This window comes from Manacus candei, unplaced genomic scaffold, assembly GCF_025592945.1.
Source record: "Manacus candei isolate 608988 ecotype Guabito, Panama unplaced genomic scaffold, ASM2559294v1 h1tg000005l, whole genome shotgun sequence".
Lineage (NCBI taxonomy): Eukaryota > Metazoa > Chordata > Aves > Passeriformes > Pipridae > Manacus > Manacus candei.
Window position 1 is genome coordinate 19,111,010 of NW_026138053.1, and position 144,179 is coordinate 19,255,188.

A 144,179-nucleotide genomic window follows, 5' to 3' on the forward strand; every position below is an offset into this window, starting at 1 on the left:
AGTACGCAAGTTGTGTAACATATAATGTGTGCAATGTATAATTAGCTTTGCACAAACTTTGAAACTTGAATACTAATAAATGCTAAGCTGGTAAATCCCTATTTGGGGTCATCCAGCCTGAAATGCTGTACTGAGCTTTAAACACAGTCAAAATTTACCCAGGCTATTGATCTGTATGATGAATTACATTTAGGAATTGCAGTCCCCTTTATGAGCCCTTTTGAGCTCTCCCAGGCAAAAGGAAGACTTGGCTTTCACACATTTAATGGCTAATATTAACCAGGAAGGAAGGCAGCTCCTGATTTTGCTCACAAATCACTTCTGAACAACTCTTACTCCAATGCCTGTCTTTCTGATCTTTGGTCTCTTTGCACAGTTTCTGAGATGAGGACATCAGCCCTCTTTTTTTTTTTTTCCTTACTGGTGAAGATTATAAGAACACAGAAGTAAATGTTTCAATAGAAAATAAAATGCATAACTCAAGGGACAGCACTACTCTGAACTGTCAATTACAATAAAACATGAGTATGTAACAAATCTAAGTAAGATGAACCCATTCTAACATACTGGTAAAAATTGAATGCTGGAAAAAAATTCACATTGGTAATATGAAATGCATGAAAGGAAAAAGGCAGAAATGCCAAAGGAGAAAATAATTTCTCCTACTTCTGTGACTTCTTGACTAAATGACCTATTTCTAATTTGAAGCTAAATTCTCCCAAAGAACTACCATCCTTATAGAATTTGTACCACAAAGTTCAGACTGCAGATTAATCCGATATTATTTGCTATATTAGAGAAATTTCCTTTAATATAGACAGACAGATATTAATCCACTGAATGATTATTAAAAGTCAAAAATTAATGCAAAGTTACAAAACAATATATTAAAAATTGACTGCACGATGCTTAGATTATGTAATTCATGTACAGAAACAGAAAGAGTTTAGTACTGAATGAAAGACTTGTGGTCCAAGCTAAATTGGGTACCAGCGCATTCATATAATGTGGGGTAAAATCCTACAAGATAACTACTTGCTCCAAACACAAACCAAACTTGAATATCTATTTCACTTGATTTATTCTCCTCCATTTAAAAGTTCTCAATACTCAAATCAATCATCCTGCATATGTATTTTCTCAAGATTTAATACTGGTGACTTCAGGAAACATCCATCAGGCTAACAACCACCACGAAACTGTAAGCACAATGTAACAGCTCATGTTACTGGAAAAAAAAAAAGGCAGCCAGCACACCTTCTATACCAGAGTGGATGGTATTACTGAATGGAGTTTACTCTTGCATGACTTGGGATTTCTAAAATATATTTTTCAAAACATTATAGTATACAAGTCCATGGTTTCTGTAAGCATCATGAATTCCTCCTTTGCCCCATTTCTGACTTACCTGATTCCTCAGCATTAAGTTCTGAGATAACTCATAGTCTGTCTGTCTAGTCACAAGAAACTCATGTCCGAAAAAACAACCACAGATAACGACCTCAATAAAAAGGAAAGCCAAAGGTTTGGAGATTACATTATACTCACTTAATAATGTGTTTCATCCAAGGTGAAATTGTGCGTTATTACATAGGCAGGCTGAGATTTTCAAATCTGTATTAAGGATGGGTACACCAGTTTCTTGAGAACAAGGCATTCAAACCTCTTGAACAATAAAAACGTTATTCACTTGAGGAAGAATTAGGGCAAACATTGGTTGCCAGAGATAGTATTGCTAAAACCATTACAGTTCTTAATGTCAGTAACATTTTGTTTTCCAGGTGTGAAAAGAAAAATTCCTATAGGAACACTATTTTGTTTAAAACATCAAGATAATTCCAATAAAGAAAAATTCAATTTAATATTACTGAATTAGGCAAAATAAATCACATCTACTTACCAAATCAGTTTGTTGGGGTAGGAATCAAACATTTCAGATTCAAATATTTTTGGTAAAACAGGTTTCCAAACATATAAATGCATTCAGAGATTCTGTGGAGACAATACAGAGGCAACATCAGCGTTTGTTCAGGGTCTCTTGTTTAGGTTACATTATTTTAGTGCATCATGTATATTAGCCTGATGACAATTCTGAAAACCTCTTCTTACAAAAAAATGAGAATTTTGCTATATTTATTTTTTATTTCATATAGAGTCAGCCTATCACTTTTAGAAACATGGAAAAAAAATGCATTTTTTTTTTTTAACAAGAGGACAAGAATTTTCTATGCAGCTACAATAATCACTTTCCAGCTAGTACATTCATCAAAGAACGAGCAATTCACTAGGGTAACATATGCAGGAGCTTTCTTGTATATATTCATATTGTCTTCTGCCTGAAAAGAGTTAAATAGAGCATATAAATGATGAATACAGAGTGTCTTGGGATACAAAACAACTAAAATGGGTTAATTAGTGAAAAACATGCATCAGAGTATAAGACTCAACTGTAAATGTTACGGTTTTTTAAACCTATTATATCTGCTGATCGTATTTGGGATTATGGATAATATATATAAAAAAAGATGTTAATTTACAAAAGGAGTTGAGTGAAACATAGTAAAGGGTAAGAAATATTCATTGTTTGCATAATAGTTCAGATGCATTCACATTAAACATACATTAGCGAATACATTTCTTTGACATGCTCATATATAAGCATAATATGTAAGTGACCTAGAAAATACAGACATTGTATAATCAATGACAAAAATATTGAGACAGATAAGCCCCGAGATTTTTGATCAAATATATTCTTTGGCAAATAAACAAAACATGTTATCCAGACAAAAAATATTCTTTGGAGTATTGGAGCTGTGCCTTCCCCAAGCGCCGCCCTCAGAGGCCCTGAGCCAGGCTTGCTGTCAGCACTAGATGGGGAGAAGATACTGATCTGGATAATGTGCCCCCCTTAGCTCCAGTTCTCTGTGCAGGGGAAGACTCTAATTCCTGTCTGAAGCTGCCTATTGCCAGCTTTCTGAGTGAAGACTGTATATCCCTTTGTGCTTTGTCATGTTACAGAGAGCTGACCCGACTGCTGTCGTTTTGACAAAAAAGAAATACACTCTCAGGTTCATAAAAAGATGAATTTTATACCAATGCCAGCAAGGTGTTTTAAGGTTTTAAGGACTTTTTTTCTTTACCTAAAAAGGTTCTCTCCAGTGCTGTTGTTGCAAAATTTGGCTATACTGTTCTTTCTGCCAAAGGAGTGAGATTTGCAGGTTGGCTGTAGTGAATACTCATGTGCTACTAGTATTTAATTGAAAATGTCCCAAGTTTTCTCCTATGACTCCCTGCTTGGTTTGCTGTGTTCATGTCTGTGGGCTTCTGGAGGACGAGACACCAGAATATTTCTTTAGAGGGAATAAATCTCCTCCATAGTCTGTAGCTGAAGAGACTCCTGAGAGCCTGAAATATGCTAACTCAAGATAATAACAGTCCTTTGGTTAAAACAATCTTCTGGAACTGAGAAAATTTGCAGTCATAATACTGTTTCATAAAGTCTTTGGAAACCAATGCATCATGACACAGTTGTGTGGGTATCTGTGATCTGTGATCACTCTGTTAAATTTATCTGTACAATGTGTTCACATGGAACCCCAAACAGTAGAGAAGTACAATGGTGATAGATAAAACATGAACTTGTAACTGAGCAGTAAAGTTTGCTATAGTTAAAATAAAAGAATTGGCAAAGTTTACAGTATTAAGAAATACTTGTGATTTTGAATACCAACACTAAAGTGAGACTGTTAAGTCCTCTTTTTAACTTATGCATTTTTGAAGTAAAAATGACATAATAATTCCAAACACGTAGACAAAGTCTTTTCTTATATGGATGTTCTCAATTTGGGTTACACAATTGACATTTTAAATATGGGTTGGAAGAGGATATACATCAGAGTATGCAGATAGAAATGTTAAAATACATATTTTATTTTGACAAGTAAAAGCTCTGTCAGAAGGTCTTTGATTCACAAAGCTGGAATACATTCATAGTTTTGAAATATGATCCTCTATCATATTCACTTCTTAGACAGGTTAATGTCTTAAATACAAACAAATGTACATCAGACAGAATCCTAGTCTGATTTGCTTGAGGGGTTGTAAGAATAATAAGAAAAAACTATTATTAAGTAGATTTAGCATGAAAGGGAATGATTTTTTTCCCCATTCATCTGAAAATATAATTCTGCCATTGTAGTGTGTAATATATGAGGTATCTAATAATAAACATATTCAAATTAACAAGTTTTTAATTCAAAGGTGCTGTCTAAATATTTCCTATTGTCCAAGTATAACTGAACAGTGATACTCCAAACAATGCATTTCCGTAAAATCCAAATAAATTTGTCTGACAAAGAAAATAATATGGTTTATACTAAAATATTTCTATCAGTGAAACCAGATTGTAGCTGATGCTCAATAAGAGGCTTTATAATGAAAAACACTAAATCATTGCATCTTCTGGAAATGCCATCTTTTCAGCAATAACAGTATTTTAAACCCTTTATAAGTACTGTAATTGAAGATTAAATTTTTTTATTCCTTATTTTAGTCATCTTGTATATCATCCAGATAGATCCAATATATAATTATGTATGTATAAAATACATACAAACTATCAGAAGTCTGACTTTTTTTGTCCTCATCCTCTGTAAGCAAACACCTTTCCTTGCAAACAACTGAGTATCTCCACCCCCAAACATGGCCTCTGGTTCCTGATTCTGTCCCAGGACACTCCTTTACATTGAGTACCAATGGTGGGAGCTTTGTACCACCAGCACGAGCTAGAAGGTGTTCAGGGTCTTTGGATTTAATTTGTTGTATTCACTCTTGGTGCCTTTAGATTTAATTTGCTGCATTCATTAAAGGGTAACAAAGTCACATAAGAGATAGTTAAAAGTTTCCTGTAAAATTCTGTTGATACATTTATGACAGGGTCCCAAAGCTAGATGTTTGATTAACAACATACTGAAACCAGAGGTGAAGCTGCAAAGTTCCTTTGATGTCTGAACAAGATGCAAAAGTACAGTATTTTGTGATGACAGCATGTAATAAGAAAAATGGATACAACAGAGCAGAAATCTATCCAAGGACTTAGAGCATAGACAAAGTCACCAGATACCATGTTATCCATGTTATTGTCAACATCGTCCTCCTAAATACCAACATTCTCACTTCCCCACATTAAAGAATTTTTGAACCTAGCAAATATACATAAATAATAGGTAGAGAATCTACCCATGTAAAATTTCCATACAGTTTTCTGTATGAAGATTCAAAAAATGAAATTATCTGTCAAAAATCTGTATAATTTCCAACCTTTAACATGAACTGACTTAAGGCAAGATGTGTTTTATTACAGCATAAGCAAACATGCACCCAAACTGCCAACAGACAAACTGGTGAAAACTATCCCTCCTTCTGTTGTGTCCTTTTGTAGTTAGCCTTGGACTGAAAAAAAGTATAAGAGTCCCCAAAAGCACAGCAATGAAAAGGCTTTCTCACCTCTCATTTAGAAGAAAAAGGTGAGCTTTGCCACACTGATCCCACTTTAAGTCAAAATTAAATTCCTCTTTTTTTTTTAAGAGCAAATATCTTTTTAAGTCACAAACAGAATAAAAAGGTTATGCAGAGCCCCAGCAACAATATCTTCTTTATTCTCTGTACAATCAGAGTCATCAGCCTGGTTTTTACTGCAATATTGTATAAGGACTGGAGCTTCCTTTAAGTTCATATAGAGAATCTATTGAGCTGATAAAATTAATTGGCAGGTGTAGGACTGAAATCAGACAACATGAGCTGGTGTGCAGAGAGGTTCACGTGGTTTTGTCTCCAGTGTAAGAGAGACTGAAGGCATGTGGGCTTAGGTTTGCTTAAGTCCTTGTCACTGTGCCAGAATGGCTGGGCCAGTTGTCAGAAGTGGTGTTTTAGGAAGGGCTGATACCCCCGGCGTTGTTGCTTGACTAGAAACATCAGATATCACCTTGATACAATTGCCATACAGAAGTCAAAAACAGGCAGGCAAAGCAGCAGGAGAATATGAACTGCAGTGTGAACATACAGAGGCCTCCCTTCTGGTAGATGGGATGCTGACAGTAGGTTATTTCTGCAGACCCTGGAGAAAGGAAAACTCCTGTGTGCTTTCAGGAGGACTGTTGGATGTAGAGCCCTATTATCACCCTTAAGCTAAATCCTGTGCCTGTGCATAGACAGTGGTGCCTCAGTGTGATTTCTCGGGCAATTTCCATACCAAATATAGTGTAAATTGAAAATTTTCCAGAAGTATCTATGACCAATGAGCCATTTGGTTTGCTGTGGAGTTGCTCAGGAGCTATGCCATGCCTGCATAGTAAAGCTCCTCCCTGCACTGCAGCACATGTGGCTATTCATGTGATCCAAATCCACAGAGGGGAAGCGCTGGTGATACATTTCTCAGTAGATGGTCAGTTAAGCTCTCAGAACACCTGTCTTTTTGAGGTAGTATTTTTTCTGTCTTGTCTATCATTCCACATAGTCATGATCTCTGTCTCAGGGTGTATTTCCCCACTTTCTTGGCCCAGTAAAACTAGTTTAGGTTATTAACTTGTTCCTCATCCAAAAGCAATCCCGGTGCGACTGAAACAGCTCGCTGTCTTCCTCCTCTGATGCCTGAGCCTGTGAAATGGCCACTGAAAATTCTGAAGAACAGGACAACCCTCTGCAAACAGCTCATGGGATATATATGAGCATAACAAAAATTTTTTTATGTTTTCTTTTATATCAGAGAGGCCCCAAATATCACCGGAAACAAACTGATTCAGTTAGGTCATCGATTCTTTAGGAGTCAACTGAGTCTTTCTGGAATAGATAAAAACTTTATCAGCCTTATCTTATTCTTGGCTAGAGAATTCCTTCAAGTATCTGTTCTTACATCACTGTTATAAAAGGAGGAGGAAAAAAAGCAGCCTACATAAATTGTCTACTAGAAACACTGCAATTAAACATATGACCAGGAATAACCCTCCACTCGAATAATAACTGTGAAGTTTGCCTTATTGAAATCAAATGTCTTAGCCACAACCACAAAGAAAGAGTCTGGATTTTCATAATAAAATTTCCATTCCATTAAAAAAAAGTTTTCCATAATAAAAACAATTGACTTGCTGCAATGAAATTTCAGTAAGTTTCTTATTAAAAGAAAATGCAAGAATCAACTAAATGCTAGGAAAAATCAAAGAAACAAATAGGAAAACAAGATGAAATACACACTCCAGAGCTTAGATTTTTCTTGTAGATAACTAATATGTTCACAGCATTTAACTGAAACATCATGCATCCTGCCACATGCCATTCTTTAACTAGTCAACACGTACAAACTATGCTTGCAGGATGGAAAAACACTTTGGAATCATGGATTTTGTAGTGAGATGAAAACGACAGATGCCTTTTTAGGTAAGGAATAGAATAAGGGATTGAGGAATTTGCAGTGGTCACTTTAATTAAAAGCATGGCCATATGATCTGTTTACATTGCACAAGAGTATTATTAAACATATTTAGATAAATGTTTGCGTTCTCACTTTTTATGCTTTGACAGATTTCATATAAACTCTTATTCAAATAAAAGACATTGTAAAACCTGGCAACCACTATCTCAAACAGCCTAGGAAGTTGCTGAGTAATTCTGTCATCTCTCAAATTTAACTTCCCCATTAGTGGTCGTGCAACCCAATGAACTTTCTCTTGTTAGCTAATTTTTTTATGACCTAGACATGCTAAGAATTTCTCTGTCCAGTTTCACCAAATATCACCTTCTGTAACTGTCGATGAACCTTTCCCGTAAGATTTTCCCTCTGAAACTATGTTTAAAACAACCTTTCTTCCCATTGATAACTGACCAGCTGGAAAACTCTGTATTAACCTGAATTAGTTCAGTAAAGTAGATATGAAAGTCATGAGAGAGCACCACAAAGAATAAAAACAGAATTCAGCAAAAGGGAGCATGCTTTGGGTTTACACAAAAGCAACAAACCAGAAGATGGAGTCCTGTTGTCCTGCAGTTTTATGATGCTTGGAGAGTATCACTTTTGCCACGTAAAAGAAGGGAGGCCCTAGATTTGCTTGTAACAAATACTATTGCAAAGGGAGTTAGGAACAGTCAAACACACTTGGCAAATTTTAAAGGATATCAGTATGTCCTGAGGGTTTCCAGTTTTGCCTAGTAATTTTATAATAAACCGTAGAGAGCCTTTTATCTGTGCTTTGAGTTCAGTGAAGTCACATCAAAGGAAAGAGCAGATAGTTTACATCCATTTGGAAGACACGCACCATACGCCTGGGCAAAAGGTACTACAGTACTCCTTAAATACACACTCTCTCCTCAACCCCCTGTCATTAAGAGGAAACTTGTACTTTCATAAAATAAAGCTTCAGAAAATTCACAGGTCACTCATGCTCTCCTTTTTTGTCTCTGTTCAAAGTCTGCAGCCTCTAGAAGCTGTCACACCTAACTCCATGGTTTGTGCTCCCAAGCATCTGCCCAGGCACTGCAGCTCTGGGCTATGGCAGGGCCTTTATGTGACAGCAGTGAAATGCTACTGTGAGACTGATACCTTTGGTAAGCTGACTAATCACCTCTGTACTGTCTCCGGACTCACGTCGAGGTCACTGAGCTCACAAGGTCCTTCTCAACAGTGCATGCAACTCCATAGGAGAGAAGAATGAAAGTTTTGGCAAAAAACTCCCTTAAGAAGAAGTTTAAACTGAGCTAGTTCATAGAAAAGCTTTTGGAGAACCAAAGTCAAAACTTCAGTTAAAGAAAAGTAGTTTCTAATTCTCTCCATTGTGAAGGTTACATTCCAAGATCTAAAGGTAGTGTTCTAAGAAGCAGTTAGTGGCAGTGATACCTCTATATACAGATATATTTTGTTCATTCCCCAGAGGGAAGAATTAGCTCCAAATCCACTTGATCAACTGAAATATGATGCTAAAAAAAAGAAACTTAAAGATGCTGCTGCTCAAAAGATCTTCATGCATTTTTATTGTTATCATTTTCTGATGTACTAAAAATGTTTGGAGACATTCCAGCATAATTTTTGCTTTTCAAGCCAATTCTGGAATAAAATAAAAGAAACGTCATGTTCAGCACTTGAGGACTGATCTCAAATAGACCATTCTGGGGACAACAACTACAGTAACAGAGCAAAGATGATGTTTGGAACTGTTACATGTTCGGTGCAAAGGTAACTACAGCACACTCTCTCTTCAGAGCCACACATGGGAGGCATGCACCGGAGGTCACAAATGGTCTTTTTAAGTAGTATGTGTGAAGGGAAACCAAACATTCCTTGTCCAGCTTTCAATATCAGCACACTGTCATCACTGCTGAATCACTGACACCAACTACAAAGGTGAGACATAGATGTATCCTCTGACTCCAAAACAAATCTCATTAAAAAAACCAAAATACACATTAAACTAAAGGTGTTATCCTTACTGCAAGCATATCATTCTCTACTCTATATCTACAGTCATGAGTTTAGGAGTCCATCTACCTATTCTGGTTCCTTGGTGGTTTCCATCTACACTTTTCAAAGCTTGGTCTTTGTCAGCCTATGTCGACAGATCACATGTAATGAAAGTTTAACATTCTATTTCATATCTTTACAAGTTATACTTCTTTACAGACCATAATATTATTGTTATAGGCAATAGGCTTCCACGAGCAATAACAAGATCTTCCAGGGACGGAGAAAATGTCATACATCTGTAAGTAAAATCACTCAATATTTACATAATAAAAATAAGGTAGGGTCAATTTCTGATGTAGGAATGCATATAATTATGAAAAATAAGAATCTAAATAATCAAAAGCCATAATTTCTATTTAGATATAAAATATGCAACTGTGTAACCTAAAAAAGGTAAATAAGTATTAAACTAAAGCTTATTAAAATAGAATAAACCAAAATAACTCTTAGTAACTATTACTATAATCAACTGCCATTTCCCTGCAATTTTCTCTTTGAATGCAAAAATATAAATCAGAGAGCTTTTGAGAATTAAGAATAAACTATGACCAGAAGTGTTTGTTAAATATTTCAAGACATTTCAGAAAATATGACATTGCCTCTAAATGCCTAATAAAACCAACCATTATTATGTATATCCATAAAGTAAGGCATGCAGTCTTTAAAATCCAACAACAAGAATTAAAAGATGAGCTCTTGTAAAATAGCAACAACTTAAACTGTGAGCTTATTTGGCACTGAGCATGTGAGAAAAAAATTAAGTTCCATCCATGCTAGCAGTGTTAAATTTTCACAATTTGGAAATGTAGTCATCAGTTCTGCTGAAAAACAACCACCAAATCAGGCTGTGCAGAACAGTGCCTTTGTTGCACTTGGTATGCACTGACAAAAGATTAATTCTTTGCACTGTAGGAAGGACTGACTGCTTTGGAACAAACTACCACTATTCAAACTTCTCCGAACAAGCTTGGAGAAAACTAGATAAAAGCACTTGAGTGATCTGTACACAGACACAATTGAACTGGAAGTGAAGTTACATACACGAAAGAACTACTGTATGGGGCAGGTTTAATTGCCTGAAACAATCCCTCAGTCTTGTTTGTAGCAGTGATTTTCTGTTTACCAAAGTTCTCACTTCATGGATGTTTCCAGGCACACAGCTTGTGTGCTAGTGGGCTTCAAGAAACAATGTGCTGGTATTGTGTGATGACAGGTATGTCACATATGGCATGGAAGTATTCGTTTCTGAAATAGGCAAGCTCGTTAAAATTTAGTTTAATTTTAAATGCAGTAATTTATGATTTTAAATAACTGCCACACCATAATCCCTGCACATATTATTCAGGAATTGCTACAGATGGAGCTTTCCCAAGTAAAAAAAAATAAAAAATATATGATTATGAACTGCACCTGTTTCTACCACCCAGACGGTCTTGCACTGTAATTCTTATGTTGCACTAATAATTATCAGATTAATATTTAACTGTTCTTACCCAACATTTGGTATAAACTGGGGCACAGACATCCCTTGAGATCTGAGCCAGCAGCAACCTAAGCACATGTGTTACCACACGCATACTTTTAGTCCCACTGGGTTGTCAGACAAACTTTGAGCATAAAAGAGAAAGGTGTGTTCATATAATGAAGAACCACCTTTGTACCTCTGATGCTCTGGCTGAAGAGGCTTTTAGGGGAAGCATTTTCCCAAAGAGTGAACAAAGAGCGGAGATTTTTATTCAAGTGACACAGAAAGAATGAGAATGGGGGAACTGCATTCATACTGATGCTCTGAATCTAGATTAGAAATTAAGACGTAGAAATAAAGCATAATGACATTCACACAACCAGCCACAGATACCGTACCAGCAGAGCACAAGTGAGAATGAAAATATACAAGATCAGATGAACAGAAATGGTCTTTTAGGGGACAACTCTCCAATAAGAGAGCTACAAAACGCACAATCATAAATACTAATACTAAATAAATACACGTCTTCTGGTATTTTTTATAGTTTTTCTATAGTTTGTTTTTGTCTAATCCCATACAATATTTTTATGGTGTCAAATAATTACCAATTCTTACTTTTCAGCAGGTACTAGGTAATTAGTTATAAATTACATATATATCTAATGTTAGCTCTTACTTATCTGAATAATACCTATAATATTTTTCTACTATCTGGATATTAACATATACAATTGGATCAAATAATAGGTGAGACGCGCTTTACAAAGGTACAATTGCAATAATACAAGTTGAGGAGGCAGGGGTAGGTGTCCTAATTTTCAAGGTGTCCAAATGCAATACTAATGTGACTAATTTTTTTTTTTCTACTCTCATGTTTCATGCCAATTTCCTCTTGTGATTCTAGTTTGTTTTTATTTTGGGATCATAGTAACTGACAGCTTATTCATGAATTAGGTCCTGCATACTGTTTGCGACAGCTGTAAACTTGAATCATCCCCTGTGTGAGCAAAACACAAATTTCATAGACGTGCATCAAACTGCGTTCAACCAAAATGTGAGATGACTGTTAAAACTACAGCCCCCAAGCCTTCAGCAAATGTAAAGCCTGTCATGTGAAATTCAATGTGGATCTTAACGTGTGGTGTTCTATTGAGCTACTGTACTTGATTCAAAACTAAATTTAGGTGTCACAGAATAAAATTATAATCACAAAGCCTCAAGGGGAAAAGAGAGAACACAAGAATAAAGCAATTTTGTTCTTAATGTAGTGGTAGTGAAGAATCTTTCCATATAAAGATGTCCTTTTTTGTTGTTGTTGTTGTAAAAGTCTATGACCAAATTTATTTCTGATATTATTTGACTGATCTCATTCTTGCTGCTCCTGTAGTCTAACTGACATTGGCTTTGGAAAAAGTGGCATCTTGGTTCAAACATGAAATGAATTGGCTTAGACAGGGAAGTAAAAAAATAACCTACATGTTTTCAGTCATGTTGGACAAAAAATCTCAGTGATCAAAAAGTCTACTGTAAGGCAGATTGGAAAAGTGCTCACACACAGGAAACCCAAGTCAACTTCCTGAAGAAAGCTTGAGGGTTTCCAGAATATAACTAGAACCTGAGCTGGAGTATACAAACTTAAGATATGATATAAACTTCCATAGTTTTATGGCTATATTAAAGCTCACAAAAGTTTTGTAAAAGTTTACTGAGGCTAAAAATGTATCAGCACTTTTATATCACAAGTAGTTGCTGGAGAGAACTATGTGCTACTTAGTTTGCCAGTATTCTCAGCTTTCACAAGTCTGATTTATTTACTCAGAGCCACTATAATTTAAGATCTGGATGCACTGCAGCCCCCTCAAAGGTTGTGGCGAAAAGGTAGCTGAAAACCCTACAAAAATTTTAAGTATATTTCAAATTTGTTTGGTATTTGCATGCTTTTAAATTATTTACAATGTAAACTTATACTATAATTTACATTACACCCATAGTTACCAAATATATTAATAACTCAGCAGAATTATTTTCAGTCCAGCAGGTTGAAGAGTTGTGGGCATACCTGGCAGCATAGCAATGGGACCAGGGTCTAAGAAGCAGGAAAAGTGAAAGGAAGCAGAAGATAAGAGCAGAAGGAGTTTAGTGATATGAGATGTAAATCCACTGGATTTACAGGGTCTATGAAACTCTGGACTCTGATGTTCAAAGAAGAACTTACTTGGGTCACCCACATACTGGATGGTATAACTTTCAATAAGGCATCATGTACAAATCCTATAAAATGCACTGAGCCACACTTGACTGATGCTAGTTATAACTGTGCTCCAAAGTTATTTTTGTCAAAGCTCATGAATCACTATCTTTAGAACCAGAAAGCAGTCACAGACTATTATACATCGCCCAACTCCAGTTGTACAAGTCCAACCCCTTTCAAATCTTATCCTTGGGCCTTTATTTCTAGAGTGGATGAGCTGAAATCCAAGACGGAGAGATCTTATCACATTGGAAAGTCTGGATTCAGAGCTGACCTTCTGGGATCTTGAGCTTTTATGGTTTTTGAGCTGGTGTGGAGACGACATAACATTATTTAAGACAAGGATCACACAGTACTACTGTTCTTTTCCAGCACCACTGAAAGGTTAATTCTTTAAGATAGTGATAAAAAAAATTCCTCTCTGAATGTAAAACCACTGAGTTATATAGCAATTCATATGAGACCCGAAAGGATTAAGGCCTGGAAACTGCCACACTGAAACACAGACCTGAATGGACTTGAGCAACTCCATCACCCTCTGTCAGACAGTGCACTAGGAATGTTTCTCCTTCACCCTTCTGCAGGAAGCTGTATCCCCTTCAGGCCTAAGGAACATTACTACTAAGCCTGATTCAGAGTTTTCAGGCTGCCAAATGACAGTCACTCTCTGAGTATACACACGCATGCACAGAAACTCCTGGCTCAGTCTCTGCTTAAAAATACACCAATGTGGGGTTTATATAAGGTTGGGATTAAGAGAGTTGGATAATGCAGCAACACATCCATCAGAAACTGAAATTAAGCCTCTTTGAACATCTTAAGCAGAAAGGAACTGGGTCACTCAATTATCTATGCTTAAAATTAGGCATTTAACTTATTTCAGCTTATATCAAATTCTTTAAATCATTCATGGGAATTGACCGATCATTCAAGTTAAATATCTGAAGTAATGAGAACCAGGCATCTAGAGACAGACATGTATCAAACACACATTGGTTAATAAACAGGTTTTGATTTAGCAATCAAAGATGTATCAAACTTTTTAAGGTTAAGTTCGAATTAGCAGTGTGTTGGTGAGAAAGGAGTAAAACATAACATGCTTTTAGTTTTGCTCAGGCCTGTGCAGGTAACAGTGCAAGGAGAGCAGGCTCTGTGTGGAGAGCTGGGCTATGCAGCCCTGTCACGTTCTCATCACCATATGTTAAGGTATAACAGAAAAAAAGGAATAAAAGGTGTCAGGTATAAAAAGGTGCTCAACTTCAGTGTTAATGCTACAAAGGTGTTGTTAATAAAGGCCTAAAATATGACCTTATCATATGTTTCCTTAAAGTTCAAAGCAGCTCCGAAAGACCAAAGCCAGGCCAATATACACTACTTTCAACCAAGTATCAATTAAACAAGCCAATATTATTAACATATGTATGATTAACAACCACCTTAAAAACTGATTTGATCAAGCATTATTTATTTCAAAACAGGCTTCTTTCAAGAATATTCATGAAGGAAAATACTCAATACTTAAATATCTCAAATTTGCAGTTAACATTTATTTTTAGCTTTTTATTGTACAAGTTTTTTGGGAAGTGTTCAACAAGGAGACTGTCCTAATAATACAAATATCCTTGAATTCTGTTTTTTGTTTCATTCAATGATAACAGAAGCCAGCTGCTGATGTTAGATGTGGACTGGCTTTGATCTTCAGCAAAACACAGAAAATCCCCTTTCTACATTTCTTTCTAGTCCCATACCTTATGGCCACAGCAACCAAAATCCAGAGAGCTTCATGTGTCTGACCTAACAGCTTGGTGGGGAGGGGTACAGAGCACATGAGAGGTGGCTCTCTGCAGACAGAGCATTTCTCTAAAGCCATGTAGTTTGTTCTTACACCCTCTGAGGGTGGTGACAAAGTGGTTCAAAAGGACCTTTGCATTAAAATTGTATTCCCCCTTGCTTCAGCACTCTCACCGATTGCTGCTGGACCTAGCAGCTTTTCTTTCCATCACCTATTCTGCCCAACCACTTTCCCCAAGGTGACATATTAGCTAACTTCCAGGGTAGTTTTCTGAGGAAATGTAGCTGTAGCTAGAACTAGAAGCAGAAAACTTTGGCTGATAGAAAAAATCCCTGAAGCTTATGAGATGCTTGGCTCAAGTACTCACAGATTGCCAGATTGCAGCCAGGAGGGTATTTCCCCACAGGGCTGCCTGGCAGAAGTGCCTGGGCTGTGGGTCTCCCCTCCTCACACAGAAGGAATCTCACCCAGAGCTCCAAGCCTCTGAAGCTCACCTAGAAATTTCTTAGCAAGTCCTTGCTACTGCCATGTCCTGTGATACCAATAAAGCTTCCAAGGTCTCCTGCCTTCTTTCTGTGGCACACTGTAATTGTGAACACAGATCTTTTATTATGGGTTTAAGCTTGTTACAGGGTATTAGAAGTGCTGTGCAGTCTCTGAGAGGAGGAGCAGATGATGTCCCCTGGGCCTGCCTGGATTAACTGCTTGTTACACAATTGTCTGTCTGACAACCCAGTTGGTCCTTCTTCCAATCAAGTTTCCAACTTGTAAATTTTGAACTCACCCTAGTTACCAGAAAAAAAAACCAAAACATTCTCAATATTTTGTTGATTCTTTTTCTTGTTTCTGTTTTTTTGTTTTGTCTTGGCAATACCTTCCATAGACCCACTTTCATTTTTTTTCTCTCACAGCAGTTCTTTCCAGAGATAAGGCACAAGCAAATTCAAGCTTAAAAAACCTCCAGCCCTAAAAAACTCCTATTTAAACAGATGGCTTAAAAACAATGGTTAAAATGCCTTACTATAAAATGTGAAACAACCTCTTTGAAAGGAAGAGCTACATTTCCTAATATCACACATATAACACAGAAGTACAGAAATTGAGTGTGGAATCCCATCACATAAATTATTCATTTGTTGCCAAGGCAGTTCCTTGCAATGCAAGTTTTGAATAGTTAAAAAGTTAAAAGGGTTTTAAAGTTTAAAAAGTTTAGAAGTTAGAAAGGTTTTAAATACTTGCAAATGGATGTCAGGAATCAAGCTTTCCTAGCTTCTCGGCAAGATAAACCATATGGATATGAAAGCATGTTTATGTTTCTGTCTTGGACTGTTTTCTTTTCCAAAAATATAGTCTTAATTTAGAATAACTAAGACCAACTTTTGTTGCTTTTCTCATAACAATTTAAATGAAATATTTGCATGGGGTAGATTTATGCTGACTTCTAAAATGGAGAAGTAGTTTGGACATAGAACCTGAACACAAGAGATGGAAAAAATACAAACTGGAATGCAGACTTTCCTACTTGTGATAAGACAAAACACATCATCAGAGGACCTGACATGCAGTTTCCTGTTTGTTTCATTTCAGAGAACAAAGAGTTTGACAAACATTTTTGTATATATAACAGCACAATGTTAGTCATCCATCACTGAATGTTTTTTAGTCACATGACAATATAATGGCAAAAAAATTAAGCTTGTACATTTTAATAATCAGTCAGAAGTAATTATACTGATTTGACACTTCCTTGCTACCCTCTTCCTTTTTATACATATCCATTAATCCTGGTCCATCTTTAGAACATGCATTTCTGCGTTGGAAAACCCGTTTGCTAAATAAAATGCGAACATTTGTTCAGTGAATAATAAAACTATATATTCATACTTCATGCAACACAGTGGCCAAACAAATTCAATTTGTGTAGCATCATTACAAAAGATTGTGAAATTTTGTATATGAAGCATGTTTCTGTAAAGTTTCTGACTGTAGATTTTGAAACTGTACTGTAAAGAACCCATTCTGCTGGTTAAGACATAACAGTCTAAGAACAAATCACCAGTCAACTTTTATTTGGCAAATATAACCTAGGTGCGTGCTTTTAAACCAACCAAATTAAACACCATACATATACTACTGATAAAAAATATACACTCTATGCACTATTCTTTCAGCAGAGGTCATGTCTGCTGCACAGCAGTGCAGGCTGTATAAGGATTTCCATTTTAGAGGCTGAAAAGTTTCACAAAATAATGTTCTTGAGGCAAATCTTGGCCAGACCTGTGTAGTTTGATCTTTATAAGCTAGAATCAAAACCCTGACTCGAGACCCTGTTCAACTTGGAGAATAAGGAATGAAAGAAGAGTTGGAAGTATTGCACATTCCTCCCATTATATATTTCATATCCTGGTGAAGGTGAGGCTGCATGGCTGTCCCTCTGCCTCACTGGGTGTTTGATCAACACTCAGCAAAGTACAGGGTTCACTCTCTCAGGCAGTAGGGCAGGTGACCCTCTAGTGTCTTCCTCTACCCTTTATTCTTCTTCTTTAGTCAGGTGTTGGAAATTCTCCTTCATTCAATTTATGCAGGATGATATCAGGGGCTTAGTTATTTTTGCAAGTCTTTACTGTTCCATTTTGGAGTAGCAGCACAGAGACTCTATGTCCAATATTAATTATACAGCAGAATTTAATGCCCTTCCCAGACTTGTTTTGTGCCTGTTATAATAAAAGAGAATTTTATGATTGTAGTCTTGTGAAGGTTGAAGAAAACTAGATTAGATCAAATAGAAGGTTTGTTTTAGATAACCTGTCTTTACTCCCTAGCATCAGTGAGCATGCTCAAATATGTCCAATAAATTCCCTTGAATTCTCACTAGGGTAAAGAGGAGTTTCCATGCAAATGCGACAGTTCAAACACACAACAGAGGTTTGATGCGTTTTAGAAAAGACAGCAAGTCTTTTTTCTGGATTTTCCTTTACAGGCTATTTATAATTCAAATGTACTTTCCATATTCACTTATTTAAAAGAACAGGTTCTAGCAAAAGGAAACAACGCATTGGGAAGAGGCACTGTGCTACATAATCAGTTTTCAGCTGAGACTTCATTTACCATACTGAACTAGTTTCACACTGTAAGACAACCTTATGACCAAACAAGACAAAAGAAAATCCCTTGTGGGTAAGTAGCACTGATCAAGGGAGCTTCTTTTGCCAGAAAAGACAGTTTCATCGTGGCAGTTAGGGGTTTTCTGACTAGAAAGAAAATCATACTGGACAAACAATTCTGCAAGAATTGCATATGCTACATTGTTATGACAGGGAATTTAATTTATTTTGTACTATACTGCAACGTAGCTCTACATAACAAAAGAAAATATTATGGGATATACTTATATTTTAGTACTGAAGGGAAGTGACATCTTTACATGAAATGCTTTTCAAGTTATATACATTTTTTTATTCCACTTTGATAAACTAATGCTATAAATAATTCCTTTATTTGAAGAAATCTTTCAGTCCTTTGTCTTAAAATGCTAGATTTATATAGATCCAGCCACAAAGACCCAGAAAAATGTAAGTGATCCTAAGCTTTTGATAGAATCCTCCTTCACAGCATTCCCATGGCAGAAGACAGACACATGCTGAGGTTTATAATTTCAGGCTGCTTCAACTGAATGTTTACTAAAATTTGCAGTAAAGGTTAAGTTACTAAAGCTTTTTGGGGAGATGGAACACACATACACACACCATGACCAATAGGGGAAACTGTCGCTTTCTAATCTTAACAAACACTAGCCTGCACCACAAAACAAATCCATAAAAGAGAACATACATATTTTATTGTAGGTCCCATATTGTTTCTATAGCTATATCACAACAATGATCTCTGTATTTCTCTCATCGCAGCATACTATCACGCTGATCCTAGCTCTCGGAAAAAGGGAAATGCAGAACACATATGTGAAATAAAAGAAAACACATATGTTCCAGATTAAGCCAATCTCAAGATGTTAAATCCCAGACCTGCTTCACAGAAGAGTAAAATGAGTATTAGCACCATATGATAACTATACAGTTTAGGACTAGACTGTAAATTGTAACATGGTATTTTTCCTAATAATGGGTCCTAATTTGGTTCCATCTTACTTCTGAGAGACAGTCTCGTCAACATTTATTCAAATCTACATTCACTGCACCAGTAAGAAGTGCAGTTATTTTTCTGGCAGCCTGCTGCTCCCTCATTTTATCCAACACCGAGTGAGATCATAGTTCTCATTTGTTGAGAGTCATGCAGTGAGTTACTTAGTCTCTTGACCTCAAAAATTTATTGGGCTACAGAAGAAGTGGTTTCTATAGACACCTTTGGTTTGGACATTCAGTTGGGATATGGAAGGTTTAAATATTTGACTCTTCCCTAGAAAAAATTTTGTTCTGAATTTCCTTTGCCCTATCTATCTGCCCCTTCTATTTTAATACAGCTGAAGAACGAAACACATGAGATTTTCATACCTTTTCTTATCTTATGTCTATCTACCCTCAGAAAATAAAAAAGTTTACCCTTATTATTGAAATTCTTGTGATAGTTTTTTGTATTTTTGGTTCAGATTTTAAACTGGCAAAATCACTATATTAATCCTTATAAGCTCTCTGGCCCACCTCCCCCTCAGCCCAGTTTTGAGTGAAGCATAAGAACTAATCTACCTAAAGTAGTTGTGAAACCATACGTACATATGTATCTCTTGAGAATGTATGTTGAAGTAACTAACAGACATTCCTAATTAGAATGAAATAATTTGAAAGAAATATCATTAAGCAATTCTCTATTATAGTCAAGAGAGAAAAGGAAACAATAGGACTACATAAGGTCTGCTTTCCTCTAACTAGGTCCAGTTGAGTACAGCTGGCAAGAAACCAGGAATTGCCAGATTTGCAGTATTTTTTTGATGTTCCATAATTTGTTTTTGTTACACATCAAAATCAAACAGACCTTTCACAACCAATTAAAATAAAGGAAGATTAAGAGAAGTGGTCCACTTATTTTCTGAATCAAAGGTCAGACCTCAACTCGTGTTACCGCATGTCGGGTAATTAACCCAAATACCTGAGTCTTCTGGGATCCTCTCTTCCCCTTCTCCTTAATTCCAGGATAACTCACTGAAGTCAAGAGCATCCCCACAAGGAGTTCTGTTTTCAGGTAATTAAGACTAGTGGAAAGGGTAATGTTAATTAAAATATATCTGACATAGAATAGCTTAATTTGGAAATGAGCTAAGAAGATCATCTGGTCCAACTCTTTGGTCAAAACAGCAGTTTGCTATATGATTGGTTTAAATATAGATGCCGATAACATTTTTGCAGAATTTTTTAATCCTTAACTGTGTTCAATAATTATGTACACCTCCTCACAAGTGTAATGATCAGAAATCACAGAATCATAGAATGGGAAAGGTTAGAAGGGACTACTGGAGGTCATCTAGTCCAGCTTCCCAGCACAAGCAGGAATACTCCAGTGACTAACAGGAAACAATTTCAAGCCAGCACCTATGCCATTCTGATTCTTTTATCAAATACCTATTTCACTTCATTCCCTAAAATATGCCAGCTAAAAGGAAACAGTCCAGAGGTCTTAGACACACAGAAACACACACACTACCGAATGCTGTACTAAGATCACGTGTAGGTTATGTGATTTCCACAAAAATCAAACTCTTTTTGTACCAGTGAAAAAATCAGTAGAAGATGTGAAGACATCATTTTTCTAGTAGCACTATATCACAAGTTTCCTCACCAAGTTTAGTAGAATTATTGGTGTAAGCCAGCACTTTTCAGTCACTCAGCAACTCACCAACTGCTCCATTGGAGGGTGTTGTGAGGAACGGCATGTACTGTGTTCAGAGGGGTCTGTGTAAAGAGGAAACACTGGTGAAATTTGCCTCAGCCCTGTGTTGGTCTTATCTTCTAGCACAGAGCGGCCCAACTTTTGGTCACTGCTCTATAACACTATGGCTCCACAACATTTATATAGCATTAAAATACATTAAAATCTTGTAAATTTCACCATTTGTACTGGAACCGTTCAGAATTTTAGCCATGTATTTTCAAATAGATCAGAGTGTGAACAGGGAACAATCACAAAACAAATTCACCTGCACAGAGTTTATGAAGAGTTTGCAAACAATACAAGAAAATTATCCTGTCCATTCAGTGAAATTAGGGAATAATAAATTCATGTTCAGAAACAAATTTCCTTTCCAAAGCAGGCTCTTTGAGAATTTTGAGGGGGTTTTGGTTCGGTTTGGGGGGTTTTTTTGGGGGTTTTGGGTTTTATTTGTTTGGTTTTGGTTTTGTTTAAAGACTAATTATCCAGTTCTTTATGGTATCTGACTGACTTTAACAAATGCGTATCAGCGATTCAAGAAGTAGAGTCTGTCTGATGGCCTAGCTACTCGGGCTTTGAAATTTAAACATGACCTGCACAGAATTAACAAAAAATAAAATTAAAAAAGCTTCAACTACTAAAGTGTTGTTATTGTTGTTTTAAATGACAAATTAGTGGGATGGAATTCAAGACATTTAATTATCACATTAGTTAGCCAGATGGTTATTTGAAATCCCAACAGACAAGTATCTGAATTCTGTTTTAAGTTGGGCTCAACGAGTTAGCAGGGGCAAAGGACAGCAAAAGGATGTGACTCTTTCCTTTGCTTGCTTCAACAAATACAGTTTTTTCTGCCTACCCCCCGAGCAATATTTCAAAGAGAATTTATAGAAATAATGGTAGTCAAAGGAATATGAGTGTTCTACAACTCTTCAGATATATGTGGCCACTTAATCTTGTTACCCCCGACACTAAATTTCCATTAGCTTTCTCAAAGAAAGGGATTTAGAAGCAAACTCCCATAAAAATGGAGACTTTTTTCTAAACCTGAAAAATTGTTTAAATATCCTGCACCCTCTTTTTCTCTCCCCTAAATGTTTCGGCAACAAATGTGATTCCTTGTTGGATGACTTCAAGGGTGGTGGGGAGCAGAGCAGTCATGCACCCACGATCACAGAATAAGAAGGGGTGGTATGACTTGGCTTTTCTGTGCTGTTTAGCAGCTTGTTCAAATGGTCTCAGCACATTCACAAGAGTTTCCATTAGTGTCTGCTCCAGATGTGAGAAGAATCTATCAATTTCATTTTCAAAATGTCATAGCATGTAATAACTGCCTTTGCTCAAACAGCTTCTCTTAATAGAGAATGTTGAATTTTGTCTGGTAACTGCATCCTGAATAAGTTTGTCTTGGGGAACAAGTCATTATTCTTGGAAGAGTTTCAGAAGTTTTTTGGCTTTCACAGGCTGCCTGAACTATGGACAGATACCATCTGTTCTTATAAGAATATACATCTCTAGTGTATCATAGTACTCATGTATGAAGTATATAGACACAGAAGGGTAGCATCTTTACTCCCATCCCCACTACGGAAGTGACAAAAATCTTGGTACTTGTTTTCTTTTAGTGTTTGAATTAGAAGAGGTAAAACATCAGTGACACAGAACCTCATTTCCTTTAAAATACTTCTCAAGTGACCCTTTGAGAACAGCAGTAGCACCCGATGTACCCACCTAGATGCAGACTTTGACAGGACCCTTCTCTAAAGTTATAATACTAGTTCAATATGTGAGAACAGAGTGTCTGGAAACAAGGCAACCAAAGATATTTTACAAACAACCAGAAATACAGTAGCCTCCGTAAGGTGCTATTTCCAAGCAGAGAAATACCACAATTTTCCTTTCCTTAGTGGAGATGTGAGGAACAGAAATATTAAATGGCTTGCTAAAGTGGCACTGGTATCTGTGGCACAGAAAAGAGTCATGCCTTGTTTCCCATGTTTCAAACCACATACCTTTTGGATATCTGCCCAAAGAAGTTAAATCCCTTGTTTTATGTATTGCTCTGATGTAGTAATTGGTGAAACTTGAAACAAAACAAAACAACCAACCTCAAAAATTCAAGTCCAAATGATTTTCAACAAGACTAAAATTTTTTAGTGATGAAACACAAGTACTTTGAGGTGTTGCCCGGGAGGATCAGCACATGGAAATATTAACACAAGCAAAACATTAAATAGGATTTCCAGTAAAGACAGCATAGTCGATTTGGTTCTTGGTATCAAATAGCAACATCTGTCCTGTGGTAGGTATATACTAGCCCCACTACTTTTTTCTTTCACATAAAAACCAGATTGTCAGTATGAGAGTGTTTCTGGGTCAGGACATTAAAGTCAAGCTAATGCATACCAAATGCATCATCATCTATGTATTTTTACAGTTCTGGGGTTACCCATATTGTGGAAAAACTGTTTTTCCTAAGATTATTCTTACTGAGGTTAAATATCATAGAGAACTGTAGACTATACTGTGTCCTCTCTTATCCTGGGGTCCTCCTCTTTAGTTGACACCATACATGAACACACATTCACTACACAAGACAAAATTTACTAAATGTTGCTTCAAAATATACAAACGAAAAAATAGTGACCAGCCTTGCCTTGAGAAGGACAAAAGCAGAGAGATGAAATACCTTGCCTGTGATGATGTAACAGGTCAGTAAAAGGAGTGGGACTATAAAATGCACCATCAGTTAAGTGAATCATGTACTACTCTTATAAACTGTAATATTGTTTCCCTTGAATCTCACTTGAAAGAAAAATATTGGCTTAAAGCGCATGCTGGTCTGCTTTGTCTCCAAATACATACTTCAAAGAAAGGCTGCAAATATTTATTCCAAGGGTGCTAGTGGGCAATCTTTTAGAAACAGAGTAGCTACCAACAACATGTCATGGGAAATAAGTGCTGAAGTTACTTGATGGCAGAGCACTGGACATTTATATGGGAAAAATAGTCTTTCTATTTTGAGACAGACTAGGGGAAGCGGGAGAAGAAAGAGGAACACCTAGCTATCAGCTCACAGCTCCTGCAGATAACTGAAAGGCTGCAAGTCACAGGGAAATTTGCCCAGGCCTTAATGCAAAATGTAATAGCTGAAAGAATAAAGAAATTGTGTGTCTGGGGGAAGGGGAGTTAGTTACACTCATAAATGGTTTTAAATGTAAATTTTGCAGCAGTTTAACCAGCTGTAATTTTTGCAGAATATTTCAGTGGCAAACAGGTTTATAATAAATTATGGAGCCATATTCTGTTTCAAAAATCAAAGATCCAGTACTTTCTTTCACAGTTTGTGTTTTTCACTGCAAAGCTTGAAGACCATCCTGTATAAATTTAATTATGTATTTGCAATTTATTGTTTCCCTACTGTTAAACCTATCTTTTCTGTGAAACTGCTGAGCCTTTGAGACAGAGAGCTGTCAAAAGACTGCAGCTAATCAGTCCTTTTTCTGGAAGGACTCTCTCAGCTAGCAATGAGGTATAAGATCTGTGGCTTTCAAGTTCTACTGTCTGAATTGTTCTTCCACAACAGCTGGAGAAAATGCTTTCAAGAGTTTTATGCTTCTTCCTGTGTGGTGATGCAGCTTTCCTCTAACGACTATTTCCCATCAATACCCACAGACACCTACCTTCTTAACCACTGGTTTAACGGTTTCTTACCACTTCCACCTTTCCGGAAAAAAAAAAAAAGAAAAAGAAAACCTAAAAAAAAGAAAAAATAAAGACTCATTCAGGAGAAGGTTTACAAATATCTGCCCACCAGGCTGTTGAACGAGATAATATCTCAAAGAACTTAAAATTAGGCGTACAATTCTTGTCTAGAGAAAAAAAATCAAAACCGTCCTGAATGTGTGGTGGCAGCAGATGTGACCAAAAAGGTCAGTATATACTGTTTCCCATGCTAAGATTAAACTGGTCTTTACTGAAAACTTCACAGTAAGGAAAAAACAAAGTGATCTTTTTCTATGCAATGTAACAAGATGAATAGGTAGTACAGTTATATACAGTCCATTGTACTGAATCATCCCATGTTCTGTTGAATTACAAGAAAGTTAAAAAAGTAAGTATTTCTTAAAAACTGCAAAACACATGAAAGCTCTGGTTTTTCCAAGAGCCACTATCTAATGACTTTTTTGGGAAATTTAATGTTTGTTTCATTTCCCAGAGGACTCTGGAAATCCACCCAATTGACAACTTAAACTGACATTGCATTAACAACAATATATTTTAACCTTATTCCCTTACACAATTCTTCAAAATTGCAGTAAAATATTTAATGAACTGGTGCTTCCTTAGATAGTAACTGAGTATATTAGCAGCCCAGAAAATCAGTGTGTGTTAAACTGACATATGTTCTAAATTATTACAAATATTGTACACTCTCATCTAGTTTACCTATTAGTTATAAAGAAAAGAATGAGGACAACTGCAGCAGAAGAACCTGTCCATGACACAGTCTGGTAACTGCTAATATAGACCACTATTTCATGGAACATACCCAAACTTAATTTGGGGTAAAAGACAATTGTAGGATTCAAAAATTTTAAACTGTCATCTGTTTTTAGACCTGTCTCTAACAAAAACACAAACCAGTTTCCATACAGAAGGCCAAAGATTGCCCCCCTGCCCCTGAAAAAAGATAAGTGCTTTTATTTAAATGAAATCATGTAGATTGAGAGTGATGGCTAAAGGTCACAGAAACGCCTTTATAACATCAGTAAATAGCTAATTCTGAAAAAGAATATAATATAATATTATTGCTGATATCCTCTGACCTCAAAAAACACAGGTTGTTAACATTACTAGGAGGATGTTAAATAGAGAGCCTGTAAGGAGTAAAGTTGAAAAGAAGTATTTACTGAGTAACAGGCAATCAAAGGGAAAAGAAACAGCAAAATATCTATTTCAAAACTTTTTTTTTTCCAGCTAAAAATAGAAGGCTGTTCACAACCACAGGATTCCATTCAGTCAAATTAATCATAGAGAGGCGTGGATTAAATTTAGATTAAAAAGAAATTCTTTTCATCCAGAAAGGTTAGCTCAGAGGCATTCATGAGCAAGACAGCAAAATGAATTATCAGGATTTAGAGAGAATCAGCTGATCCAAGAATCTACATCCAAACAACCCAGAGCTCTGGCACTAAAAACCATGCCCAGCCCAGAACCTCAACTACAGTTTGTGTGGTAGCCAGGAGCACTATCAAGGCTGGTCTCTGTGACTCTGACAGACTCAGAGGGGAAAAAGGACACTCTAATCAGTTCATGTTTATTAACATCACTTGATTATGGAATGGTTGTGCCACTGCATAAACACAACAGTCAGTATCTCCTCTCCCTCCAACAAAAAAAAATTACAAATGCATGAATAATAAGATTGAAAACACTGTTGTTATGTAGCTAATATTACTAAATGTTCTAATTCATGTGGGGGGGTATGTAAAATGCAACAAAACTTTTAAAGCAACGTATCTTTAGAATGAGATGCCGCAAATTCAGTTCATCTGGCTGGAGCGTGGATTAAAATATGTTAATTTCATTTTTGTAAGAGGTTCCATATTACAAGAACACAGGAAAAATAAAGAACGGAATTTGTAAAGAAAGAGGACAATACCAAAAATAAGGTGAACAGCTAAAATCTAAGTGGAAATTCACAATTAATTTCATTATTAGAAAACTTTATGGTCTAAGAATGAGAACCACTTGGGCTTACTTGACTGCTACAGCAGTTCAGAAAGGCACACTGGATGCTGATTTGGAAGGTTAGTAAGAGAGAAAAGACTGAAGAATTTTCTGTAGGGGAAAAAAACCCCAGTACCCAGAACCTCTCAAAAAAAAAGGGGCAACAAAGACAATAACGGAAGTAGATGACTAGCTATTTTTACTTCCTTTATTTATTTAGGAGACTATATCAAAGGAAAATTCTGAAATCCCAGGTTTTTACTTTTTCATTACACTTTTTATCCTGTAAAAATCAGAAGATTATTATCAGCAATGTTTTTATAGCATTTAGTGAAAAAAGCTTCACTTCTACTTTCAATGCATAATTATAAGTTTTTTAGTATGATGACAAGACTGTTCAGCTATTTAATGTTTGTGTTTAAACATCAGACAAGTTCATCCTATGGTTTATGTTTTCTTTTCACTTTTCTAATTCATAAAACATCTCATCCATTTTCTCATCCAAGAAATTCAAATGAGATAAACATTCAAATGTAGAACCAATACAGAATTTTTCTATTGCAAAAATACATCTGATTTTCTGCATTTACTACTCTCAAAAAAGCAGTTACTTATTTAATGTTTGTCGGTTTTATACTTTTGTATCAACTAAAGCTATGGATATAATCTAAATTCAAATTAAAGTTTTAATTTAGACACTAAGAACTTATTTAAACATTTTGTTTTAATTAGAAACTTTATTTCATAATCTTTTTCAGTTAATGAGTACATTTGCCAGTTTTAAAAGCCTGCAAACACCATAAAGACTATTTTTCTTGCAAAAATCTTTAAATTAGCACATATTAATTAAACTGTGCATGCAAATAGCCTTATAAAGAAAAAGCCGTTTTATACATTTTAGTTTCATTTTTAAAACAACGAATGTGTAAACCACTAAAATCAGAAATAGTTCATCTTTTTGATTTCAACATGCTCATTCAAAACCCTAAGCAAATACATCCCCTTATCAGACCATAAACATTTGACTGTTTAGTTTTATACATCACTAAGAGTTTGTTTGGAAATTTCTCATACATGGATATGCATCTATTTGTCAGTGTGAACACTAAACACGAGCTTGTCAGCTATCACAAGTTCTTTCTCTCCCTCCACAAGAAAATGTGTACAGAAAAAAACCTCCTCTTTCCTCTCTCCAGCTTGCCAGTGACATGCCACAACACACCGTGTCAGAGCAGAGAATCCAGTTTTCATCCTGCACTTTCAGACTTCGTGTAAACTCATTTTGCAATATTAAGATAGAGTTCAGCTTTTGTAAACAATATTAATATTAAAGCATTAAGATTAGAATAGTGTAAACCAAAGTTTTCTCATTTCTCTGCCAGCACCTGCAATAAGATGAGGAGCTTTCACTGACACTCCTTTCAGGCCTCACTCTCTGCTCCCATGCACTGTGTGTTACTCACAATTTATCTCTGCTTTCATGGGTAGCAATAGCATGAGCTGATAATATACCAAACCAATGAACTCTTACTTCATTCACTTCAGGGTAGCTTAAAGTTTTAACTGGGGGATTTTTTTGGTTTTGGACTGAGAAAGTAGGGTGAAGGCAAGGTTGAATTTTACTATTCACATGCTTTATTTTGTATAGGTGATGGAGCACTAGAAGAGACTGATATAGACATTTTTTGAATGTAAATATATTAACATACATAATCCACGGAGACATAACTTGAATAGCATTCATTCACACAGAAAACTGAGTAAAAATAATCTATCCCTATTGCAGATATTCTATGCCTCCATCTCTATCTGCTCTTTATACAGCTGGATGATACACCAACTCCTGCAGCATGTCTCTAAAATCTCACTGCAGAGAGAAAACTTTACTGTTTGTTTTTCAGCTGTCACATCAAAACAGCCTTCAGACAGCTCCATACCTTCAACACCATTAGAAGATATCACTGACAATGTCACTGCAGTTTTAAGGTGATTTGTCTGAATGGTACCAGAAGAAACATCCATAAACAAGGTGTGTGACTGCCCAAGGTACACAGGTGCTACTACTTCTCACAAGCCTAGTCTCCGCTAGGACATAAACGTGACAAATGGCAAAATAACTTGCTGGTAAGCTTCCTTTGAATGAATAATTTACAGTTGAAGAATTCAACCTTTGGTCATTCACGTGGGCAGCTGCTACTTTCAGCCCTCACTGTGTGAATCCAGTCAGGACTGAAACGTCTCGTGTTTCTGCCTGCCACCACAAGAAGGACTCAAATCCAGAGGCACAAAATTCCTAATAAGGAGGGTCACAAGACTTTCTGCTATTCTACTGTATATTTAATGTTAAGTTTTCTACCTCACTTAATTTATTACTCTTTCATGAGAAAAGAGGTCACTGGTAACATTTCACTAATTCTCACTGGTCGCCAGGTTGGCACATACAGCTGACAAAATACAGTTGTTTTTTCTTTCCTTCCTTTTTTTTCTTTACTTTCCTCCTCTTTAAAACATAAACCAAAAAAATATTGCCTTTGTAATACACAAGCAATCCCTTTCCTGTACTGTCTAGAGCTGTAGGCCTTCCATCAGTCTTTTTCACCACACTTTTAAAGCCACTTCAACATTAAGGAGCTCCATAACTGCATGGCAACTGGCTGGCTGCCAACAAGCTGCAAAACAAACGCCCCTTGTATTGACATTACAGGTTCCTTGATCATATTCAATAAAGCACCTTTGATGTTAGCACTATTGGCTAATATCATCTTACAGGGTCTTGAGGGAGAGGTTATCAAGTCTGTAAGACAGATCATAAAGCCAGAAAAGACCCTCTAGTGTTAGAATACAACAAAGTTTATGTCCTGTGAGGTAAGAACAGTATTTATAGGTGGGGAAAATGTCAAAATACACACATCATCTATGATTCACCATTTTTTTGAGTAACATTTGGTGAACCACAGATCCCACCTTGTCTGAGAAAACCCAAGCTGTTTTCTCGTTATCCAGCCTTAACAGAGAAGTCTCCATGGGACACTAAACAACCAACCATGCTTGGGTACCTTTCTGTCACCCCATATCCTCCTGACCTTCATTTGTTATATCCAGGCAGCTGCCTCTTTCTTTCCCGATCTGGCATGCTCTCAGAGCAGTCTGTCACCCTGCCCACAATGTGGTACTTCAACACTTGGCAGGTACAAAGCAAAACTTCTAGTGCTCTAGTACTGTGGGCTGTTTGGTTTAGTGAGACCTCTTTAAGTACATGAAGTCATAAAAGCAGAGACTGACAGGCCTCCCATATGATTCCAAAACAAAAGGGGCACTGGCCCAGGAAAAAAAAAAAAATAAAAGAGGTGGTGCGATACACAGTGTCTTGATTCAGCATGCTCCAAAGGGAATGACCCCTGGAAAGGTAGAAATCTTTCCACATCCTTTACTGAAATATGGAAGGTATTCTAGGTTTTGGTGGTGGTGGTGGTTTTGGCTTTTTCTCACTCTTGCTTCATTTGCTGGCATGTCCAGCCCTGGAAGTCATCATCTTTTTCTCTCATCTTTAGTTTTCTGTTCTGCTGTGAGAAATCCCCAAAAGGACCCAGCTTCTTGTCCTCTTTTTCAGCTATAGTAAAATTTCACCTTTCCCAGCCCTCTAGCCACAGAACAGCACCTGGCTAAATGTTATGACCAGGCAGATTCCTTCTAGTACTAAGCTGGAGAAAACAACATCCCTAACATCTCATTTTAGTCTGGGACAGGCCTGGTAATGAGCAGGTAAAATGACCCTGCTGGAGGGACAGTATCAGCGTGTTGTGGTCTCAGGCCTGCCTCCAGCATTGGCCATCAACAGGCGCTAGTGAAGTGTGTAAGTACCAAGCAGTCATACAACGTTTGCTTTGCTATTATACTCTTCTAGCTTGCATTAACCAGAGGTTTATTAGCTCCCAGATCTCTTCCCTGATTTTTTAGTTGTAGCAGGAAAAGACAGGAAAAGGCTATCACAGATCACTTACATGAGAAAATAAGATATCCTATTTCATTTTTGTGAAAACACACAGGCACAGATGGAGATGATCTTCATCATCCATTAAATGTTGGATTATGCTCTCATATTGGCCTAAGTTATTCAGCAAGGTACAGTCAATCAATCTAGCATCATATGAAATAGGTGATATTATTCTATTCCTTGGGCCAGCTCCTCCCTCTTTCTCCTGTTCTGTCTGCACAACTCAAGGGCTGCTGCCTCTTCACTTCCAACATGTTCACATTCAGTGATATTTTCCCTTTGGCTCAGCATCTTGTGCACGCTCAGGTCGGCCACAGCTCCCATTCCAGGAACAGACAACACACTTGTGAACACTGGTGGGAAAAACCCTCAGCCCTGCAGGATCTGAAATATGACTCATTCTATCTTATGTCACAGACAAAGACACTAGAAATAGATTTTCAATAATAAAAATACTTCCTTATAAATCTGCATGCTGGGAGGAACACCTGTATGTTTATTTACCAGCTTCCTGTATGAGACGTTCGGCCCAAGTGATTTGATGCCGTAAGGCAGATATTGTAAACTAATTAACAGATGTATACAATTCCTTCAGACATGAACTGTCCAGGTTATCACAGTGCAGCAAACCAATATCCAAACACCATCTCATGATATAATCTTAGCAGTGAGGAACTTCCCGGTGCCACAGCCCCCAAAAGAAGCAATATTTCTCACTCCTGCATTTTTGTATCATTGTGCTCCTTTTTCAGCTATGATCTTCAGGTAAACATGTTTTTTTCAAGATATTTTACATTCATTTCAATATGCTTCTCTGAAAACGCTATGCTTTCTTTGAAATAGAAAACCACAGAATAACATATTCAGAATAAACTATGATCATACTGTGATTAAAAATACATTTAGCAGGGAAAAAAATCTCATAAGTAAGTAAAACTTCTAATTTGTGAATGAACTGATAAGCTACTAAACTCCACAAAGAAGTTATAAGTGTAAGATCACCTAAATACTTTATACCATGACTATGACTCAGTTGCCTTTTAACAGTGTGCATTCATTAAACCATTAAAAGCTGTCAGTTCTTATTAAAAATCATTTGTATATATACATATAAAACAAGAAAGTGCCTGAGATATAAAAGCAAATTTCTTTAGAAGAGGAGGAAAGGAGACATTAAGAGTAGTCAGAAAATTATGTAGATGCAAAGAAAAACAAACACTAAACCCAACAGTGTTCTCTCAACTCTATAAATTAAATTTAACCACCCTTTCCAAATGTTCACTTCAGATGCAAGTATTCGAGAGCAATGAATTCAGCTGAGAGTTCTCAACACTCCAATACACGGGTATTGTTTTTTTAAAAAAATTAATATTCCTGGACTGCAGCCGTGCCCCTCAGCAATCAGTTGGGTGAAAGTGTCTACAAGTTTTATAAGCACAAATGGTTAAGGAAAGTAAATTCAGAGGCACAAGTGAGCATTCAAAGAAAGTAGTCAGGTTCAGGCAAAAATATTTGCAATCTGAGCACTTACCCACTTGAAAAACAGAAGCATCAAAGATTAGTTAATCATCCTAATTCCAACAGCACACGCCAAGTGCTGGCACAGAACACCTGATGCTTAATTCAGGCAGAACATATTGCTCCCCAACAGCTCTAATGCTCCCCAAATAATCATTATATTTTGGTAAACAATTTTCTGAGCATTAGAAAACACTTTCAGTAGGGAGAATAAGCTTTAGAAGAATGGAGAGAGGGTGGCAGTTTGGCTGTAGTGGAAAAAAAAATACAGATAAACAATAGGAATCCCTGAAAGTGTCATTTTCACTATATTTAAGAGGGAGTACAGAGGCATAAAAAGGGGAAAACCCTAGAACAGTATCAAATTGCCTGGATCTGCAACAATCATTATCGATTTTAACTGTAAAAAAACCCCATATGTAAAAAATAATGATGTCTCTAATACTTGGTCCCTGTTCTAAATAAGATTGAGGGTAAATATATTGCATAGCTTAAAGAACATTCATTACTAGTTTTAATTGTGAAAGTTTGTTAGAGATCCAAACAAACAGCTGAAATGTCTAAAGAACCCAAAGAACAGTAATTGCCAAGACAGTTTTCGGGTCAACCAGTGAAAGAAGAGAGTTTTTGAAAGACCTGAAGTCCTCATACTTCCAAACAACTTAATAGATTTCGGGAGAGATAAAATAGAGCAATGAGTGTGTTTTCAACATTGGATCAATAAAATTAGATCTTTAAAAATGCTTTAAAAGTTCCCTGCATTTTTGCCCATTACCAAATCTGATTTTTAGTATATACTAATATTTTAATAATTCTGGCTTTATGTATTTGAGCTCCACTGCTGCTCAGAGAGGAAGAAAACAAAAAGATCCTCCTCATGCTACATAATATATGGCTAAGGCATTAGAAACTGAAAAATACAAAAATGTAAAAAAAATGAGACAACCACATTTTAAGCATTACTATTTCAGGAAATTCAGAGATGTCTCAACTTCTGAGAAACTTGCCTTTCATTACAGGTATTACATGTTGAGGATAAGATGCCTACTTTCATTTTTCTATTCAAGTTTTTATATCTTTTTTCTTTCATTTTCTTTCAATAATCCTATAAAATCAAAAGGTCACTAGTGATTTTGCCCATTGCTTATATCTGACAAACGTTAATATTAAAAAAACCCCAGTATTTAGTGGAAAACTGGATTCATAAGAGAAAGTTTTAACTAAGGTTTGACTAAGGTTTGCAGCACGGACTTCCAGTTCTTTGCACTTTTGTGAACCAGTGAATTTCTTTTTATAGTTGCAAGTTAGCATAACAGCCACATTTATGTTTATAAACTGTGCTTACATATTAAGCACTAGATAATGTTATTAATGGAATTTTAAAAGTTAGCACACTTGAGTTCATTAATGTAATGACATTAAAGGTGAGCATTTTTACTTCTTCAGCGTGAGATGACTTTTTGATTCACATAATGAAAAACTGAAGCCAAACAACCTGGGTTTTCTTTGCAAACCTACCATATGTTTTTCTAAAATAACAAATTTAACCTTCAAAGATGTGTATGGCATAAAAGAGGCAGTCAACTGGTAGTTTACTTTGCTTTTTATAGATGCATTACTCTCTATTTTCACTGAAAAAGGCCACACATGCTATTTTAAAGTCTGATGACTCCGGCCTTTTTAGTGTAAACCCTCAGTCCCTCCCTGCCTCCTCCTCAAATCCTCAGACTGTCCAGTGACTTGAACAAAGTATTGCTTTTTCTGCACAAGCATCTCGCTCCTAAATCAATATACCAAGGTGAAGGTAGCTTGTCATTTCCTGTCACAGGATACCCTTCTAAATTACTCTTTTTAAGAGTTCAGCAAATCATATTTCAAGAAATGACCATTTTTGCTTCCTTTCTGATTCAACATGTTAAAAATAAACACCAGCCACACTTGTGAAGTCCACAGCCAGATGAGGGTATTTCAGATCAAAAATAAACATAAAATTATTTCTTTTCCCAGCTATAGCAACTTACGTTTGGAATCAAAAAAGAAAGCAATCCTTCGGCTGGGTATTTTTAAAGGCACTTAGAAAAGTAGAAAAGAGATTTGAAGAAATTACAGCAAAGTATTTCCCCTACTTTAAGATTTTATGTTGGAGCATGTATTCTTGATTGATAAAATCCAAATGTCTAAAAAAAGGCTTAATATATCTCAGTTTAATCTTTACTAATCTGAAACGTGTTGGAATTAAAAGTAGTTAAAGTTACAGGCTTTCATATCAAGATGTTTTGCTTTGGAGTTCACAACATTTTAGATGAGGAATTGCCACATATGCTATACTGTTTGCACAATTCTCATCTCTGAGGAAAAATTACAGCCTCTATTAAAACTTCATTTTGATTATGAACAGTTTCCAGCTATAAATTAGGACACACAGAATCATAGAAGGGTTTGGTTTAGAAGAGACCTTAAAAATCATCTAGTTTCAAACCCCCTGCTTTGGGCAGAGACACCTTCCACTAGACTGGGTTGCAGAGGGAAAAGACATCTTATATGATTCTCAAAACTCTGGCATGGAAGATTTAGGACTTCAGAGGAACTTCCCTATCTCTACAACTCTGGTCATGCCAACATGTGTTTAACCTCTTATACCTGAGCAATTCTGTTTATTTCCAAAGTTAAGCACACACAGATTCTGTTTCACTTATTTCCATACGTAATTAATTTTAATCTGTCAAGATAATTCTAGAAATATCTAAAGGTTTAAATCAAAGAAAGTAATCAGTAATCATCCACCCAAAATTACAGCTTTAAAATATTTGTTCTGAGGTTAAAATGAAAAAACAGTGTTCAGAGTTCTCCCATTTCTTAAATCTAATTAACCAAAGCTGAAAAAAAATAAATTAAAAAGTCCTTTTTTTTGTCTACTAGCATTCCTTAATTTCTTAACTGTATTATTTTACGTCTGTTTTATAACCACCTTTCACTACACTTGAGACTCAAATGTCTCCAATGGTGGTGAAGGGGCTAAACAAATGGTCATTCTTCCTGTTCTAAATCATAAGGCAAAGTATTGACTCTGCATATCTCCTTCTGTACTCTTCTTGGTATAAAAGAAGGACAAAAAAAGGTTCAAAAACTCTCTACAATCTACTTCAGCATAACAGCATCAATGTGAAAAGTAAAATGATACACTCCAACACAAATACATGCATACATTTTAAAACAGGGATGTTCTGCACAGACCTTAATGTACCTCATTAGCTCAGCCAACTTTTACTGTTAAGTTGCTTTAGTGTTTTGGTCAGTTTTTGAGGTCTCTAAGAAGGCCTCCCATCACAAGAATGCATTTTTTTTCTTACATTTTTTTAAGATTATCAAACACTACTCAGAATGTGGAAGATTTCCTGATTTAGAAAAGCACACAGACAATTTTTGAAAAGTGAGAAAAAGCATGGCTTTGCCACATGTTGATTAAGGTTAAGAAAATCTGCAAACATCCTAAAATTAAACTATGGCTATGGTTGTGTTTTCCACCTTTAAGGGATCTGTCTAGGTTTCACACATGACAGATCTTCATTACATTGGCTATTCCTTCATTATTAATGAACACTCTGATTTTATCCCCTTTCTTGTATAAAGAGTCTCATGAACTTGCAGAGTCTGCTTTTCTTCTCTGAGGTAACCAAGGTCACTATTAGCACACTCAAGGAAGTAATGCAGTGCCTTGTGTACTTACTGCTGTTGTGTGTGTTTGCTAGTGTTGAGATTTCAGTAAAAGCATTATTGCTGCACCATTGAAGTCAGCATAGGAAAACTTGATCTTTGGTGTTTCTTTTCCTTACAAAGTGAAAGAAAAGCTTTAGGGTAAAATATAGTTTTTCCATTAAGCTCCTTTCCCAACTATACAAAATGCTATAAAAGCTACAGTGGCTTTTACTAATTCAGTGGTTGTTAATTTACAATCAGATCAAAAGGTATGATTAGGTGTTTGAACTTTCTCTTTCCCCACTTTAGCTAATTCCATCAAACAAAATGTCAACCTTATTTTCTCTAACTAAAACTCATAACTTGCTAAAAAAAAGGAGAGTTGAATAGTTTTCCATTTGGATCCAAAGTACAATGAGGTTAGTAGAAATACTCTCATTAAGCTTAAACAGGCTCTGGCTCAGGCATTTGTATGGTGACAACCAGGTAACCAAGAAAGATAGACGTCTTTCATAAAGTGAGAAGCATTATACATCAGTGTTTGCCATTTATAATATTAACATATGGATATCAATGGTTTGGAACACAAACAAGAGGCATTACAGTATTTCACTGAAGAGACTAATAGTTATTGAAGTTCTTAATTGATTTGATGAGTGGGCTGCATTTTTTAAACTCAGGAAATCTAAACAGATGGAAATCCTGTTACAATGTATATGGATGAGTATGGACTTAAATTCTGAATAATCACAAACAGAAACATTCATAGATGCCTCATATTTCAGCTTTACCTGCACAAACCTCAAACGTTTTGCTGGTTGTTTCTGCCCTTCCCTGTCCCTCCCCTTCCATGTTCTCAGCTTTTCTTCTACACCAGTCAAGCATCAATTTCAATAGGGGTTAATAAGTGAAAAGTCCAATCTTTGGGTTATTTTGAAAATTAATTACAAAAAAACCCAATTTGGATTATAGCCAATTTTTAAATATTGGAAGATTTCAGATTTGATTCTTAATGTTTTAGCTTTAATTTTTAATTTCTTCAACTGATAATTTTGTAAGAATGCCTTAGCCAAGTAAAAAACTTTACATGGTCCTTAATTTTAGATAATGAAAAATGCCTTAGACTTTAACAAGATCCCACATGCAATTAAGACAATTAATGTGCGTTGCACATCCTAGACATCTCAAAGTTTTGTCCTAGTACTGTATGTCCACAGTAAGCCACTTACTCACGTTGGCACATCAGGTTATTTTTCTTTGCTCACGCATGCAAATACATAATTAGTATTTTCAAATTAGCACAATCTTTAGTCATAACCAGGGAAAATTTACCACACCTATTTTAAACCCAAAGAAGCTGTCAATGCAATATTAATGCTTGCATTCTGGTGTGGTTAAAATAATTTCTGAGACTATAGATTGTGCATCAATGGGTATCTCTGTGATTGGCATGAAATGGCTACGGCCAGAGTGAGCAGAGCCTTGGACTCCAACAAGCAGCTGCATTTGCCATAGGCTAATGCACCTGCTGCTGCCCACGAACCAATAAAAACCACTAAGGTGGTAACTAGACTTTCAAATCCATAGCACTTCTGTGTAATCCCCTCCTGCACCACCAGCAACAAGCAAAATAAATATAAAAAAAGCTTACCGTGCTTAATACTGGTCAGATGAAAAAATTATGCAAAGGAATGGAAGGGCAAAAGCAAAGATGATTGGGATGTTACCTATGATTTCCAATGTGAACTTTTTATTCCAATTGTGTTTTTAAATTATTGTTAAAGAAAAAAAAACAATCTGAGGTCCCAGAAAGCACATAAACACTTGTTCTAAAGCCTTTACTCACTGTTGTCCAGATTTCCCTTTCCTGTCACGTTCATTTTGTACCTCTCCATTTTTCAGACCTCCTACTTCTCCTCTTTATGGTTATAAACACTCAGTGTCCTGACATTTTCTTCCTAGTCATCACTCTTCTCCACTGAGAGGTTTCTTGTTACCTCTAAGGCTCACTCTGCACAGACAGCTTCGATGGCGTCCCCCCCACCCCACTGCCAGTCAACTGTGCTAAATCCAGACATTCCAGATGCCACAGATACTTGTCCATTACATTATCTCCCTTCAGCCCATCTGCTAAAATCAAATTTGCTGGATCGAGGACTAAACAAATGCTTCCCCTTCCCTGGCCTCTGGTAGCACTAAACCAGCTTAGGGTCAGTAATAACAGCAAAACTTCCAACTCAGGACTTTTGGTTTTGCATGAAGATGCCCAACTCAACAAATTAAATTTAAATGAAGAATTGAACACTCCTGGCATATTAAATACTGATACAATGTTGAGAATTATTTAGGAAAACTAATCTTTACGCTATTTTAGGACCTAAAAGGCCTAATGTTCAAGCCCTGGAATGGAATCAGAACTTGTTAACAAATAAATAGTAGCAGTAAGTATTTATCAATGCAGTTATCTTTGTAGTCCTCAATAACCACACTGCTATTTTGTATACACATGCACTGCATACCATCTGCTGATGTTTATTTTAATTCACCAGGAAAGGCCTGTGTTTAAGTTGGAATTTAAGTGACAGAATCAGAACAAAAGGAAAAGGGCAGCAGAATAAACTGAATAAATTCCAAATCTGACTTGTAAAGGCAGACAATATAAAAGCTATAATCTTAGTTTAATCCCCACACTTTTTAAACATAGTAATTACTAGACATCTGCTGGTAACACAGCCTTGCTATTGGATAACCTTAATTACCCTGTAATATTTCCTGACACTCCCCAAAATATGCCCTATGGATAATAATTCATTCACGGTTCAGCCCCATTATTAGCTACTAATTCAAACAATCAAGACAAAGACAACGAACAGATGACCTTGAACAATTACCCACTCACTGAACAGAATTTATTTCATGCTTTTCAAAGGCTTTACTGCTTTCTTGGCTTCACGAGCAGCACTCAAAAATTAACAAAACGCAAGCAAGAAAAGAGCTGCAGAATAAAAGATTTGCTGGGGTACCCCAGCTCCCTTAAACATAATTTTCTTGCATTAACAACATAATGGCTACGGCAATACAGTCCATTTTCCAAGATTAAATAGTGACCTAGACAGACTCGGTGCCAAACCTGATACAATTGTTTTATTCCAATAGAGCTGTAAGCTGTTCAATTATCTGCAAGAAAAATATTGGGAAACTTGGAATGAAAAACAAAAAAAAGAAAAAAGAAAGAATTAAATACACCTAGCTAAAATGAATGGCATTCATGATGCAACTGTTGCAGAAGCAGATACAGTATCATTAACTTCAGTGCTGAAGCAGATGGCTGGGAATGTCTGAGGCTTCTCTTTGGGCTGCCCAGGAAATATTTCAAGCCACAGATCACACTGTCCTCATTTGAGCTGCCATGACCTGATGCCTTTCTTTCTGATTGTATAGGTAAAATCAAGTGTAAAAGATGGATCATTGCCAAATAAACCTAACTTCTACTACTCTGCATGATTGCTTATCTTGTTTATTTAGAGAAATTACTGTTGCATTGAACATGAAAGGGGATATGGTTTTTTAAATTATTATTATCATCATAATTCAATTTTAGACACTCTGTCTTCAGATTAAGATAAGGAAAAGGCACACCAAGAAGTGTAAAAAGCTGTTGTCCTTTTCTCTGTGCCTCAGTTTGTTCCATCTTTGAGAGTCATTTGAAATCCATCTGAAAGCCAAAGCATTCAGGTTCAGCTGAAAATGGAACTAGAATTACTGAACTGCTATGAAAACAAGGTTGAAGAAAAAGATAGGGGAAAAAAAAGAAATTGTTAATTCAAATTGAAAATGGAAATTCAAAGTGAAAATGAAATCTGTCTTTTCTGAGATTGTTCTGAGAATGACATTATCATTGTAAGAATATAGTTGAATTTCTTAAATACCTTTAAAAGTGAATGGCAGAAATAAGATATTATAAATAAAATTAAAACATAAAGAGATGCTACAAAGTTTCCCCATGCCAAAATCAGAACTATTATTAAAACAATAGTTTCTAAACCCAATCTATTTATATATCCTAATCACAATGACTTTAGAGATAAGATTTTTTTAATGTAAAGTGCATAAGAATGAAGAACCTTGTAAAGTTTAAAGCAGGATGTTTAGTCCTAGGTCCAGCCAAACAATCTGAAAGCCAGAGATAAAAGGACAACTATAGTTCTCCTTGACCTTAAAAGGTATGCAGTCTGCAAATATAAAGCACTTCAGGAAAGGTGGAGTGGAAAAAGGATTTTTTTGTCTCCAGTGGAAAGCACGAGACTGCAATATCTTCAAAGAAAAATATTTGTGTCAACATAGCTTTACAGACTATCTGAGACTTCTTGTTGAAGCTATGTTCTCTGAACATGATTTTCTTATCAATAATGCCTAATAAAACTTCTAAGATATAAAAGTCCACATTCCAGATACGAGGTATACAGGATGAAATTTCTAGTTCTGAGCAGATTTGTTTGTACCTTTCCACTACCCATCTGAATGTTCCCTTCCAGGATGGCACTGAAGTGTCAGCACATCTCTCTATAGTGTTCCACTTTTCTAGTGTAGTAACTGTAAGAGCAAGTCTGTGGTGAAATCCTCACTTCAAGATTGGACATATATACCAAAGATAGTTTTGGAAGCAGTTTCAGTAGCAATATACTGGCTTAAATTTGGTATAGTCTCTTCTGGCCTCAAAAATTAATTAATTACATCAACATTCCTCCTTATCTTCTTTTCCTTTGGTCATTACATCATCCAGAAATCACCACCTGGGATTTTCATTAGGGAGTATGCTTTTTATTTCTAGAACTTCTCTAGAAATGAACATTTGACATTTCCTTTCCAAGATCAAGAGCAGCCTCTCAGGTCATAATCAAACATCTAGGAAACAAATTTGTTATCCTGGCTTTGTAAGAACAGTGTTCTCTGTTTCTTTTTCAAAAGTCTCCCATGTAATGGATTATCAACATAAAATAATTTCTTGTGGATAAGACAACAAAATAATCTCTTGGCCATGGGTCAGGAATGGCCTTTTTCTTATGCATAAATATTCAAATTATTATTTTTGAAGGGAAAGTTTGAAGTACACTTGTTATTAATTTCTATAGAGACCAAATTAATGCAACTTGCCTGAAGCTCATGTCCTTGTTCATTCAGGAACTGAAATGTCATGTACAGCAAGATGGTCTTTTCTTCTAATTAATGTGGTCATGAAACAAATGAAACACAATATGCAAATAAGAGCTATGATGATTAAATAAAAAGCTGTCCCTCCAGGAAAAAAACACTCAAAATATACTAGTTTCATACAGTTGGTTTTGAGAGGCCCATCTGTTAAAACTGAAAGTATTTTGCTTAAATTACATCTGGGTACTAATAGGTACTGTGTTTCAATTATTTCAGGGAAATTTAAAAGACAGAAGTTTTTGCTAAAGTTCAGGTTCAGAATGAACGGCATAACTGGTAATCCTGTGTTTAATCATAGATATTGGGCCAATCTCAAAATTAAATTCACATTTCGGCTCACATCTGAAAAGCCCCCTAGAAAGTCAACATGAATCTAGACAACTTCTCTTTATGAATGTTACACAGCCAAAAGACATATCAAAGATTACAGAACCTCATTTTCAACCTCATAATCTTGTGATTGCTACAAAATGCCATAAAGCCAACATAAAGCAACAAAACTTATTTATGGAATGAAGGTCTCTTACAATAAATATGATTCTAAAAAAACCCTACTGTTTTAATTCAGTGTTCTATTGTTATTCAGCGTGTTTGACCTAATCTCCTGGAAAACACAACAGTACCTTGTACGATTATTTTAGAAAATATGCCTTTATTAAGTGAATGTCAGAAACAGGGCATAAAAGTGACCAGATTCACTGAGAAGAATTCTCTTTGAACCATTTCCTTAGCCAACTAGTTCAACAGAGGATGGTGTCCCCTTTCAGACTGAAGAAGGTCAAGCTGTTTAGTAACATCTTCATAGGAGAAATTAGACCTTCCTCCCTCTTATCCAATGGGAGTTTTGACAATGGATCTAAAACCATATTCACCTACCAGACCCTTCTAGGGTCCTAGAGTCCACCACATCCTAGAGTCAGTAATTTCCTGTTCTTGATTACAGCTTCACAGAAAACATCTCTTTTACCCCATGACTCTGGAATTTTTATCATAGTTTTTTTAATATTTATGTTCCAGTGATCCTGGACAAGATTAAAGAGAGATAACAGAAAAGGTGACCCTTTCCTCCAGAAAATCCAGACAGCCAGTCCTCTCGTCTGACATGTAGGAAACCAGTATCACCTGGAATGAATCAGGCACAAGAGCTGGTATGCAACTTTCTCCATCATAAGCAATTGTTATGACCACCAAATTGTGTTCTCAATTATTTTTGTCTATCGAGACACAAAGATCTTTTCCAACAGTCTCCATCAAAACTCTTGAACTTCCGTGAGAAGTCTTAATGTCAAATTATAGCTACTTTTAGTAACACATACTCTGCTGAATTTGATTTTTCAAAGGAAAATGTAAAGTCCCTTGAAAAGTTACAAATACAGAAAGTAGTGTTATTGAAGTGATAAAAAAATCATCATCTGTATTGGCAAAGGTGATATTCTGGCAGAGTAGACCTTCTAGCTATGAGAGAGTTATCCAGAACCAGACAGAACTTTGAGAGCAGTAGAGTTATTTTTTTCTCAAGGCTTCAGATCTACTAAGGCCTAATTCACACAACTCATTGGAAAAGCTGAACTTCAGTTGTTACCACCTGCTTCTAATTTCTCTTTTTTTTCCCAGCTCCCCTTCACATGAAAGCTTATTTTTCTTTCTTAGACTGAATGCTTTTTCCTACTTATGTTTTCCCTCTCCTTCCTGATCTCATGACTGCCTGCTTTTATCTTCAGTGTAGTCCATTCCAAGTCTAAACCTAAAACTTTGTCTAAACCTAAGACTTTGTCTAAAATGTATTTTTTTAAAATTGAAAGAAACAAACCTGCCTGCTTTTTTCGCTTCTCCCTGCTTCCAATACCTTCTCAATTCTCAATGCTGCCTAATTCTTTATTCTTCTTTTCTAAGCCTAATCTCTACTTTTATATCCTGCAAAACTTGTTTGCTTTGTCATGTATACCTTTATTCCATACTATCTTTCTTTTCCTATATTTATTTTCATGCACTGTCTTCAGAGATCAAATTTGTTTTCAATTGCAAAGATTTAAGGATTTCCTCCCCCCAAAATAATACTTTCATTCCTCAGCTTTACTGTGAAGCAAAATATGTTTGGTTTTTTGAAATTAGCAAAGATCATCCTGCCTTCTTCATGGTGAATACCAACTTGAATCATACAATCTTCTCTCTCTTACGATGAGTGCTAAATTCCTCAAGCATATTTAGAACTTGCATCTTTAGTTTTGCCACAGATGTTACATCACCCTGTTTTCCAGTTTCCTACTTGATGTGAAATCTCTTGCATATTGTACACTTGTAATTTTAGTCTACTGCAGTCCGACTTGAAACATTTCTCCTTGATGATTTTTACATCTGCTCACTGCAGTAGAACCTGTATCTCTGCAAGGGACAAAAATCATCATTTCATATATTTTCTGCACGGAGTAGAAACTATAACCACATGTAAGTTGCCATTGTTGGTATAAGGAGGCAGTTTTAGCAAAACTGATGGTTTTTCCATTGCTATGTTGCCCACCGAAGCTCAAACATTGTCTGGCAACTATCCTCAAGGGCAATTGTCTGGCCAACTTAGCAGTGGGCCCCCTGCCATCCTAACAGATGGGCACCAAGTGTAAGTAGCCATAAGACCATATAAGTGCATTTAGTGTGAAACTTGGGGCATAATTCCCAGCCTTGATCACCATATGGCTTTTCCATACTGAGTTTGTGATAAATGGGATGCTCAGTGCTAACTTAACTTTGAACATGAACAGCATTAGGGAAAATAATAAGTAGAATAGCTCCCACTATGTGATAATCAGGGGGTAAGTTTGGAATCAGCAGAAACAGTAGAAGAGGAGGATTATTATACATCAACATCTTCCCCACACTTTTATTTTTGTTGATTCATTAAGCTTTCCATGACTCAACTTCTGAAAAACAATGAAATAGGCTCCTTCACTCCCTCCAGACACCTTTACAGGGAAAGAGAATGCAAAATTATGACAACCTATGCCTTCAAGAAAAAGACTTTGAATTGATTCACAGTCTCATAAATGAACTGAACCTGTGTTTCACAGTAATTTCAATATTGAATTCTGCAGAAGTGTTTTAACAGAGAGGCTCAGGATTTCATAGAATTTTTTACCATAGATATTTCAATGCTTTTATTCTACATTCTTAGTGGATATGGAAAGTATTTCACCTCCCTTCAACACACATTGCTTCATACACATCTGATCTAGTGGTCAAGGGAAAAGGGAAGCCAGTAGAACCTATGTTTGTGGCCACCACCTTTTTTCTAAGCAATTCCTAGTAGTGCATGCCTCAGTGCCTGTAGATTTTAGTTATTGCAGCAAACTGCATTGGTGTTTGCTAACAGAAGGGATTTAAAACAAACAGTAAGTACTGAAATAGGGAATTAGTTCCAAGAATGGGAATCTTAAAAATTCATACATTGGTTTTGATTATTTTTAGATAGAACTTCTGGGTTGTAGTTATTGTCAACAAAAGATTCTGCTTGTGACCTTTGAAGAGTGAAAATATTCTAATTTTATCAAGTCTTGAGAAAAATATGAGAACTCTGAAGAAGCATTCATCTAGATTTAAGATTTCAAGTGGTAAGAAATCACATGAAAAAGAATTTAACTGGTTTCATTCTTTCGTTTTCTATCATACTTCAGAGTGGAGATCATGGTTGATTTATACCACTCTAAAATGATGCTAGCAAAAGGAAAGGAAAAGTCCCACCTCTCCCATCTCCAGTTACATATTTCTACCGGAAAGGGCAGTGTTGCCCTTCAATGACGCAGGACTAGAGTAGTTTGATTTATTTACAGAACCACTGTCTTAGATAAAAAAGAGGAAGATTTAATCCAGTATAGACTAATACAGATTTCACTGGAAACAGTTACAACTGTGCAGCTGAAAGTCCAACAAAAATATATCTGTACTTTCAGCTCCTAAATCTGAGAGAGGAACACCTTTCATGAATACTCATTTGAATTTGCGTGCCTTCCAACCGCATTCAAATAATCAACTCTGCTGGCATGAACACTCACAGAAAGCAAATGCCAAAGGTGTTTATGTGAGTTCTTCTGGAAACACAATTTAAGTTGGGCCCTTAGAGTTTCAGTTGAAACATTTATTTAATTAGGAAGAGAGATAACTGACGGGCAGTATTTAATCAGAATCCTGAAGTAAGCGTACTAGAGAATCAAACACGGTCATGCTTTTAGTTGGCACATACGACCCCCTCCTGAATAAACTTCCTACTTACCTGAAAAGAGTTAAATTAGTACCTCTTTATGTATTCATTACTTAGGCTACCAACAGCTTGTCTCATATACAGTTAGATATGATTAGAGCCTGTTACACTAATTTCCTCTTAAGAAGATTGGATCTTTTAATTTTCTTTTTAACATATAAAGTCTGAAGCTGAATTAGGTTATGTTTCAAAAATCAGGGAGTTAACTGGACAACACTATATTTTTGCAGACCTATGCATTGACAGAAGGCTTCAGTTTATCCATTACTTCAACAGGAAAGTGATGCAAACCAAACATACGAATAGAACATGTCCTAGTCAGCATCAGAGTATAATTAAGAATGAAAAATCCCCTTGGAAATACAGAATCTACCACAGGTATTGGGAGATCGAATTCACAACAGAGAGAATGGTTTTGTTCTTCAATTGCAGCTCTGTTAAAAAATGAGTCTAAAAGTTGCACAGCTTCCTGTTTATTATCTCTCAGAAACTTCCAGGTCCGATTCACTCAATTTATCTGAAAAGTATTTTTCTCAGTTGTCAGCCCTGTGAGACTGACCTCAACTACGAGTCAAAGCACGGGCTCCTTCTGGTGAGTGCAACTATGAACTCACCTCCAAAAATCGCAGCTGAAATTGCCATTACTCCCCTTTCATGATACGATTTACTCCATAACCTGTCCTTTGTGAAGTCTTAAATATGCCAAATTCAGGATTTGCATAAAGAACAAAAGAAAAAAGGACTTGAGTAAGACGAAACTAGACTTGGATGAAGTCAAAATGAACAGCAAATGTGCTCTAAACAGGCATTTATCATTCTATTAAAGCAGAAGTACTCTACTTTTGATAAAACTGAAGTTCTAAAAGTTATATCTTTAGGTTGCAAACAGAGAGAGACATCTTTACAACAAAACTAATGTGTAGAACTCACTGCCTATGAGTGATTAGACAAACCAAGTTTCATTTGTTGAATGGCTCAGATATTTGCATTCAAAAGTATTATAAACTTTTATATAGAATTATTCATTATAATGTTTCAGAAAAGGCTTATTCTGCTTGTGTTTGCTGATGCGGTTCTGATCCTTGTCAGCCAAAACAGAAATGTGTTGTAATTTAAGCTTTGGACTGCTGGGATCCACTCAACGGCCCAGATAACACTGCTTGGCAATCACAGTTGCACTGAGGGGCTCCCAAGTGCTCCCTGACACCTTTGGGATGTGGGATCAGTGGGACCTGCGGGGGCTGCACTTGCCTGGCTGATGGTGGTGCTGGGCCAGGGGCTCCCTCCCTCTGCTGCCCCATCCCCAGGGCACCCTGACAGCCACAGTGCTGTAGGTTGCTGCTGACTCCTCCCAGGTGCTCTGATACGAAACACAGGTCAATCCTCATCAGCCTTTGCCAGCCCAAAACTTGTTGAGAATGGAAGAATAGGGGCGGGTTCTGGTTCTGTTTGTTTGTTTTACAGTATTCATCCTAGGTCACGGGTTTATGGAGACTACTGAATAACCTGCTGTCCATAGTCATTTATAATAGCAATGAAAATTTCTAAAGCCCTTTTGAAAAAGTAATTAAAAAAAATCCTTATTGTCTATCTTGTAATAAACTGGCAATATTTTAAAATGTGACCAGATTTTTCTCTAATAAGTCTTGCTCTAAATTGTTAAAGACACACAATTCAAAAATTAATGCAATAGAAAAAAATTTTTTAAGGAAATTATTTCTATTTCAAGTCTTCTTCCCAAAATATTTTATTTTCTAAGATATCAATAATTTGTTCAAAATCACAAACTGGACAGTATACTGCCCCTTTCAGATTCCACTTTCATAATCCACAGAATCTTTGTGTTTAATCTTTTGTTAGAAGACCCTGAAGTTCTTTGATGCATGCACATTATTTTCTAGTGATTGCCACCACATGAAAAGGGTGTTAATCCTCTGCTAATTAACAACTTGTTGAGGTCAATGGGGGTTAGAACTTTACATTTTTGGATTTAGTGAATTTTTCATTCACTGGAATTTCTTGTTCTCATCTGTTCAGGTATTCTGTAATTTTTTTCCTCAGTATATTTTGTTTCATGTCTGTAATAGCATCCCCTTGCCATCTTAGCCCAGTAAGAACATGCTAACAGCTTCTTGTATGACGTGAGATTCAGCCTGCATGTGTTTTTCTACTCTACAACTACTTTGATTAAAAAGACTGTTGCTTTATGCAGTTTAGGTGGTTTCTCTAGACAGGAGATGGAATTTCCATTGCTTTTGATAGTCATACTACATGTTTATAAAAATAATACAATATTTCTAAAAGATTGTTAAAATATTATGAAAGGTATAAAAACCAATTCCTATTAATGGAAAGAAAATGAAAATGGTCTTGCTGATGTTATTTATTCAGTAAGTATTTATATTTATATATATATGTATTTCTTCATTACCGTATTAATCTGATAAGTAGTTTAATTAACTCCAGACAATTTTAACTTCTTTCACTATTACTGTCACTGAGCACAAGAGTTTGCATAGTCAAAATTCTATTATTAAGATTTCAAAAACAGTTTTGTTGTTTTTTCAGCTGATATCAAGACTTAAAAAATGGTAGCTTGCTTTAGGGAAATGCTATAAGCCAAAAATGTTCTTATCTAAGCAACATTAACATGCACCTTATTTTTTCATTGCATGTCTGTGAATTGTGCTTTTTTAATAAATACCACATAATAACTCCTCAGAGTCCTGAAATGTAACTATGCTGCCCTATCTGTGTATGTTCTTAAAAAGGTTCTGCAACTCAAAGAAAAGTAGATAGCAAGATAGTAGATGTTTTGTTTTGCATTTAGTTACCACTAACTGGAAAAGGTGCAAGAGAAAAGGCATCATAGAAACAGTTTAATAAAACTTGGTGAGGTTGGCAGAAACTACGAAGAAAAAAAATGGAAAGGGCACCAAAACAGTCCATATCCACACAGTAATTAAGAAACAGGTCTAGCCTTAGTAATCTTACCAGTAAATTCCACAATTTTATGACACATTTTATGAAAAAGCATTTCCTTTCATAGTAAACAAATCTACTTCTTCTATTTCTAATCTCTCCAGATCAAGCTGAATCATCCCTTGTGAGAGAGGCAGGGAGCACAGGCATTCCCAATGTCTTCTCTACAACCTTCACTACCTTGCAACTGTTTTTCCTCATGGCTCATTTTAATTATCTTTCTTGAACAATCTATATAATCTTTGCAGTCTCCTTCACCCCCCAAAAATACCTGCATTTACTTGACAGTTTTCATCACTATCTGAACAACTGATATTTCTAAAATACCCTAAAAAGGATGAGGCAATTCTCTTTGGAAACACTGTTTCTTAGTCTATCTTAAAATTAAAACAAAATGCTTGGAAAGAAAAAGAAAAGCACCATCACCACAGTATAATTTTAATTACAATTTCTTCAAAAATTCTTTAAAAAGATACAAAACCATCTAAACTGAAGTGCAGACTTAGCCACACGCCTGTGTAGACACTGTGACTGATTACATGCTATGTAAACAGTATTTCACAGACAGTACTGTAGAGATAGACCATTAGGAGAGTTTACAAAGGGAAGTGAGCGATCTTACCCTTTTAAATCTTGATTAAGGAAAAAAAAGATGATTGTATATGTTGTTGCTTGGTTTAAAGTGATTTTGTTATCTGAAGCTCAGTAAAATCTCAGCACAACAGGGGTGATTCATGATGCAGGATGTGCCTATTTTTTTGGTGACAAACGAAATACCTCCAGGGTGCTGAAGTTCTGTGGCTCTTACTCAGCCATTGGAAGGATGGGAGGATGGGGGTTTCCCTGAGGTACCCTCACTGAGTGCATACCTTTGGCTCCTAATGAGGCACCAATTAGCTCCATAATTATTTTTGAATAGTTTTGACTGTTGAGATGAGGCAACTTTCAAGATTTCATTTATGCACATACCTGCTAAAGTGAAAATAGCTGAAGAAAGAACACTTGTCTTTCTTTTCATTAGTCTCTTTCCAAAACTCTACTAAATAGTTTTCCCTTTTTATTAAATTATTAAGACCACTTTTAATTTGTTCTGCTATTAATTTGTAGTAATAGATTTTCGTGCAGATAAGTCAGTAATTCACTTGAAAGTCCATTCTCTCCTTAACACAGGAGCCAAGTTAGGAATGTGAGTGTAAATATTGGTATTAAAACAGTGCTATAGTTTCAGCATTTGAAGCAGTTTCATTACCTGAGGAACTGAAGTATCTAGATAAAGTTAAATTAGGCCACAAAAAATATATATTTTTTTTTTAAATGATGACCTAAATGGTGAATTGTGACAGCAGCCAAGTAAATAACTTAACAAGAAAAAGCTTTGCAGAATATTGATTTAATGCATCACTTAAGCAACAGAATATCTCAAACCCGCATTATCCATGCTCTATTTCCCTGTACCTTGGACAGTTTATCTATTCACCTCTCTCAAAGGAACAAGCACATATTTCTACATGGATTGTTTGTCTATGATGTACAGTTTTTAACACTATGATAAAATTAATCTTTAGTATAATTCTATTTTTGTGAAAGATACTAGTTTATAGAAATTTTGGCATTCTGGAATTAAAAAGTTACAGAAATTTAACGAAGATACATCAATTATCATCTTTACCCTGTGAAAATACATCATTGCAAAATAAGGATTTTCACTCTTTTCAAAGACCCTAGACTGCATTTCAACTTAATTGCACAGAGTTTGTAAAAGAGCATTAAAAAAATGTCAAAAATTTGATATAAAATTACAATGATTTTAAATTATGTCTTGAAATGCTGCATTCAGGATAAACACTATAAGGATAGTGCTGTATCTCAGAAGGAGGGACAAAAAGCTGGAAAAAATATTGGGTTTCTTTTTTTTTTCTTTTTAAAAGAAACGAATGAAAAAAATCTAATTTTTTATAACAGACTGTTTCGCTACCCAAAGCAAAATCTGGTGTCGCAAAGATTATTTAAGCCAAAACTCAGACTCTATCAGTGTAACACCATTTAATATGCATGAATGACAGCTTGATGGCTAGAGAGGCATCTGATATGAATTCTCTGATTTCCTCTCTGTGGCTGCAGAGCTGGAGCTGCTGCTGCTCCCCGGCTCCATGTCACCCAGCTGCCACGGCAGGTTCTGCACGTAGACAGGACTGCTCTGCAGCACATGCTGACAGAGTTCTACCAAGGTTCTACAACAACTATGAATATTATGCAGGAGGCCCTTCCCTACATGCCTGTCCTGAGGAGGCACTTGAACCACCTATTGTCCAGTACTTCTGATTTTCCCTGATTAAGCACTCAATTTTATGGAAAATGGGCTAAGAGTACTTGTACCACTCAGCAGGGTAACAGAAGCCCAAAGAAAACAATAATTTTTGTGGCATTTTTTGAGAACATGGGCAGTCAGAACACTGTCCCCAGGACAGGGTTTGAAAAACTTTTATTCACAACACCTTCAGTAATTTCCATCACTGTTGCCTGGTGTCCAAGATATCTCACCAGATATCAGCAAAGAATACGGAGGTAAATTCAGTCCTGGGGAAATGAACCACTGCTAAAATCTGTTTTAGCAACACCTATTTCACCAGTGTAAAAAAAAAAAAAAAAAAAATTCTGTTTTAAATTTTCAGGTCCCTTTTCAATCTTAGAGGAGGTGGCCACAAGGTCTTACTGATTTCCCTCCCACCCTTCATGCTGTGGTAAAAATCTCCCAAGCTATTTGCTTTGTAATATCTGCAAAGCAGATTTAAGGAATTACAGAAGTTACCTCCTGGCCAGTTTTATTTATCTTTTACAGCTAAGAGAGGCTATACGAGCATTGTTGGAGCCTATTCGACCACCCTTTGTGATCTCTCCAGCTGAGCAAGGCAGGGAATAAGACTCATCTGTTCACCTCATGTTGATTTGTCATTTGACATCTGTGTCAGAGCAACACCCTGTAAGAGCAGACACTTTGATGCCACTGCAGCTTTATCTCTGTCAGAACTAGAGCTGCGTGGACTATTTACTGTGAATAATTTATTCAGCAGATTTCACCCGTTCTTCAGTTTAAGAGTTCTCTATACATGTTCTAATTAAAAGAGATAATTGGCTTAATACCCAAGCACTTCATTCTTACTTGTTCCCTTTGTCCAGAGGTGTCCTGAATAAAGGCAGGGTGAAATCCTGATGCCACTTAAGACACTGAAACCCACTCTTCTCCTTGATTTCACTAAGGTCAGGATCTCAGTCAAGGTCCCTCAAGCAAGAAACCTCCAGTTTAGACTGTGATATACCACAAATGAGGTCCATAATTAAACAGTGGGAAGGAACAAAAGATACAGAGCGAGGGTTGGAGTAATAGGATATTTAAATATCATCATGATCGCTCTATTGAAAAAAAAAGTAAAAAAGGCGATAGAGATTATTTAAAGAAAGATGACATTCAGGAGGGCTCAGGGTAGGATTTTATTCCCCTACAAGGATCAGACAAATATATGAACATACTTTTGTGACTGCAATTATTTGAACAAGTGCAGTTTGCATTGACTTCCTCCCTCTACCCCCTCCTTTCCTCTCCTCTGCCTACACCTTGTTCGTTAACCAAGATCAAAACCCTCTCGGTAAATGAATTCTCCATTCTTTAGTGTATAAGAAATTCATTAATCAATACCGAATATATAATTCAATATATAATTAAAGATAAAATGTCATTACTGGAGTAGCAGTTCTGTTCAACTATATAATAATCTATTTCTGAAAGCATCTCTACCCTGCATGCACCTAGCAAGGACGGGTGCCTGAAGGCAGTATTGAACTATATTCTCTGAAATGCCTAGTGTTTTGCTAGCAATTTCAAACTCCTCTGTACTTCAACATTCAGTCACTAAAGTATGCTGCTTAAATTATTAAATCCTTTTAATTTAAATTTTCATAAGCTACCAGAGGAAAAATGTGCATCCTTAAAGTAACAGGTCTGGCTTCTTGCAAGGAAAACCATGGTATTAGTATTGCTTTTGTGCAGTATTAACACCCCCTTAGGAAAATAACAAAATAAATTATTTCATTAAGGAGTAAAATGTGGAGGGCAGATGGTTTAAAAAAAAATCCTTTTGAAAATGTCTTGGTTTAGGACCACCCAAAATTAGAACAAAAATGGGATAAACTACCTATTATCTTAATCCCTAAAAGACTGAGATATCAGAGGAGAGTTATTAATCAAAAAATGGGAGACCTCAGTAGATCAAAATTATTGGAAAAGATGAAAAAAATATCTCCAAAATTTATTATATTGTTACACAAACAATGTTACTTTGAAAAATTTGGAATATATTTTTACTTTAATATATTTTTACTGAAAAAGATGTTGCAACTGCTATTGGCTTGTTTCCTAGTGATGCTTTAATCTCATCTAAAATACTGCACTTCTGTTGCAGACTCTGCAGTAGGGATGGGACAATGGAGGGAATACTCTATTTAATTTAGTGTGAAATATATATAGTGTTAAATACTGAAACATTCATCTGTTTTCTCTGTGAAGAGAGAGATGATTTATCCCAGGGAATGATTGATTCAATAAAAAAATATCGAGAATTAGACCACATAGGAGTTTTTCAACCAAAAGACTTCTATATTTGAAAGTTGAACTGCTAAATACTACCATTTTTCACCAAATACTGGATTGCACAAAATTTTGATAAGTTTTAGATTTTGCAACCAATCTTACACTAGAAGGAAATTAAAATGCCAGTTGTATAGTTCTGTAAGGAAATATAATCGAAGTTTGATAATTTATAAAATAAATATGTTTACATATTATTGTGGGTTAATAGGGGATGGAAGAACTTGTATCTGAAATCAGAAAAAGCTACATAACCTTGTAAGAGGAGTCTGAGGGAAAAAGACCTGTTATGGTCACCAAGTCCGACTGCCCCTACAAAGCTTTCATTTTTTTGGGTGAAAACTGAGCCACCTGAGTTTAAGGCATATGTTTTTTGGGGTAAATAATTTGTTTATACTGAAAGGACTTAAGGGAACAAGTGACCAAAGAAAAGGGATAAAAATGGAAGGATTAAAAAAACCAAAATTGAAGAAATTACCCAGAAAAAAAAGGGCATCATTTAAATCACCAGAATTTGTGGAATACACAGATGTGATATAGAAATCGTTCAAGTAACATTCATTTTAATGGTACTTAAGGGTTTCAAGAGATTTTGTATATTTTAAATTTGAGGTTTATCAGATGAAAAGCATGGTTGATTCTACCTTTGTTGATCAAATCTTTCTGGATATCATAATTCTATGGCAATCTAAATATAGACAATATTTAAAACATTTGTATCACTCAATTTCATCTGAACTATACTGCAGTTACCAGCCCACTATTTACATAACCTTCTGTTTTATTTAGAAATTTTCTCCTGCAAACACAGTTGCTAACACTATATTTTAATTTTCACTTGAATAAATTTGTAAAAATTTTAGAATTGATTAGCTGAAAATCCTTGAATTTTTTTTCCCTAATATTTTAAGTTCATCTGAATGAGATATTGATGAGATATGAATTCCTCACCAACAATCCTGTAACCAAAATCAGGTTTATAAATACAAAAAACTGAATAGCTCAACATATACATAAATTTCAGTACACAGATCAGGAATCTATTGAATCTGAAATGGTTTTTTGTGGTGGTTAAATTGCAGCCATATTTTCTAAGCTACCATCAAAAGTTGTCCCTAAACAGACAGAAGACCTGCAGAGGAAACAGGAGTAAGTTCTTCTGACTTTCACTATTAGTAGGATACCAGCTTCCTGTCTGACTGCTGAAAATCTTCCCAGTATCTCATGTGGTTTCATTCACTTTTTCTACATAAAGAGTTAGAGGAGAAAGAGGAATGAGAAAAGACCCAGTTGGAAAAAACCACAAACAAAACATAACCCCCCCAAGAACCCCACAAAATCAGTTATGATATTAACAGCTTAGCTGGAGATTTTTCTTTACGTAAATAGTAGATACTGCAACCTGGCCAGCTGGTTCATATACAGCAGAGATGACTTGCTCAGACAACCTTTCAGCTACTGTCACCCCTCCCAGTGCAGGAGATGAGAGCAAACCTTTATTCACAAACCTCTTGTACCAGATGCATTTGAAAAACAACTCATGTTCGCTTACGGCTGTTCTTAACTAGGGTATACAAACATTTCCAGAATATGTGCACACACTGCAAGTGATGTACATGTTTCCAGGCTTTGGTAATTACTCTCCATGAAATGGCTTTTGGGTGCCCTTTGTCCACTTGCCCTCCCTCAATGATTTTCACTGACTTTGCTTCTTCTCTGCCTTTTTCCAGTTTCCCCAGTATCTCCTGGGATATTTGTTTCTGACTGATTTGTTCTTTGCTTATACACTACCAACATCAAGGGATTTTACTAGCTAATATAGGATTGAAACTTTAGCAATTACCACCTACTGCTGTATTATAAAAAGCAAAGGTGTATAGAACAGCAAGAATTCTCTGGCAAAGTTGTAAGCAAATACACAGTCTTATAAAGTTCAATTATTTTCCACTGAAAGAAAAATGGAAAGGATTAAAAGTGCTGGGCAACATGAAATCTGCAGCATACACACAACAGAACTCCATTTCATTTTCTAAGGAAACAGTTATGTTTTCAGAAGTAACCATTTACATAATATAACACATCAACATACAAACTGCACAAGTGCCTTTATTCTAAGTGTTTCTGAAAGAAATTTATCTGAATTTTTGATTTTTGCTTTTCTAAATGTAGTATGCATTACTAAGAAGAAGCCAAGGGGCAAATCTGCTCCTTCTCCCAAGTAGTCATGGAGCTTATATTTACACAGGAAAAAAATCACTGGCTGATTTGCAAAGTTGTTTGGGAATGCACCCTATACAAGATGTTCAAGTCCATCCTACTTTTCCACACCCTCACACAAACCATATGCTCTCTAATACTTCCAAAGAATGAAAAAGCTACATTAGAAACTATAATTTCTAACTTCACTCATTTCTTTTTTTCCTAGAGTTCCTGCCCAAGGAACATTGGAAATTCTTAGGAATAGGACCCGTATTAAACAGGAATTATGTGTCTCACCAGTCTTTGCTAGATCAGCAAAAAAAGCTGCAACCCCAAACTCTAACCCAAAAACCAGAAAAAAAAATCTGTTCTGTCAAAGGATGGTCACAGAGGACCACACAGCAGTAACAGATCTCCAGACTCTGACAGCCCAGTCCACACAGCAACATATAACCTCACATGTAAAGCATCATCATAACAACAGAATTTGCAAAGTAATGTTATTTTCCACATTGTGGTAACTTTATGATGCTCTTTTCTGTTGTCTCTTACAATTATGAACTCTTCTTTGGTAACAATAATGGAGAAAGAAGCAATTTATTATTCAAGGGGAGTGAACATGATATAGGTTAAGTCTTCATTTTGCTTTCTTTCTAACAGACATGATACAGAGAATAAAATGTCCATTTAAATACACAAGTATATGTAAAGATACATTTCTCTCTCTGGAAACAACAGTGAGGCAGAGTATTAATTTGGTCTCCAAAATACCAGGAGTCACAAAACTGTCTGCTTGTGTCATCCTTTGATTCATGGTTCAAGAAATGCAGTTAAATAATTGTTGCTCCGGATTCCCCAATTTTTCATGAAATTCACTCACGAGTTGTTTGAAGAAAGAGTTAAACAATAATAAATTAATTCAGATGTTTATTCCCTTTCTTTAAATAGTTTTTCAGCATTTTAAAATCAGAAACTGACATTCATGAAGAAGATGTATTTAAGAAAAGACCATGCACTGGTCTTAAAACCAAAGAGTTTACTGCTCTCTGGAGTAAGGGTTTTTTTTTTAATTAGTATTTCTTCCCTCTTTAATTGAATTAAACAACAACAACAAAAAAAAGGCAACCAAAATTATGAAGACCACCAGCGCTGCGAAAAAAAAGAAAATGTCTCCCAGGGTTTTCAGTTCTCTTCCCTCAGTGTTCTGGAGTCCAGATGTGGAAAGCCCAGTGGAGCTGAAAACATTTTTGGAGGGTGGAGAGAAAGTTTTGATGCTACTGCTGTAGCCTTATTTTATCCAAACCAGACAATTATCTTTCTTTGTGAAGATTAAAAAGCCAAACAACAACAAATTCCACCTTTTGTATACTGTTACTAAACATTATTTTTAAGTGAGCCTGCTAAAGAAAAATAAACTCTGCATCTTCTTAGCACTTAGAAGCAAAGAAGGCCTTTGCAAGGCCTTCTTCCTAACTCAGAGTAGAACATACAGTGTATTCATCTTCTCTGGAATCCTGTTGGTCAGGTGTGTGAGTCTATTTTTAAGATATATATTTTCCTGCTCACATATCAAGCAAACACATATTGATTTGCTGCAGCCATACCAGGTCACAGGCTACAGAGGAATGTTTCCATATCTTATGCAGCTACACCTGGAATATGGTGTTCAGCTAAGTGATGACAAGGGTGGTCAGTGAGGTGATGATAAAAGTTTATAAATAGCTTAAGAGGGTGAACTCCAAAGAGGAAGAAGCATTGTTTTAAGGTGGACTGAACAAGCTTGACTGGTAAAATCAAAAAGATGCCCTGACACCCAGGGCCAGGCATAAGGTGCTGAATAACATGGTACAATTGCCAGCAGAGCAGTCTGTGCTTGGTCTTGCATACACCACAGACATACAATGAATTTACTATTCCAGATTAATTATTCTGGTAAATTTCCAAGCACTTCAACTGCTAAATTAGGCCCCAAGTTCAACAGTCCACCAACAGGAACCACACATTGGGTGTATTTAGAGCTACATGAGACATAGCCCTGGAAACACAAAAGAGGAAATAAATCTGCCCAGACAGAAGGATGGACACAAAACCTGACAAATCTATCGCACCTCTATTTTCTGTAGTTCTAGGAAAACATGCATGTGGGATTTGGGAAAGGTCTTTTTAATAAGGGTTAATTGGAGAAGTATGTCACACATGACTGAGTACCGTTTCAAATTACTGCTCACGCTGGCATAACTAAATCAGACAAATGACAGAATACCAAAATAGGGGATAGTCAATCTTCTTCCCTTCTATTTAATCTTTATAGCTTCATTATTCTCAAATATCAGCAATTATAGATTTTACAGAATTGGTTACTTCTTTAAAATATTATTATGACCATATCATAATATTCCCCAGAGATCCAGAGTTCTGTAAAATCTTTCCTCTGTTGTTGAATTATTAGTCTAGGCTTTGGAACTGCTGGTCTCATTTATGTGCCTTATGTGATGCAAAATTCAAGAGAAATGATCCTGATACAGTCCTTTCTGAGCGTAAAACAAACAAACAAACAAACCAAAACCAAAACAACAACAAAAAAAAACAAATTGGAAAAGAGAGAACAACCACACTTTAGCAAGCCAGATTAGTTATTCCTGTAAAAATCATCTTACAGTCTCTAACACTGTATTACTCTAAAAGTCAGGTCCCTATCCCTGAACCTGAAAAAGTCACTTCAGTTTCTCTCTGCTGCCCGAGTTAACTGCAAGCATTTCCTGACACTAGGAATGCAGGCAGAAAAAGGAAAAACGTCGACTTGAGAAAAGCACAGCTTCCAATCCCCACCCACCAGCTTCAGTCAAAGGGATGACTTCAGTGCCTTTCTTAACTAATCCTGTCACTGTAAAATCCTACAGTCATTCTTCCACACATAAAGGGAAAACGGACTCACTAGGAGGACCTAGACTCTTTCAGCTTGAACTGTTAACCAATGGTGGAAATGCAAGAATGCTGAAGTTGTGCCTTCAGAGCCAATAGAGTGGATTTGTGTGTCCCACATGACTGTGTTTCCTCTGTCTTTCACATGGGCAGTATTTAGTTCAATTCAGAACTGCAGATAGTATAGCGTGCAGAGCAGCAATGGGATGTCTGAGTACAAGTGGCTGACTTCCAGGCGACTTCAGGAAGCACATTTGTACGTTTCTCCTGAATTTAACTGGGATTCTGCACCCTTGACACCCTCCGACCCTCCTTGTCTCTGCAGAAGGAGACAGCGACCTGCACAGCACAACAAAACTGTGAGTACGGGGACTATTTATTTTTATTTTCATGCAGGAAAGCAAATATCTTAAAAATGTCAAAATGTTATGTTCATTAAATCAATGATTACTTTTCTTATGCGATGAGCAAGTATCTAAAGTGATATCAAAATTCAGGAATATTTCTTGCATGCTTCAATAAGAGAAAAGAAAAAAAAGAAGAAAAAAGAAAAAGCGAGTTATCCTCCAGGGCAGTGCCTGCATGCACACTGCATGACACACTGCTTCCTGACATAGCCAGCGTGCTGCTTTGTTCATAAAGAAAAACAAAGACAAAAAGCCCTACACACGTATGTTGTTCACTTTTATTTGTACTCTGTGTCTAATCAGGCCTGATCTGTCCCCAAGGGGAAAACATAAAGGCAAACTTTAACTCTGCCAGCAAGGGCAGCCCAGACTTTCCAGACATCTGACAGTTATTATAATTAGCTATGAAAGACAGCAAAGACACTTTGGGGCAAATAGCTCTTACATTTGGAACAATGAAGTCGAGCAAGGTTCCCATCCCACCCCTTCCACGGGGGGAGGGGGAGAGGCGAGCCAACGGGGGGAGTGTTAGAAAGGGTTATGGCTGGACTGAAAAAACACTAGTATAATATCTGGACTCACTCAGCATGAGGAGAGGCTTTTTGATAAGCAACTTTACCTCTAGATTGCGGCTTGCATTCACTCAGATTCCTGGTGGGGTGGGAAAGGGTGTGGGGCTCTTCACGGTATAATGTCAGAAAGTCAGGGTGGAGGGGGCAGTGGAGATGAAGGGGGCAGAAAGAAGAGAATATCCATAGCAAGAGACATTGAAATTGCTTCCCAGAGCTTTACTGGCCAGATCTCCTTGAGCTCAAGTTGCTTTCTGGGCAAGATTTATGAGAGTTCTCAAACAGAAGCAACAGACAAAGCAGTGCTTTTTTTCTTCTTCCCCGGAAAAGAAATTGAACCCAAACGAATAACTGTATAATAAACAGCACTGATTTGTATTTTTGCTTTTTTTTCCTCCACATGCTCATTAGATCTTTAATAAGATCTTTCCCCCCTGCCTGCACGATCCTTTCCACCCCCCCTTCCCTACTAAAAGTTGGATTCTGAAAACTACGATCAGAAGGGAAAAAGCAAAGACAATAGAAATCTGACTCAGTCCTGGTTGGGCTGGATCTCTAATACTGCATGAAGTGAAAACAGTTTTTAAGTGAAAGATGAGCAGACTTCTTTAAAAAAAAATAAAAAATTAAGTGCAATAAAGAGAAATTGTTGAAAGACTCCAGACGCTACTAATTATGGCTTAAATAAATCTTCCTGGACAGATGTTTGCTTGCTCCCGCTGCAGGGACAGGAACGTTAAAAGAAGCATTTTTTTAAAAAAAAAAAGGATTTGACGTGATTTTTTTTTTTTTTACATATGATTTCTTTTTTTTTTTTTAAATACACCATTTTATTCTTTGTCTGCCCTCCTGTTATCTCCCCCTCCCCCAACCGCCGCCCACTGTGAGCTGAGACACCTGAAGGCTAGACACAATGATCAACAGAGCACTGCGCTCGCCTGTCTGGATTCCAGCCAGATTTTTTTTTTTTTCCCCTCCACAATCAAGGAGCCTGCACGCAATGCACGGCAAGCCCCTTGCTCTGCTATGTGCAGATCAGACAGAAGTCTGAACCGTGCTGCAGAAAGATTAAAGCCAAACACAAGCCTTTCCTCCTTATGTCGGCCAGGCTCGGTTTCAACTTTGTTATGATTCGCAAAAAATACAAAATAAGAAACTTTGTAAACATATATACACATTATTGTACAAAACATACGCACATGTACACACACTTTCCAACACAGTGTAAACAGGGGCATCAAATGTTTCCCATTTTACTGTGATTTCCACTCCAGCTTTACAGTCAATGCAGTATTTTACGTTAAGTTCATGCATCACTTACATAATTGCCGTGTAGCTCTCAAATACTAGGTAAAGATTTTGTGTATGCATATGATATATTACATAAAGGCAAATAGCTACCGTCCAGATACCCATGCCTGAATGCCCATCAAACTGAAATATTTGAAAACATTTGTGTTTAGATAGATTAGCGAGAGCTCCCAGACAGTTTTATGGTAGTTTTAAACAAGGTAGTAGCAAAATGCTTTGTAAGTAGATTGTCTTCAAATGAAGAAGGGGAGTGTGGCAGGGGACTAGTTAGCTGGCCTTGTAACCCCTGGCCTTCCTGTTGCCACAGACCAGAGAAATGCCAACTGGCCCAGTGTCATCGTGCCAGAAAGTTGGTTTTGGGAATGCAGTACTCCCCAAAATAGTTGCTCTACGTTTGGTGTGGCTATGGGTGGGGTTAGCAGAGGCATACAGAGGAAAAGGAGATTCAAAGCATTTATTCTATTTAATTTTTAAATATATGCCATGTGGACCTATATTCTAAGTTCTTTGGAATTTCATTGTCTTCTGGTACAAATTACGGTGAGACACACATGATGACTAATATTTATTTTTTAATATGAACTTTTTGTGAAAAAGACTTAGAAGATAACATATTTTTAAACACACAACCTACGTACACTGCTTTTAATTTACTCCCTGAAAAGGCTTAAACTATATTTTAGTCACTCTAACAAGTATCTTAATGAAAAGATGGGAATTTTTCTTGGCTTTTTTCTTTAATATTGCTTATAAACACTATGAGGAAAGGAACCCAGCATAACTATCCCATTTAGTCTTAAAAAAACTTCCTTTCCAAATAGCAGCAGAGACATGCAAACAAAAGGTTGCACGTAGTTGCAGCAATATCCACAGCAAGATTCCAGAATAGAGATTTAAGAAAAATTAAGTGAATCAAGAGCTGCGGTCAAATTTATATTCCTGTATTTTATTTTTTTAAAAGCAAGGGATATGATGCTTTTCTAAAGGAACACTTTATATAACCTTATATGAAATATACAAGCAAACTCAACAATGGTCATGCACAAGAAGTGTGCACTTGTAAGCTACATGTATATAAGCATGTTAAGTATATTAAGGTGATAATTTTCTTTCTACTTTACCTGGCATATTATGCTTTAAAAAAAATAAAACGCGCCACTTGTTTCAAAAATGTATTTTGAAATAATGCCTGCAGCTACATTATGAAGTGCTGACTTTCATTTTCTTAGGGTAATGACAATAAGCAATCATATTTTTATCCTTTCCTAAAGGCTGAAATCCTATGCAAATCAATTCCTCTAAACTTCAGAAGGGATTTATACACTACATTGTATTAGAAGGACATTTCAACTGGCAATTTATGTAATGTTTGTCAATGCAAAAGTAGTGACTAATCACATAAGAATTAAGCATTAAACCTGAGAATATGAATACAGGGTCCTTGCCTCCATGTTTAGTTCAATTCTGTCCCCTTCTCCCAGTAAGGTCTCTTGGGTTTTGTGAGTGCTTGGTGTTCAACAGCTCTGACTAAAGTAGGTAGAAGATACAAGTGACCAGTGTTTCTGTAAGTATGGCATTATCCTCCTGCTGTTGCTGTCCAGCCACCTGAGATTTGGAGCTGTGTGTTCTAGCTTTTTAAGCAATGAGTTTTTTTACCTAATGTGAAAAATTCTGACCTCTGTTTTTTTGCTGACTTCTTTAAAATTTTTAAAAGCTGATGTTGAAACAATGCAATCATGGAAGCTCATGCATATTTATGACTCCATTCCTCAAAAATTTGGTATCTATTACAGCTTGTCTCTTAGCCTGTGGTCTACAATTGGTTGTGCAAACTCCATGGTGCTACTCGCACAAATTTCAACTTCTAATTTCCTTTTTTAAACTTTCCTCTCCCCTTTTCCCCTCATACTTCCTGTTGCATCCTCCTGTTTGAGCCTTTCCTAGTTCGAGCAGAAGTGCAAGTTTTAGTCATAGGAATAAAGTGCTCAGGATTACCCCCAAAACTTTCAAAATTTTGGTAGTTTCACTTATACCTTTGCAGAGCTGAAGTAACTTGACAACCTACCAGAAACATAGACAGTCTCAATAAGGTAATGGGGTCAAATGAGCTCATGCATTACAGATAGGAAGAGAACCGCACATTGCATTTTTATAGATAGAAATACAGAGTGTTTTAATGTAAACAGATTTCTGCTTGATATTTTAGCAAACTGTTACAAAGCTCAAACTACAGCAGAGCCAAAATGACTTTCAGCATGGTACAGTTAGACCAGATGGCCACGTGTTCTTTTCTTATTTAGATGAGACTTTTCCTTTCAATAACATCTTTCTTCCTGACCTGCTTAAAAATTCCAGCGAATGAAATCAGCACAGGATTTTCAATTCTAATTGACCATGTGCAGAGGAAAGGCCAGTAGAGAAATCAGTAGGACCATTGTAAGGCACACTGCATCAATCTCTCCTTTGTCCTGAATCTTTTCTAGTATGAGATGAAATAATTAAGAATATTTAATTTATATTATTTGTACAGTGCCAAATCTAGTAGCATTCAGGCAAAAATCATGGCAAGTTCCTCTTTTAGAAATGTGTGTAACAAGGAATATGTACGTCTATCAGACACCAGCCAAACAGGTACTTGACATCATTTAATGGCCAAATAGTAAAAGACCCCAAAAAACCCATAAAAGCAGAAACAAAACTGCCAAAACAAACTCAGGCAAAGAGTGACCAAAAAGATTGAAAGGTGTGGGTGAACTAAAGCATGAAATGCTTTGCCTTTTCTAATGAAGGCAGAAAATCTGAAGGATATGGTACTTAATCAAATTTTTATAAGGCACATTTTGGAAGTGTCAGAAAAATGTATTTTTCCACTGTCCAAAATGTTCACCCTTAAAACATCTGTAACCTTCAATTGCTATTAATTTGCCTATGAAGATTTTACATACACACATCCCACCCACACTACGTGGGTTGGTGATCAGCCTCACTTGTGACTGTGTGATCTACATGCCAAGTACAGATTGTAAATACTGTATGTATCACACACAAACATTATCCACAAAATTATATGCACAGATGACACCATTACAGTCTTACCTGCTATTTTGTTTGGCATTAGTGGGATATGTGTGAAGTAATACAACGATATTGGAAATTTAGCAAGTAGAGTTTGTAAAAGATGCACAAAGTTTCACCCACAGATTTACACAGCCCATGGATAAGGTAAGTGGTTAAAATGAATCCTTCAGAAGAAAAGTGAGGTGGGGGAAAAAGACCAATTGGAAGCAATACAGAGCAAGTTTGGTTGGTTGAAAAAAAATCAGCAACAGACTTATTACTGCTGTACTGTTTGGCACATATTAACTCTCCTGTTCAGAGCTTAGTTTGACATTATGCTTGAGTGGTTGTTGGTCTCATCACTATAAGCTTGAATCAAGAAACCACTAAACACCTGTAGAATATAATTTCTGAAAAGTAATAATGAAAATGGCTTCAATAAGACACTCTTCTTTCCTTCAGTTAAACCAGGTTTTCATTAAAATTCCAGTAATTTTTTAAGTTTAAGGTGGAAAACAATCCAGAAGAAAATGCAGTGGGCAGTATGGCCTTTGCTATATGTCAGGCATGCAGTCCAAATAACATTTGCGTGAAGAAACATGCCTGAGAACATAAAACAAAGCACAGACCTTGCGTCTGGCCAGGCAGACATGGTAAAAGGTCTGATTTCAGCTCTCCAGCATGATGTTTCATAGCCTTGGGCAAATCATTTAACTCCCTGGCTTCTCATCTACGTCATATTAGCAGAATTGAAGTTTTGAATATGTGATTATTATTATGAAGTCAGCATTGAGATACCACAGCAAAGGGTACTGTAGACACCTCAGATGCTTGAAAAGAATAAAAAATACTAGACAAAATGGTCTTTTGTTGCTGCTATTAAGTCAGGTCATCTTTGGTGTGGTGTTTCTACAACTAGACAAGACACAAAGCCCATTTCTCAAAAGATTAATATTATTCAGTTCTAGTCTAATTTTCTTAAGTTCTCCATGTACTTGAACATTCACTTCTTTTTTTTTTTGGTAACCTGCAACACAACATCAGAATATAGGATGAATGGAAGGTACTACTCCATCTGTAATGATGCTCTAGATTCAACATTCATGCAAGGCCTAGCACTAAAATGCTGACTCCTGTAACGGGTTATTAATAGACTGTCCCACGGTACCAGTGAGACTCACTGCAGGTTAAAATGCTGCACTGCGTCACCAGGAGTACCAAACCTGAGCCCTAGACACTCACTGCCTCTAGTGTTTGTGCACCAAGGATCTGATCTTGTAATGGCATTGAGCGTATTCTTACTTCTAAAGCCTAAAGGTGACCCAAAAAATCACTTCCCTGCTCAAAGTCCAGCATGTACTTAAAGCATCATGCTGAAATAGGTCTGTAATTTCTACAGAGCACGTTGCAATGAGAAGCAAATACCTTTGCTGGTTCTGCCCCCATTAAATCCCAGTTTCATCTTTCTGTTTCTATTGATGATTCTCTGATTTCCACCATTGAACAGACCAAAAGACAGCACACACGTAATGTAATATTTGTCTATGCTTTATATTTAGTAAGTGGTTTCTAAGATTGAGGTCTATAATTTTAGCTTTGCTGAGGAGAAAGTATAAGCTGGGTTACCATCACATTCAAGTTAGAAACCCTTGGGTAGCAACACTAAAAATCACTGTGCAAGAACAGAAATTAGTAAGCCTGCAGTGACCATGAGATTTGACAGGAGATGCTTTCAGGCCACCATTTTGTGACTAACTGAAATGACCATGTTGCACACATGTAACTGGAAGTTTTGTTTTCCCTCCCTGAGTAAATACACGAGATCTCTGTCCAAAAGAAAAAAAAAATCATTTTCTGATGAATGTTTCTATGAATCAATATTTGTGGGCAGTATGAAAGAACTACTCAGATTTCTTTCAGGTCTCTGGTGTCAGCGCTGCTCACAAGATGTAAAAAATTAATGAAAAAGGGAATGTGACAGACCTGCTGAACATCTCAGCAGACTTGCAGAAGGGGTGGGGTAGTGAAGAGTGGGTAAGGGGAAAATATCCTGCGTGGAAGTACAGCCTCGTGCAGTGCTCAGAACAAGGAGAGGAAGTGAGCAAAATGTGCACAATTATATGCAACTGATAGGCTGTATTTCACCAGCCTATTTTTACTGTCAAGGCTCCAGACTATATTAGGAGTCTATCCAGTCTCTTAAACCATGGGATGTGGATAATGGGATCCGATAAAATGATTAAAATCAGTTTGGTCTCATGATTTCAGCTACTAAGTGTAATAGACGCAAAACTGAAAGACTTAATTGTATGATAAAAGTACAAACACCTCTTTGTTTTACCTCTGCATTTTTCCAGTTTAGAGAAACTGCTGAGATTTTTCTGTTTGTTTGACTGAAAAAAACCAACAATGGCAAACATTTCTTGCAGCATCCCAGCTGAAACTGGTTTCATCTATCTAAACAAATAGGCTCAGAAGTAATTGTAGAAACAAATTTTATGCTACATCCCATGAGATATTTTACATAGAGTTTCTGGTTAAGAAACTTCAGAAACAAATATTGCCTTTAAGTAGTTTACAGAGTTTGATAACTACCTTTTTATAGAAATAAAAATCTAATAATTTTCCAGGATGTCTTATCCATACACTGAGTTTGTGCTACAGTTTTCAAGTAATATTTTTTTTAGTTTATTCGAAACCACTTTTCTTAGAGAATAATTTTCAAAAAAGAGGATTTAGAAAGATAAGTCTAGTAAATGACAGCAGTAAAGAAAAGCAGCTCCCAGCGTTGATTAAAATACTTGGAAAGGGTTAAAAATTCAGATCTTTATGTAAGAATTAAAAATGAAAGGAGAGTTAAAAAGGGGGAGAAGCGGGGGAAGAGCTAAGCTGCTGGTGACTTGAGTGTATTTATGGATTACTATGTCCTGAAAAGAAGAAAACCAGAGTTGTAAGATGACACTGCAGGGGTTGTCTGGACTTTTCACCAAGTGTAAAGTCTGTTTAGTCAGTGTCTTAATGCCTAATGCTGACCTTTGCCCTCTTCACTCCTCCCTGCTCCAGGTGCAACATTTTTGCAAGTGCTTTAACTTTACTGGAAAGTTTGTGCAGGTTTCACACGCTGCAAAGTGCAGAGTGCTTTACACAACATCCATTACGCCCACCCAATATCAAGGGTTAGCACATTTTTTTTTTATCCTAAGCACACACAATGATTTGTTTTACATATTTTTCCCTTATTAGTAATACTGCATTAAATTAATAAAAACAAAAGCTTCTTTCTAAGGGTGCTTAATTTGCATAATTCTATACAATAAGATACAAGATTAAGTATAAACTCATGTCAAATACTCCCCAGCACTGTGAATTATAGCGGGAGTATGCAATGTATGGCGGCAACGCTATTGATCTCCCTTAAATTAATTCCCTTTGCTATGGAAATGGAAGACAAAACCAGAACCCGTTGCTACAAAACAGCCAAGCCACTACACCTTATTTTCCTCAGGAAAAAAAAAATAAAATTGATTTCTTGTAGAGTTATTAATTATATCAGGACTGATTTAAATTTTAAAGGAAAACAGCAGTTTTACAGACTAATAATAAACAGCTAAACTATAGAAGGTCTGTACAATTTTGATTTACAAAAATAAGGAGTGTAGTAAAACGTATATTAAATATGAAATGCTATAAATTCTACAGTTGTCAGCGATGCAGATAATATGAAAGACAGCACACACTGCAATGTTTATTCATCTATGCTTTATATTTAGTAGGTAGCTTCTAAGATTTTTGAGGTCTATGGTTTAACTTTGCTGAGGAGAAAGTTTAAGCTGGATTACCATCATATTCAAGACCATTTGCAATTTTGTGTTATTTCTGAAAAGCCTACCATGGGCATTTCCTGCCACTGTGGGCAAGGAACCCATTTTCCCCATTCATACTAGGCTGCCAGACTGATGGTTTCTTTGGATTTGACCTGGCATTGAAGATCATTTTCACTATTAGTACATAATACCATGTACTGAAATTCACCCTACAACATCAGTATAAAACTTACTGGAAATCCAAGACTGTCCAGTACATGTTTCCTGCACTTTGTGACCTATACTAGCTAACTGATTTAGACATTTAAAACCTTTAGATAACTAACTTGACTTCCCCACATTCCTTCCCCACTGAGCTATGCTGAGAAATGTTCATTAAGTTACAGAAAGGAGGGAATGGATTGGTTAAAATAGGTGAATAGGAGCAAGTAGTTTTTATGGAAAACCCTACTAGTCAGAACTGTCTAGCCAAAATAACCCAGGATAACACAGCCTCTATGTACAGCATTACTTCAAGGTGAGACTTGCACAAAAAGAGTTCTGATGAGGGTTTACATATAGGGAATGTCTATGGCACATGTGTTTGCATCTGGACTGAAGCATTCCTTTTACTGGATTGTCTTTTGGATATGTTAAGTTGCTTTCAGGATACTGTGTCTTTCTAAATGAATATTTTGTTGTTTTTCCTATGAAGCTGTAATGTAAAAATTAATTTTTATATCTTCATTATCTAGATAGGCTATCTTCATTATCTAGATAGTTTTAAGGGGTTTGATTTTGGGGGGACATTTTTCTATAAAACAAAATATAGGTGTTACTATAGTTGCTTATTCCAGGAGTAGGCGCAGGTCAAGAAGTCAAAAATATTCTGGGAACTGTGTCCTGAAACAATTTTCTTATGTTCTTTAATTTCATTTGTAACACTTCGACTACAAGAGAATCAGGAAAAAAAAGTTGTTTATTGCGTGACAGACTATTTCTAGAGCTGGGCCGCTTTATCTCAGCACAAAGAATGCTCCTGTTCACAGCACAGCTGCTAACAACTCATCAACACTCCTTGTTTAAGAGTAAGGTACCATTAGAAGTCAAAACTTTAAAGAAACCTGAAAGGTTATTATTGCAGTAAGCTATGCAACTGGATTTGATTTCTAGCCAGACTGTGTCCCTTTGCTCCTGACACTGTTTACAAGACATATTTAGTGCAGGTGGTACTCTCCTTAATTTCACTGAAGGTCAAGTGTACTTGTCATAATTGTATTTTTTGCACAGCTGAGAATTCAACTACTTCTGCAGACTGAAAACAGACATTGTTTCTGTGAAGGAAACACACAGCACTGAAGAGTTGGACTTGAGATAAACAGAATGAAGTAAATTTTCACACTGTTTTCTCCTGCTATCTCATCAAGATCATCACTTTTGAGGCTGCTGTGTATCAGTGCGTGCAGCCATTTGCATCCTTCACTTCCAGAACTTCAGAATCCTTTGTCTGGAAATGTGGTTTCTTGCTTTAGATGGCTGCTATAGATTTTTTTTCAGAACTACAACCTAAGGTTAAGTTCTTGCTATGTTTGTAAATGACTGATTTTACAATGATTTGCAAGTATAAAAAGGAATAAATCTAAAAGTAGTCAAGTTTCTAAATTAAGTATAGAAAAACTAGATTACCTCAAATATAAATTCATTTCATGTTCCGCTATTTTGGAACATCAAAATCTTGCCTTTCAGAGAAGACTCACATGAAGCTTATTCTCTGAAAATTCCAAACTGATTTGTTACAATTGTAACGAAGTGTACTAAATCTGCAGAAAAAATAGCATGGTAGAAATAGGACACTATGCTTGTGCCTTGATTCATTTACTCCTATGAATTATCAGCCTCTTCTATGTGCAATATGTGCATCTAAAATACGGAGAGTGGTCCACAGAACCTTTTTCTGTGAGTACATATTTCGCTCATTCTCTAACTTACATCATTCCTAGTGCTTTCGCTACACATTTTACCTGAAGAAAGGAAATTAAAGCAAAACATCTTTGAATTGTGCTTCATTATAGAATTCTTTTTTATGTCAGTTGAAAAAGCCATAACAACAAAAAAACCCCAAACAACCAGGTGTCTCCTTCTGTAAGTCTTATGTAAAAGTTCAGTCTTGCATAACACTTAAAAAACCATCATTCTTCAAGCAAATGACTTCCTAATATATTAGAGACAGGAAGAAGGGATCCTCTGCACAGTCAGGTTTGCTTCAGAGCATCAGCTTATAAAATTCTAAAACTAGAGACAGATTCCTCTTGTGAAATCCATTTGCTGATTAACAGCTTCTTATCCATTTCTTCTACCCCCATCCAATCTGCTTCTTTAAACCACTCCACCCTGAATCACTGTATTCCTCTGCAAACAGCAAAATGTAAAGATGGAAACGTTGGAACTGGTACCATAAATACCAAAAGTTACTCCAATTTTACTTAAAAGTGTAAACACAAGTAAAATAGTGCCTTTTTATGGAGCAGTTTGAAAATACATAAATACTTTTATTAAACGGACACAGAAAAGATTAGGACTTCAAATCTACATTTTCATTATTAGTGGAAACCTCAAAAAATAACCAGGTTGTAATCTCATTAGTTTCTGTCGTAATTTCCTCAAAATACAAAATAGTAAAACAAGCAGAGTCTCATGAAATTTCAGTAAACCAAAATATGGAACATTGCAATTTCAACCCGTGGGATTTATCTGACATTTTCTGTCTAAATCCAAGCTTCCTCTTTCCTCACCTCACTGAGACCTTCACTTTTTAGTTGTATTTGTTTGTAATTATCAAGTTTTACTGTTTTATATTATGACCAAATCCACACCTCAATTCCACAAAACACATTCGTTTTGTGTTTTTGTTTTTTGGTTTGGTTTTGGTGTTTTGTTGTTTGTTTGGGTTTTGTATTGTTTTGGTTTTTTTAAAGAGGAGAAAATATCCCTCTAACCACTATCCTATATCAGTTTTACATCCAGGGAATAAATTTTACATAAATTCGTTTAGAGAATCATTCATCAGGTTATTCTTTCAGTACCAGTATTCTAGTTGAATTTTTCAGACTCAATCTTAAATTTGGGGTAACTTAAGATTTTTTCCACGCAAAAAAAAATTAAAATCTATCATCACTTTAATGAAGGAAGCGAAACCTGAGTTACTTAAAAAGCTGATGAAGTTCCTGTCCTTTTCAAAGAGGAATCAAGAGGTTTTTGGCTGAAATACCGATTTAAATTTGTACCCAAAAAATACTGAACCAAAAGAAATAGTTCAAAGGGAAGAGGGACTATCACTGAATGTGTGTGAAGTGCATGAATCTATTTTTTAAATGCATAACTGAGTTGGTTCTCTAAGGAGATGGCAACACATCTGTACCTACGTGGGCATTTTTGTAGCAACTAGCACAGGGAATCCTATTTAGCATCATCCCAGCAGGTTCCAATGGGTTAGGCCTCCATCCTGTATTACCAACATGCTCCTGGTAAAAAGAACCTGATGCCTTGTATACACAGGTTGTGAGAACATCAAGGCCATTGAAAGGACCAGTGGGACTTGGCCGAATTCCAACCTTTTTGTTGTACTAACAACTAGATCTCCACTCTGTCCCCCTCCAACACCTCTCTGCTGGGTAACTCACCATGCAGTGCTTATATCCTGTCCCTTCCTTTCCTTCTTTGGAACTTACACAGAACAGACAGCAACAATTTCCTGCTGGATACCCTCAGGATTCACTGTGTGTTTCGGACATTGCAAAGGGAGAGCAGACAGTCAAGAAAATTTGAGACTTTTATGGTAGAGGAGCTTGTGGCCCTTTGGCTACAATATCTTAATGAGTTTCCTGCTCCTTTTTTCCTTAGCTCTCTACAACAGGAGATGAAAAGCATAGCGAAGACTAGAATTGTGCGTCCCTCCTTGCCAAAGATTTGTCGCCCAGTAGCTTTAAATTTAGAAACTTGACTTGGCTGTCATTTCTTTTACTGCACAAATGTAAAATAAGTGAGGTTAACACAGCATGAAAGAGAAATGTGGGGGAGACTACTCCTCAATTGTTCTGTTTGAAAACTCATACTTTTATTTCATGACAAGCGAGAATCACTGAAAAAGGCATTCTGCATTGAAATATATTGGGCATACTTCATTATATGAGAACGTTTCTAAATGAAGACCTTCTGTATTGTTTTCCATTTCCTTAAAGAAGGCCTCAGACTGTACCACCTGTCTAAACATATTTACAGTCTTTCCACGCTGCTGCAAGCCCACTGTAGTGGAATTTTTGTAAGGGTCAAAGGTAGCATAACTGAGGAGGTTTTGTTTTGGTTAGTTTTTTAAGACACAAAACGATATCCATGCATTTTCTGCAAATGTAGCCACACATAAAGCTGGCTCATAATAGCAACATTTGTTAATCTAATTTAGAGATACAAACTTTCTGAGTGACTGCTAACCATTTGATAAACTTTTTTTTAGTTTAGTGCTACATTCTGCAGCTTGCTTTTGACTTACATACTTTGTTCTCTGCTGCCCTCTTTTCCCATTTTTTTGTTTGTAAGATGCTAGTTGAGCCACTACAGCAAACTCTATCTCCCAGCATACTTGCCAAGTCAATTTTACTTTTACTTCCTCATTAAAAGGGGGAGTGGGAGGTGGGGGGGAAAAAACCATTTTGGATTGTATGATACATCCACATCTGAAGCCAGGAGCAGAGATGAAATCAGATGAAGCTTACCTAAAAATAGATAAACAATTACTGAATAACCAATATAACATATTTATCACTTGAATCAATTTCTCAAAATTTGACAGTTGTTATCTTTTCTGAAATTTCTATTTGGAGGATTCCTCCCCCATCCTCCAGGAAAGACATCTGGCTAGCACTGAATGGAGTTTAGTGTTTGAACATCCCATCTGGTTTCATCATGTTAACACATGATTCCAAGTCATTCAAGAAGTATGAACAATGGATATTGTATTCCATATAGTGCCATGTGGATTTAATCTTTAAAAGATGGTGGCACTGCAGAACTCAATCTTTTAGTTAAAAGTCAAAACATTTGATGTACTGAAAACTCATTTCCCATAGCCTCAGAAGCCTCACATTTTACCCTACTCTAAGAACAAGGAGACAATGTCTCCCTCATATAGTGCCATTGCTATTGTTACCTATCATAACACCTATCCTTGATAAATCACGAACACATTTCCTAAACATGACAGTTAAAAGCAGCATTAAGACGGCTTTTTCATGAGAATACTCATTATTTTCATACTCAGAAATTGCTTCCAGATTGATTAAAAACAAAAGCAGAAGTTTGCTATGAGGCAGATGGAAATTGGGCATATTTGCTTTCCAGAGCTGGTTACTCTACCTTTCACTGACATGAACAAAATCTAAAAAGTCTCTCCAAAGCAAACAGTAAGTACTTTTTTTCAACAGACCAGCACAGTGACGCTGAAATAACATCTCATTTCTCTCTATACTCCCAAATAAAAATCCAAATTTCAGTTAATAACATTTATTACTCAAACACTTTCATATTTATCTCTTCATAAGGATGATTGACCCATGGCCTTGTAATACTGATCTTAACAAGTATTTTCCGTACTTCTTAAATGATCCCTGGTAGGAGCAAGTATTCAATAAGTGGCTTGTTATGAAAAGTTAATAAAAACTGATTTCAGACTTAAAGAGAATTATAGAAACTTCAAGTATAAGCAGGTATTTAAGTATTTTCTACCTGTCCCTTAAGCTTGGGAAAGAGAATGGATTTTACCTGCTTGGGTGAGAAGATGGAGAAGTAAATACAGATATTTTGGAGGGAAACATCTTCTTAGTGGGGGGTAAGCATGCTTTAAACCCCTGGAAATGGACCAGGGAAAATGACTAGTTTATCCTCAAAACTGTGAAGCCAGAGTCAGAGCCGTGTAACAAGACATAGATTTGACTGATCAGAAAAGACAAAGAATTCAGTGAAGACTGATAAAGGCAATTCAATTGCACCATCCAACTTTTTCTAAACTCTGTTGAAATGTATCCTTTCTTTAGTATCACCATAATTATCAGCCAACTCAAAGGCTGAAGTAAATTAGATGTGTGGATCACATGACATCAGGATTTTCACAAAAATATCTAAATCAAAAGTATTTAAGAGGCTACTGATGGGGCTAAAAGATCACTTTGTGTTTTCTGGAAGGTTTCTTTACCTGCTATGTTTCAGTTGGTCAAACCTATTTAGAGGATCAGGACTATGGTATTTGATAAACAGAAAGGGCAAGGGAATTAAAAATGTGCTCAAATTTATGCAAGTGAATGAATTCTTGTGTGATGAAGTGGATAAGTTCACAGCAAAGCTGGGTTGAAGGCTTGCTGTATCACCTGGATTTTTTTTTAAAATCTATGGAGATCATACAGATTGTTAAAACAGTGGATTAGCATTCAACAGTGTCACCTCTAGCTGATTACATCAGGGAAACTACTGAACTCCCTATTTCATGTGATAAAAACTATAAAATGTAAGATTGGAAGAGAGATGATCAGACTTTGCTGTTTTTAACAGTCTCTGTTTTTTCACTGTCCCTATTGGTTCTAATAGCTGAATCTTTAATATGTAAGTGACTATATTCATGGATAACCACCTTAGTTTTACAGAACTAAGGGAATTGTTCATTTCATTTGGCAATACTCCTATCAACTCTTTTCAAGTAATTCTGGTTGAGTGCTCATTCAGCACAGATTTATGCAAGCTATAGCAGACAGCATGGGTCAGAAAGTCTTCAGAGTCTGTTTGTCTAATTCAAGTACTCTGTCTAGAAAGGCATTGCTTTTGAGTACTCAAAACCTATTCATTCAGTTCCTTATGTTGGCAGGCACAAAATACACAATACTTTTCAGTTTGTAATCATCTGCAACACCTAAATTACTACAAGCACTTGTCATACACTAAACAGAAGAAGGGTCACTGAAAAAAGGAACTTCAGGAAACTGAAGTCCTAAGCTGAGTCTCCCTGAAAGCATTATTAAAATAGATTTCTATGACCTTAAGTCCTTAAAACCATGCAAGATTCATGCTTAAAAAAACCTAAAACCCTGTCTTCTAGAATTTAGGTAGTTAGATAGATCTTGTTTGGCTTTTTATAGTGACAATATTTGAATTCTCAGACAAGATCCAGAATTACAGTTGGTTACACTCAAAATCAGTTTCACCTAAGATGCAGCAAAAGAAACTTAGAGACACAGCAAGACTCTCCAAGGGAGATAGAATTCATTCCAATGCTTTACTGCAAGTTTGACTGTGCTGGCCTAGCTAGACAAGAACTTGGTGCCAAATGATTCTCAATAAGATTAGCAATAAATCCATTTAAAAGGGCAGTAGCACAGTGCCTGATATAGCTCTTGTTACTATATCAGTTCTCTAATGGGTGGGGTATTAATGATAATTTTTTTAGTTCTTGTATGGGGTAAGGAGCATTTTCTAGAACATTGTATTCAGTCATCTTGCTCCTACCTATGATGTTTAACTTCACTAAAATAAAGTAGCATGCCACCACAATTCTATCTTTAATTAGGGGAGGAGTATCTCAGCAGTTTGATATAAGTTTCAGTATTAAGAGAAAACATAAATGGTTTTATTAAATCTATCTACTCTTGCTGGATATCTGCATATATCCTACAATAAATGAAACTAACAGGTGGTCCTAATGTGAAGTCTAGAAATGGCAGTTGAGTTTTAACTTGGACTTCGGTTATTTGTAACTCATGTTTAGCCCTGTGGAGAATCTAAGTGCATTATGATCCAAATATCTAAATTCAAACTTAAATCTCCTCTCCTTTCACTACTGTATCTCAGATATTTGTGCAGTGCAGACATCTGATATCTCAGTCTCTCCCTCTTGCTAATACAATCTTGTTGTCCACATATAAATGGCAAGCTGCCAGTTAGGGAAGCACACATGCTGCAATGCAAAGGAAAATAAGTAGATATGTCTGTATGTATTAACTACAAGTCAGAGTATTGTCTAGTGCAGCTGGAGTGAAAAACACTCCAAAAAAGCTAATTACAACACCAGTCTTCATTATTATGAGCAAAAGCTTTTGTAAGCTAGGGTTACAGTCCTCACTGCAGCACATTTCTCATTTTAAGTCTTTGTTGTTCTTTTTCCACTGATTTAAACTCTTGAAAATAAAATTGTGTCAAAGCTATTAAAACAACAACAAAAAACCCAAGGCAATTTATCAAACTATAATACAAAGAAGAAAATTGTCTTCATTCATTCCATCACCTCTATGAACTTTTAGTTGCTTTTATCCATATGTAGAACACAATTTCAACATAGACACCAGAATGACATTAAAATATCTGTTAAAAAAATCCCATTGGTATAGAGTGAAATGTTTTTATAAGCTTCCTTTTCCCCCTTCCACCAAGCTACTGGTGAAGCCAGCAGAACACCCAGGCTCATATGGGCTTCTGTTCCACGTTCAGAATGATGTAATATGAGAAACTCCTCCCTGTTTATTCCCTGACTCCCAGGCTGTCAGAAGGCATATTATTTCCTTAATTCACCTTACTATAAAAGAAAGTAAACAGACTCTTTTGGCTACTGCTATGCAGTAACAAAGAAATCTAGATAATCCTGTATGGTATATTGTACACACAGTTGTATATCACACTCAAAAGCTAGCAGCAGTAATTTAGACCAGGATACTGATGAACACATATGAAGATAAAACTAAAACCCCTGTATGTTCTTTATCTATATTTACTGTACAGGCACTGTAAATATCTTGATCATCTATAAGGTTGCTATTTTTGTTGAGCCTGCTAAAACAAACAAAAAATAACCATAATTATATTTTATTTATCCTCATCTCTATTAAGAATAAGAGACTTAGCATAACTAAATTTTGTGGACTCCATCATATGACTGTGCTGCATTTTCTCCTCATGAAATGGTTGACATCTTCTTGTGCGACACTACTCAGTATAAGCTGCTTTTCTGTAATTCACAGACCACTTCTGTACAGGACCGTTGCCATTTTTCATTTCCAAAAGCAACTATATGAAGTGATAAAACTCTCAGAAATGGAAAAAACTTGTCCTACTTTTAACTTAACAGAAAATGGCATTTCATCTTATAGCCCTGCCAGTGCACTTGTTCGTAATGTGATGTGATGTGTCATGTAGGTTGAAGCAAATTTCTTTGCCCCAAGGATCAAGTGCCACTTCTCACCAAAAACGTAAGAAGATTTCACTTCATGTTTGACTCCTAATTCACAAGTACTGCAGTCTTTGAATATCGGCTTTTCTGTCAAGCTGGAAGACGGTGATTCATAAAGTTAAACTTTGTGTGGAGTTGTACCAGTTTTAAAGAAAACTCTTTCAGAAAACAGTTCTAGGGCTTAAAAGGGAATTTATAGTCAAAAACAGCCACACTGACTCCAAATTGCTGTTTTTCATTTAGCAGGAAATCGACTATTTTAAACAGATCTCTTCATTCTTCCTAAATTTCACTGAAATTTAGAGTAGAACAGAACTAGTTTTGAACTCAAAGTTTTGTGGGCTGGAAAAAGTGAGTTTTCTGCTTACCTGTGGTCACAAAATATTTATCAGTTTGCTGGTTAAAAAAATAGCAATGAATGGTATACAGTCATTCATTTCTTTATGTGAAGGACTTCATATAAATCAGCAATCCAGCACTCAGTGGTCACATGTCTTCCACATACTGAGTAATGCTACTTTATCTCACCCTCATACAAGCATAACAAAGTGGCCTCCCACTAAGTTATTTAGTGTTTAATGTAATGGGCCAGAAGTACCTTAAAGTTGCTTGGTATAATTAAGAGCCCAAGATAGAACTAAATGCAGAAATTATGGGAAGCTTCTGCCAGCAACCTTATGTGTAACAGTATCTACCCAAATAATTTCTAGTAAAAAAAGCTTTCAGTCCATTTTGGACAAGTACAACTACCTATGCCTACTTTTCTAATAAAATACCCAGTAAAACCATTTAATAAAACATAAAAATGCCTTAAAACCAGTCCTCTGGATAAAGTAGAACTATCATAATCCCAGCATACTTTTTAGCTGCTTTAAAAGAAAATTATGGATGCTACAAGTTATGCAAATTTATTCATAAATAATTTAGGGAGAAGGAGGGGAAGGATAGTTTATGGACTTTGATTAGTGTAGCCCTGTATTTAAAGTAATTCTTCTGCTGCCAGAAGATTATGCCATCACAAAACAGGTGATACCTGTAACAAACCAGAGAATAAAAAGATGATCTCAGCCTCTGTTTATGACCAGAGCTAAGCCAATGCACAGCTGACAAAGGGCATCTGGTACTTTTTTGCCAGGACTTTGAACCCTTCATCGTAGTATTATAGATGAGAATGCTAAAGAGATGCCAACTTTTCTTGAAAAACATCTTCAATCTTTACCAAAATTATTGCAGGTTGCCATTTTCCAAGCTATGGAAGTGTGCTATTTGGATGTCAGACATTATAGGGGTCTTCTCACGGAGAAAACTTCCACATTTCACAGGAATTCAGCAGAATAGGCTATTACCACAGTCTTCATTTTCTGTTTTAAATCTATTAAGAGGGTAAGATATACACTTCAAAACAAACAAGAGGGGGGGAATGTTTTAGAGGATCTGTAAAGGTTGATCTGTTTGAGGTGTGGAATGAATGAAAAATACAGGTACAAAATCTGTGCATCCTTTGAGTTACCTTCATATTTAGGACAAATGCCTGAGGAGAAATTCCATGCTGCGAATCATGTGCTGGACTTGCTTTTGTTGGTTTGGAACACTAGAAAGTTGCCTTACAAGATAAAGTGTGGGTTGTTTATTACAGAGTTATAGAAAAGAGTACTTTCCAACAAAAGATGGTTGTTTCTTTACAAAGGTGAAATTCCATTAAATTAGAAAGATTTATATGAATAAAAGAGAGACACACAAATATCTTCCATTATTAAGGAAGTACATGACGCTGCGCTTGGGATTAAAAGGTGGAGATTGACTGAAATTTCTTCTGGGACTCTCATCAAGGTTAGTCATATCCAGATTAAAACACGAAACAAGAAAACAAGAACGCCCCCCAAAACCCACAAAAACCCCTCCAAAAAGCAAACCCAAACACAAGTAAAACATTAATGCACATTACTCTACATACTTCAAATCATTCTCGTACTTTAGGCTGTTGATTTTTTTAATATGAATTTTTACAGAAGATTCTCTGCAAACTTTAAGGCAGAGAAATCAGTGTAACACTTTTTAACGAATGAGTATGTAATTCTGCATCTTTTGGTGATTAATAGGAAGAACCTTATTAACAGTCAATCAAATAAAGTAACAGAAGGAACATAAAGGAGGCCTCAGTTTGCTAAGTACTACTTGTCTTTTCTGAGAGAAATTTTGTCTAGAAGCACTGAAAACGCAGAGTCAGAGCACTCCCTATGCCATGTTAGAACTCAGTGTCATGAGGTAAAACGTTTTTCCTGGTATAGAGTTATTTAAAACTTTTCCTCGTAGTTAAAAATAATTAAAATGAACTGTTAAAACCTCTTCAATGAACCACCTTCACTACAGCAGAATATAGTATCTGCTGTAGCATCAACACTGACCAGGGCATGCCCTGTTCTACACCTTTATCAGAGTGACTTGTGATGGCCAAACTCTTTCAAGCAGCCAGAACTCAGTGTACAGCAACATACATCCTCACAGAGTTTTGTTACCATCCCAACCGTGACCTTATTGCAGGTGAAAAGAGATTGAAATTCTGGAAGTGAAACTAGATGGAGAAGAAACATTGAAAAGTATTACATGTCCTAACTTGAACGCAAGAAGCATTTCAATGTTCATGTTCATATATGTTAATTTAATTAGCAAAATGAGGTATTAGTAAAAAACAAGACTCACTGCATGCAGCAAAATATTATTCGACATATGGTGAAGAAAATTATTTATGAAAAAAAAATTGTTGCTAAACAGTACGATATACTCCTGAAACAAGTTTGCCATATCTGTCCCACTTCCTATAACAACTTTTTTTAGGGAAAAAGTACCATACAGAACTTGGAAAAAACCCATAAAATTCTGGGTTTAACAAAACTCCCTTTCTGTACCAGAAATGAAAGCTTCTACTTCCACCTATGTCAATAACAATATAATAAAAGATGAGGCACTGGCTACTTACAAAAGAAAATAGTATTTGTTCTTTCTGTGAACGGAAAATTATCTCCTTTCAGGGAAAAAAGGAGTGGAAGAGGAAAGTATCCTTGAACTTTATGCTATCTCCCTATATGTTTTACTATAAAAAAACCAAAAAAAATCTACTTATTTAACTGGTGACATCGTATTTAGATTTCTTGGCAGAAATAGTGTTTCTGGAAAGCAGCAGGCCAAGGTAGTTACAAAAGCCTTTACGAGAACATTTTAAACAAACAAAAATCGAGTTTCAGCCTCACATGTTCCTATCTCCTGGCTTTTCAAAAAAATACAGGTAGCTGTGTTTAAAGGACTAAAATTGTGCTACACTTCAATTTGATGAATCTGAACTTAAACTAGGACATCAAGAAATAATAGCAGCAGGTATTACCCTACTCCTCTGCTGCCAAAAAAAGATGCAGTTCTATTGCTTCATCCTCTGATTGAAAGTGGTGCATGTCAGTTTGAGTTTCTAATTGTTGAAAAGTGCATTATGGGAAATTTTACATTTGTTTTGGTTTTAAATCACTGTTGTGTATAAAGGACAAGTTTTAACTTCCAGAATGTGCATTTGGAGTATTGGAATTTGTCTTCATTTTTGACTCCAATACTGACTGTCATGGCAGAGAGAACACGGTGAGGAATCTCAGGGCATTGTCCCTCCTTCTGAAGCCTTTCTAGGATGTATGGCAGAAATACTTTAGAGAGCTGGGAGCCTTCAGCACTCCACAGCATCAGTTGACTCTTTCTTCTGAAATAAATGCAGCAATAAGTGTCCATCCCTTTCAAAGATTCAAAAAAATTATTCTGTCTAATGTTAGCAGGTATCTTCTGTTCCCTACTTTACAAAGGAGAAACTGAAAGTCTACATCTCTTTTTTAATTGAATCTCTAAAGTGAACAGCTTTGGAAATTAAATGCCTGGACTCACATATCCTATTGGCAATCCATGGTAGTTCAGAACAGTTTTTCCATCACAGTGCTTACTGAAAGCCTGGAGAGCTTCTGCACACAGTAGGATGAAATTTCCAAGAGGCAACCAATAGTAGTCATGCTAAAAGTAACATTTGGGGCAAATTCTTTAAGTCTTAATCCATCTGCATGCTTATACTTTAACACATTCACAGTAATTTAAAGTATTTTTCACCTATACAATCATTATTTAATTTAAAAGGACATTTAACAGAAATATCTTCTTTAAATTATTTGCCAAACTGAGTTTATTGCTTAAAAGAAATCAGCTTTCTAACTTCTGTGAGCTAAAGGGATTTTCAAAGGAGTTCCTACCCCAAATGTGGAGCACCATGAAAATAAACCCTTAAAATACTTAAATAACAGTCCTGAATCTAATTAGAAATTTGAATATGAACGTAAATTCCTTTTCCTTTATTTTCTTCTAGTTAGGTTTCTCACAAGGAGCCTGCTGCTGAATCAGAAATAAATCTTTACCCTTAAGTTAGAAAATATTTAAAAATGGTGGAGAAGGGATGCATCAGGTCCAATCACAAGCACAGAGACAAAGTATGCTAAAAGTAATTAACAATCCTAGAGGACAAAAAGAAATATTGTATTAAAAGGTGTGGTATAAGCAATTACTTTGAACCTTGCAATGTCAGAGTAGACTTTGGATAATACACTATTTAAAGCAGTCTTCATCCTTTTGGAAAAAGGATACCACATAAAATAAACAGGAAATCCAGATAATATCCTGGAAACTGCTAGTTATCAAGAGTTTCCCTTGGAAACTATGTACCTATAAGTTTAAAGATAGCAGAAGTTTGCTACCAATACCTAGTCCTGTTAGGATTGTAGTTTTTCCTATCAGCACCTTTTAGATTAAACTGGGGCTATATCAGGAACCTTATTTCACATTATTCTACTACTTACTGTAGTCATTAATCTCTCTGAAATATGCATTTAAGCAATCTACATGTACCAGTGCACATAGCACTGGTAATATATAATCTGACAATTCAAAGAATTCAAACTGTCCACTGATGAATCACCTTTCTTTCCAAAAGAAGCACCCTAAACATGGAAATTTTCACCCTATTTATGCAAAACACACATCAAAAGCCTAATACAAAGATCAGGTTTGATATAAGAATGCTTTCTGGGATGTGAAATTGAAGATATTCAAGTTAGTTATTAAAAAGGCTTGTGTGTTGTTTTCTTTTTAATTAGAAAATTTCTTAACCCTATATGCTGTACATAATAGATCTAGACACATGATTTTCAAACGTCTCAAACATCCAAATAAATGAAAAATTAATGCCATTTTATATAAAGCTTTGCTGTGTAGGGTAACTTTTTTGTGGTAAAGAAAATAGACCTTTTCCACAATAAACTTCTCTCGGGAACTCACTAGTTATTACAGTTCTAAGCTAGGGATAAAAGTTGACATAATACCTTATAGTTACCCTGAAAGTGCACCTTCAGCAGCTGTCTCTGACTTTTTACTGTTACAATAGGCATTTGAAGTGACATCTGAGCTATTTATTTTCAGTAAGAACCCAAGCACTTGTGTCAAGTAGCACCACATTCCACAGGCTGTCTCATTTAAAAGCTGTAAGTCTAGCTAGATATTGGCATGCATGATTCAAGGTGACAGAACTCAGTACTTAGCAGGAGAGGAAAACACATTTAGAAAATAACACAATTCAAATTATGAACTCTGGAAATATATAAACTCATTGAGTGGAATGGAAGAAGCCTATGTTGAAGGTTAGGTAAGCGGGCTCGAATCTCTCGCTTAATCAGTCAACAATAAAAGAATATCTGCCAGTAAAGATTTTAACCTGACATGGTATGGTAAATGGTATGGCCTTCTTTTTGGATATAGCCTGTTGCTTTCATAGTATAAGCTACAATCAGTGGAAAAAATAAGTTACGGGATACAATGTTGGGGTACGTTCTTTGAATTTACTGAATTCCTTCCAAAATGCCTTATGGTGGACTATTTAGTATTCATCACCATGCTTCTCTACAGCAACGGCTGTTAATCTTCTAAAATATACAGAAAAGGAAAAACATTAGCTCTACAAACAAGCTTATTTTGTCCTATCTTGTCATTTTTAGTAGAAAGCCCAACAACTCATCTACAGGGGGAAAAAAATTAGCAGTTCACTGTAAATTAAACAGCTAAAGCAGGAATTTACTGTCTAGTGTATCTAAGAATCAGTGAAACAAATTCACTTTTCTTCTCTTTTCAAGGTCAGCACCAAGATGACAAACAGTCTGTATTACAGAGTTGTATCATATAGTCAGCATGCCAGACGATGAACCCATAATTCAACAAGCTCAGACTTAAAGTCCAGCACAAACACAGAGCTAAATGTGCTTTCCAGTACTTCTGAATATTGCACTCAGTCATTGCTGCTCCCTAGGAAAACAACCACCCCCCCCCAACTACACACACAGAAACTTCCTCCTTTTCCTTCCCCTTCGACCTCCCCCTCCAGCGTAACCCAAAAACCAAAGTCAGAAGTATGGCAGGCAAGGGCCAGACTGGATTTTTGTCCACACAACGTGGAGTTACTGAAGTGAACTGAATGGCTCACTGAGATAAATAGCACTCCTCTGGTTTTACACTGGTACAGAAGAGATGAGGATCTAACTCCTCTTTTGTTGTTTAACTGATTTTAACGAGGGGAATTGGGGAGGGGGAGGGAAGGGTTTGCAACTACTTTCTGAAAAGGTATCTCTGAAGGGAAAATGCAGTCTTCAAAAAGGAAGAAAATTAAAAGCTTTTCCTCAAGTTTCCTTTCATTTCTTATCTTCCTAAAATACATATATACAGTTTGTTCCAGGAAATGTCTGAAATGCCTTCTGGTAGCTTTTAAATAAACATGAAAATCTCCTTTTGAGTTCAAAGAATTTCAAATAATGACAGGGGAACAGTTCTTGGATGGTAACACAGATGTAAACAAAGGTCACGAATCACTCTCAATAATTAAAATGCATTATCGCTACTTTTGGACTTTTAGTCTGCTATCACATAACTGAATTAGACTTGAGCAAAGCTCTAATGTGCTTCCACAGCAATCTTTTCCTGTACACTAAAACCAACAGACCTCAGCTACATTTCTCAGCTAGGAGCTAATGTTTCTGGGTACATGTTACTGTTGCAGTTTCATTTGTCAGTAAAGCCTTATTTACTTGCTTCCTGTTATTAATTATGGGAAACAGGATCTCTTCAAACTGTAGGAGAGGCTCTTTTAACTCCTGTCTAGACTTTTCAAGACAAAATATTGATGAGCCCTTTAATGTTTGTGCAGAGACACAATCTGAGCAAAAAAAATCCCATCGCTACCTCAAACAGCTTAAGAACTTCTTATCACACATTCACAATAAAAAAAAAAATCCTTTAAATCACTCGGGCTCACATCCTTATTGTTAGTCACTGAAGTAAGGTTTCCTTTCATAGTTGGATACTTTCTTCATCTGTCACACTGATTAATTAACAGCTCACAGTATGAGCCCTGGGCTTAAATAGCCTACTGAAATGAGGAGGAGAGATCAATGTTAATATTCCATAAAAAACTGAAGAGGAAAAATGCTTTCTTTAGTCTGAAGGGATCTGTCTTCTAATAAAAAAAATTAACTAATTTCTGTTTGATTACATTACACAAGGAGATGAAAGCACCCAGCTTGCAAAGGGAGATTGCAGTGAAGGATTAGGACAAAAGTTAGAGAAGACTTAAACATTTTAGATTAAGCTGTTGGTTGGAAACAACCAGGTCTTGAACACCAGTGAAATTATTTTCATCATCATTAAGAAAAAAAAAGAAGCCAGTTTATCAGCACACAACGAACAAATCTATAAAACCACAATGTCATTGCCTGTAAAGATATAGGGGGAAAAGGCATGCAATTACATGAAACGGAGACTTGTTAAAACCTAAAACCTAAAGGTGGTTTTAGCATTTGTTGTTTCTCACACACACGTCTTTCCCAAACTGTTACAGTCTGGCAATAATTTCATGAGCTTGACTTTCAAAAGCTACAAGTTCTCCCCCTTTTCTAAGCCCCTCCAGTACTGCTGAGTGGGCAAAAATTACAGATGCAAGAAAAGCTGACAAATGAGTGCAAGGCCCCTCCTCTCCAGTACCTCGACAGTCAGAGCCCCTGCCAAAACATGCCTGAAAGCTAGAGAGGAGACAAAGACACAAAGATTCCATTTTCTCAGAGAAAATAGATTTCATGTAGAAACCACTAGGAAGAAGAATAGCACACTGGCACGTGTGTCATTTCAAAAGCAGAGCAGGAATGAATGTTTCAAGAAAAAATGAAATCCTATTTGCTTATTCAGTAAGCTCAACAAATGCTGTTTAACACATAGCCCTTTATAAACTGCAAAGTGCTACGGGGGGTGGGAGAGGGAAAGCTCCCATAAATCTGGGAAAACATTTTCAGTCATGGAGAACCTTCAGTTTAACATGATCCAAGCTAAGAGTTCACGGCTGTTACTCTAAATCATCTCCTGATAATGCTGTAGTACACATGCAACCAAAACAAAGTAAATCCAGCTTTTTTAGCTCAAATCTGTTTGAATACGTTTACTATTAAAAGATTCTTCCCCCAGGGTGTCATTAATAAAGTTGCAATGAGTTTAAAATCCTGGCACCTAGACACATCCAAGTTTTCAAGCTTTTCATAACAAGTTTACTACTTTTGGCTTGTTACACTGTCGTGACTGGCACCCATCACTGAGCTGGAACAGGTCTGCCTCTGAGCAGGAAAACCAACAGTGGGGTGAATGCAGGAAACCAGAGCAGGAAAAAAGGCAAGAGCATGATTTCCCTTTGAAACTAGTCAGAAAGTTGGGAAAAAGTCCAATTGATGGTGGGAAGATTTGGGACGATTCAAGAGTCTGACTAACTTAAAAATAAAAAGGATATTCACAACAGCATATAAGATTAGAAACTATCATTTCAAGTGTGATTCCAATTCATTAGGACTCAGTGGCAAAAGAAACCACTGTTAAATATAACATGAGCTCCTACCAGATTGGGAATTTGGGAAGTAGAGGTGTAAAATGGAGATTTAGTCATCAGAAAGGTTTTCAAAGGGCTCTTAGCTCAGATAATTAGTGCTCATCAACATATAGCATTCTTACAAACCTCATAATATAGCTTTTTTCTCTTATGGGAGGCTGCTTCTACATATCAGGTGTCAGAGGCACCCAAATTCAGCCCAAGTCTTCCAAAAATTAGCAAAAACACCAATGAAGTGTAAACAGAACCCAGAAAACATTACATAATGAAAATTCTAAAAATGTGATTAATGCCCTGAATTGACAGGTTTGAGCTTGAGGATAAAATACAACTGCTGAGGGTTCTCTAAGAGCAGTCCCAGGGCCCTCCCTGCCTGGCAGGGAGCACAGCTCACTGCTGGGCTCACCCTCACGTTCCCCTTCCTTCAGCCCAGCCACGCACTGTGGCATCTCCCCTGCCCACCCAGACTGAGGTCAAGAGGATGTGGCACAGTTCTCACTCCAAACCCACGTGATGTCTCACAGCCCTTGCTCTTCCCTTCTGTCTGCTCCTGAAGACTGCGCTGACATCTAAGTCTAGGCATTTTCTAAATCTTCACAGTCAGACAGCATCTAAATGCTTTTTTTCTTTTTATGCATTTTACAATCAAGTCACTGGTCAGCCCCTCCTAAATGCTATCCTTCTCATGCATAACCATTTCCATTTGGTCTCCATTCTCAACCAGATCAAATCACTACCACATATTCATTTTGTTAGCACAGAAAGATCCTATACGTCACCCCACTGCAGAGATGTGGAAAACCCCGCATCTTCCAGTGTGATGCTCTTATTGATGCATTCCCCTCACTTCAAATTCTCATCAACTGAATCCCAAACCCTTCCTCTAACCCACCCATAGAAAGTAGAACTGCTGTGCTTCAACACACAGATCAATAGTGATATGATTGCCTGATTTCCAGGAATATTACAAGAGAAAAGGAGACTTAGTTCTGAGGTCAAATTCTAGAACTGCTAACAGCAGAGCTATATTAAAAAAGGAAAGAAAGGCTGCAGTTAATGACTAGGTAAGAGAAACAGAGCAGAGAATGAAATAAGAAACAAGATTTATGAATACAGAGTGCTTACAAACATGCTTTATCTTATACAGCTGATAAACTCATTCTTCTGACTACCATTACAAAGGAATCTTTTGAGAGAAAACTCAAGGTATATCAGATTATGAAAGGAGTGCAGCAGTTGAAAGTATTATCGCTTCATTTCACATGTTCCCTCACTGGTCTAACATTATTCCTATTTGAATACTTTCAAAGATTACTTAAAGATCAAATTCTAGCATTATTTCAACTCATAGAAACTGCTGAAAGTCAAAATGAAATGTTACATCTTTATCTAATGCTTGTCATTGCAACTGAGTTCATTTTAATGATTGTGTGTCCAGGCAGTATGTGGCACAGGGTTTGAAAAGGAAGGAGACTTATGTTTTTGTTGGCACTGGTACAGCATAGCTCTTTAGCATAAAATTTATTAGCATTAATGGGCATTGTGTAATTAAAGCACTGTGCTTTAATTCCCTGAGGGGTAATGTGTTTTTTTTTTCATGTCCCATAAAACAGACAAATAAAAAATGTGAGATTTTTTCAAAGCTATTTGAAGAATTCAAACTTGCATGTTCCTCCATTAATCATAATGGAGAAGGCACAGCTCAACAAGACGGACTCGAAATTCTCAAAATGTCTTCCATGAAACTGCATGGACGTAAATACCAGAGACCAGTCTTTTTGAGAATATGCTGTATAATTACAGTATTTTGCAGGCCACAAACTCTTCAAAAGGTAACCATCAGACCATTGAAAAGTATAGATTTGAAAAAAAAATATTTTTAGATTTAATTTACCATACTTACTTAACACTAAACTTATTTAAGGGAGTCCAATTTAATAAAGTGCTTTGACAAGCAACTCAAATATTTGTTACTTGAACATTTTCTGTACTGAATGCCAAGAATTTAGAAGGCTTTGAGAATCCCTTCACCTAATCCACTGCACTTCAGGGACAGGGGAGAGTCATTTATGTAGTTATGTGTGCCTTTGAATACCATAGGCTAAGGTTGGAATAATTTTCAGAGCTATTGAAAAACTGCAGGAGTGTTGCAGGTTTCATCAGGATTAGTGCATGTCACCAGTAAAGATCCGAATATTTCCTAGAACTGTATTTGAGTAGTTAAGCAGGATTAATTTTCTATAAGAGGAAATTAATTCATAATTACACTATGGAGAAAAGACCAATGCACACAGCTCTAGTATTTGAGTTTTCAGAAACGGGTCTTGTCGACACTCATCTGTAGCACTGAAAAATAAGCCTAGAGCTCATTTTCTGGCAATTTTTTATTATTTTATTGTTTTATATGCCTGAATGGTCTCACGTGAACAGCAAAGCAGAACAGCATGGAACAATATACCATTGACATATGCATTTATGACATTTAAATTATTGAAACTATAAGGCTTACTGACAGTATTATGTCACAACTTAATATTCTGAATAATCTAATTTCATTTAGAGTTAGCTTGAAGCAAAACATATTTTATCTGAAAATTTGAAAAAAAAACATTAATACAAATAGTACAAAACCACCAAGACCTTTATAGTGACACTAGCGATTTTTCCTTGGGGAACGTCAAGACCAATTATTGGCTGATTTATTGGGCATATCCTAAACTATTACACAAAATCCTTTATTTCTTTGTCTTCTAGACAAATCACCACAGAGCTGCAGACCAGCAATGAAGGGAACTGGGCAATTTGACCAACATCATCTGTGTCGGTTCCCCAGAAGTCGATGAAACATGTTATCGGGTCTCCAAGGTACATCCCACAGATTAGTTGCTGCGCCATACAATTAGTAAATGATTAAAACAAGCTGTTTTCTTCAATTGCATTAAGATACTTGCAGCAGTGAGAACTATTACCTTCTACCAAAGAGTCTACCTTACCAAATTATGTTGTTTATTAGCACATCATTAACAATGTGCCACCTCAGCCAAAAGATCAGGCAGTACAGTGGTCTCCGGTACAAAGTAAAGACCATTACAAAACTCCACCCGCCTCATCTGAGGAAATCAAATATATCTGAATCACAGATTGCACAGAAATATTTGAATACTAGTTTTCATCTCCAGCTTTCTGTGCCTTTTGTGCCAAACCCATAACTTTTCTTCTGAGGAATCAACAAAACCATGCAGAAAGAGAGTTAAAAATACAAGTTTTTAAAACTGAACATTTTTCTTTTCAAGAGAACAGAACCCCAGGTAAATGTTGCCTTTTAATACAGCACATGAAAATCTCAATTATGGAAACCATTATTCTAGGCACTATGTGCCATTTTATATTCCCAGCAGGATGTTTTTCATCTCATCAAGAGTTTCCAAGGCTGTTTAGTGTTCCTGTATATTCAAAACACATTTAAGGGCCCCCAAGAAGATCTGCTAATTAAAAAGCCTAGTCAAGTGGTCAGACAGACTGGAACTTGAGGATTATAGGTAAGAGGGATGAAATGAAAGCTTAGAAATTATAATTTCTCTTTCTGTGGTAGCAGCAGAAGCAGCTGTTATAAACTGGGCAAATTAAAGATGTGGCTGACTAAGCCAGCAGCCTGGAAACAAGACATTGCAAAAACATAACAGCAAGTCATCTACACCCCACTTTTAAAAAGCCAAAAGTGCTGACCATTTCTTTTTTACTCTCTCTTCCTGTTATTCTGATCTGTCACAAATATCCTCCAGCTGGTACCCTTCCAGCCCTCGCTTACCAGTTCTAGTTTCCCACCCCCGTCTTGGGGAGTTAATAGTAATTCCTAGGACTGTGGACAAGTGCTCCATAGTGGGAGTTGTCAGCAAACAAGAAAGGACATGTTTAAAAGAAGAGCAGGTGAAATAACAGAGTGGTAATTCTATTTCTTTTTAATTGTTCCTTGAGAGCTGTTTCGTCTGCCCAGTATCTAGGTAAGAAGGTTTCCAATTAAAAAACAGACAGATTGCCACCACATTTTCCAGATACATTGATTAAGTGTCTCATAATTGACTATTTTCAGAAAAAAAACTATTTTTTCATTTTCTAGTCTATTTTTCCAAATATTTTTAAAAGAGTTAAAGATAATTGTGCCATGAGCTAATGAGGCTGCATATATTTTTTCTGTATCAGAAAGTGACGAAGGATTTATGAATTACTGCAAAAATAGGTTACTTAAAAAACCCCAAACCCAACAAACACATCCCAGAACAACCCTTTGTCTTTTCTTGACAGCAAGTATGGACTTCCCTTTAGAAACAGAATAAACATTCATCGCTTTGCTTAGGCAGCGTTTAGGTCTGTGTTGCCAACTGAGAATTTGTCTCAATTTATATTAACATAAACCTGTGGTCTACTTTTTATCTCAGTTTATACATCAGGAATGAATACCTCCCAATCTCTTTTCTCTCTGTCTATTTGTATTCAAGACAAACCCATCATTTCAGATTTGTCGTAGATGCATTTTTTAACTGTTGCCATTTCAGTATTACTCTAACGATGTTGTTAATAATGTTGCTGCATTGAAACATTGCATCTGATATGAGGCACACTCAAGCTCTTTGCAAACAAGTAATCATTAAATACATTTGAAATCTGGTTATGAGATTCATACCATAAATCTTTTAACAGACACAAAATTGATACAGGCAAGTTGAGTACTCAATTTTTTATTAGAACTAGTTCTAGGTGGCACGGGGCCTTTGTCTGATGCCTTTACCTGAAATGTATCAATTGCCATTTTGCATTTTCATACAAGTCTAAGAGCATAAGAGAACAGAAAAAGAATTCTAAAGGTTAAAAACCATATTCAGTACAGTCTCTCCCCCGCCCCTCTGTTATAATGGGTATTTGAGGAGGTTCTTTACATCTCCTCCTACACAGTTTCTGCTTCATAAGCAGAAACCAGCTGCTGGTTCTTTCAAGTCTAGCGGTTAGTTGACATTTACCAATAGTTTATGGTTTTCATTCTACCTTAACAAGGAAAAGAGAAATATAAAGATTTAGTATTCACTCTTTAAAATTCTTATTCGAATTTCCCCCCAAACTGGAGGGGCCTGCAGCCAAGGTTTTTTTTTGGGACTTAAGGACAAAGACAATGCTGTGCACCAGCACAGAGAATAGGACCAGTGAGTCCTGGCTTTACTGATATAATTCTTTCCCCTGGAAAACACCGCATTGCAACTCTTGACCAGCCGTGCTGATTTAGTTATTCCCCTTTCAACCTCAGTTTCTAAAAAATTTTGTGTACAGTGTTGATTACATATCTGACTTGACTAGCTTGGCAGGATTATTTAGCAACTGCCATAGTAAGAAAGAATAGTCTTGTATATATACCTATGATATGGTGATTTGATGGTAAAGACGGGAGAAACAAGAAAGGTCTAGGATACATCACAGAAAACATTTTATTTTCAAGAGCAAGGAGAAAAAATACAGCTGAAACACACAGAAAGGTGTCCTGCAAACAGTTCCATAGCACACCTATGTGAAAGATTGCCCCTACAGTTTATCTCCCCCCTCCAGGCACAAGTACACACACACTGACGCTGCCCTGACATCTGACTTCACTCCCAAGCAAACACACTGATACAAGTCTGAGGTTTGTCTCTCTGAAATTCATTTTGAAAAGAAACTCAATTATGAACTTTAAATACATGAAATTATACTAAAGTACAGGTAAAAAAATAGTAGTGTAATGGCCACTATTTCAACAACTTTCTAAAATTTATTTTCAGATTAGTAGGTAGTTTGAAATCATAATAAACGAAACGTAGTTAGAGATGTCTCTCCTTTAGGGTAAGTTTATACATGAAGGGATGAGGAAAACAGATGTGATCTGATAAACAAAATTTCCCCCAAATCAGGAACTCAAAAAAGCCATACTTGTAGTGTTAACAGCCCACTAAAACCGCCAGCAAACCTAAGTGTAGAAATCAGTCAGCTGGTAGCAGTGTGTTTACTTCACGGACTTTTTCAGAGCAGTAATTCAGACTACAAAAGCCTTTTATCTGATGATATTTACTATCAAAGAATTTTAAAAGAGGTAACATTAACAAGATTGCTGTAGATGCAAAAAGGAACTTGTAACATGCAATTGCTTGATGGCCCCAAACTTTACCTAATGTGTTTAGAGCCACAAAAGTAAATCATCTCAGACAGCTCAGTACACAGACAGCACAACAAAAAGCCATACTGGTTTTTTCTAGGTCTAGGTCAGGACATTTGAAGGCAGCTTTGACTGAACATGATTTCTTCTTTCTAAATCAAGGCTTCCATAACTGAACATCTTAGAGGCAGTTATAAAAGTCATACTGGCTCACAACATCTGCAGGAACTCAGTAGTGCAGCTGTTTACTGCACATGTGTTAAACAGGCGGCACTAAAAACTGTAAAAACAGGTCAAAGCAAAATGGAAAAGTACCTGAAATGAAGAATTTCACATTGATAACAGGAATAAAACATAGAAACAACCTTATCTCCAGGTCAGCAAGCTAAAAGCACTGAGGAAAAAAAGCAGTTTGCAGCAATCCACACACAATAGGTCCCGAGCATTACTTCCTTTCATCTTGTATTGCACTTATGGGGCACTAGATTTTTCTAAACAGCATCCAAAGCATACTTTCAAGTCTATCCAACAAACATCTGAATGTCACAGCAGCTTTTCAAGAGAAAGTTACAGCTCTGTAAGGACAGACTGAAATATTTCAAAGAGATCAAATATACCCAATGCTACCTCCTCTTGTTCCCTTGAATTAAAAGTGAAGAGCAGCTTATCTGGAAAGCAGAAGCTAATTAAAAATTATCTTTTCTAAAGAATAAAGGAGAAAAGCACCGATTTTTAAGCAAGGTGGAAACTCAGCTGGAGATGGACAGCAATGTCTTTCTTTTTGCAAAGTAATGATTCAGAAGCACATTCAAACCACATTTAAGCGATAAACATTAAACCACAAAGTACTAAAAATGAGGTGCATCCTATGGGAGCATGATCCAAGCACCACCTTTCTTCCCCCACTGATAGAAGCTTTAAAGAAAATCAGACATACCTGTGTTCAAGTACATAAGAAAAAAGTGATCTGTAATATCTTAGCACACATGCTGAACTTTTAGAAAGATTTCAATTAGCATTTGTACTTCAAAAGAGATGATGTAATAGTCAAAGCAGCCTAGGTTTTTCATCGGTTTGTATGAATGAGAGATTCAGACATACCAGACTGATTATTTTATATTCTTACACAGTCACTTTGGCTCTAAGAACAGGATTTTTTCCTCATACTAGTTAACTTCTGTTTGGTTTTGTATTTTTAAAAGCAGCCCTCACATTGTCCACATTGGCTGTAGACTCCACTATGCAAGGTCTTTTGTGGAACTGAAGGAAGAGACAAAGACAATGCTGTACACCAGCACGGAGAATAGGACCGGAGAGCCCTGGCTTTACTGTTAAAATAAAGTAAAATAATAAGTACAAGTGCACTGACAGAAAGGTGCTTCTTTTCAAAACTCAGTGGAATAACCACAAGAATTATCCATTGCTTCAGCACTCTTCAGCCACAGCACCTTCCTTTAAATATATGTACAGTTGCTTCAACTTCATTACTAAGGGCAAACTATATAATTATTATATTGTTTTTTCTTTATTAAACTACATGAACAATGGATCTACGCATTAATGCTAAGACTGATCAGATAACATTCCTTTCTCAGAGAGATAAAAAGATTTTTAAATTTTTTTTTATTCTTCATTAGATTTAGGGAGGTATGTCTAAGTAATTTTAAATTTCTTTTGGGAAAAGGAGCTTATTATAAAAGAAAGAAGAGGAGAAAAACTAAGCAGCATGATCATTTTCCAGATAGATAGCAGTCTGGTCATTGAGACCTTCATCCAAAGTATCAGAAACCTGGGTTTCCAGGCCCTTCTCCAATAACAACAGAGCTCTGAGATTCTGGAGTCACACCAAAAACACCAGGCTACCAACCCTTCTGGGGCAGCAAGGAGTCTTTTTTTATTTCTCCCCATGCAAAAGGCCTTCCAGAAAAATGACTATTGAAAAATATATTTCTTCAAAACATCTTGTGTTTTCCCCACAGGGGGAAAAAAAAGATTAAGTTTTCAACCAGTTGTACTTATGGTTTTGTATACAACTGCAATTGTGGGGAAAAATTAACAGAATGAGAAAAGACATTCTTCCTATAAAGTTCTAGTAATACCTTTAATCATGTTACAAGCTTAATGCATTACATTAATTTTCTTAATTAACACAGTTGGACTTTTAGATCAAACAGAAAAAAGAGAAAAGATTGTGATCCAACAAAAGCGAGTTATAAAAACACTGCTGTTGAAAACAGGTCAAGTATTTTCTTGTACTTGAAGACTAACAAAGGGGTTTTTCCTTAAGGCAGTTATTAGGTGTTTTAGTTTTTATTTAAATGGTAAGATATAATTTCTACCACTTTGTTATATCTGTATTCCTGTGAATAGCAATTTTCTTAAGACACTTTTTTTTCTATTAGTTGTGATAGGATTTCTTTCTCTCAAGTTTGCATTTTACAGACCACAAACCTCAGAAGATCATTGTGTGGAAGAAACACACTGGGCCAACTCATCCTGTCCATCTGACACAAAGCACAGCCCATTTTGGTGTTCTTTCCATTCTGAAGGAGTCTCATATCAGGTAGTGGAAGCCAACTTACTTATTTCTTTGTTGTTGAATGACGTTTTTCCCCAGTATCCCCTCCTTAAGCACAATTTACATTTTAAGATTCTGGAGAACCTTTAAATTGCTGTTGCCAAAGGACCACAATAAGATGTGGCCAATCCACTGGAGTAGGGGGGAAGAAGGGCCCTGGTTATGGAGACCCCCACATCTTCCCTTTCTCACACAGCCCAGTAAACTCCATTAGAACTGACATGGCATGCAAAAAACACAAGAGAGGGCTAATTGAGTTTAAAAGCTATACAGTTGCAACCTCATTTAGGAAATGCCTCCAGGCTTGCTTGAGCATTTAGCAATAAACCTAGACCACAAAGCAAAGTGAATATTCAACTCCACATGCCCAGAAGGGAGAGATCCTTTTCTCCATACTCCTAAGCCCATGTTAGCCCCTCCAATCTTTCACCAACAAAGTAGGATTCTAGGAATCATCTCCATTTTTCTTATCCTGAAGGCAGAACTGTTTAATGTTAACAGTTCCTATAATCTTGATTACTATTACAATAATACATCAGTCTTACCACCTGAAAGCTACATCTTGTTAAAAAGCCATTTTCACCCTAAACCAATTATGAAAATAGAAATATCCACAGAGAGTTTTCAAACAGAAAAGAAATTCGCATTTGATCTTTTCTGCCATAAGTAGCAGCTATAGCTAGTACCTGAGAAGCTTTCTGCCCTGATCCACTGCTCCCTTGGGCATGTAAAATGATTGAAATTATCTGTAATGGTGATTTAAAATGGGGTAATCCACAACCAGAATATCCACAGCATTAAATGGAATAATTAAGTGTGGAAGGAATAAAAGATCAGCACTCAACCCTGTAATGAACATGTTCAAGAAATTTGAACACATGCACTTTTAAACATAGTAGAAGACATTCTGAAATAATACCATAAATATGGGAACAACCACAACTAAACCTGTTCTCACATGCTTTGTTTTTTTGAATTCAAGCTTTATTAAGCTCTTAGTGTCCTACAAAAACAGCTCCAAGAAACATAGGAGAAACACTTAAGCTGAGCATCTAGAAACTCTTACATAGATAGGTTTATATACACACTGTAACCACGACAAGAGCAAGAAGTAGCATGATGAAGGCGGAGGGTCTGGAGCCCAAGTCCACTCAGGAACAACTGAGGGAATTGGAATTGTTAAGCCTGGAGGCTCAGGGGAGACTCTATCACTCTCTACAACTACCTGAAAGGAGGCTCTAGAGGAGCGTGCCCAAGTCTTTTTTTTTCTCCAAGTAATATGACAAGAGGAAATGGCCTCAAGGTGCGCCAGGGGAGGTTTAAATTTGATATTAGAAGAAAAAAAACCTCTTCACCAAAAAGGCATCAAGCATTGGAAAAGGCTGCCCAGGGAAGTGGTGGAGTCACCATCCTCGGAGGTGTTTAAAAGACATGTAGTCATGGTGCCTAGGAACATGACTTAGGACTTGGCAGTGCTAGATTTAGTGTTGGATACAATGATCTTAAGTGGCTTTTCCAACCTAAATTATTATATGAATAACAGGTTCAATAACATAACTGGCTATGTTACTGTATATGCTGCTTTAGATACTGCATAATTCCCCCCTTATGTGGTATTTGAGATGCCATCATTGTATCCTCAAATCCAAGCTCTTCTTGCACTCACCTGAATCATATGAATGCAATCCATAATATAGTTTCCTTCACAATGTATGTATACATTGCAACAGCCACAGTGAAAGTATTTCAACAGATACAACATTATCAGATAGCCAAATTGTATCCCTGCTGTCCAAAAATTATAGCACTGCTCCATAAGCAAAACAGGAACATCTGGAATTCCACTCTTGAAAGGGCAGCTGGGACTGCACCACTATATCAGGAACTGAATTGCGCTCAGGTTTTCAGTTGTTACAAAATATACGTGGGGCTTTTCAGAGAAAAGTAACAACCATTCTGGTTACTGAAGAAATTACTAGTGTACAAGGTATTCATTAGGAAAAAATTGTTTAAGTGCATAGTATGCTTTTTTTACATGGAGAAATTGTGCAGGTTCACTCTATATTTAAAATCTCCTTGAACGTAAAGAATAGTTCCCTTTCATTTCAGAAATTATTTCCTAAGTAGAAAAATAGTCTTATAACTAAGACCAATTTTACCAAACCTGACACTATGAAATTTTTTTTCACTAACTCATATTCTGATCTAATTAAAAACAGCAGTCTGCGGAAATGCTAGCCATTCTCTGAAGTTGTGCTTTGGTGTCATGTTACTCCTCAGAGTTTGTGGCAACAAGTGCAAGAAAAATTATTCATTTTCTCTTCAGACAAAACTGAAAAGTACTGATTGCAGTAGCCATGCACAGTGGTTTAAGTAAAATATTTCTTCACTGATATTGAGAAGGAAATAAACACAGACAGCTTTTTTCAGTTGGCCAATGTATCATTTTGCATTTAACAGTTGTTCTGATCAAGACTCCTTCTGAGATCAAAACATTCATAAGATTTGTTTTTGCACATATTAATACTACATTTTGGAAGAGCCTGAGTTGTTACATGAATGCACAGGATCAGCAGAGAGGTATTTTAATGATCACAGAGTTGAAAGACCCTGTTTCAGAGAGGTAGCTACACTTGACAGATACCAGATAAAGAGAATTCTGAATAAATACTTCTGTTAAGATTCAAAGTTTCTAAATTAATGCAGAGGCTTTATTTTTCTTCAATTGTATTTACCTTCAGTATAAAGTAAATCCACCTCTACTCCACGTGCTTTGAATTTTAGGTATGATTTGTTTTTAAGTGAGAAAAAAAGGTATACATAAGTGCACAAATTTACCACACTTTGAATGCGCGGCTTGTACTATAAAGAAAAATAACTTTCTGAAACTCCCTTCTTATCTCTTTAGTAACCTTTAATGTTTAGTTATTTATTCACAGAATATAAATTGGCTTTAATTGTTGTTAACACTGCATGAATATTTTGAAAAGAGTGCATCCACTTAGCTAAAACTGGAAACAGATAGTATTTACATGGTATAGCACCACATTTACACACAGTGAACCAATTTAAAGGAAAAAAAAAGCCTGAGATTTACAAAGGCACTCGAACAGTATAAAGAAATAATGCAACTATTATAACAGTCTCCTGCTAGAAATGGTGGAGCACTTTAAACAAGTTTCACTTACACAGCATTTCTTCTCCTCCTTTGAAATTTTCTAAAAAAAGCTTCACAATTAATATATTGTACACATTTTACAGGGTTTTCAAAAATCGGAGACTGTTTCTGGATATACTCACTCTACTTGCAAACAATTAGAGCATACATTACAGTAAAGGTGCATTAAATGTTTGGCATCTGTGAGGGTACAGAAACATGTGCTTATTGCTTACCCACAGTTAAGTTCAATAATCAAAATGAAGTCAGTTATAATTTTAAATGGGGGTAAAAAAAAAAGTAAAAAAAAAGGAGAGCAAGGGAAAGGACAAGAAGTCTAACAGGCAGAAAACATTACAACAGCCAAGTGGAAACAAATGAGATATTATAAGGAGGGTGCAGTCACAGGACTATGTGTAACTCTGTTACAGCTGAACACCAATAGCTTCTGGTGAAATTAGTTCTGTGTGCAACTCGAGTCAAAATATAAAGAAGCATATTCAAAAGCCAACGAGCACAAAGCAAACATAGTCATGACTATTCACAATGGCAAATTCTATGCTGAATGTGTGAACGGGACATGAGTGAAGCAAAACACAAGCAGCGTCCCTTCGCCTGGGATCTTTGTAGTGACACAGGCCAAGAAATCTGAACAGAAAATGTCTCTCTGTGCTAGGAGGGGAAGACATAAAACACCGTAAAAACAAAAACTGCTTTCCTCGTGGAAGAATAGTAACTTTGGACAACATTTGGCACCACAAGTTCAAAGGGCTATTTCATCTGCATTGTAAGTACAGACCCAGAGATTTTACAGTATTCCTGCCTCCATGCTATTGTTTTTTGTGCCATTAATGGCATTTAAATTATAGACCTGCTGCAGCCATGTAGTCAAAACACCACATCACCCGATGAGACACTATTATAATGTCAGTGTGTCTGTATTTTAGCTGTGCTTTCATATACTGTACTTCCCTTCAATCACCCTGTTTCTCTGCCAAAGAATAGATACAAGAGACAAGTCTATCTTTAGCTTCACTGAAATTTCTTACTCAGGCAGCTGCAATACTTCATTCATCACATATTTAAGTCTCTTTATATCAATGACATTTTTAGAGGTACAAATAGTACAGAGGCAGAACTAAACATTCACGGAGAATTTAAAATAAAAATATAGGATGCATTTAGGAAGTTAGATAGAAATAATACACTTTAAAGCAAACTAATTTTTAAACTAGATCAGGTGGCACTTTTTGTTTCTTTTGGTTTTTTTAAGTATTATGTATTTTTGGTTCCCACTTTCAGTAAAATATTCCAGATTGCTGAAACACTGTTTCCCAGAAACAGGTATTTATAGACTTGTACATGCAGTTATTCACAATAGTAAATATTGATTAAATAACAACTTGCACTTTGACAGCATGTTACAAGAGAATGCATTGAAATTTTTAAACAATTAAATGCAAACAATTTTGCATGACAAAATCAGAGACATTTTTTTTTCTAAATTATTCTACCAAAAGAGCTAAACTAGTCACATGAAGTCACTATAGAGCTAGGTAGCAAGTTCAGATTTTCAGTCAGCATTCAAAACTTTTTTTCATCTCAAAAGCCCTGCTTCAGGGTCACAAAACTGCTGGGGGGAGGGGGTGGGTGTCTGCTCCTATAAGTTGGTCTGCTGCTTGTAAGCCTCAAAAACACATCTCCACTTAGGATGTAAGAATTTATTTATGTCTTCAAGATTCCATGATTTCCTACTTTCTGCAGTGCAAAGTATGGGCAATTCATCAACTCAAACACTTGGACCCTCAAGTTAGTGTTTCAAAGTATTCACATTAAAGAAAAAAGATCACCTTAAACTACAGTCAGCTATTTTTATTCTGAATTGGCTTCTTATTTCTAATGCCATATGCAAAATAGCAGCGACTTTTGCTTACTAAAGGCATAGTCTCAACTCAGAAAAGCTAAATATCAGGAATCCACAAAATTTTCTGTGCATGTTCTAAACTTGCCAAGAATATCAAGGGCAACTGAATATATTCAACAGTTCAACTGAACTTTAAAAATTGTTCCACTGAGCAGAGGGAAGAAAAAAAAATCAGCCTACTAATTTCTTTTGAAATCTTGAAATTATTTTACTTTTTTCTAAATGAAAAAAGTATTTTATATTTAAAAGTGACATAGTTTCTTTATTTCTTTCCATTTCCCTTCCAATGCAGTGTGATTTATTTCCCCCTATACTCCATTTTCAACATCATCCAAAGTTACGATGATTTGGCATTGAATAGCAGAGTATGAAAGCATAAAAAACTCTGCCTAGCTATTCACTCACCCTTTCTCACAGTCAAGCAAACAAAAGCCCACCACACTAAAGGCATTGGAGAAAGTTATGCACACATAGAAAGATCTCAAATGTAATTTTTTTAGAAGTGTCAACAGTCAAAAGGATGTATTTACTATTGCTGACCTTTAGAACAGAAAGCTCAGTATCCTTCAGATATAGAAACTCTTCTCAAACAGCTGACAAACACATGTAAATCGACTTGAAAGTCTTGTGTTGCCTGAACTACCTCTATCAACAGAAGTGTCTCAGATGCAGTTCCATCAATCCTTGTGGATACTTACTCTGAATGACTGAAATCAGAGACACTCCTGAAATAAGTGAGGTTAGAAGGGACCTCAGTCCCTCACCTAGCCCAGTGTCCTACTCAAACCAGAAGAAAAAGAAATTTCAAAAAAAGAAAAAAAAATTCAAAAAGAAATGGGTGTACTACTTCTTTAATTCATGCATTCTTCAATACTTGTATAGAAAGAAAAAAAAAATAAGTGCTTAAGTCAGTACATTTTCCAACAGATATTATTAATAGAGTGCTGATGGGAATAAGCATTTGCAAGAATCAATGCAAAAATATTTTGATTTTCTTCTCAATTACATATGAAACTACTCATTTTTCTAGTCGAAAATCCAGCCACACATTCAATCATTTCCTTGCACAGTCCAGTAGCAAGCATGTATAGTCAGGGGCATGAGATGGGACTGAAGGAGACCAAATGAAGTAGAAACTCTCTGCCCACTATCCGCTTTTCACTGTTTACCATCACTCAAATGCATAGGGCTGTAGAAAAACTTGTAGCAGGGCTACCATATCTATAATTTTTTAATACTGTTATAGATTTAGTGATATGAAAATCTACTAAGTTGAGTAAAATTTAAGCTACCACACTAGAGAAAGTTTGCATATCAGTTCAGTAATTACTTTTATAATAAGACAATTTACCATAGACACTCTCTAGAGTGAGCATGAATTAGCATAATCTGTGAAGTATTTTGCTGAGCTCATCCAGACACCACTTTTTAAGCTGCAGTTTTAGACATTTTTAATCACATACATGGCAGTTGAAACACTGTCAGTTTTCATTATTAAATATCTGTGCTTAATTTGAAGAAATGTGGAGAGCTGTATTTGAAAAGAAAAGAAACCAAAACCAACCCCAAATGCAAAAAGACTTCCCAAATCCATAGAAACATCTATGCCTGCATTCTGGTCCTGAAAGAATACCTCTATTTCTTGATGTAGGAAAAGCTTTCTGATCATAATTTTCCCACATATAGGAAAAGCAGGAAACTATGTGAATATAGTATGATGAAAATGCCAAACCTAAATAGAATCAAAAGTGAATATTCATGACAAGTTTAACAAGAAATTATATAAATAGTGCACTGAATTATCTTCAGTTTATTATTACCAACTAGCTATGAGCCACAGACACACAACCCCTTGCAGTCCAATTGCCTGGTTGCCACAGTTCACAATAGGAGGAGAGCTCCAAAGTTGTTATTTCCTTTTTCCCCCTGCTCACCGTGCATTTTTTGCTACATATTTCTGTGTTTTATCATTAGAGTTCAGCTGGAACCATGTTTCTGTTGCTAACTAGTATGCCTCCCCCATGCAGGGAAAATGTAGAACAGTGGTGCAGTGGTGGGAGAAGCAGGGAAGGTGAAGGGAAGAAATACAAAAAGCAGCTCTACCAGACATGTATTAGGCAGCATCCCTCTTAGTCATAATAGTTCCTCAATTGCACCTCATAGTAAGCAATTACACACCACACCTCTCACAAGCATAGGCATGTTTTCAATGTTTCTGCACCCTCAGTCTCATTTTACATAAGCAACCTTTGTTCTCCTTCATTGTCTCAAGTTAACGAATGAAAAATCAAATGAAAGTCAGCAGGACTCATACTATAGCACATTCTTACAAGTAGTTTTTCCAAGTATCCCTAAAGGCATCTAGAGAAGAGCAACTATGTTAATTTCAGTTACCTGATCTTCTGAATATTAAACAAAAAAATATCAGCCCAAAGTTTCAGTAATAAAGCAGTGTAGCAACATACTCAAGCAGTCAAACATGCAAGGAAACTCAAAACTTAGTTAACTTATTCCAAAGTCAATTAAAAAGAAAAATCCCTTCTTAGAAAATCCCCACCTAAAAAGGAAAGTACCTCCTTATAAGACCAACTGAAGCTGGCATATTCAGAGTAGAAGAAAACTGCACTTTTTAAGGCTCAGCTTTGCAGACAGGAAAGGGTTAGAGCTCTCTTACACTGAAGGCAGATCATAGCATTGAAATAAAGTTTATCAAAGGAGAAAAACTGCCTTAATGGTTACAGGTTGCTTCCCCTAGTAATTCTCCATATTAATAATATTTAAACAAGAAATTTATCTCAGAGCTGTTTTCCAACATTTTATCTCCAGAAATGAGCTTGTAAGGTATAATGAACCTTCTGTTTGCATCTGGGCCATCCAACTGCTTGCTGACAGAGTAATAAATAAACTCTGCAGTTTGCTACATATGAATATTATTTTCTTTTATCTTCTCAGGTTTACTTTCAGTGTGACTTAGCTAAAAGCTAATTTGCATTCTAAAAATCCTTTTCAGACTCTCAAATTCATATGCTAACATTTTCAGCTATCAAAGTCATATGCATAAATACCAGGTTCATATGTTGTATTTCTAGAATTAGCAGTTGAAGCTAAGCCTTTTGATACTGGAAACAGACTTTGGGGCTCTGGTTTACCTGCTAAACCTCTTCCTGGAAAACTATCGAGCTGGAGAAAACACATCCTGCATACAGATTTCTTGGCTGCGCCGTGTCAAACATCACCCAGGAGCTGTCACTTCAGCAGAAGGAGCAATATCAACTTAGGCCTATGAGGAAAGCAGAACATGCAGCAAAGAATACATTAACCTCTTAGTTAAGGACAAGAAGAGTCAACCATAACCCACGATCATTACATCCATTTCCTAATTGGAGAGGAAGAGTCCTGAAAATAGGTTCGAGCAACCAAAGGACTGAACATACAGAAATAATAAATGCTGTAGTTATCTTTGAAGCATCTATACCCAAAATATCCATAGAGATTTATATCTAAGCAATATATATATCTGTCTAAAGAACTATATACACAAAAAGACTCTTAGAAGTCTGCAGGTTAAAGATAGTCCTCCTAAATTATATGGGGGAATAATGAGTCACACGTCTAGAATTGCATCCTTGAAATTTTGGATTTAATACTGCTGGCCTTACAGTGAAATGGCCAGGAACTGTCTCCTGGAATTTGGCAATGAAAACACTTATCTTCCAGCTGACAAAGGCACAGGCACTTGTACTGCTTCCCTTTCAAGGAACAGTTTGCCCACCCAGGACACAGAAGACCTGGGATTTAAACATAAATCCTCCCCCAGCTACAACCAGATATCATGATTGAGAGATACTCTTAAATGATTCCTCAATAAGCTTTCACAATTTGCAAAGAGCAACTAAATATTCAGTTGGCAAAATACCAAGCTGCCTGGTTGCAGCTTGGTAATCAAGACACCGTGTTCCCTTGTCTTTAGGATTTGCTCTGATGGCTGCTCATAGGAGCAGAAAGCAGAGGGGAAGGGAGCTGTACGCTCCTCCAGCCTGCTGTGCGAGACATACTGAAGTGAGGCCAGGGGGCACTTGGGCAGAGGGGTGCCCAGCACCAGTCTGACCTGAGCACCAGGGAGGTCATCTGGCAGATATTTTGATGACCAGCAGCTTTGGGCTCCTCCAGTGAGACAAGCATTGAACAGGGTGATTTGAGAATTCAGACTGAATTTTGGTACTATGCATTAATTAAGTACCTACACCAGCTGTGGAACAATTTTAACAAAAATAATGCAGCTTGATCAGTTTTACACTAGGCTAATTTTGTAATGATTGTTTTAAATGCCTACTAAAAAATATCTGCATATTGTGAGATTGAAAAATTAATTCTATTCTTTCATACACAATCAAATGGCTCTCAGTATTTTTAAAAATGTCCCTGAATTCTATAAAAATGGGAAATGCCATGAAGGATACATTCACAATTATGAATGGATTTGTTTGCACCTTTAGCTTCAGCATTACTTTTTCTGAGTTTAGTTTTAATATAACACCACTTCAATCCTCAGTATGCCAACACTGCACAGGTGTCATCTCGGTGGTGAAAGCTGGGGGCAGCTGAACTGCTTTGTAAGTGCTCTGCTGGCTGGCACTCTGAGCGTGTGCAAGGCAGCATGATGTTGGTGCTTAGACTTGACTGGAAGCAAACCACTTTGTCTGAAACAGAGGAATTTCTAAATTCACAAAACTTAAGTTTTGGCAAGTAAGGAACTAAAGGACAAATACCACAGCAGCTGAGAATAACGGTGCTCCATGTAAGATACCTGGCCATCATTTGTGACCAGAGACCAGTTCAACTCCTTAACCACGCAGAATGGCAAGACATTTGTTACATAACAGCAACTTCAGATGGCATTTTTAAATCCTGCCATCTTTTCACTGAAGAACAGAAGATTAGACTTCTATAGACTCTGAGAGACAGGGATTGGAGCCAGCAGCAATATTTAGCACAGAGTGACTGATTTTTGGCACCATCTAGCTTCCTCTGCAACAGGAATCTGGCAGCCCGGTAGGTGCTTTTCAAAGACGTTGATTGAATAGTTGATACTAGTGCTATACAAAGGCTCAAGACAGCACAAGAAAGAATAAAAAAAGAGTAGGTCCTAAGCCTCAAGACTACTTTATTGTTTTTTCCTAATGAAGATAGAGAGGAAAAAATCCTGGGCAAAATACCAAAGCCTAGAGAATTCAGACTGTTCATTATTCAGCTTCTATGCATCTCTGCCAAACATCTATAATATACACGAAAGCATTAGACACAAAGAAGCCATAATGCAAGAAAGACTATTAATTGTTCATTTTCACAAGATGTGGTATAATCTGAAAAGCACAGATTTGTTTTGACCAATAAAACTATTCCTAATTCCACTCAAGAATTATAAAATTCTGATGAGTCTTTGTACCTATTTATACTCATTCACTATTCTTACAAGGGGTTTTGAACTCTAGAAACTTGCTATCAGCTCTCTATGGAAAACTGACCATTTGAGAAAAGCAGCTATGATTTGTTGCTGAATGTCAAAATTCATTAATTAACCACCTTTGAGCACTTGTGCACTGTAAAATTCTACAGAAACATATTTACTTGTTGGCATATAGACATGTTTACAGACTTACACTTTGCAAAAACAGAAGAGAAGACAAATAAAGTTGGTTTATATCCTCAGTAGAGAAGGAAATGGCAGAGAAAGAGGAGAGGAAAATCTTTCTGGACTATACCAGACAAGCAAGCACAGTCTCTCCAATTCGGAACCTTTTTCCAATTCCCACAGTGAAACTTTCTTTCCATTTGCCTGAAATCACCTGTAATGTGCTTTAAGAGCTAATCCCTTCACATTTGGTTTACTCGGCACGGGCCAATAAAAGCAAGGATTCTCAAATGCATGACCAACCCAAACCACTTTCTCACTTTGTCTTTTCAACTACACACATTCACAGCTACTGAAATAGAAAATTAGCTACATTTACACTCAAGTCATACATAGGAGTCTCCTAATGGAAAGAATGGAACATAGTTACACGCTTTTTCCTATAATCCACTTGAAGTAATATTTCTCTCCCTCAGGGTCTTGACTTAACATATTCAATCTGTACAGGCAGTTTCTCAGTAAAGAGGTCTAAGGTTATTCTGCTGTAGATTCACTTATGATCAGCTTTGTGTTTTGTGATATCATCTAATAACTGAAGTGTAAATCCAAGGGAGACAGAGCTGCCCATTTGTTTTAGTGTATTTCAAAGGTTTTCCTTTAAAGAAGAGTCTTACATTCTCTTCTCCTTAAATATGCAGGTTTTCTAGACTCCATATTTTCCTCTACTTTTGATTGTACAAGACTATGAAGAAGCATGTATTTTCCATGATCTAGGGACAGGTGATGTCTGAAAAGTAGCAACTCTGTGTTTGGTGTGGCATGAATAAGAGAACCCAAGTTGGAAGGAATTCCAAGATTTAAACCTGAGTAAGAACTCAAATGAACCCAATCTGAACCGCAGGCAGAAGTCCAAACTGAAGTTTGAAACTACTCTCAAAGTCAGCACCTGTTATTTGAAGACACTTTATGCTCACTGAACAGTTACAGATCAAAATGAAAGAGCAAGCAAAGCAAAATCAGGTAATGGGAGCAAAGCATAGAACATGTCCATAATTGGGAAAGGAAAACTGAGACATCTGTCAACAACATATAACTTAGATGTCTGTTAATGGTTTTATATTCAGCTACATGTTATTCAGTTGTAATTACTATAAAGTGTGAGTGTTTACATAGTTTGGATGAGCCACCAGTTCTAGAACTAAAGTGTTCACCTGAAAGCTACATTGCAATGAATTTAACACATTTCTGTGATATTTTTGCACTCAGATTTCACTCTTTATGGATGCACAAAAGAAAACACTGGGATTTTTACCAGAAATTCCTCTGACAAGAGAAGGGAATTTTTAAAATCCCTTAGTCCTTTCAAAATTCTCTGCATGTAATTTCAGGGGAATAAATACATTGTTTTAAAACTCTGGTAGGTAATTTTCTTGAAAGCAGTAAAGAACATGCACTAAGCCCTTCTCCCCACTTCCTTTTGCCTGGTGGGCTGTTAGGCACAGCTATCCCAAAGTAGAAAGACTTCAACACACACACACACACACTCACACAAGCTCTTGGCTGCCTTTGTGCCCACATGCTTTAGAGGCAGCATGACCAATCTGAAATCATCTGCCTCATAGCTTCTCAGGAAAAATGCTCCCATGATTTCAACTGAAGGTGATATGGCATTGTGCACAGCCTCTAGAAAGAGAGGAGCTCTGCTGTTTTCTCCCACGTGAAGTTAGATTTCCTGGCACGCACATATGATAACCTCCCCATCAAAATAAAGTCAGATGTGACCTTCCTGTCCCCTGCATTCTCATGTACCAATACAATAAGTTGAAAACTTAGCCAAAACACATAATGTATTTATGTGAATATTTTCAGAAGACACATGCTATGCAGGTAACCCAATACAATCATAAAGAACTGAATGAGATTCTGATCCCAACATTCAGGTACTCCAAATAGGTGCTTGAGAATAAGTATTGGAAAGAAGGCAAAGAACAGAGGAAAGAGAAAAAGCGCTAAAGCATTACAGGAACCTTTATATTTGATATTCAGGAGGAGTTTGCCATGAGTAGCCCACTCTGTTTTTGCACTGAATAATTCCCAGCATTTCTATATCACATCTCAGATGCACATATTGAAGACAACTTTCAAAACTTCCAAGTGTGGTTAGAGAGAAGGAAGAGGAGAGCAAAAAATACCAATAGGTTTCCCCTCCCCTCCCCTTTGCCCTCACATTACTGGAAAATACGTCTCTTTTTTCCAAATACCTGAGGAATTCACTGACTATACAGTAGAGAGAGAAGACTGAGAGGAGATAATCAATTTGTATGTGCATCATTATGCTTGTGGTTTATAATTTAAAAATCTATTGTATATGTGTATTTCTCTAATAACAGCTACAAAATGGCAGTTCCAGAGAGAAAGTTATCTAGGATTTGTCACTCTTACTGACTTTTTAAAGGGATTTTACATATTAGAGAACAATCTAGATCTCAGAAACTATTTTTCTTCAAATTCCTTGCAGTTTTTACCCCAGAAGTGGGGCAAAGCACTAAGTATTTTATGTGTTTGTTCTCCTCCCTCACCTCACTGTGTTTTAGATTATATTAGCAGTGCTGTGAACACCATCTGACAAAAATACTGAGCTCTTATGCAAGAACCTCAAGGCAAGGCCCTCACATGCCAGTTAAATGAGTTACATTTCACAAGAAAATTAGGTTCCAGAGACATACGAGACTGGTTATATCCTTTCTTTGGTCATATAATATTCTTCCATTCTATTCACCAATGTATTTCTTCCTCATTCTTGTATTCCGTCTCCCTCAGCCTTCAGTGACAGTCTCAATCAATGGGATGAGGTCAGCCATCAGATCCATGGGACCAGGAAGATAAGAGCACATTTATCCAAAGTCCAAGTGCAGTGCCCTATTCAGACAGCTATGCTGCCTGCTAGTTATTGGGTTGAATTGAAAACAAAAGTTATATTAAAATACAGCAGGATCATTATTTCTCCTTTCTGCCCAACCTACTCAAGAGCCTGAGGTCATTTTCCACAACAAAAATGAAAGCCCTTCTTGGAAGTGTTTTTGTGCTAAACAGCAGTGGTTAATTTCTTGCAACTAATTAGTTATTCAAGTGAAAGTATAATGATCCTCCAACATGATTGAAAGTGCTTCAACTGAGTTTCCTGCTAGCAGCATACTTCTAGAAAAGATGCAATAAATCAGCAGGGTTATGGAAATCTTTAAACAAAGCAAGTCTGCGACAGGAGCCCATTAAAGATATAGCCATGTAATATTTATGTACCTAGCTGACTTATGCTTTTAACCTAGCACTTTCAGCTATAGCTTTTTAGCACCTGGGTCATATTCAATAAGAATGAAATTCACCCTGTTTGCTAAGAGCCAGCATAATGTTTCTGCACTGGGTGTTTGGAGTATAGTGTTGCCATAGGACTCAAAGAACAGAGCCTTCCCACCAAATGGAATTTCACCCAGCTTTTTCTAAATAAAAATACAAATAGAACAACTGAGCAGCACAGAAAATTTAATCTGTGAGTCTCAAGATCCCTTATTACCTTTAACAAGAAAAGAGATAGCTATCAAAAGAAGAAAGGTGGTATAAATCCATGGAGGTACTGAAAAACAAAACGCCTCAGAATAGCCAACATCACCTATGATTGTTTAGATTATGATTTGTTAATTAGGAGTGGTTATTGAGATGGTAATAGCAGACCTGAAGATTTTTAGAGAAGGTGTTGACTTCATAAAATGTCTTCTACTTACTCCAAAGCCAATTTATTCACTGTAGTTCGTGTATTTAAATGTATTGGGTACTGAAGAAAAGCAAGACCCTGGGGTGTAAAAATGCATTTTGAATATGTTTGAGGTTTCTGGATGTTACAAATGTACTGATCTGCTTAAATCTCCAAAACAAAGAGTCATTTCCCTTTCTTCTGTCACACTGAACAGTGTCTGCATGGGTTTGCATGTATTTTTAAACTACACATAAACATACTATTTGGCTATATGTGCCTTCTCTCATCCCACTCACTCATCTACTTCATTACCAATCTCCCAGTCAGTCTTCTCAGGGTTTTAAGAGACAGAATTTGGATTCACAAACCAGTTTCATTTGAGGTCCCAAATATGATTTACTGGCCTACCCTTCGTTACCATAGCAAATAGCTGCAAAAAGGCAAATCCTGCTGCTGTGGGGCTGGAAAGAGGGAACTTTGGGAAGAGATGTAGGAACTGCAGTTTCCTTGGGACTCTGGGAGGTCAGAGGAAGCAAGAGTGTTATAAGAAAGGGGTAGGAGAAGGGGATTGAAGGACAGAGGAAAAGAAGACTGGACATCACTCTCCCTTCCCAGTAAAATCATCTTTACTATCACTGTAGGTTTTTGGGCCACTGATCACTTTCAACTTGCACCTTCTGTTGGAAAAATAAATTAGGAGTCCAGCTTTATTTTGTCAATAGAAAGTTTAAAGTGGTCACTGGAGCACAAAGCTTTTCAAAGGGCAGCTGAGCTTAACAAGGACAAGGAGGAGAATGTAGAGGAAGACACAAAAACAGGCAGATTATGAACCATTAAAGGGTGCACCATTTTTCAATAGTAAAGATAAGGCCTTTAGAACAGTTATGGTAATGTTGTATCTCTTTATTGTGCATTATTTTTCTTTAGAAGAATATTTATTACTTAAAAATGCCTTTACCAGAGCAGAAAATAAGTAGTTTGTATGTGTATGTTGGTCTTGATGAAAAAAAAGCCACCAGAAAACAGTAAACTAACTAGGCATTTGCTTCCTGAATACATGGGATTATACTTTGCATTTGTGCTGTAAACCATTGGATCCTGTACAAGCAATTGTACTGCAATGGGTTTTGCTATGCTAAATATTTAAACTGTGTGCCCAGTCCTTCAAAGTCTGAGTTTATTCTGTGTTCAGAGCTTTTTAGAGTTGAGTCAATAGCATATTTGTTTTGAATGGCTGTTCCTAGATAACAGTAACAAAAATCCAAAACTTGTTTACATCATTTAACATGCCTAAAAGCTTAGCTCAAGACATTAGAAAACCACACAACAAGCAAGGAGAAAAATGCAATTCTTTAAAATAGTCTTTGCTGTTGAAAAGAAGTTACACCATCAAAAGGCAAAAAGAATGTTTTGCCAGCTCTGGATCAAGAACTGTTTTGCTTTTAAGCTGGAGCAACGACGGGCATAAAAAGATTTCAAGGAATTTCCTCTTCTCCCTGGAAATAGCCATGAGCCTTTCTCCTACCCCAGACTTCATGTTGTAGTGATTGCAAGATAGGTACATCTTGTGGGTCCCAAGCAGTAGCCCTTTTTTATCAGAGCATGAAAAATGTGTGAAAAAGTAAAAATAGGGCAAATAAGGCAATTACATCAATCCTAAGAAAACTTTGTTCTCATCTGAGCAGTACCTTCAGCTCTGATAGACAGATGTTACATCAGCTGTTTAGCAAGTGCCTCCCTACTATTTTCTTAGCTTGTATTGCTATCTTGAGAATAAGATTTCACCACCATTTACACACAGACACTCATGGAGTGTTCAACATACTCTTGAATTGTGTCTGTGGTCTAAATTCTGTAAAGTATGTTGATATTTTTAGGAAAAAAAATGAAGCGTAATCTCTCATCTGTTTCAAATTACACAGGAAAAATACCAAGTATATTAGCAACAAATTGATATGCATACAGATATTTCACAGAGAGGAAAAATGCAGGAATGCCAAAATACAATTACAGGAAAGGAAATAATGCAAACAGGCAATGATTTACCATCCTCACATTTTCTAACCAAATGCTGCCTGCCTTTAGTTAGTATCCAGTGCAGTGTAATAAATACAGTGTTTGAAAAAAATGTGCTTTTTCATGTCTATTCGCTACCTAGAAAGATCCTGATACCTAATCTGGAAGCAGACAGAATTCAAAAAAGGTGCCTCTTTTCCAGTGAAGACGTGACTTCCCTTCCAAGGGCCTGGGGCACTGTGCCTCAGATGCTAATAGCTTGGGTTGTGTGCAATAGCCCTATATTGTTTATATAGCACTTCACATGTTCAAAGCACTATGAGATATCAGCCATCACTACACTTTTATGAGGCTGTAAGTATTACCCACTAAACATCAGGGTTCAAATGACTCGCTCTTGATCAAAAGAAACTTTGTGCTGCAGGACCATAATTATTTGAATTTGGTAATTCTGGCAGACCATTCCTATGGCAACACAGAATGAAGAGGGGGATGGGATATTAAAGCCATTTGCTATTGCACTCTGGACACATGGAGGATCTCTAAAGCAAACCTGCACTCAGCACCTTTTGATTAAAAAAATCAAGAGCACAAAGTAAACAAAAGATTTCAAAAGTCCCCAAGCGTGTTTTTATGAATATATCTATTTCATATAATCACTGCAAAGAACCTAAAAGACAACAAGCAAACAGTACTGAAATACTCCAGAAATCCTAACATGGTGTTCCAAATTTATTCTGAATCAGTGTGGCTTTTTTTAAACCAAGAGGATTTGTAGGCAATTTAAAAGTAATCAGTCCGTTTTCTTCAGATAAAGAACTACAGTCTACTGTCTTACAGTTGACTAAAGAAGGACTCAATAACTTTTAGAAATATAGAATATTTTTACTGTCCATATTTATACATACTTTCTTCCTACGAAAACTCAGTTTCTATGCTGACATTCATAACTGTAGCCCCGAAGTATCAAGTCTCCATTCCCATAAAAAGAATACAAAGATATTGAAAATCAACCAATGAATCCACAGTATATATAACAACTAAATAAAGACTTGACATAAATGCTAAACAGGACACAATCTGAAGATTCTTCCCTTTACAACTGAAAACATTTTACATAAAAATACTAACACTGAGATTGAAGACAGAATAAGAAAATTTATCCTGTGCTTTTCCATCCAGTGCCCATCCTATCATACAACATTCTCTTTCCCCACCTCTCACGTTTTAACTTGCACACAGTCTTGGTTTCCACAGATACCACGTGTTCTCAGAGCACAACTTCCCAGTTATTGGCCTTAGAATCTTGCCTGCAGAATCACATGGGAAATAGATCAGACTACTAAGGCAAAAATGCGGACCACTACACATAATCCAGATTCATCAAATAAAAGAAGGATGCCTGTTTAAAGCTATAACAGGAAGAGGGAGGGAAAGAAATTCCCTTCAAAGGCAGTAATGAGTGGAGAGAATGACTTACAGAATCTCTTCTGTTTTAGTCAGGTTGATCATGTTGCTATTAATGTTTACCCCCTCTACCTGACAACTTTCACTTGACATTTTTCAGGTATAGGCCACACAGAGCTCTATGCCAGACTGTGCTTGCAATTCATTTTGTCTTGAATTACATTGCCTGGAAAGTTAAATTACTGAAATATTTGCTAAAATATTAAAGTTTAAGCATAACATCAGTAGGTGAGCATTACTTCATGGATATAAGTGTAAGAAGCAGTTACCATACTCCATCTACTGATCTAAAGAACAGATGTTTGGTATGATTTATGGACACTGAAATGTGTGCATATCTTCCATAAATAGTAATGTGTTCCAATGACAAAGAGTGGAGAACTGTGATTCAAAAGGCTGGGAAAATACAGGCAGTATAAGAATTTATTTACCGATTTCTTGGCTTTAAGTAAAAAGTAAAGCTTATAGAGCCAGGGCCTCAATCCTGTATGTTGGAAAAGCTCTTACGATTTCAAAAAGGACTAACAACATGAAGTAATAAATTGCATTCAGGCTCAATAGGTCAGATATAAAAGTCTGTATAGAACATGAGTGCAACTATGATTTGTTAAATAAGAGTAACAATTTATATTGATTGAAGCACAACAAATCTAAAGCAGTACACAAAAAGACAATATTGCCTTGGGTATTTTTACATTAAATTTGGGGTTGGAAGGGTCTTTAATATCAAGATTTAACACAATACTAATCAGGTAAAATTCTAATGGGCAAAGTACAGTTTTGAGCTCTGCAATTAAATTATTTCTGGAAGTGCAATCAAATATTTGATTGAACTAATATCATTGCTGCTCCTCACATTTGTTCTGCTCCTAAATTAGCTTGGCTAATCAGCATCCCACCTCATAGCCAGTGTTGTAGACATGTAATATTAGCTGATGGGTTCAATTTCAAGAGCACAGTCAATTTTTGGACAGCAAAACCTAGTCAAAGGCTACAAACACATGAAGTAGGTATTTGTAGATGTTATGGTTTCTGAGCCAGCAGAACTCTGATAGGACTCAGTGAAGTTCAGATCGCTCTGTGATGGCTATACATGTCAAACAAGTTTTAATTTAATTTAAAAAAAGTCTTGGGGATATTATTTCACCTCAAAGTGTTTTTTTGGTGGGCCAAGATATTTTCCATCCTCTTATTCTATGAGCAAGAACCAGGATGATTCTGCATATCTTTAGATTTCTTCATATCATAACATACAAAAAAGCAGCCTTGTAGAATGCAGAATTCAAACAAGGCAATCCCAGTTTTTCCTCCTGTCTCAGGCTGGCATGCACTAGTGCTTCAAGATGTTATGCAGCTGCTACTTTTCCCCAGAGATGGGTGTACTCCAGTAAATGCTGAAATACTCCCTAAAACATTTCTTTTTTTTCCCAGCAGAGGTTAACAAAGATGTTTCCATAGGTTTAAGACAACACGAAAACATGGCGATTGTCTAGTTGGATTTCTTGAAAAGCATTAACCTTAGATTTACTGCATCAGTAATTAGGAGCTCCAACAGACCACAGAAACAACTGCAGTTAGTGTCTGTAGAATACAGTGAGAGTCTTAGATTACAGTCATAGTTATTTCATTCTGTTCTTGCATTTTTTAAGACCACAGAAGAAACAAACACTTTTCATTTTGTCAGAAAAAGGACTTCCTCTTGATAGCTGCACAGATTTTTTTACTTTCAGCTTATAACTGAATGTCACAGAAGAATAAATTGAATTTCTAATAACTACAGTCAGCTGGATTTAATTCCTTTTGGTGGAAGCACAGCAGTGTCAATACTCAGAGATTTAGTATTATGGCTAATTTATTGCGAGTAAAATGTCAATACTACATGAAAATTTGTCATTTTAGAAAGGTTTAATAAAAAAAGATGAACACAACACAAAACCCAGAAAATATAAGAGCTGATAACTGATCGTTCTACCTCACTTTTTTCCAGATGAGCATCCAGGTGCCAGCTGGTGTAAATGCAGATGCCACTGACGTCAGTGGAGCTGTGTCAGTTTACACGAGCTGAGAATCTGATCCCAAGTGTGCTAGTGCCACTTTTAGATGCTGCCACTGGAATTCACTTCTGCAAGACAATTTAAAAAAAAAAAATCCACACATTGCATTTCTTCCTGTCCCCAAGTGTATAACTGGAAATCTGTTGACAGACTGTGGGAGAGGGCAAGCAGGAGGTGGAAGTAGCCAACAACTGTATCCATGAGATAACTTTCCAGTATCAGTATTAACACTGTTTTGTTGTCTTCCTTTTATACAAATGAATATTTGTCTTCAAAAAGTCTGAATTCCACCTTCCAGTAAGAATTAAATATCAGCAAAAGAAAAATGATTCTGTAAACCGTGCAGAGTATCTGTCTCATAAATATGTTAACATACAATGTTAACCAGCATACAATCTGGATAGATTGTTCTAATGCACCATTAGAAAAAGTATCTAAAACTTGAGATGTGTGTATTCACCAAAGTATTTGTTCCTAAGAAAAAACCTCCCTGCTGTACAGGCAGTAAGACTGGTAAAAGTTCTAAGACAGCTGTTTGAAGTGGCCTGCAAGCCAGACTTCTATCTGGCTGACATCTATCATTCATATTTCATCTGGCATTTATATGTGGGAGAGAGAGAAGGAAGAAGGGAAAAGGTGAGGCAATAAACAGGGCAGAGTAGTATTTGATAGCTCTACCACTTCTAAGCAGGGACAGGGAGCTTTTGCTCCTATTTTACATAAGGCTGTTGTTAAACATGAGTGCACTGTGCTACAGTTGCCAGTATTTACCAGTACAGTGATGGAACACTGGTCTTTTAAAGCAAGATAAAGGTCAAAACAGAAAAGGTAACTAATTAGAACCAAAGATGCAGTTCACATAGCATTGAAGTAATTGTCTGTTTGTGTGCAGCACAACACCCATATCTTCAATTTAGGTCAGGCCATGAAGAGGAAGAAGAGGACTGAAGACTGAGGATGAGATGCTCTACTTCACACAGTTGCCCTCTGGAAGGACTTGCAAAGGCAGTCACTTAAATTATGTACAGGTCATCAGACAAGATATCTAATCTATTCCTAAGACAGGCAGCTCTAGCAGTCCAAATCCCTATGGTCTTTGCAGCCACACGATGAACTACTTCCTCATGTACCTCTGTCAATTCACGTTAGGTTCCGATTTTTTTAAAGCGATATTTCATGTACACCACGACCCTATTGCTCATAGCAAGGAAAGTGCTTTGGTTTATTTATGACCTACTAACCTTAAATTAAAAAAAAAAAAAAACTACATCCAATATGAATGTTCACATAAGCTTCCAGATCTGAAAAAAAATTTAAAATAAACCTGGCATTTGTAACAGCCAGCTAAGCCTGGTAAGGGATTTTAAAAAAATGAAAACCAGATGAGAGATGATGACAGCATATTTACCCTGCGTAACCTGCACACACGAGGAATTAGGGCTGGAACCCAGGAATACTTTTTGTACCTAGCTTCAGCCCATTTCACAAGTTTCAGCCCATTTCAGAGGCTAGATAACTAAGGAAATCCTGAGGTTTTTCCAGTATATGGGGTGGGAGGCATTAATAATAACCTGTGAAAGTAATTCCTTCTGAGATGCAATCCACCCAGCCACAAGCTCTGCTCTATGCAGCTTCTCTTCTTCCCCTACCCTCTATCCTGATTGCCAGATAGCAGCCAGGCAGGACCCCATATTGAAATATGAAGTGACAGATGGAAGCAGGGAATAAGAGCATAAGAATAAGTACTGAAAGAAATGACGTACAAAAAGCAAGCTCATAATAGGGTGGATCTGAAACATAAGCAACCCTAAACCATAAAGTCAGTTCATTTGGCTAGAACAAAGTTGAACAGATGCAGATGCACAAAAGACTGAGTTGGAGAGCCTTATTCTCTCATCACTCATGCTGGTGTACAGAAGTCTTCTCATAATATCCATGGAATTAAACCTTTGAAAAACCACTACAAAGAAATGGAAAAATAAAAATAAACTTCAAAGCCAAACTATTGGCAGCAAATATCCCATACAGTTGTATCAGGAAAGAAAGATGTACTGCCACATTTGATTAGAATTCAGATATACTCCTAACCACAGTGGCCTTCCTAAACAAAATACATCTAAACTACATAAAGAAGAAAATTAATGGATTCCATTCTTGTCTAGTTCTCCAATGGACTATATTAATGACTTTGTCTTTCAGTAATATTAGATAAAAATAATGTTGAGTTAAATGATGTAATAAATACCTCTACATGCAGAGCAATTATTTGAAAGAAACAGTCAGAACAAAGTCCTTGTCATGGTGTTTGTTTACAAAATAGACACAGGTACCATACCTATGAGCTCCAGTCTTTTGGTGCGGGTTCCTTTTACAAAGTAGAAACAAACCCCCCAACATTCATAAAGACTTACAAATAATCAGAGATTGATGAGAGAGTATAAAACATCTTTTACCAAAAGATAAGTAAACAAATAGCAATTCACAGAAGTCAATGAATCGGTCACACAATTTCAGCACAGCAAGAGCAGACCTGCAAAAAAGAATTCTGACCAGCTGAGCATCGAGAACACCTTCTGCAGAAGAATTCTGCTCCCAAATGCAAATAAGGTAAAATTCATAGATTACCTTGTTTTACCTTCTGATACAGCCTCTAAAACCCTTCTGCAACACAAACATTACAATCCTGCTTTTTAAAATTATTATTCATTTTTATTAATAATTAAGACAATTGATTGGGAAAAAATGTTATGTTACTGTCGAAATTTTTAAGAATAAGGACTTTACTGTGTGATGAGCAGTACTGGATATGCACAGCATGCCACCACCTAAAAAAATACATGAAAACAAATTTAGGTCAAGTCTTAATATACATTCACTATTTTGTTCTCCTGAAAACTCATAACAGGTTCTGCATGTGTGACAATTTGTAAGGAAGAAAAGCCTTCTGTCTCTGTAAGATGTTTATTGAGAAATTAAGCCTCTTTATATATTTTTCATCAATCCTAAGCAAGTTTAAATCCAATTGAACCATGTCAGCAAAAGAAATTTTGCTCTAATTGGCAACACTGATTCATAACACTCTTAGCCAGCTCTGTTCATATATGAAATCTTGTGTTTCATTTTGCTATGAAGTTCAGTCTCAGGAAATAACAGACAAAATTAATCCACTTGTGCCTGCATCCCCAACCTTTATTATTAAAGCCTGAATAAGTGAAATATCTTTTCTTTTCACAGAAAGAAGTTTGGGAAACTGCCAGCTCCTTGCACAAAGACTGAATTACGATGGGCAGAGAAGGGTGTTGGTAAGAGAAAAATGACTGAAGTTGCATCATCTGTATGCTTAAAATCATTGTGTGAATTTTGATTTTCCCCCCCTCCTTTCAGACATTTGAGGATGCGGTCAAGTCAATGGAGTTCTGTTGTAGTGGTTGCTTCAGTGAACATTCAACGCTGTCGGTGAGTTTGGAATTAAAGTGAAAACCATCGACCGTTGATTGTACCCTCCAGCTAACCATCCTCCTCCTTACTTCATGCTTTCAGGCCTTAACACCGAAGATAGCAACCTAACCATCATATGATGTTTCTCCCCCACCCTGCCAAGCTTTACAAAAAAGGTCACAATCAACATTCATTGCTGTCGGTGGGTTTAACTTTGTGGACAAGCTCACTGAACAATGAATGCAACTGTGGCCCCACATTTTACAGTTGCCGTTGAGAGGAACAGCAGCTCTGAAAGCAGTAGTGAGAAACAAACTTCTTATAAGCTACATTTTTCTGGTCAGAAAAACAGTTGGGAGTATTCACTTTTTGCTTGCTTGTTTTTAAGTGTGTTTAACTTAGCTGACTAGAAAAAAAAAAACACTGCCTTTTTCTGGAATATTGTCCTTACAGGGTTGAGTATTACTGAAACCATAAAAACTCTTATTTAGTATGTGTGCAGAAATAAATAACTGTACAGGAAACTCTGTATATCCACTCCTAAGGACTCTGACATGGAAGGAAAGAATATTTACATGCCATTTTAACTAGGCATTGTGGAATACTTAAAAAGTTTTTTCTATACTTGTCATGACAAATACAAATGGGAGCAAATGAGATTTCAAAGTTATGGATCAAATGTTTTATCAAATAAATTAATTAATTTTACATGAAATTGTTTCTGAGCACATAAATATTATTAGACAACCCTTACTATTGCATCTGACTTTTTTAGGCATCTGAACAATGACAGAGAAATGTATACCCAGAAATAAAAATTGAAAAGTAGTTAAATTGTAAAATTACTGTAAACTGAGTACCTATGTCACACTCTCAGTATTGCAGATACTAATAAGAAAATAAAAGTGTAAATAAACTCACATTTTTGTCCTTATTTCCTTACAACCCTTTATCAGACACACAGAAGGACCAGTCTACATTTCTCACATCACACAATCATTCAAGGTAAGTTCAGTCTTTAGACTTGGTGCAACTCAAATATTTTGCAGTAAGAACTGCTTACAAAGGTTAGATAATGCCACAGCAGTCATGTCGTTCTTCCTCATTATGAGTGGGTTCAAAAACAATACTTTGGTTTGGTTATTTACAAAGTTTCCTCAGCACATCAGTTACACAGCAATTTATCTTGTGTACTGTAGTTGCTTTTCTTAAGTTTCACCAGGTAGCAACTGAACAGGATACAAATATCAAGGTTGTCATGGGACAATACACCTATACTTGAACTTTGTGTTATCAGTCTAATTAAATGGTAAAGATATATTTCAATCCTGAAAGAGATCAGTCCTTTGTCATATGCAAAACTAATATTTATAGAAAAAAAAAATCAGGCCCCCTCAAAGGTGTAATCACACTAGCACAATAAATCCTGAAATTATTTGGACATTATTTAAAATTGATATTTCAGAAGATTATCTTTTCTTATTCCAATATTTACTAGAGACGAACCCACAGGATCTGAATGCTATCATAGTCAGAGACAGAAGAGTAAAGTATTAAAAGGAAGAGTTGCTATGGATGAATGATTTCTCAGCAATGCTGTTCAGAGATAAGCCTGTATCTTTAGGTTTACCCATTTCTACAAAAATGGGAATTTGAATTACCACAGACTTACATATTGCAGACAGATAAAGATCATATTAAAAGCAAGACTCAAAGGTATACATTCTATCTAGAAGGAGAAATTTTCAAATTAAGCTGAAGCTAGTATGATTCATGCTGTAGCAAAAACAAAGTTCCTTACTGAAACCTAAACCCCGGGTCTTGGTTTTGCAATACATTTATTAATGCTAGTTATAGATAAGTTATGTATTTTTAACAGAGAAAATACTTATCAAAACAGAAGATTCTGGAATTTCTCAACACTGGAAAGAACCAGTGTCCTGGAACATGAGTGGTTTCTGTATGTTTGCTGTGCTGATAATGTTTGAATGATTAGCATTAAGGAGAGACAGACTCCAATGCAAGAAAAAGATAAAGTTATATCCTTTTCTAAGGCAGTACTAATTGAAGATCAGTGATTCCTACCTTACTAGAACAGGGTGCAGAAACCTCAGCCAGCACTGACCTTATTGGCACAAATAATCAGCCCATACCCATTACAAATATAAAACAGATATTTTCACCTAAACTACAAGTTTTTAATGGTTTCTGAAGAGGTGACACTGCAATAACAGTCTTTTTTAATGGTGCCTAGCATTAAATTTATCAGCGATTTTAGTTACATCATGTTTTCATATACAAATAGAAAAATGTCTTCTTAGTGTACAGATACATAGTGTTTCACACAGCTTAAAGTCAACCTCTACACACCAGTTATTTAATAATGTTCATTGGAAAGCAATACTTTTATTCCACACCCCACAAGAGATGCTGGCTTGCACTCATCTTTTCTTATGCTGTAAAGCCACAGAACAATCACAATTTGGTGACGATTGCTGTGAAATACTGTGGGAAGGTTTCATGGTAATTTTCCTGGGTTTTGTTAATATGATACATATGTACTCAGTACAATGCCCACAGGCCATAGAAACATTCTAGAAAATTGCTCCTCAGTGTCATTGTAAATAATTCACTCACAGCAATATTTTTAGGTCAAGCATATCAAAGTTGCAGCAAAGGCGATGGACCTTGACATAATAGGAGCACTGGTTTTACAGCAGTGCAGGGAGAGGAGAAGGAATATACTTCCCATACACGAGAGATTAGTTGCTGTTCCCAAGTGTACACATTACTGTGCTTGAAGACAGCAGAGGTGGTACTAAGGGCTTGTTATAAGGTTTGGAGCTGTTGGTTTTTTAAATTACCTCCAAGTACTTTTTTCCCCTTGCTTCTGGCATAAGAGGGATCAAAACATCTAATTCAACAGCTTCTGCATTAAGTCTATAGCTTCTGTTTAGCAAGTACAGACAGACACCTGGTTATATCTGTAAAACTACAAGTCAAAGAATTCCTGTGATAGAAATAGTCTGTGATATTCAGAACCACGGCAGGATGAACATGATAGACTTGATTTTTGGCACAGCTGACACCACTATACTAACATCTCTTACTTTACAGATGGTGAAGTGACACCGTAAATTAAAGAGTTCAATATAGAAGTAGTTTATAGTTGAAATGGAAGCAGTATCTGGACAATTGGCTCCAATTGTGTCTTTTTGGGGAAGAAATACAGAATGATCTGCAATCCTGACTTTTGTGTCATGTAAATACCATGTTTTTCTTGCTGACCACTTTTTTTTCCCCTCTTAATGTATACCTTTGTTACTTGCCAGAGTTACAATGGAAACCAATTTTTTTTTTTTATGCACTTGCCTGGTGACATGCACTACAGAATAATTTTTACATTTTGCCCTTTTATTTAGGTTTGTATAATTTTATTTTAACTTCACATTTTTTCCTTCCTGTGCATCCTCCTTAAGTGTGAGTGCTAGAAATGCAGACCACATTCCAAAGAGCCCAGCCAAGGGTAGATGAAATAATCTGATGTTCCTTTATTTTACAAGCAACCACTGCTCCTTTTCAGCCAAAAATAGCATTTTTAATGGCACCACAGAGCTAACACATTTAAATTTATCTAACATTATTCCATAGACACAGTGTCCACAAGTTCTTTCGTAGTTTAAAATAGATTATTTCGTCCCCTTGAAATGCAACACTTGCAATTTTTCGAACTTAGGGATATTTGTTTTCAAAATATAGTTCCTCCTTCCTCCAAAACATCATTAAGGTTTTGAAACTTAGTGGCAACAATTACACAGTAGCACGCAGTAGTACTTTGAATACAAATACTTTGAATACAAGCAGAAGCCTATCATGACTTAATAAAAAACCCCCAATACTTAAACTTGCCATTGTACTTAATTTCCCTCACATTATTTTCATTAACTGCAAAAGAGGCAATAGAAGCATAATGATTTACTTCCCTTCCTGCTGCCTGCACCCAAAGTATGTTTACAAGCTCAGTATTTGACATCGCCATGTTAGAGCCTTCACTTCATAACAACCAGTAATCACAAATTGAACACAAATACGTCTGACAAATACGTGTAAGAGAAAGTTTATGTTGGAGTTTAGGAATTATTGATCTGAGGATGAAACAGGGCAAGTGTTCAAATTGCACAGCTTCCAAATATGGTTCTTATAAAAACTGATGGAAATGCCCATTTTCTACATTTTCTGCTTATGAGACTGCCTTCACATTGCCACTAGAAACAAAAATATAGTCTCCTCCTCCGTTTGGATGTGAACTGATACCAAAAAATTTCAGGAAAGCTTCCGGTGCATAAACTCTAATCCACATAAGCCATGAATTAGAACAGAAACTTTATGCCTATGATACATATTCTGACTTTTCCTGATTTTACTTCATGAGATACAGCTGCTAGCCTTAAAAGTTGTGATGTTTTAACAAATCCTCTTTAATCTAACAAGCTCACAAATAGACTATCAAGAGATCTGATGATATAAGTTGCTGGGTTATATTTTGTTTGGTGTTTGTGCTTGTTTTTAAATAATCATTATTTTGTCCATTAGAAATCTCATGCTAGGTCTTTAGGATGAAAAACAAGTCTAAAACAGACCAGATAACACAAATCTATGATACCAGTGTTCAAAATGTTCAGATACCAGGTTAGGTAATGAGGAGAAATAGCTGGAAAGTAACATGCACCTGGCCATCAAGATAGTGGAAGTTTCACCTTGCACTGAAGATAACCTACCAATATACATAACCTATGTATCTAAACTACAGTATCATCTACAAGTACCTGCAAGTTATCCCAATAATCATGTTATTAATCTAATTGATTGCATAGATCTATTACTTAGTAATTAAACAGTTAAAGTGCTTAGTCACAGGCATTTTGAAACTCTGAAACAAAAAAAAAAATAAAAATATTAGTTTTAGCTAGCGAGACTTGAATCCAAGTGGTTGCCCTCAAAAAGTCAACATCACCATCTGATGTGTAAAACATTCCTAATTCTCATAAAGTACACCCTGAGCTGATCACTGTGTTTGCCTCAAAATAATGAGCCATGACAAAACATTATCAAATCTCTTAAAAAACCTTGAGTTCATGACAATGGATTTACATTTAAATGCCATCCTATTCACTCAGTATCAATATGCTGCTGTTGCCAGACTGACAGACATGATGAAATCAGTGTGTGCTCTCCTACAGACAAGGACAGTAGGCACACTTTAGGGAGGCCACAAACTACTATAGGGATAACAAACCCAGAAGAACTTTGAGAGACATTCACAATGTAATTGTAGAAGACACCAGAAAAGAAAAAAAAAAACCCAACAAAAAAAGACAATAAAGACAGCAGCCAGCTGTGGCCTACAGCATATCTTAAAGGAAGCCTCTATAGACTCTCCAGGAAGATCTCTGTACATCCCCAAAACAACTGTAGGACATTGTTCCAGAAGATCACATGGATCGTGGTCTGCTAACTAACGAATTCAGATTCTCTGCTGGTTTTGGAGTCAACATACTTTTATTGATTTCAGTGGAATTACGCCAGTTTGTACAAGCTGAGGATTTGGTAAGCCAACACACAAGAGAACTGTAAAACAAGTATGGTCCCGCACATCCTACACTGAGGGAAAAATGCAGAGGTAGATGTCACTCTTGGGGGAGGGGGATGAGAGAAACAAAGAACATGTACTTGGAAAACACATGTTTCCACCTACAGAGAGAGTTTTTCTGCCCACAGACAAACTGTGGGTGGCCCTGGACATACAGCACTTGGACACTTAACTACGTTTGTGCAGATTGCTACTTTGCAGGTACAAATAAGGAGCTTCGGAACACAACAGGCAGGAGGATATTTTTGGGCAGAAACATCACACCCACATTATGATAATCTGGCCTTTGCCACCACATGACAGTCTCCTGCGCTTCATGAAGCTTGAGGTATGTGGGTGGGAAAGAGTTCACAGCTTATTTTTGTCTGACGATGGCTCCCACAGCACAAGTGTATGTACTTGAAGCAATGGCAGCTTGTTTCCTCTCTCTCCCTTCACACTGTGTACTTTCCATCATTTCATCCATTATTTTCATACAGAGCCAGCAAAACTAAGCCATTCATTTGAGAAAAAAAAAAAACAATGCAAAACATTATCACATCTCTTAAAATACCTTCTGTCCCAATATCCAGGAGCTTCTTTATTTTGGGTGCTATTGGTATCCCTCTCTGGCCTAGAGCTACATATGGACTTCAGGTTTGTATCAGTCTTCACAATAGACGATTTACGTTTTACAGAATTTTAGGTATTGCAGGTACATGTACAAATGGTTGTAGCTGCTGACTGAAAGTGCCTTCTGGAACCAGTTGATACACATCAAGAGTGAGATAACCAAACCTCAGGTCTGTTCAAAGTGAATACCACAAACTGACCGTTAAGAGTGAATTCTAAAAACAAAACAACAAATCTCCCTCCACCCCCAAAAAAACACAACCAAAAAAAACCCCACAAAAAATTTGCTTTTTGTCTCTCCATTCCTACACCACCCATCCCCATCGATGCTTTTCTGAACGCAGAGAGACACCTTAGACACTTCATACCAACAGGAGAAAAACCAAATCAAACTGAAAAAAAACGAAGCACCAAACCCTTACTCCTTATTTCCTTACTCCTTATAGAGACTGTTATCTGTTTGGAAACATTACTTCTGCTTTAAACCTTTTACTGTGATTCCAAGGGACTACTGCATCTATTGCTAGGCAGTCAGCAGCACTGCTCAGGAGAAATCCAAGTCTAAGACATGCATACCTGCACAGAAGGTTTTCTTTGCTAGAACTTCAGTGCATGCCTCTCCAGCCTTAATGTCCAGCACTACTGGCTCCCCTCTACTCAGGTGAGGTACCAGAGCTATATTTTTCTGAAACAGAAGTCTTCCTGCCTTACTCATTTTCTATGAGGACACCATCAGATTAGCTCAGGATACTCACGACAAAATTTTTCACCAGGAGGGCATACCAGCCTTTGCTGAACTGGAACTGAAAGGTAACTCAATGAAAATGCCTAAAAATAACAGACCATGTTTTAAGGGCTCCTTGTAGTCAGACTAAAACTGATTAAAACAGATTATTTTGCCATCTTTCTACCACAAATGAATGAACTGTTACAGGTCAAGTCTACAAGGAAGTTTTTACTTGAATACCCAAATCAATAAGATTACATTAGCAGCTTGCTGTGCTTGAGTTCACAAGGTGCTGGTGCCACTGTCCACCTCTAACAGGAAGGGTTTGAACAGGTAGGACCTCCAAACTTGATGAGAAATAAAGTTGGTATCTCTGCACCACACCCAGATGAGACTGGTAGGTTCCTGAGCTGACTACAGTTTATGTACCTTTACCATCATCAGAAACTGTAACAGCCACTGTTAAAGTGAACACAGAGCCTGCCCAGAACAATGCAATATGTGGTAAGGCTCTATGTTCACTCTAAGATTGTTGGCTGCTACATTTTATCAGCTCTTTTTTAAATAAGGTTGCTCACTAACTGCTTTCCAAGCTTTCACATATGTACCATTTCCATCAGCTACAAGTGTAAATTTGCAAGCAATGGGAACACACACATGCAGTCTGATGGAATCTGTGGAGAAGGTAAAGCTGTCACCAGATGGCATTTAAGTTTTACAAAGCCAGATATTCAGAAGCATCATTTGAATTTTTAACGCTTCATTTCTAGGTTTTTTTTTTATTTTCTTGCAAACTCCCAAAACACAGCATTTGGTCCTAGAAATAATCTTGTGATATTTTGTGCCTAAACCTCCAACAGCTCATTTTTCATGACTACATACCTAGACTATAGGAGCCCTAAATTAGTACTTGGGTACAGACTGCTCAAAAATTCAGTCTATAATGTCAGTAAATAAACTTTTTATGAATATAATTTTGAGTCAGCCCTAAGAGTAGCAAAAATAAGTAGGTTGCCTGTTCCTTTCCTACAGGGAAACGTTGCCAAAAATATATAACTGTCACTTTTCATCTTTGGAATAATGTTAGCTACTGAAAAAAAGGATTCACAATGAGCAATTATGTCTTCAGCTTTCATGTCATTTTACATCATTCCACTATCAGCCATGCTCAAAAGCTTAGAGGCAACATTCTAGGTCAGTGACTTTTGCAGGCAGTGTATTTGCTGTTTGGTAATTAAATTAGATACACTTTAAATAACCAGATTCTGAAACAGACAGCCACTTACAAACACATGACCAATGTATCACTGGCACTGTTGACACTGGATGAGGAAAATTATGCATGTTAGCAATCATTAACTATCACTGAGGATTATAAATTTAAGGATTATGATATTAAGAATAACTGGATCAGCAAATCACTGCAGAGAAAAATCTTTAAGATGTAGCTAAAAGCCATACTGAAGGACTGACCTACTTTTCATCACAAAGTTTTATTTATGCGTGTATAGAATTTTTTCTTATGTTATGGTTAGCAAAATAACATCTCCCACCAAGAAAGCTCTCAACTATTAATAAAACTAAATAGAAAATGCTGCAGTAAATACTGCAGTAGGTGCTCAGCTTTTAATAAGGTTTTAGCCTGCATCTCAGGCAAATAGCCACTAGTGCTGTTTCAGATAAAACTTTAAACAGCAAAACAGAGACACCAATTTTCACTTTATATGGAATTTTTATGGATAAATTATTAACTCTTAAGATGTAAAATCAGAATGTTAGAAAAATATTTCATATCAAACACAGCTCAGAGGTATCTACTGTGTAAAAAGTATGCAGTTCTGCTACTTTTCCAAGCCTGCACTCAGAAATGAACATTTAAAAAAATCAGAAAGAGATCTGGTGCTATAAGATATGTTCTTTGTAAAAGCAGTTCTCATAATTCTTCAAGGGACATCCATTGAAAAAATAAACTACAAAACCCACAATCCCAAACAAAAACAACCAAAAGCACAAACAGCAACTTAAGGAGGTACTGTAAAAAGACAATTTGGCTTTCATTTTGTGTGTGTTCAAGGAGTGATGTTAATGGACCAAGGCATGCAAATTATAAGAGCACAGAAGGAACACAAGTTCAAGCCAGAGTCTTGTAATTCACACAAGTGATCTCACTTATTCCTCCACAATAGCAGGAACTATTGGTATTCCACTGTTTTGAGCATTCATTTTTCAGCCCATCCACAAGGTTCCACTCTGTTTTTGTTAGCTTAGTTCCCTTACCACCTCGCCCACAATAAGCATTCATATGGAAGTCCTCATTTGTGACAACTGTGCAAAAAGGCCCAATTTTAAAATCCCATTTTTCTTTTCTTCTGGAAACTGACCCATTGGCCTTTTATTTCAAGATGGACACAAGCTACAAGGCACAATTGACAGCCACAGACTATTAAAATATCCTGCCCACCTAAGTATGCCAGCAGACCACTAAGAACATTGAAGTCAGCCCCACAATCTAAAGATGACACAACCCAATTGTAGCATTGCCATAGTTACTTCTAAAGCACTGAGCTGGAAAACTAGTCTTAATGTTTGCAGGTATTGCTTTGGCTGAAACACATGGAAAAACTGGCTTTGAGGAGGAAAATGCAACCCAGCGCACATATATTTCTGGCCATTATAAAACATGAGACCGAACAAGGGGTTTCTGTGCCCCTTCCTGTGCCATGGGTAGAGGTTTGCAGTGGTGTCACACTCGCTGCCAGCAGGTGTTGCAATGGGCAGCCGTGTAAAGCGCCTATTCACTGAACTCTGTCACTCCAGTTATGTGCTCTTTATGGCAAGGAAAACAGAGAAAACAAAGAGGCTGTTATGCTTTAACTTCAAAGCCTTCGTACCCCAGGCTTCAGTTCTGTACCTCAGGCAGTGCAGCCCAGAGGAGAGGCAGTACAGTCTCAGGTAAAGATATTTTTCTGCTCCAATAACCTAGTCTCTGTAGTACTTATAAGACAGATTTGATTTTGTTTAAAAAAGGAAAATCTTGATATAGGCACACTGATAGCAGAAGGTCATGTGACATTCGCCATAAGACTGACAAGTAAATTCTGTCCTTAAGCTCTCCAAGTTCACAGGAAGGTTTTGTCTGAGACGCCATAGACGAATCTTAAGTTGACTCGTAAGTGCCACAAGAATCAATGCACAAGAAGTTGGGAGATACTGATCTTCCCAGTTTACAGTTCCTGTTGGAGTTATCATTCTCCAGTTGCACCAATTTCCTCTTCATCGGGGTAAAGCTTTTATGAGATCCCTAAAGCCTGTGCGCAATATTTATTCTGTTAGTCTAATTAAAGGTATTACTATGTACATAGTTACTGAATCTGTCCCCAGTGGCACTTCACATCATAAATAACAGATGTGAAACGTACTCCTATCGGGACAATCACTAGTATCAATTCTTCTTATGCTATCTCTTTAACCATTACATCACCTCACCATTTTTTAGGATTTTTCTTTGAAGAAAAAAAGATACCATTAAGATAATATTAGTTTGGGATAATTAAATTTACTAGGTCTTCTCAGGCCCATATGAAGACAAGCATTTTGAGAGGTATTCAGTTTACCATAATGTAAATTGAAATAATTTTACAATATATGTCAGCAGTACCAAGTTCTGATGTTTAATTGCATGGGACTGTCCCAAGATAAAGTTACAACTTTAATTATGCATTCAGCAGTATAAAAGGCTTTAATACTAGTCCATGAAACATCTCAGGGTAAACAAACTAACAGCACAATGCATTTTGGTTTTCCACTCCAAACTTTAGAGGTATTCGGGCTTTGGATTTGGAGTAATCCACTTTCTTTAGAATATGGAAGCATATATTCTTTCAGCGAGGAGGAGAGAGGCTGTGACCATACAACTGAATTCTCTTTTCAGATCCATAGAGATTAGAAGTCCAGTGTATGTGTGTGCTTAAAACACTAATTCAGCTGCCTAAATCTAAGGCAGTTGATCTCTCAGCTGCAGATCCTCAATTGCTACATGTATGCCCAGCTATACTTCTCACTCAATAGGGGTTCAATAGTGTTAATGAGCTATTGTCCAATACAACAATTATACCAGCAACCAAAAACTGTAGTAACAATTTCCTCCTTTATTTTGTACATATAGAATGTATATACTTATGTTTTCACCTACAACAATTCTACTCTGCCTAACATTTTTAACAGAATGTGGCATTTTGAAACTGTAAGAGAATTTGAGAAGTCCCATCAAGTCCATCTAATTTTTCATGTTACGATTAAGGCTCTAATATCCTTCTGAGAACAATGTTTCCTCTTCCTACATAGAGGAAGTTTTTATATGTTAAGACATACACCTCAGTTTTCCTGTCTTATGCAAAGTGCTCAGATGCTTCCAGTGTAGATATGTGAAAATTTTCAATGATCTTTTCAAGGATCTCCACATTTAGAGAAGTGGCACATCCAAGATTTTATGAAGTAATTTGGGTAATACATTACTACTACCGACTACAGTAGATACACTTTCCAACCAATTCCTCAGTTTCCACCAATATACTTGTAGCTCCCTTTTCCCAATTTAATTCTTAATTATAAAGCTAGTCAAGATGCTCAAGTTCAGCATCAGGTTCTCAGTGAAGCTGTTGAAGAGTTCTGGACTTGGGACAGAACCTTGCACACCAACGTTTAATAGCTTTTCATTTCAAGAGCAAATAACTAATAACTACCTTGAACCTTACTAGTACAAGGCTATGTTATGGTTTCTCTGTTTTCTACAAGATCTATTATCCCATTTTAATAGAAATTTCATGGTTTTCTCCTTACAAATCCATGATGACTCATTCTCCACACATTTCAAGAGACTTTTAAAAGTTGGACCATTTATTCCAATATTAATTCAAGGAATTTAACTTCAGCCAGCAGACAGACAATTCTGTGACTCCTCTTACCCTGTTCCCATTTCTTAAAGATGTGAAAGATGTTTTTCCTTTCTAGGTAGCATTGGTCCTCCACTAAGCTTTTCAATCTTTCCTTGGCAGCACATCTTTCAGTCATTTTTTCATGAAAAATGTTGGGAGAAAAACTAGAGAGCTTTACAAATGATTGACACTGTAAGCACAGGACACTTGGCAATGAAAAATAAAAATTACTTGAGCAGAAGTATATCAGAACTGAAGAAAAACTTGTAGACAAAAATATTTCACCCACTTTCTTATTGCAAACCAATAGCAAAATGAAACATGCTAAATGACATTTAGCATGATGCAAGCCTGCAGGCATCATTGCTGGGCTTAGGTAGACTTGTTTTGGGACAGCAAGGATGTGCTTGAGCAACTTATGCACTGCGGACACCGATGACACAGGCAGTTGATGGTGCAGATTAGGTCAGGTAGGAATGGGAGGAGGAGGAGGCGGCATGGTCAGGATGAAGGAAGTGTAGTACTGACAGACAGGAAAAGAGCACTTCATAGACAGATTCCAGTGAGAAAAAGTTTTAAAAAGTTCTCTGAAATGAAAAGTTGAAAAAAAGCCATACGAGAAAGAATACAGAAGCATCAGATGGTGTCTCAGTATAGAATAAAAAATATAATTCTGTAAAAGGAGGTGAGACATTTTGCAAGAATGGGGAAAACAATGGGGAAAACAAGAAATGTCTCAGAAAAAAGGAGCACAGAGGGACATGCAGTAAATGGCATGTAGCTATCGCATCCCTCTTGCTCCCTTCCATATTTGCTAACAGACCTTTGCAATATTAATCCCTTGGATAGTTTAGCAAAAGATGACATACTGACATCCAGTTGGGTTTATCTCTGCAGCAATAGTTCCACAAGCCCACGTATCCACCTTTTCCAGACCACCTCAGATTTTCTGAGTTTACAGTCAGGCTGAGTTGCCTTGCTGTGATTCTACAAGTCAGTCACCCACTCCAAAGGCAGGTTTATAGCGGATCAGAGGCTGGCAATGTCTAGCACGTCACTGGCCTTATTCCCTTACACACAGTTAAAGCTGTCTGTCCTGCTCCCCCTGCTCCCTGAAGAAAATATCAGTGATAGGAGAATCTTTGCTAGCTTACTTTCAAAATAAGCTTTCCTATTTCTAGTATTGCAATAGGAACTGAGTTAAAAGGATCAAAAATTTAAATACAGCTTGCTTGTACAACCACCAGGTTTCCTTCCCCTTCTTGGGGGTATTTTCAAATTGAAGGGGTTAGCTGTAAAGGAAAATAACATCTGAGAAACCCATCGTGAATTCTGGCAAATCAATATTAGTCCTTTTGTAGCCAGACCAAGGATCAAATACTTAAATTTTTCATTGCTCTATTTATTTATTGAAGTGTTTTGTTTCTGGGTGGATTTTTTGAGGAGGAACATCCCATTCCTGCCAGCATGCTCAGACAGCTATGCCCATGCACAACTGCTGATCCCATGTCTCCTGTGCAGCTGCCTGCACTGCCACAGCAAAACAAATAATATTTTTGTTCCCTCATGTGATTAATCAAGATTTTCTCATTTCTTTTGTTTTGAGAGATGTTCACAAGTTAGACTTCTCCTACAACAACTCTTTACTTCGGGATGTTTTCATATGCAGAAGAAGGTGGAGCTCACCCAGGAAGCACACCCTGTTAAACCCCACTGGCTTCAAACAAAAAGGTGCAGCAATACCTGACTAAATTCTTTCATACACTTGAAATTGCTTTCTCCTAAGACATTAGTAATCAGACTGCTTTTGCTTTCTGCCTCAAAACTTAGCAAAAAACATAGAAACACGTGAACAATAAAGGAATTTGTGATATTCTTACATGTAGCAAAAACTGGTTTCCAGGAGTTAATTTTTTTCATCTGATTTCTCTTTTCTTTAAGCCAATTTTCTTTTTTTTCCCAGACTGTTAGAGTTCGTAAAAAAATAAAAATCTTCTGGCTTCTAGCAAACTTATGTTCTACTTTCATCTAGAAAGGCATAAATGTGTTAAGCCAAAACCACAGTATTCACCACTGTTTGAAACAATCTGTGTAGCTTTTTTACATCCCTATTTGTAGAGTCCCTGTACAAGATTCAGTACATAACCACTGCACTAACCTTTCCAACTGTCCACACACATCATCCTCTGGGTTAACAGTCATATATAGCATCAGTCTGTGGAGGCTTTTTTTTATGACTAGGATCAAAATAGCTCCATCAACTAGTATGTGTGAATACTGCCTTTATCATATAACTGAGACTCCAAAATTAGAATTAGAGCGGGTATTTCTGCTGATCTGAAAGATTTAACATCTTTTTTCTCATAAAAAATTCTATTTGAAATAAAAAATTAATGCTTCCAAATCTAGTATTACTGTACACAATGTAGGAAAGAGACAGTAATTCGGTATTTCAATAAATTTTTTAAAAGAATATTGAGCCAAAAAACTCAATTCACACAAATGAGACACTGGAGAAAATTAAAATAAGGCTGTATGACAGGTTCATTTTTTGTATTGTCTCATACGGACAGACCTGACATTCAGTGCAACTCAAGTTTAGAAATCATTCTTCTCTCAGATCCTCTATCTTGAGGAATATATAAAGTAGTTAAACATGCAATGAAGTTCAAGCATTTAGTTTAACTGGACTTCCCTGCCCTCCTCTTCCCCCCCCTCCGATAAAATAATGAATTAATCGTAAAAATATTTACTTAGTAGCATAAGTCTTTTGTGATTTCCATTCAAACTGCAGGATCAATAAATCAAAACTGACAGGGGCAACACTGGGATCTGAGATTAATTTGATTCAGTATTTTCAAGCAAAAACATTGAACATTTTAATCTAAAAAAATCCCATCTTTTAATACGGATTAATCAAATATAAAATAATTCTTAAGTTAAAATATTAACTTCAGACCATGTATTTGAGTCCAAAAAGAAATTGATAGGAAAGCTAACCCCCGCCTTCTTCCATCTGGTTTGGTTTGTCCTGAAACCATTTCCCCTCTTTTTCTTTCCAATTCATTAATTCAATCACTGAACTGTAAAAGTCTGGCTTTATTTAACATCTGTGCTTTGATGCACATGTATAACTGGAAGACTGCAAAGCTTTTTGTTAAGCAGTATTTAATTCTATTGCATATAACATCTTTAAGTTTGTTAGGATTTTATTAGCTGTTGTCAGAGGTCATACACCAAAGTGGCAGGCTAGGGACAGAATCCATACTAGTTTTCTGTGGGCACCACGAGAAAGAATGTCTGATAGTGTACAAACCATCACTTCAGGGACCTGTTGCACTGTAAATTCAGACAAAACTAAGTCACTTTCTTGCTCCCTCTACACACCTTGCACTCCAGTAAGCTCTACTCCTGCTGTCAGGAAGGGGTCCGAGCTGTCACAGTGAAAGTTCTAAGCCCCAGATTGTCTTTTTCACCCAGACATTCAGTACTCCAAGAGCACAAGAACAAATGTCCACATTAAAAGACAGAACTATTTTCACTCATATAAGTCCAAATATAATGTGCAGGAAAGACAATTACAAGCAAAATGTGAAGATATCACAATAAATTATGGCACTCATTAAAAATTATCACACCCCACCACCACTAGTTAAAACTGCTTCACTTTCTCTCCCAAAAAACTTCCAGGGCACATTGAGAAGCCAGTCTCTCCTTCCCGAATCAATCTTTACTCAAAATCTGAGGAGCCTGTTCAAACAGCATAGCACCTTTTAATTGTGCTATAGATCCTCAAGGCTAAGGGGAGGTTGCATGGCACAAAGTGATATAGAGGAGCATTTTTATTCACTTGCAGCTTGCTCAAAATTAATTTGGTTTCTATATTTACTAGTTTTAAGAAGTTATAAAAAGGAGAGTCCTTATAAGAATGAGCTAAGCTTTCATCATTCACAAGAAACAGCATAGAAACACACCTCACAAAGCTCTATGCAGGTAACCAGGGTTTGGCTGTGTTAGATAAAGAACGAAATCAAATGGTGTGGCAAATTAAGAAATATTTTGCAGGGTAATTTCAACTGTGCACAAGACACAGAAAACTCACTGTGTGTTTAGTTGCTGTCTGGGCTGGGATTTGTAGTATTATAGAAGTGAAAACTGAATACATGACTTAGTCACCTGTGAAAATTCCAAGTAATAATAAAACAAACAACAGATAAACATAATCCATTATTTTAGTTCCAAAGACCCAGCATTTGTTTTCTTCAACCCATGTAATTGCTCAGATACCAAAAACCTGATGAGATGACCTGCTTGCTTGCCATTAGAAAGGAAAAAAATACCCTTTTCAGTCTCATTCCAGAGCTGTTACCCTTACCCTAACTTTGGAAACTGAAATGAGATCAGTAGTAATTTCCATCACTGCTTCTGGAAAATGTTTTCTTCTTTATGTACAATACCCAATTCAATACTACATCTGAATACTTTTGATATAGAAATGCCAAATGATAGTGCATATGAGCACAGAACAACTAAATCTGCACAGCAGAAGGCAGAAGAGAGCATGAACTGGCATCAGAAACCCAGACTGGAATTAACATCTTGACTAATGGAACTTGCAGTTCACTTTTTTTGGGTGGGAGATTGGGGGTTGGGGGGGTTTTTTAGGGGGCTGGGGTTTTTGAGATTAAAGAGCCAATGAACCTGAGATTCTAGGTGAGGCTTCTTTGGCAAAACAAAACACATAGTGCTTAAAAAAAAAATAAGGAGTCTTAGTTCCTTAATACATCCTGAAAATAAATTATGCAAGAGTTGACAGAAATCAGACATGAACCTGGGTTACAATGAAGAATTTCTCATGCATAATTGTTGCATATTGTCATTAAATTAGCTGTAGAGTTCTCCAGATTTACATAGGATAAAATTTTTAATCTTAACACACTGTTTATATTCCTTACTGAGACTTAAGATTAGTCCTAAGTGTGAGTGAGTGTGCCCATACTGGTTTCATCAGTGAGAGACACGATTTGAATTCACCCTGACTAACCAAAGATGCTGGACATTCAGGAGAGTGAAGGACATAAGTTTGCTGTATGAGCCACCTTATTTAAATTGCAAGAAAAAAAAACCCCAAACAAACAGAACACATCATTGTGGAACCACAGCAAGCAGTGACCTCATGAAAGCAGAGACCAAAAGAAGGTGATGCAGGATGTTGCTCACTGGCATCCTTTTGCTATATCTGTCACAGGTCCCACACAAAACAGGAAAGAGTTGTGCAGACCCACTGCTGAAAAACCTCTGTTTCAGTCCAGCAGTAGTACAACTAGTGCTTCACCACACTTGGGTTTCCTGACCTTCCAGCCAGCTCTCCAACCACAACGGGAGATACAGCTGGCAGCTTGTACTCTGGGTCAGAGAATCTCCAAAGCTTTTTAAGGAGAAGCCACAAAATTGTACAACATAGATGATATTATTATTATTATTATGAACTCCAAACAAGCAACAGACCAACTGAAAAAAGAGCAAATATCAAGTTCTGAAAGTTAGTTTTGGAAACAGTCAGTGTCCCACACACTATTCTTAAGCCTATATTTTAACAGGAGAAAAATAGTCCCAAACAGCCTCTCCTTACAGAGGTGGATGAAAAACCCACATGGTAAGCAAAGTTGAAAAGAGAAAATACAATAAAGTTTATTTTTAGTGTGAGCTACAGTAATTTTAATGCTATGCAAGACTCAGGGGAAAAAACCTTCAATTTTTAAGTTGAATTAACCATATTAGGTCCAATAAGGTATGGAAATTAAAGTCTGAAGTCTCAAATCATACTTAATGCTACATAAAGGCTTCCCATTAAAAATGTATTACTACTCTTTGATAAGTCCAAGAATTTCCCAAGCACAGAAAATGACCCTGTTAAAAACAGATATAATACTGATCACCCAGCTTTCAAATATTATATAAATACATGGTGTGTTGAATTGGTTGAGTGGAAAGCCAGCTCTTTATCAAATTGCCCGCCAGGCTTCAAATGGACATTATTTAAAGTAAACAAAAAAAATAATTAGGTTAAGTCAAAGTACTGCAGATTATTATCAACCCCAGATATCAGATTAGACAACATTCTGATAGACCCTTATTTAGGGGTTCACTGGTTCCTCATCCCTCATTGGGCATGCTGAGATAGGTGCTAATTAAGAAAGTAGTCGCTCAGGCAACAAAAACTGTTACAACTTCAAAAAGGGGTCTTTGAAAAGAGAAAACTCTCACTTGGTGTCTTTAAGCAGCTGTTAAAGACAGACTCTCATTTCTAATTCTCAACAGCTCTCAAAAACAGGCACTGGTACTTCATATCATGTACTAGAAAACTTCACCCCTTAAAGCGATCTTTCACACATTGCTTCTATGCTTATCTATAAATAAAATGAGCAATCAGCTCCCACAGTGGTGCCTTGCTGTCTGTCTAGAACTACTCTTCTATTGTAAAATTCTCAGACAGTGCTTTTGCCCATTAATAAACAAAGCAGTCAGGCTTGCCTCAGAGTTTAATCTCAGAATATCTAAGCTGCACACAAACCCATATATCTTTATGAGCAGATATTTGGAACAGAAACAAACTTTAGTACAGATCTGCATTTCAAGCTACAAATCAGAAATGGACTTTTTGATGACCTTTCTTTATATACATAGTACAAAGTACACCATTAATAAGCAAACATATGCCCTAAATTCCAAGAGTTAGCTTTATAGAAAAGCTGTCCTTATGAACACAGTGTTAGGTCTCCCTCAAAAAACACATTTGCTTAATAAAGAAAACTGTGTGGTAGAGTACATCTGCACCTATAATACCAGAATATATATATATAAAATGGAGACTACTTTAAATGCATATTCGCAAGCCTTGTGATACAATGTTTCATTTCCTATCAGTTTAGCCATCTTCCCTATAGGGACACAGTTGTGGATCTCTTATTTCTCTTGAGCTTGTCCATCCACATTTTAAATCCAATACCTGCTTTAATCCATTTTGTATTTAATCCACTAGAGGTTAAGAAAACTCTTAGAGAGAGGCCTTTCAAGTTTTAACTATTGGAACTCTTACCATGGCACCAGGAACATGGGTGGCATATTAAATAGTTACAGTACCAGATATGGACACCATCCTGTTTGAGTCAGAAGCTGGGATCAGCTACAAGAAAAGGCTAACGGGCAGTCAAAGACAAAGTGTCTGGATTCAAGCAGGGCAGACATTCATTGCAGCTTTCCTGCAGATGCACGTAGAAGAGGCACCACCTGTTTGCCCAGATGTTTACATGCTCCTTTAGCAGATAACTAATCAACCAGCTAATCAACCCTCATTGTGTTACAAGAATTTTACAATTAGTGGATACTCCACGTAGAAAACAACCCCCAAGCTTATTGTATTTCATCTACCCACCGTAATCCCATGAACTTGTAAAAATTAGTTGCATCCATGCTTAAAAGAAATTCTGATGGAGCATGAAAAAGTCCAAACTGAAGTAAAGCTATTGAAATTTTTTCAGGGAAGCTATGCTCTCTGTAAGTTATTGTACAGCTTGGCCTCCTTTTTTTTTCCAAAGGGGTTTCTCAAACCCAAGACAGGCACTGCTCTGTTGGCTTTACAGGGACTACAATTATGCTATTCTAGTCACACAGTCCAAGCTCAGTGACATCATTCACGTTACATAGCTGCCCATTTTCTTTGTTACTGGTATTAAAGGCAAAATAAGTGTGTGATATAATGGAGTGAAAACTGTGGCACATTACTAATGCGAGCAGAAATATCTAAAGAAAACCAAAACAAGACAAATCAGCTTAGCAAATCTTAGATACATATGCTTAGGTTTACTACAAGTACTTCAATTAAAGTATCACTTAGTCCCAAGTTTGAGAATTTTTTGTATCTTAGGAATCTATACAAATATTTGCACCCTAGTGAAGGAGGTAACTTAAAACCAAATATTTCAAGAGCTAGTTAATATATGGGTATTTGCAGTTCATACACATTTGCTACCTTGTGTTTGAGATCATCTGAACTGATCTAACTCAATTGCTTTCCTTTATAGCAAACAACAATATGTGATATTAAATTGGTATTTGGTTTCAGATATTTTGGGGTGTTGATACATTAGTTCAACTTCCTGGTTCAATTTTTTTGAACCCTGTTTACTATAAGGAACTGGAATGCTGACACAAACTGAATACATACCACTTCATCTACACAGATTTTGTATGTTTTTGTTTATAACCAGTTTCTTGTTGAAGGGAAACTTACAATAGTTATGGAAGAAACATAGCCACAGATTTAAGGCACTCTGATTATTTATTTTACAAATTACACAGAATAAGACTTCTTTGGAATGCCTATTTCATATGCTGTTTTGTGGGTTTTTTTGTTCCCGTAGCATACACAACAATGTTAGATAGCCAAGAGCACAAATTATTGCAGTATTCTGGGAATCAAAGTTCCCTGATGATCCCAGCTAATTACTACGCTACTTTTACTTCTCTAATTTATATAATAATCATTTCATGACTGAATTCTTACATCAATAAGAAGTGATTTTCCTAGAAAAAGAACAAGTTGTTGATGAACACCACCTTACTTAAGCTTTTGATTATTTCAAGATTAGGTTCTCAAACTGCACTTTATTTTGACCTTAGTCTTGGGGTATAAAAATTCCATAGCTAGAATTTAACTTCACAAACAGGAATAAATTTGCTTCCCTACCTGTCCCCTCCCCCCTTAATCCAAGCAACAACCAAGAACTGCTTTCAGGTGTAGCTCCAATGTAAAGTAAATGCACATTCATATTCTATTTCTTTGTCCATACTGCAAAAGTAAGAGATAAGAATTTTGGAAACCATGTAGAACTGGTAAGGAAAAGAAAAAGATAGGAAAATCTTCTCAGTACCATGAAAGAAAAACTGTATATACAATTGGACTGTCAATAGTAAACATCTTCGAGAAGGAAAAACATACTACTGAAGATTTCTCCTCCTTAAAAAGAATCAACACCTTAGCTAATTTTCTGAGGCCTATTTAGTATAAGAATATCTTACCTAAGCTCATATCTGTGACAGCAGCAGAAAAACAAATCCTTGTGAGACAACCAGCAATACCAAGAGCACGTACAAGAGATAAGGGCACCAGTCAAACTTCACTCATAAACATTTGTTAGGAATCACGTCACCCTGCAATTAGAGCACAGCTTCACCAAAACCTTTCCCAACTTTCCATATCGACATCATTCAAGGACCCACTTGAGTGTGTCACACGCACGGCCACAGTGTCTCCAAAATGCAAACCCAGCTGAGTGAAGCAAAAAGCCCAGGAACAAGAGAACAGAGACTGGGCTTACCCAGGAGGTTTTCCCAAACACACACAGCTGCAAGAACAGCAGCCTTAGTCTGAATGTGAAGCCAGAGCCTGCAAAGCCTCAGACTCCAAGTCACCTCCAGACAAGAGGAAACCTTCCCCTCCCCTGCTCTCACCACCCACACAGCTACTACAGCAACCCAGGGCCATGAGAGATGTTAACAGGAGCAACCTACCTGAGTGCACCAGCTCTTCCAGAGGCACTGCCTGGACACCTTCCCTGAAAGGTTTGCTGCTGGCTGGAGACTGGTCCTATATAGCTTCTGCCAGTGCCTGGGGGCAGGCTGAGCCCAGGTGCAGCCCCTCAGTTCCCAAATGCAGCCCCTCAGTTCCCAGGTGCAGCCCCTCAGTTCCCAAATGCAGCCCCTCAGGTCCCAGGTGCAGCCCATTAGGTCCCAAATGCAGCCCCTCAGCCCAAGCAGCCTCGCCCTCAGGGCCATGCCATGTTGCAAACCTCTGCTAAAGCTACTTCTCAAGCTTGCTGCGTGGGGATAGGGGCTGGAGGGGTTACTCCCTGAGCTACAGCAGGTGTACCCAGTGGGTGCTGCTGAGGGCTCTCAGAGGCATTGCTCTCAGCACTGGTGTGGAGGAGGATCCGTGCTCTGATATGTGTTCCCAGCCTGGAGCAGTCACTTGATTTACCACAATTTTTTTTTTTAATTTATGTTTTAAAGGCAATTACAAAACCTAATGTCTCCTATACTGGAAACTGTTCAACTACCATATCCCTTCCTGTGTTCCTCTTGGTCTCTGCCCATGTCACTTGTTTACACAGTGGTCAGCTAATGTGAGTAAGCTTTTTCACAAGGGGAGTTCACTTCTGATATTAAACAGCAAAAAAATACATTCCACTGTAGTCTATGGGTATAGTGAGATGCTAAAAGTTTTCAGAATACTTTTTGATTCATGCAGACAAAGAGTTTTACCTCCTGAAGCCATGCCTATGGGGGCTTTTTTTTGTGTGTGGTGTGATCAATCTTTTGAGTTACACCAATTCTTAATTATGCAAAGAATCTGTATTGCCTAGCAGCTCTGTCCTACTGTGACTTTAAAAAAGATTAATTCCAAATTTTTTGAGCATTGCAAGGAATTCAGAATGTTTCTGCATTTAATACCAGGCATCTGTCTAGAAAACATATCAATCATATGATCACAAACAGCTGTTGCATTAGACTTTTAATCAGCCATGATTTTCAAAAGAGACAAAGAATGTTGGATGGGATGACGGAAAGTTATTGCAGAGAATGCCCTACTTGAGAACTCCAAAATCCAATTTTACGGACTCAGAGCTTTACTAAGCATTGTAAAAACTCTTCACGTATAACATACATTACAGACAGTATAGTTATCTGATATAAATAGTAATAGAATGCTCTGACACAATGCACATACAATCAAGACTGTAGAAGGTGCTCCAGTCAGGTACTTTGTTATTAAATATAAAAGTTATGTACCACTAGCTTGCAAAGAATAAAGTTGTTGCTCAGCAGTCTGTTTTCTCTTCAAGTTTCATAAATCTCATTAATGAGGTGTTATGAAGCCTTGTTGGAGATACAACATATCTCTTTGCTCAGAAAATGTTGATGGCCAATTTCTCCTCTCAGTAAAGGTAGTGTAAATCTGCATTAGGTCTGTTGGATTCAGGAGATACTACAAGGTAGCTCCTGACTCTTTTTCAACAGAACATGCCAATTTGAAATAGTAATATGAATACTCTGTGTTATCCATCTGACATCAAAACACAAGACTGAAGAAAAGAAAGGTTACTTCTAGAATTCCTTTGGGTTTTTGTTTTTTTTATATCCCAGACTCCTGATATTCAGCTATTATAAATAGCTTCATAAAGTACTAGAAGGGATAAATGATGCAATCCCTTTAAAATACCTTTGAGTCCAGAGCCTTAGGGCATCCTAAACATATCCTCATTGGGAACATTAGGCATGGTGTTTGCTCCACTGTCAACCTGCATAAGCTTTCTCAGTCTTTGACTTGATCCTGCCTCACCTCCTGACACATGCCTTAGATGTTGCCTGCTGACCCCTTTTTGCCCAGCAACAGGGGCTGGGTGTCCTGCCAGCCCTCTCCTGGACTGCCTATGCCTGCAGCAGAGGTGAAAGTTGCAAAGGCTGGCACAGCTACATGGGAGCTTTGTGTGAGGGATAAATCCTGAAGCTAAGGACTTACGTCAACAGTCAACAGATGTAATATCAATCAGTAAGTAATATAAAGTTCCTGGCAATAGTCAAAAGCCTTTACTTCTGTTGAGGTCCATGTACTTCTGCTTTCCTTACTCATAGGCGGGTGAGGGCTCTCCTTCATTTTGGGTGGCTCAGGCTGCTTGAGGGAGCTCACTGCAGCTGCTTCTCTGTCTGTCGTTTTCCCCCTTCTCCACATGCTTATTCTTCCTATGCCCAAAGCAGTTCCAGGTCAAAACACCATGAACAGCAAAGGCGTGCCCACAAAAGCCACTCAGTCACTCCCCTCTTCAGCTGGACTGGGAAGAGAAAATGTAGCAAAAGGCTAATGGGTCAAGATAAAGACAGGGAGAGGTCACTCAGCAATTACTGTGACAGGCAAACCAGTGTCAACTTAGGGAAATTAAATTGTTACCAATCAAATTGGAGTAGGATAAGGAGGAATAAAACCAAATTGTAAACAACTTCTTCCCATCCCTTCCTTGTTCCCTTCTCTCCTGATTTCTCTACCTCCTTCCTGCCAGCGGTGCAGGGGGATGGGGAATGGGGGCTGCTTTCAGTTTACCACACGTTGTCTCTGCCACTGCATCCTCCTCAGGGGGAGGACTCCTCACTCTCTTCCCCTGCAACAGTGTGTGTCCCTTCCATGGGGTGCAGTCCCTCAGGAACCGGCTAGGCCCCCACAGGGTCACAAATCCTGCCAGGAACCTGCTCCAGCATGGGCTTCCCACAGGGTCACAGCCTTCTTCGGGCACACACCTGCCATGGTATGGGTACCTCTGTGTGCTGCAGGTGGATCTATGGACTCCCATGGGCTGTAGGGACACAGGTGCCTCTCCATGAGCTGCACCACAGGCTGCGGGGAAATCTCTCCCCAGCACTTGGAACACCTCCTCCCCCTCCTTCCTCACTGACCTCGGTGTCTGCAGAGTTGCTTCTCTCACATATTCTCACTCCTTTCTCTTCTCTCCATCTGTGATTGCACAGCATTTTTTCCCTCAGAGGTGTTATCCCAGAGGTGCTACTATTGTTGCTGATGGGCTTGGCCTTGGCCAGCAGCAGATCCGTCTTGGAGCTTCTGGCACCTTCTCAGAGAAGATACCCCTGTACACACACTCCGTACCAAAACCTTGCCATGCAAACCCAGTACAATACAATAGATTTTAATGTAATTTCTGATGCTGTCTCTCCCCAATAAAAAAACCACGGATTCCTGAACATTTCAAACCATCATAGGAAAGACAGATGGAAAACTCATGGCAATGAGTGTTCTCTGGCCTGTCAGAGGTTTTTCACATAGTTCCTAAATAATGTGCATTTCCGAAGGGTTCCCAAACATGATCTTAATTAACACTATAAATCAGATTCATAAAATCAATAAAGTCATAAATCAATAAAACTTGTAGAATTACATAAGTGTGGAGTACAGAATGATTGTTAAAAAAAGCAACAAAAAAAACCCCACCAGCATTTGTTCCAGGTAAATTAACATGGAGCTACGTTACCTGATCTGCCTGGCTGGCCAGAGTTCTGGTACCAGCCCCAGTGATTTACAGAGTTCTTTCTGGAAAAAGTACTTCAGGTATTTCAGATGTGATCTGGGGACCTTCCATTTTCAAAGCCTGAGTGTCACCATTTTCGCCTGCCTTCATGACCTCCTTTGTGAATGGGTTAGTACTTCATAATTATAATGAAAATACTTCTTTAAGGTACAAGGATATGTTTTTTAATATTGAGTGGCATGAATCAGTCTCACATCTTTAGATGCCATAAGTGCAGCTGGGAGTGGGTTGCTTCTTGAAAAGAAGGTAACCAAACTGTGTGCCGTTTTAACCTTGTCATGATAAATATTGCCAATAATAAGTCAGCAGGTAAAATAAAATCCTTGAACCCTGTCTTAGGGCTTAGCATCAAAAATTCTACCTTTTCTCTACCACCCTTACTTCAAATTCAGAGAGAACTTCCAGGTGAAAAAATGGGAAAACAAAATCAAACATGAAATGACTGAATGTTTTACTAGCAGGATGCCTAAAAGTTATTAAAAATACACAAATATCTAGTTTCCTTAATGTCATGCGCCCAAATGTTCTACCACTGCAGATGACTGGCCACTAACTTTGAGGAGCAGAATAGCAAAGTTGACAAAAATTCCCAAAAGTCATGCTTAATTTCCACTTCTGTTCCTCGAAGTAGCCCCAGTGAAATGAAAAAGTAGTTTTTTGGGGCATTGATCAGTCTCATTCAGGAAATAAAATCCTATCAAGCCTTTTGTTCCATTACAGTAAGAAACTGATCCATAAATGAAAAACAGTATAGCACTCAGTAAATAAAAGTGACAAGAGAGTGTTTTTTTCCCAGGGCAATTAAAATTATTCTGAAACATATCAAAAGAAATACAGGAAGATAGGAATTGCTATACCAAACCAGATCCAAGACAAAGGGAAAAACTCTGCACTAGGAAAGTCTGAGGTGATCTTTCCACTCTCTCCAGTCCTGGTTCCTTTTCTTAGATCAAATCACTTGATTTGAACCCCATTGTGTCTGGAAGTCATTTATGTTTTCCCTGCTAATGGCCGTTACTTTGCACGTGTATCCCGACTGACCTTCACTTCTGCTTACAGTTCCCTCTTCCACTTAAGTCTCCATATTCAACAAGAAATTAGAAATGGTTTCTTAGCTGTTAGTACTCACTTATAGTCATCTTGGAAATTTGTTACACCTGGGTTGCCAACACCATGAAACACATGTCTCTGACAGCCTCTTAATTTAGGTGTGTTCTCAAGAAAAGCATGTTCCAACAGCTCTTTCACTCTCCACAGTTCCTGCCTGCCCACATTAATGATATGAATCAGCACTCCTGTTAACATGTCTCCCCATTAGCGCTGCTTCTTGTAGAAGTGTTTGGGTTGTTCTTTTTTTGGGTTGATCTTTTTTTTTTTTTTTTTGTAATACAGACTTTGTACGGCACATTTTTGCACAGAAAACTACAGGCAGTATCTGCTACTTTCTGAACTACCTAAACCTTACTTTGTATTTCT

The 144,179-nt window shown here is 36.8% G+C and overlaps 2 long non-coding RNA genes across 6 annotated transcripts; both read left to right on the forward strand.

The window, feature by feature from the left end:
- Window positions 1-29,979: 29,979 nt before the first annotated feature.
- Window positions 29,980-45,576, forward strand: LOC127480337 (uncharacterized). The gene is made up of 3 exons (XR_007907841.1): window positions 29,980-30,038; window positions 44,511-44,653; window positions 45,531-45,576. It is a non-coding gene; the product is annotated as an uncharacterized LOC127480337 (long non-coding RNA).
- Window positions 45,577-57,996: 12,420 nt separating this feature from the next.
- LOC127474460 (uncharacterized) lies at window positions 57,997-118,542 on the forward strand. 5 transcript variants are annotated; one of them, XR_007905860.1, is made up of 8 exons: window positions 57,997-58,404; window positions 88,189-88,299; window positions 94,038-94,172; window positions 115,106-115,216; window positions 116,703-116,795; window positions 117,423-117,490; window positions 117,573-117,644; window positions 117,729-118,542. It is a non-coding gene; the product is annotated as an uncharacterized LOC127474460 (long non-coding RNA). The 5 variants fall into 5 exon arrangements; XR_007905857.1 differs by having other exon boundaries at window positions 115,081-116,795; XR_007905859.1 differs by having other exon boundaries at window positions 115,106-116,795.
- Window positions 118,543-144,179: the final 25,637 nt, after the last annotated feature.